This window comes from Camelina sativa, chromosome 5, assembly GCF_030686135.1.
Source record: "Camelina sativa cultivar CO46 ecotype springtype chromosome 5, ASM3068613v1".
Lineage (NCBI taxonomy): Eukaryota > Viridiplantae > Streptophyta > Magnoliopsida > Brassicales > Brassicaceae > Camelina > Camelina sativa.
This window is the reverse complement of record NC_141884.1, coordinates 33,268,894-33,388,214: the sequence shown is the minus strand read 5'-3', so window position 1 is coordinate 33,388,214 and position 119,321 is coordinate 33,268,894. Positions and strand designations below refer to the sequence as shown.

The window sequence follows — 119,321 nt, the reverse complement described above, 5'->3', positions numbered from 1 at the left end:
TACTTCTTTTTTTTCTTTTGACTAAACGCAAAAATTAAAAATACATCACGGATCAAACTTATGGACACTGTAAACACAGAAGAGAAAACTATAGTAACAAAAAATACTTTGTTTTTCTATTGCACAAAAAAAATGGAACTAAGCTTTCAACTAATATATTTTAAATTTCTAAATTTAAAAAATATAATTAACTAACGTATTTTTAAGGGAGATTTGCATTGAGACACACTTTCTATGAAAGTATGTTCATTTGACACACTTTTTGTCCATGGGACACTTTTTGCCAATTTCACATAATTTTTAGACTATTTTAACCTTCAATCATATAAGTTGAGTTATAAACTTCATCACATTTTTTTTTTTCTATTCTTCACTTTTTTTCTCATATTCTTTTTGTAATCACTTTATTTAATTATTATGACATATTTTTTTGATTTTGTTTTTATCATTCATTATAATTTTATTTTTTCGACATTTTGAGATCCATTTTACTATATTTAAAATGAATAATTATAATACATATTATCCAATTATAGTTGAATATTTGTTGATTGTTATGTGGATGCTAAAAATTTCTTATTATGTGGATACTATACTTATTCTAAACTCAAGTCCACATGGACGATGAGTTATACACGTCCACTAAAAACTATTTTATGTTTTGGTGAAGTAGTCATTGTTAACTATCATAATATGTTAACCTCATCATATCCCCAAAAAACCTAAGCATGAAACCGTTCATCATATCATATCCTAAACTCTAAACCAAAAACTTCTATCTCTAATGGTATCCATTATGTATTGTATATGTGGACAACATTTTTTACAAAATTGGTGTCCATTAATTTGTATGGAGCAGATTGTATTTGTATCTTAAAAACTATGTTTATATAATGAAAATTTGATGTCATCATGTGGATGAGGTGCTATGGATACTGATTAGTTATACATTATCTATTTATATTTGAATAATTGCTCGCTATTATGTGGATGGTTAACATATGTAGACGAATACTTACTTTTGGATGATTAGAGAAAATATATGATTACCTAATTATCCAATTATAGTTGAATATTATTTGTTAATTGTTATGTGGATGCTAAAAATGTCTTATTATGTGGATACATATTTGTGGATACTAATGTCTTATTTGGGGATACTTATGTGGATACTTATTCTAAAATCAAATCCACATGGATGATGAGTTATACACGTCCACTAAAAACTACGTACTTGTGTTTTGGTGAAACAATCATTGTTAACTATCAAACAATTTTGACCTCATCATATCTCCTAAAAAACTAAGCATGAGACCGTTCATTATATCCTATCCTAAACCCTAAATCCTAAACCTCTAAACCCTAAACCCTAAACCCTAAACCCTAAACTCTAAACCCTAAACCCTAAACCCTAAACCCTAAACCCTAAATCCTAAACTCTAACACCTAAATCCTAAACTTTAGACCTTAACCTTAGATCATAAACCATAATCATAACTTTAATTTCATAGAAACTTTAACAAATGTAGTCAAATATGAAGATCTTTTACTATAAAACATGAAATTGACCTACCCCAACCTGTAAACCCTAAACCTTAAATTAGGGCAAATTTTTTACTTCTTGCATTACATTCTTTATAAATTTCCAAATTCATTGATGTTGTTCGCCATAGAAAAAAAAACATATGAATACCTAATTAGTTAAACAACTTGTGGCTTAGTAAAGTAGTCATGGTAAACTATCAAACGATTTTAATCTTTCATGTCCATAAAATCAAGTCCACGTGGACGCTAAATTATACACGTCCACTAAAAACTACATGTCCATAAAATCAAGCCCACGTGGACGCTAAATTATACACGTCCACTAAAAACTACTTGTGTTTTGGTGAATTAGTCATTGTTAATTACTAAACAATTTTAACCTCATCATATACCCTAAAAACCTAAGCATGAAATCGTTCATTATATCCTATACTAAACTCTAAACCCTAAATCTCTAAGCCCTAAACCCTAAACCCTAAATCTTAAATTTTAGATCATAAATTTAATCTCATAGTAATTGTAACAAATGTAGCCAAATCTGAAGATTTTTTACTAGAAAATATAAAACTGATGATCAATAACATATGAAAAAGATTTGATGGATGATATTATATATATTGAACATGAAACTAAATAGTCATAAACATATAAGCATCTAAATTTGATTTTGTAGATGATAAATATATCAAAATGCAAAATTTTAAAAAGATATAAATGTGGCTAAGGAATATATATATTGTTATCCACTACTCAAGATTATTCAAACATTCTTAGTAATTCAAAAAAAAAAAAAAGATTATTCAAACACATATATCAAAGAAAGGGAGTAAAATAAACAACTAACATAAAAGTTATTTGGAAATAGAGAGAAAGTTAGAGAAGGTGAGAAAGAAAGATAAAGGAAAGAAAATAGAGTAAAAATAAAAAATAAAAGAAAGATGTGTGTTAAGAAGTAATGTGTTTGGAAAAAGAAAGTTAGAGGGTAAGAAAGTAAAATACTATAAGAAAAGTGTGTAGTGGTCTAAAAGTGTGTTAGAATGCAATTTTTTTATAGAAAAATGTGTTAGAATGCAAATATTCATATTTTTAATAGGTTGTTACTCCTTCAATTTTTATCAATCACATCATTTAAAAACAAAAAAAAAACTCTTTTATGTTAATTAAAAAAATGAAAAGAAAATGTTTTAAAAAATCTTATAATTATATAATTTAATTCATTCCATTGTTTAACAATCAATTTATTAATTTGTTTCAATTAAAATCCAAAATTATTTTTTTCCTTTAAAAAAAAACAACCTCGATATGAGTAAACGGTACATGATAAAAGAGTAAAAAAAAAAACAAAATATCCTCCACCACAGATTCTGATCCAAAACTCTGAAAAAAACGTTTCGGCGGGAAGATAGAAAGGCGAACTAGGGTTTACATAGAGTAGCGAAGCATAGAGTTAATTCCAATAGCTATGGCCGGAGAAGCATCGAGCAGCCGCCAAAAGAGGCAACGACTTGTAGAAGAAGAAGGCGAGAATGGTGGAGGTGATGCGGCGGTGGCAAGATCTGGGACATTGGTGGACCTAGATCTTTTCTATTGTCCCGTTTGCTCTGACTCACTCACGATTCCTATCTTTCGGGTATTTTTTTTCTTACTTCTACCTTCTCCTTTTTCAACCATTTTAAACCCTAGCTCCTGCTATAGTGCTCTGTTAGGATAAATCTAATTTAGTTAGAAATTTATTCCTTAAATGTTAATTTGTTTTTCCCATTAGATTGAAATAGCAAACTTAGATGATGATAGTGAAATTATCTGTTTAGATTTGTATAACCTTACTATATATATATCTGTTTAGATTTTTATAAGCTTACTATATATATCTGTCAAGATTTGTATAAGCTTACTGTATATATTTAACCAACTGTCTGGTTTTGAAACTCAGTGTGACAATGGCCACATAGCATGTTCTTCGTGTTGTACTAAAATGAAAAACGTATGCCCTGATTGTGGGGATTCCATTGGTGACTTCCGATGCCTGATAATGGAAAAAATCTTGGAAGCCTTCGATGTTGGTAGAGGGTTCCTGTTCGACCTACATCTTCTCGATTGTCCTGTTTGCTCTAACGCACTCACTGCTCCTATCTTTGAGGTATTGTCTTCCTATTTCCACGACTGTTCTCCTTATATTCGCATGTTGATTGAAAAGTGATTATGGTTTATGTTTATGGATGATTTTGAGTTATTATGTTTAATAATAACTAACTGTGTGGTTTTTAATCTCAGTGTGACAGCGGACATATTGCATGTTCGTCGTGCTGTAAGAAACAGAGGTATAAATGCACTGCTTGTAGTTTACCGATCGGTAACTACCGATGCCGAATAATGGAGAGGCTTGTCGAGGCAATCTTTATCCCATGCCCGAACGCCAAACATGGTTGTCGTGAGATGTTCTATTACGGAAAAAAATTAGTCCATCAGAAAGAATGCATTTTCGCTCCGTGCTATTGTCCTGCATTAGGCTGCAACTACAGCGGCTTGTACAAGGATCTGTATAGCCACTACGAAACTAACCACAAGTGTGGCAAAAAACATTTCAGAAGTCGCCATGACGCTGACGCATGGGTACACGTCGATGATAAGATTCTTGTCCTTCAGGAATATCGAGATGGTCCATTGGTTGTGATTCAGTGTTTCCAGAAGCCAGAAGGAGTGTCTGTGACTGTGAACTGTATAGCACCTTCTGCTCCAGGAGTTGGGGAGTTCTCTTTTCTACTCTCCTACTCGCGTGAAGGTGAATATTGGGCACTTGGATCAGATAAGATGAATAGGATTCATAAAGTGAGCTTCCAAGCTCCTGAGAAGTACTTCATAACAGTTCCCATGTCTGATTTTAAGATGAAGATTCGTATCAACCGGATAACCGAAGAGATAGAAAATGAAGTCTAAGAGTAATTATCATATCAGATCCTTTGTAGGTCGTTTTGTTCATATGTCACTTGCCTGCTAATGAGAATGCATTTCTCATGTTTTTGTTTTGTAGCTACAATAATCTATGTACTCTAAACCGAATATTCGTATGGTTTATCGTGTTACTAAATGACGTTTGTTTCTCCATCCATCGATTATAATTTTGATATGTGTGTTCTTTGAACCTTGTCTATATATAGTTTGATATGTGGTTACTTCATATACTGTATGTCTATTTTTGTTAGTGTTTATTACTACTCCGTCTCCTAGACTCCTCTCTTCTGCAATTTCCAACTAGATTGAGTTCAGACGGCTTTAGCTTCACGCACACGTGTGATTGCTAATCCAGGCTATTGTTCATGTCCACCATGTACCCTGTTGCATTGAAGTTAGCTCATATGGTTCATTGATGTCCGAAAAGGATTCTAGATGATACATGTGTTGGTATTTGTTTTGTTCAATTCGATTTGGTCTACTTTATCAACATTTTCTCAGCTGTGTTGTTGTCTTTTCAATCTCTAGAAATTTCAGTTAGCTCTGATGTCAAGGCAAAGCCAAGTAAGAAGAAGCTCCCCAGGTCTTGGAGGACACTATAAATTCCAATCCGTGATGCATAATGTTTTTGTTAGATTTACGATACCGTAAGCTCCACGAACACACAATTACAACTAACTGATAAGAAGAGAGAGAGACTAGCACATCACTAGCTCAGCTCCTAACACACCATAAGAGAGAGACTAGCACATCACTAACTCACCTCTCCAAACACAAGCACATCGCTTGACCAACATTCACAATACTCGACATAATGAGGAAGAAGAGCTTCAAAGCTCTTTTAAGCTGATCCCGCCAAGCCTCCTCCACAATCAGAGTCTTTTCTCTCTTCTTTATCACTATCCACGTCATCCTCTTCTTCACTTACTTCCTTATGAAGAATCGTATCAGTTTTTGGCTTTTTGAAGAATAAATTTACTCATTGCTTATAAAGTCAGGGGCCAAACTATATGTACTCTGCTAGTGAGATTATTATTCCTGGTCTGAAATATCTTTTCAGTGTGGACTAGATTAAACTGGTAATATTGGCATAGCCAAAGTTGTTCCCAGCAATTGAAGTGATGGCAACGTTTGGTGATAGACGTAAGATGGCAATACAGTACTTCTAGTTCTAGTATATGAGTATGAATAGAAAACATCAACATGAAAAGAAGTAAGGGAAGCTTCAGACACAACTTTGTCCAGTCTTGTCATTTTGTATCATTAACCGCAAAAGCTGCAGATGCACATGACATAAGAGGTTTTGTCTTTGAACCTTTGATCTTATGCACCCGTTTTGTAGCGTTGCAGTTTTGGAATATTCAATATGTACACTGATTGTAACAACCTGAAAATATCGCACTACAAATAAATAAGTAAAAGACCTACACGACTTTCATAGAAGATAGAACAGAGAGGAGCATTCGCTGTGTGTTTGTAAAAACAGAGCACTGGCTCTGTATTTCTTGTCTACCTAATTAACTAAACTTTTAGTGCGGAGAGGTTGTGATTGTTTTTTGTGCATATTAGGAGGATCCACAAAAGATAGAGCAAGTAAGAACGAATCAAATCAACAATGGTGTTGATAAGTGACTTTGTTGAAAATAAGCTTACTTGCGGATTTCCAGGAGCGTCTCAAGGCTGTTAACGCATCCTTGGCCAGAGAGGAGGAGTGCTGCGACAGCCTTGTGTTAAATGTTGAAAACTTTTTTCTTTTCTTTTCTGTTTGAGGGATTTAGTCTGAGTTCTGTGCCATTTTTTATTTACACGTTCTCATGAAAAGGAATCTATTTTGTAAACAACATGGGATTAGTGATCATCATCATCATCCTAGAGTGCAACATCTTCTATAAAACCTTAAATAAAGACCAAAAATCTTCTAGACCCACGTGAAGAAGGTCCTCCACCCTCTTTTTTTTTAAGTTTGTGACCTCAATAGTTAAAAATTAAGAGATACTAATCAAATAGAAATATTAAATTAATTATCAACTGTATACCTTCTGGAAAAAAATATTATTTTTACTCTTGTTAAGTTTATCAATTATGGGAGAATATATCTGAAGTATTAATATTTGTAACTCTGTAATTTTTTTTACTACAGAAAATAATAATTTCTTGTCTATAATTCTCTTACAAACACTACAAGAAAAGTCCAAGAAAAGTCCACATTGATAGCAGTAGATTATAGCTCATTTTCTCCAACTGCTATGAAAAATATACTTTTTTTTTTAATTACCATATAATAGCACTAGAAAAACGCTAAGATAAAAATTCATTAAACGAGAACCTAAAATCGTTTATTCCGCCAATACTTAGCTGAAAATTTTCGTTTAAGCGCATTTCAGATCCAATTTTTGTTTTTGTGTCAAGAACCAAAACTTCTAGAAAATTTTTCTTGCCCCAAATTGAAATCTAGGTCTTTTTGAGTCCACCATAGACTCCACCGTGAAGCTCGTCGGTGGCCTCATTTCGCGTCCATTCCGATGTCATATCTCGGCGAAAAAGTGATTAACACGAAGAGATCGAGAGCTTTTGATTCTCGTTGCTGATACCGGCGACAAAGACGATGGTTCTTCTTTCGAAGCCTTCTTCTTCTTCCTCTGCTTCTTCTCTCTTCTGTCTCGCTGAAACTTGATTCGAAACCCGTTCCGAAACTCGATTCGAAACCCGATCTAAACTCGATCCCAATTTGTTTGTCACATCTTTCACTCTCGATCCCTCTCAGTTTACAATCTCTTCTGAACTCGTCAAGGTTTCCCTTCTTCTCAATCATATTTTGCAAAGTAGTAGCTCGATCTCTCTCCGTCGGGTCGTCGCACGGTTTCAGGTCCAATTTGCTTTTGATTTTCAGGCTCGATTATTTGCCTATCACTTATCAGTCTTGCTATTGTAAGAACTCTTGTTGATTAGAAGTGATGACATGCCTTTTAGATTTTGTATGGAGTTGTAAGATGATATATTTCATGAGTACAATATCTATTGAAAGTGACTTGTATCTTGTTGCTCATGTTTCTTCTTTGAATCTCTGATTTTGGTTTCTCACTGTGAAGCAGGGTGATACATTCAACAATTCTCATTTCACAGACTCAAGGAACAAATCTCGGTGATTCTTCTTCTTTTCCTGTTGAGAAAATTAATCGCCAAATTATGTGAAGCTTTGTTATATGTATTCTTGATGGTGAAAAACTGATAATGTAAGCCATGGCTTAAACCGTGAGTCTAGCTTTGCTGATTGAGAATTTTCTGGATTTTGTGGTTTCTCTATTCATTATTGTTTTTGATTTTAGTCAATGATTCCGAGTTACTATCCAAAATTTGGCAACATAAGTTTACTGAGCCAATGAGATGGCAATGGCTATGATATATGTTGTAGTTTCTAAAATTTGTGAAAGTTGCTGTCTGCTGACTCTTGGAATTGAGAGTTCCAGTTCTAGATTAGATTGAGGTCTTGTGATTGTTAACTGCAGGACAAGAAGTCGAGTATAGACTTGGGATCATTGCTACAGGTTATACGTTCTGATCTCTAGTTTTTCTAACAATTTATGTCTTTATTTATGCCTTGTTGATTTAAGCTCTTTGTATAATATTTTGACTGGATGCTTTTCTTATAATATTGTCATTGGCATTCACTAGCCCTGTTTTCATCCGATGGATCTGTGATAGCATGGATTGAAATCTTGAAGCTTTGTTATGGTCTAGGACTAGGTTTCGAAACAAGAAAAAGGCTTCGGCATGGTGATAGCTCTATGCAACATCATTTGCCAGCCTTCGTGAGTGTCTCTTAGAGTTTACGGAATTTCCAACTTAGCACATTTAGTTTTGGATTTTAACGGCTTTTATCTACTGATTTTGAAGCAGGAACACCAGAAAGAGAGTGAGTTCCTTTAGCAAAGAACAAGAAACATATAAATTAAGGAACTACACGAGAAGTAAGTGTCAAATTTCGCCTCATCTGCATAAACTCTTTATGTGCAACAATTTTAATGACTGTTGTTTTTCTACTGTGTCTATGTGCAGCTTTGCATACTTGATTCATATATTCAAAGTGAACTAGTAGCTGTTCATTGGACTGTTTCAAGAAACGCTAAGTGAGCAGCTAAAAGAGACCCTTTGCTACAAGTAAGAAAAGCTTTGATGGGTTACATGTACATGTCAAGTAGTGTTTCTATTCTTTTTGATGTTAGTTTTATTTTGTTTAAGACTTGGTGACACTTTGTTATGTAAGACTTATTTTGGTTAATGTAATTTATGTTATGTATGTTGATTATTTTATGAAATGTAAAAATACAAATCTATTTAAATAAATTTTGAAAAAAAAAATGACAATAATAAATAAAATAGCATTAATTTTGTGATACAATAAAATATATTTATAGCATTCGATTAGTGCTATGATATAGCTACGGTAGAAGCTCCTAGCATAGCGTGTAAAATGACTTATAACATTATCTTTAAAAATTTGAAAAGTGGAATAACATAGCATTTATGTACTGCTATAGTATAATACTATACCATAGCATACGAATTCGCTATCATATGTGAGGTACCTACAATAACAGTGGCCTAACATAGCGTTTGTAAAAGAGCTATGAATTACATATTATAGCATTTCTCTCGTGCTAACAATGTACATATTTGTTGTAGTGAAACAAAGAAAGCTTTTATAAACTTTAGCAACATTTCTACCAGTTTTTCCACTTTTTCCAAATTATTTTCTAAAAGTCGAATTAGTAAAAAGTAAAAAACCTTTTCTGAAAAAATTTCAAAGTACCACTAGCATACAGTATTTGGTAATTCCCTAGGTGATAATAACACTCCTTCACCCAAGTATAGATTAGATTCCCAATATCACACAACTGTCATTTGTTGAGGCAGTCATTGTCCCATCTGTCATTTGTAATTGTGTTAATTGTGTCAATAGCATACAGTTTAAAAATCTATATATAATAGCAAACCCACTTTTTTGTGTTAATTTTTAATCCAACGGATGAGATTAGTTCCAGTTTTAATCCAACGGTTTAAAATTATTAATCGTGTCTTTTCGTCGCACCCCCATCTTTCAAAAGTCACACCTCTTAGTCTTTGCATCTCTTTGTTGTACCTCCTGGTTTCAAAAATCACATCCATTAATTTTTACACCTTTTAAATCACACCTCTTAGTCTTTGCATCTCTTTGTTGTACCTCCTGGTTTCAAAAATCACATCCATTAATTTTTACACCTTTTAAATCACACCTCTTAGTCTTTGCATCTCTTTGTTGTACCTTCTGGTTTCAAAATTCACATCCATTAATTTTTACACCTTTTAAATCACACCTCTTAGTCTTTGCATCTCTTTGTTGTACCTCCTGGTTTCAAAAATCACATCCATTAATTTTTACACCTTTTAAATCACACCTCCTTAGTCTTTGCATCTCTTTGTTGTACCTCATGGTTTCAAAAATCACATCCATTAATTTTTACACCTTTTAAATCACACCTCTTAGTCTTTGCATATCTTTGTTGTACCTCCTGGTTTCAAAAATCACATCCATTAATTTTTACACCTTTTAAATCACACCTCCTTAGTCTTTGCATCTCTTTGTTATACCTCCTGGTTTCAAAAATCACATCCATTAATTTTTACACCTTTTAAATCACACCTCTTAGTCTTTGCATATCTTTGTTGTACCTCCTGGTTTCAAAAATCACATCCATTAATTTTTACACCTTTTAAATCACACCTCTTAGTCTTTGCATCTCTTTGTTGTACCTCCTGGTTTCAAAAATCACATCCATTAATTTTTACACCTTTTAAATCACACCTCCTTAGTCTTTGCATCTCTTTGTTATACCTCTATATATAATAGCAAACCCACGTTTTTGTGTCAATTTTTAATCCAACGGATGAGATTAGTTCCAGTTTTAATCCAACGGTTTAAAATTATTAATCGTGTCTTTTCGTCGCACCCCCATCTTTCAAAAGTCACACCTCTTAGTCTTTGCATCTCTTTGTTGTACCTCCTGGTTTCAAAAATCACATCCATTAATTTTTACACCTTTTAAATCACACCTCTTAGTCTTTGCATCTCTTTGTTGTACCTCCTGATTTCAAAAATCACATCCATTAATTTTTACACCTTTTAAATCACACCTCTTAGTCTTTGCATCTCTTTGTTGTACCTTCTGGTTTCAAAAATCACATCCATTAATTTTTACACCTTTTAAATCACACCTCTTAGTCTTTGCATCTCTTTGTTGTACCTCCTGGTTTCAAAAATCACATCCATTAATTTTTACACCTTTTAAATCACACATCCATTAATTTTTACACCTTTTAAATCACACCTCTTAGTCTTTGCATCTCTTTGTTGTACCTTCTGGTTTCAAAAATCACATCCATTAATTTTTACACCTTTTAAATCACACCTCTTAGTCTTTGCATCTCTTTGTTGTACCTCCTGGTTTCAAAAATCACATCCATTAATTTTTACACCTTTTAAATCACACCTCCTTAGTCTTTGCATCTCTTTGTTGTACCTCCTGGTTCCAAAAATCACATCTATCAATTTTTACACCTTTTAATTTCACACCTCTTTGTTGTACCTCTTTGTTGTACCTCCATGTTTCACATCTATTAATTTTTACACTTTTACATTTCACACATCTATGTCTTACACCTCTTTGTTTATTATATATAAACTTTTCTTGACTACATAAACAAGTTTCGAAAAATTATTTTCTGAGTACTAAAGAATTGTATTATTGAAGTATTTTTTTAACTTTCAAGCATCAATCTCTACTTCAAGGTAATTTAATATTTTTGCTGCGAATGACCTGTAGTGTTTCTCGGTTAGATTATTATTACTGTTAGTCGACACTATTAAGTTCATACATTAATCTTAGTTTTGTTAACTTTTAGTCTCTTCAAAATTTTTAGCCTTTCCGGTTTTCATGTTTTTGAATGGCTAATGTTATTAAGTACGTGTGCCATATTTTTGCATGGCTAATATTTTTGATTCTCAATGTGCAGATTTCATTTTTTGACTTTCTGAAAAAAGCAAAACCAAGATACGAGAGGCATGATGATATGCACTGATGCTAGAGCTACGGATAAGCCAAATTTTTTTAACAAATATGGTATAATTATAATTTTATATATGTTCTTATTTTAACCTATTTATTTTTTCTAACAAACATGGTATAAATGTTATTATTATTATTTTTTTCCATTAGATGTTCATGATCCAGGTTAGTTTACATTTTTTGTAAATCAAGTTTTTAAAAATTTTAGTTGAATTATAATTTCTTATACTTTCTGGGTGTCAAACATTTTGATAATATATAGAAATATTACAAATGAGCATGGAAATAGAGAGTGCCGAAGAAAAAGTCAGACATACTTGTGACAACACAAAATCAAATTCTAGAAAGCGTAAGCACGACCAAATGACAAGTCAAGTTAGAAAGAAAAGATCTACTAAAGGTAACTTATTTAGTCTTTGATGACTTTCTAATCTGTATATACAACTTTTTAAAAACATAATGTATAAAAATCACTTTTAGAGTGATCTGGAATGCCAAAAAAAAAAAAAAATGCAAGAAATTTATAAAATTAGTGTTTAACCTAAAGAAGAGAACATCAAAAGGTGAGATATTATTATCACATGTTTCACCACATCGACTTCGTTTTCGCTGTCGTTTATTGAAGAACATGATGGTACCGATTCATAGACATAAGTGGGAAATCAAATAAAAGGGGAATGCAGCCTGGATGGAGCGCAGCCGACATGGTGGAATGGGATGGATTGGGAGAGACCAACATAAAATCCTCTGTTCTATATTTTATTAATTTTCTGAACTTTTGTAGTTTAATTGAATTGCTTTGATTGAATAGCTGATGAGTGTACAAGTTTTTGTCTATATGCATTCTTAGTCTGTTACGTCTTGATTTTTTTTCTTTTCCAAAGAGGAATATGTGATTTGAAGCAAATATTACAAATCCATGTATCAAATGTGTTAGTAGGAAATAAAGCAATCAAGATTAACCCATTAAAAGGGAGGAAAGAAGGAGTCTTTTGAGGGAAAACGTGAGACCAACATGCATGGAACTGTGGAAAGCATTACAGCCAAATATATATCTCTAAACGTTGTAGCTGAAGAATGTGAGTTACTCTATACTAACCAATTAGGTTTGATTGGTCGGTTATATAAAACTCGGTTTTGTACATATCTAAAAGTGAGAGAAAAAAACATCCACAAGCATAAGTGAAATTTCATATATGGTTAAAAGTAATGTTCATAGTAAATCATTTGTATACAAACTCCACTTGCTTATAGCATCGGAATATTGATTGTGATTTGTGAATCAGTAATCTATGGAAAGAGAAATCACGTATCAAAGTGAAGGGGAAACGAAACTCAATCCAGCCATCTACTCCGATCCCAATCTTCGACCTTCCTTCGACAAGTGGCATTTAGTACTTTCTCGATATAGTAAATAAACCAAGAGAGAAGCAGCCTCGTATGTATTTTGATTTATAATGATCAACAACAAAGACAATTTCTAATAGCGAATTAAGAAAGGATACCAATATATAGTACCATATGGTCAAAGACAAACATAAGTGAAATTTTATATATGGTTAAAAGTAATGTTCATAGTAAATCAAGCTCTAAAAAAGGCTAACTTTTGTGTGTGACAACATAAAATATAATAACATTGAAATGAATCTTTGGCTTTTTAATCAGCAGAAAGCAATAGCAAGAAGTGAAAACGATCAAATTGATTGAGAAAAGAAAGAATTTAGGATGAATTACAAATGTTAAATTTCAATTTAGGATTTCACCTCCCCGTGCGGCAACGCACGGGTCGCTTTCCTAGTGAAAGTAATAGCAAACGTCTCAGCGGGAAAAACAAAAAAGGGAAACACTAGGGTTTTACTCAATCTGTCTATATAATAGCAACAAAAGCGACCTATCCAGTTCCACACTTAACAACACCTTTCAAAGATTCCTACAGCCATGGTGAAAGGCACGAACTCTCAGCAAGCCCTCGCCCGAGAAGCATCGTGTAGCTGTCAAAAGAGGCAACCAGTTCCCTCCACTGTCCAAGATGAAGGCGATAATGGTGGAGGAGAAGTGGTAGCACGACGATCGGGGACGTTGTTCGAGCTTGATCTCCTCAATTGTCCTGTTTGTTGTCACGCGCTCACCGTTCCTATTTTTCAGGTTTTGTTTCTACTTGGCCGTTGCCTCCCTCTCAGGTTGATTCTGAGTTTTTTTGAAAAATGTTGTGAAAAACGTTGCATTAGGAAGATTTCATTTACTAGCACATCTGTGACACTAATATTAGCTTATATATATTTTTGTTCTAGCGTTAGTGACTTTAAAAACTGATTTCTCAAAATTAATAAATGACTATACCACATTGAGTTGATAAGTTTTACTTAAAAGAGTAGTTGCATTGCTTCGTTTTTATTACAGGTTGGGTATAATAATAATAATTATTATTTGTGTGGTTTTGAATCTCAGTGTGACAATGGACATATAGCTTGTTCTTCTTGCTGTAATAAACTGGGGAACAAATGCCCTAATTACAATTGTAAGTGGCTGTCTTTTCCAATTGGTAACTATCGATGCCGAATAATGGAGAGAGTTGTTGAGGCAGTCATTGTCCCATCTCCAAACGCTAAACATGGCTGCACCGATAAAGGAGAAGAAGAAGAAGAAGAAGGAGAGAATGGTGACGTAGACGGTGATGTGGTGATATGGGAGGCACAATCGGGAATGTTGTTCGATCTTCATCTTCTTGATTGTCCGGTTTGTTCTAACGCACTCACGAGTCCTATCTTTCAGGTCTTGTTTTTTTTTTTACTTCACCTCTCTTATGGCAAACAAAGAAACGTAATGAATAACTGTTCCTTCCCAGATAACATATGATAATTCTCGTTTCATTGACTTGTAATCCGAGTAACTAACTCTGTGTGCTTTGCTTCTCAGTGTGACAATGGACATATAGCTTGCTCTAGTTGCTGTACTGAACTGAGGTACAAATGCCATTCATGCATTTTTCCAATTGGTAACTACCCATGCAGAATAATGGAGAAAGTTGTCCAAGCAATCTTTGTCCCATGCCCAAACCTCAAACATGGCTGCACCGAGAGATTCTCTTATGGCAAAGATTTAATACATGAGAAGAAATGTGTTTTCGCTATGTGCTACTGTCCCCAGCCGAACTGCAATTACAGAGGCGTATGCAAGGATCTCTACATTCATTACAATGCTAACCACCTGAACAAGAAGATATCAAATCAATTCGTTTGTGACCGTTCCACCGTCACATGGATGAAGATAAGTGATAAGATTTTAGTATTTCAGGAATCTGCAGATGGTCATGGTCCGTTGGTTGCAGTTCAATGTTTCAAGGAGCCAGAAGGATTGTATGTGACTGTGAACTGTATAGCACCTTCTGCTCCAGGAGTTGGGGAATTTTCCTATGATCTCTCGTACAGCACGCCGATGTCAGGCGACCAACACACTATGACGTTTAAATCACCAGAGATGAAGAGAATTCAAAAAGTGAGCTTCCAAACTCCTGAGAAGGACTTCATGTTGGTCCCTTACTATTTCCAGGATAAGAGAGTTTCATTGAAGATGAATATTTGCATCCACCGTTTAAAAAAGGATGAAAGAGGAATCTCAATAAGATGAAGACTAAGAAGAGTGGCCAACTCTAATGTACTTCTCATGTTTTTGTTAGCTACTTTTATCCACTATGCACTCTAAGCGCTACTCTTATGGCTCATCGTTTTTAAGTTAATGCTGTTTTTTTTTTTTTCTTTTTTTTTGTCAATTTTTTTTTTTTAATCTCGAATTCAGATTCCTCTGCAGAAATTATGGACATTTCTTATAATTACTCGGTAGATTACGGGTTTGTCTTCTTTTGTTTCTAGTGATTGATTGGTAGAAATGTATTGCTTTTGCTCTTATATTAGGAACAGTTCTAATATTCCTCTTCTTTTGCAAAAGCAACTGTTCGTAATATTCCTCTGCAGGACGTATAGAAGCAAAATGTATTAGAACAGATAGTAAATCTTATATAATATGAGAAGGTTTTTCTCAACTTCTTCTAATAACATGACACCTGGCTTCTTATATATCTGACACATGTCCTCATTTTCAATTTAATTCAAAACTATGGGTTAAAGAAACTTAAATAGATCCATCTCAATTCCCTAGCCAACAAGATATAAATTCATTTCAATTTTAATTCAAAACTATGGAGCAAAGAAACCAAAGAAACAAAAAAAATAGGCCTGTTCCCTAGCCAACATGACTAATTAAAAAGTTAAATATATTTTCTATCTTTTCCATGCCTCTCTGCTTCTACGAATTTGGCATCATTTCGAAGCATCAACTACATAATCTGACAATGTATTAATGCTTTACTTATGGTTGGTTGTCCCTCATTTCTCACATCATCATCAATTCTATCACCTTCTTTATTCCTCTTTGATGACCTAATTGGTTAAAAATCACATTATTTATTATATATAAGTACTCAGATTTATCTTTCTCCACCAAATCTTTAATTAATTTTGGTTTTTTTAATTTAGTATTATTTCATAGCAAAAATCTCTATAGTTTACTTTTGTTAAAGAAAAATTAATCTATTAATCTATTTTGTTTTTACGATTCATAAAATTTTCACTTATTTTTTGATCGCAACTGGAACTTTATTACTTCACTATTTTTATCAGTTTCACATGTCAATATTTACTATATATTAAACTATAACAAAGTAGAGTTGTGAGAAATTGTCATTTGGCACTCCTGTATTTTTTTAACATGTGTCATTTTTTTCAATTTTAATGAAATAAAAAGACACATTATTGCTAATCTAAAACTAAATTGTCTACACACATTTTTTTAATTTGGGACATTTTATTTGTTCAGTTTCTTTAGACTTACATTTACTTCTCTCAATCAATTACCTTTATGACATTATGGGTGGACGTTTTCTTTTGTTCAAACTGTTCATGTTGAAATAATGCATATGACCAAATTAATTACAATTAATATGCTTTATAACTGTATTTATTGCCATGAATGTGATTACTCAGAATAATGTGTCAGTGAAATTCCTTTTTCCCATCATTTCCCATGGTATTTTTTAAAAATATTATTTCTTATGAAATTTTTTTAAAAAAACATGATGTCTTGCAGTATGATGATTAACAGATTAATTTCTCTAGGACTATTTGAAGAAATCGTTTATAAAGCCATGTCAATGTTTTTTTTTTGATATCATAGTCTTGTCAATATTTATTAGCCTCTTTCAAAGGATTATGTTTTATGATAGTCATGATTTAAAGTTTTTGCATTGTTTTGTAATGTGATTTTTAACTTTCTAACTATAGTTCGAAGTCTTAAGTGATGAAGATGAGCCTAATACTTGACTCCTAAAGCACAATCTCTTTGGCTTTGAACATTCAATCATAATATTATAGTTGTAAGTCCCTTAGATTTCTCCTCTTAAGTCCTCTGATATTCAACTACAATATATTTCTACGTTTATGTTTTGTAAATTTGCTTTGTTTTTCATTTTTAAAAGTTCTTTATCCCCATTACAAAAAAAAATATTTTACTTTGCATGTTGATAAAAAGATTGAGCCTAATTTTACCGTGTAATACATATAGAAATAGTCAAAAGATCACATATTTCTTTATGCCTCTTTGGAATCACTTCCCAAACTTTACAACATCCTTTCGCATTACACGGAAAAACATTACAGAGACCTATTGTAAAATATTTAATATATATACACATATTGTAACCTTAATACTTTCATCATAGACATATGTCAATCATTAGAAGTGGTATAAATTATAGTAGATTAACCTGTACAAAAGCAAAACTACTTTTATATCGCATTGGTATTGTTTGAGTTGCCAATCATACCTCATGTCTATTTTCCTGTAACCCTTACTCCATCCGTCATTATGCCAAAAAAAACTTACACTATTTCCAATGGTTATCTATATTTTATATTTTACATTTAGGGTATAATTTTGAAGAGATATGGTTTAGTATTTAAATATATAAGATTAAAAGCATGATGCTATTTTAGTATTTTTAGAATTTAGAAATGATTTGCTAAATTTAAAACCAAAACTTATTTTTATGCAATATGTGAAAATTGTCCTTTTTTAACACACTTCATAACTATAAACTGATAAATGTATGTATTTAAATTCTTTTCAAGGCATATATAAATAATATCATAAACGATTCATATATAATTTAACAAAATTTTATTTTATATACAAAATATTTGATTTTATAATCCACCCATCGCGTGGGTAACTTTCTAGTATAAAATATGAAACAGATTCATAAAAGAAGTTGTCACTAACCCACATCTTTAAGAACAACCTGATGTGATTTGCCTCTTCTTCTTTACTCTCCGAATTCTTCTCTGTTGCAAAATTTTCCAATGCTTATCTAGGATCTCGTTGTCTGAAGATTCTTATTCGTCATCGCCACCTTTGACGCTCTCATAAAGTTCAATAAAATGACTACCACCCTTTTTCGCAATCACCAACCTAGCTCATATTCTCTTTTATCATCTAATAAGATGCAAGCCTAAATGTTATTGATGTAACAAAAGGCTTTTGAGTTTTGATTCAACTTCGCTGTTACGGCCGGACTTCCAGAACCTCGGTAAGTGAAGTATGCAGGTACTTCTCCATCGGGTATGACCGCGACACTCAGCTAAGTTGAGGTAAATCTCTGGATTGTGAAAGGAGGAATTTATTCTCTGAGACACACGAACTACTTCACTTAGAGAACTTGGAAGCTCCAATAGACTTGAATAACGACTGAGATACAATGTCTTGAGATAAATTACAACATTCTTAATAGAGGATGGTAAACTTGAGCAATAACTTAGATCCACTTTCTGAAGATTGATGTCATTCCCACTTTATGCATTTGTAAAATTGTTATGACCAGACCATTCATCATTTAGAGTTTTTCATAGAAAAAGTTATTATTATTTTGTCATTTGTTTGTTTCTATTAATTTTAAAAAGGTGAAATACAAAGTTCAAATAAATAATCTAGCAAGAACCCTTCACAAAGCCGGACGGTAATGGAAGCAAATACAAAACATGGAAATCTTTTTTTTACCTCAAGAAAACTCCATTATATATATTAAGAGATTATTTGATAGAAATGTCACCACTATTAACTTATTAAGTGGATAATTTATTTGAACTAAAATAGAATTAATGGAATCTAATACAATTTTTTTTTAAAAATCCAAAATATTATAAAATAATATCGATATGATTTTGTAAATAAAAAGCCCTTTTCTAAAAGAATAAAATAAACGGTAAATAAACGATGATAAGAGTTACTGAGTTGGCTAAACTGTACTGTGTGTACGCCATAAATTCTGAAAGACTCAAACCCTGAAAACGTTCCGGCGGGAAAATAGAAAATGGGATTTAGGGTTTACTCCTTCTGTTTAAGCGATTTCGATCGAAAATCAGAACTTCAATAGCTCCAGATTCCGATAACCATGGCCGGAGAAGCGTCGAGCAGCCGTCCAAAGAGGCAACGAGTACCTTCCATTGCCCAATCCGTAATCCCAGATGGTGGTGAAGAAGATGCGGTGGAAGTGGAACGATCTGGGACGTTGTTCGATTTAGATCTTCTCGACTGTCCCATTTGTTGCGTCACACTCACGAGCCGTATCTTTCAGGTATCTTTCTTCACCACTCTACCCAGGAAGATGTTGTCAGAGGGGACTTAATTAAATTTTGTTGATTACAGTGATTAGCTACAAAATTCTTGCCTTATAGTTGTTAATTGTGTTATATGAGTTTGTAATCGGAGTCTTGTGTGAGTTTTGTTGTCTCAGTGTGACAATGGACATGTAGCGTGCCCTTCTTGCTGTGAAAAAATGAAGAAAAAATGCTCTGCTTGCACTTTGCCCATTGGTAAGTATCGATGTAGAAGAATGATGAGAGAGTTGTTGAAGCAGTCATTGTCTCAAACGTCAAACATGGTTACACCGCGGTGGTTAAGAAGAAGATCAAATCCCTCGCTGGAGAAGCGTCGAGCAGCGGCCCAAACTGGCAACGAGTTCCCTTAATTTTTGAAGAAGAATGTGAGACTGGTGGTGCAGGAGATTTGGTGGTACGGCCTGGGAAGTTATTCGAGCTCGATCTTCTCGATTGTCCTGTTTGCTGTGATGCACTAACTGATCATATCTTTCAGGTGTTTGTTACTACTTCTTCCTGGTTGGTTTATAGTTTAGGATGACAGTGATTAGGTTGAAATCTATGCCTTACAAATGTTGATATCATTAGAGTAATTCCAGTAATTGGATGATTTCAGAATTCTCAAAAACTGTGTGGTTCAATGATTTTGGGGTAAAACGTTGGATTAGGAAGATGATAATTAAAGGAAATGAAGTCTGTAGTAGTGGTCATGTATGTATGAGAGTAACCCCAGTTTTTGTTGATGAAAGAAACATATGAGAATCGTTTAGGATAACTGTGATTTGCTAGATGTTAATTTCCCTTACTGGTTGTTACTGAAACAATGATTTATTTCATAACAATGGTTCAATGTTGATTTCTTAACAATGATTCGTAAAGAAGATTATTTCAAAGCAAACGAGTCTTGTGAATATTTTTGCTTGACGAAACTTAATGGATGATTGTCCTTCCCAGATAACATTTGTATGAGTTACTAGTTTTACATTTGTATTTAGTTCTAGTTTCATTGACTTGTAAATTATAATCCTAGTAACTAACTCTGTGTGGTTATTATTTTCAGTGTGACAATGGACACATAGCTTGTTCTTCTTGCTGCACAAAACTGAGGCACATATGCCCTTCATGCACTTTGCCCATTGGTATCAATCGATGCAGAATAATGGAGAAAGTTGTTAAAGCAATCATTTTCCCTTGCCCAAACGCCAAACATGGTTGTACCGAGACGATCTCTTATGGCAAAGAATTAGCCCACAAGAAGAAATGCAGCTTCGTTCTGTGCTACTGTCCTGCACTGAACTGCAACTACTCCGGCGTGTACAAGAATCTCTACAGTCATTACGCTGCTAACCACAAGGACACTGACAAACGTGTCAGGTATGGCTATTCCCATCATGTATACCTGGACATTGAGACGAAGATTTCGGTCCTTCAGGAATATGCGGATGGTCCATTAGTTGTGGTTCAGTGTTTCAAGGAACCACAGGGAATGTATTTTACTGTGAACTGTATAGCACCTCCTTCTCCAAGAGTTGGAAAGTTTTCCTATGATATATCCTACTCGACGGCAGGTAACACTGAAATTTACATCTTCGAAGATGAATAAATTACAGGAAGTGAGCTTCCAAACTCCGAAGAAGGACTTTATGTTAGTTCCTGACTATCTCTTCGATCCGAGGTTTTTGGTGAAGCATATGCGTATTTGCATCCGCAGCCTAGAAGAAGAAGAAGATGAAGAAGATGAAGAAGATGAAGAAGAAGATGATGATGATGATGAAGGTGCAGAAGAAGAAGAAGATTATGATGATGAAGATGAGGACTAAGAGGAGGGGTATCTGTCTTTGGTCGTTTTGTGCATATAACCTTTTAATGCATTGCTGTTTTTGTTTTTTTTTTTGTTGTTGATTTCTACGCACTCTAAAAGGATAGTCTTATGGTCCATCATCTTACTTAATGCTTATTTCCCTCTATCCATCATTATACTCATGTAGTCATGTGTCTGTTTGTTCTTTGACTCGTGACTATAATTTTCCCCTTCCAGCTCGCCACCTGCAATTTCAAAGCTGGTGTCAAGTTGCTTAAACCCTTAGAAACTCTTATAGGCTTATTTGCCTCAGTTATCTTATGTTCGATGCAGTGAGGCTGGTTGTTCCGGAATTAAGGTTATAGTGCTTCAGAAGGACTAGGTTTGATTCTTCTAACTTTCTCTGATGAAATTTATGTTTGGTGAGATTGTTTCTGCTAAGTCTAAGAACTCGTTGATGTCAGAAATCCAAGAAGATGTTGGTATTTGTTCTGTTCAATTTGAGTTTGCCTAAGTTTATAGCCATTTTGCCTTGAGAATTCTCTAGTACATTCCTCTAGCATATTCAAGATCGAGTTATTCGCAAAAAAAAAAAAAAATAATAATTACTGAAAGCTTGTTCATATTGGAGGGAGGAATAAATGAAATGATCATATTGGCATAGATGACCAGTTCACACAATAAAAAAGACATAATGATTAAATGGTATACATATGACAACCTCTAATAAGTAGATTGAACAAAGTCCTTTGTTATCTCTATACCTCTCACATCGTCTTATTTCTTTGGATAAACGTAAAAAATACATCACTGGCAAAATTGGTCATTAGTATATCAATTGGCAAAATTGCGTTTATTTGTTTGGATAAACGCACACTACAAGAGATATGTACATTGTTAGCGCAGAAAAACTGCTATGGTAGGTATTTCACAGCGAAATCGCAAATGCTGTGACATCGGCAGCCATGGTAGGTGTCACCCATACAATAGCATTGTTTGCGTATGCTATGATTGGCAAAGATACTATAGCAATATTTTGATGCTATTATTTGTTATTATATAACACGTAGATTTTTGTTATCGTAGGTCCTTATACAATAGCAATTATCTTTTGCTTTGAAATATATTGATGCAGCATGACTTCAATGCTATAATATATTCTTATACAATAGCTTTTGAGAATTGTTATATATAATATACTTATAGCATTTTTATTAGTTGTAGTATAATGTTTGATAACAAATTATGAGAGCTATGATATATGAATTGAATTGTTTTTTTTGTCCAATTATATTTTTTTCCAGAAAGCTCTAAACCTGTTTAAATCTATAAACCAATTAAAAGAACAAGTAGAAATTTAAATCATTAAACATAAACCTGTCTCCAATTCAACATTCAGAACAGAAGTCAACAAAGTCATTCAACATAGGTTGTAAAGTCTGAATCCAAAATACATAACATTAGGCATATATATAAGTTGATTAATTAGCTTAGTCTTAACTAATTAAAACTAGCTAACTTGGACCAAAGTTTCTTCATTCCCTGCAACAAGCAACAATGTATTATATCAGTTATTTATATCACTAGCAGTCTGTCATATGTTAAACGAAAACACAAACATAACACATATTACTTACCCCGGTTTATAAACTCAAAAGATGACCAACTTATCCATCGGCCAAGCAATAGATGAACCGAGTGTATCTCTCATGTACTCGATTTCATCTGATGTCCTCCAGACTGCTGCATCATCTATATTTACTATATCAACCCATACTCTAGCTGCATTGTCCCCCAATCGAACAAAGTGGACTTTAAGATCTGGGTCGATTGAATGCGCTCGTCCTTCAGCAACAACCTGCTTCTTTCCACTAATATCCAGTAACTTGCACTTCTGATTTTCCTTGACAGCTCCATTTTTACGCTGCCATGTTAACAATATTAACCAGTTTACAACAGATAGAATAATAACTAGAATGCTTTCTAAAATGATGTATCAAGAATATTTACCGGAGATCTTCGAAGAGGGGCTTGTGTAGCAAGTTGCGTTTTTCTTATAGGAGATTTTGGATCTGTTGGTGAAGACTTATCAGTAGTATGTTTTGAACCTGTTCCTGAAGTTTTCTCACTACTTTCAGACATTTGGAGAGAAGATTTGTGACTTGATGCATCTGGTGAAGATTGAATGACAACTTTGCTGGCAGGCCATGCTACAAAAGATTTGACACAGTCCTCAAGGTATGCCACATCCACCGTAGGCCTCCATATAAATGTTTCAGGCTGAAGCACCTTATCAACAAATACTTTGACTGCAATTGGTCCGATAGGAATGCCGTTAACTAATGCTGTTGGTTCTTCCGTCTGCCATCGTCCTTCTGCAACAACTACATCATCTGCAGACAAATCCAATAGTATGCATTTATTCGGCGAATTTGTGCTTGGTCCCTGTCAAAGTCATTAACACAACAATCTGATTATGTTAACTAATCATTCTTCCAAATAATCATACAGCCATGATACTATAGAAATATTTAATTTTACCAGCGGCGTAATATCTTCAATTTCGATCTCCTTTTCTAAGTTAACACACTTAGAGGCAGGCCATGCAATCATCTGTCCAACAGCTTTATCGACTGTCAACATGTTCAGCGCAGGTCTCCAAAGGAACATTTTTGGTAAAATAGCAGTTTCAACCAAAACTTTAACATCTGATGGGCCTAAGCGACAACCATTCACTAACTCCTCCGGGTCAGAAGAAATAATGCGTCCCTCAGCAACATTTGCATCACCACCAGTCCAATCAATCAAAACACACTTAGGTTGTGTTTTTTTGTTCACACTCTATACAATTACCAATACAGTACATATCAGACAGTATATAGTAACAAATAAATAATCACGCATCTTATAAAAATTACTCACTTTAGCAGCTGAGTTTTCACCAACTTCAGTGTCTTGTCCTTGCTACAAATAAAAAAGCATAGTTAAATCTTGGATGCTAATTCATCATGTTAATTAATGCATAAATAGTTAAGTGTCTAACCTTGTTCTTGAGCAAGTCAATTATATTTTCTAACTCATTGACCTTTTGCTGGAGATTAACATGCTTATCTTGCAATTCAGCCATAGACCTATGATTCACTTGGAGACAAGCTAATTTGGTCTTAGACATGTTTCTTCCCATTGCCCTCATTCGACCAGGATTATCAGGTCCTAACAGTTGGACAAGTGCATCGTCTGTTTCATTGGTTGTAGTTGGTGTAGTACCACTAATAATCTCAGCTGTCTTTTTCTGCAAATTACAATTTGAAATGATCACACAACGCACAAATATATAACTCACAATCTTTTCAGCCGCATTTGTATTCACTGGGGTACCATCTTTCTTGGTACGAGACTTGACCCAGACCTTTAGCCTCGTCACCTCTGATGGGTTTGCAGATTCCTTTTTCTAAACAATAAAAAAGAATTATTAGAAAGAACAAGTATTTAAAAGTAGAATAACCATAATAAAAAGGGATATATTTTAAAGGATACTGACCATATCTTCTGTTAGCCTAACCATCCCTCTGCGACTACATGTGTGAGGAATCTGTTTGCGCCTTCTTTCCTTATAACTATCGCTTATAACCAAATAGATGAATAATTATTATGTAATCTATGATATAACAAAGAAACTCATTTATTTGTAGATGCATACCTTGAATTCTTTGCTAGTTTTATATTTGACAAATTTACGCCACTCGAAAGGAGATATATTCTTAGGTCGCAGATTCATCCTCTCTTGGTTAGTATTAGCTTCTCTTATCTTATTGACAATGCCTGATTTATATGCCCTCCATAAACATCCCATCTGCTTAAGCACTGCAACCTTTTGATACTCTTCATCTACTGCAAACCTTGCCTGCATTCATTATAGTGAAAAAAAAAGCAATTTAACCATAACAAACTCTATAATTTTGTATATTTTAAACAAAGCAATCTGAAAACACACCAAAAAAAAGACAACAAACTCGATTTGTTTACAGAATCAAAGAGAAGATGGTACTAACCTGTTGTGTGATAAGAGAAAGATAAGCTTCAAACTCCCATTGTTTTACTCGATAACACTTGCAAAACAATATAATATTACAGAATCAGTAAAGTTATAACAGATCTGCAGATTCTTCGAACATATGAAGGTAAAACAGATTCGATAACATATCCAACAAACTCGATTTTAAGAAAACTTTGCAAGAACAGACATGCAATAAGAGGAGATTCTCGACCAAATCATATAATAGCTTATACGCATGTGGCAAACCAAATCGGATTTTCAGAACAGATCCAACAAAGACACAAAAAATCTGTTCTTTGTGAAAAAACAATTTTCAGACGCAACAAGAATATATTCGGTGATAAAATCAGATTAAAGGAAGAAATTAACAGAGTAAGATAGAATTTTACCTTTGATTGGAGCTCAACGCTGACAGATTTTGGTGGATTTAGGGCGGCCGATAGTTCCGGTGATGTCGCGGCTGATTAGCTTCTAGGACGGAGGCGACGAAGGTGACAGAGGTGACGGCGGAACAAATTTTAGGGTTTGAAATTAACAATAACTTTTGAAATCGAGGAAATGAGAGTGAAGGCAAAAAGTTTATGTCATAGGGTTTATCGAGGAAGAGAGAAATGAGAGAGAGTCTTATTTTTGCCTAAGTATTTGGCGGAATTAGAGATTTTAGTTTCCCGCTTATTGAAATCCTATTATAGCGTTACTGAATAGCTATTATATGATAACATAAATTGTAAATTACCTTCAATAGCAGTTGAGCAAACCTTGCTATAACAATGTGCTATCAATGTTGAGTTTTTTTGTAGTGGCAAAAAGTACATCAATTAGTATATATTTTAAATTAATAATTTCGGAAATTTATGATATTAGAATTTTTGAGATACTGATGAATCTAAATATTATTAGCAAGCTGTCACGATTAGGCATGTCAATTAGGGCCAAAGTCCGCGGGCTGGCTTGGCCTGACCCTGAAAAACACCGGACTCGGACTTAAATATATATGTCCAGAAAAAATCAGGTCTTTTGGGCTCAGTCCGTTTGGGCTCAGTCCTCTTCATTCACCCCCTTATAAAATAAGAAAATAAAATTTATATATATTATTATAAAATTAAAAATTAAAAATTAAACCGCTCTTTAATAAACTCAAACCAACATATAATTTCGTTCTACTTGTAAAATCTAAACCCTAACCATCTTATTTGTTAACCCAAACCGACATATAATTTTGTTCTACTTGTAAAATCTAAACCCTAACTATCTCATTTGTGAATCCAATCCGACATATAATTTCGTTATAATTGTAAAATCTAAACTCTAACATCTCATTTGTGAACCCAAACCGACATATAATTTCGTTCTACTTGTAAAATCTAAACCCTAACAGTCTCATTTGTGAACCCAAACCGACATATAATTTCGTTCTAATTGTAAAATCTAAACCCTAACCACCTCATTTGTAAACCCAAACCGACATATAATTTCATTTTAATTATAAAATCTAAACCCTAACCACTTCATTTGTAAACCCAAACCGACATATAATTTTGTTCTAATTTTAAAAATCTAAACCAAGCCAATATTTAGCTTTCCTTAATTGAAAGTATACAGAATTTGTTTCCTTAATTTATTTTGCTTTTTAATTTAATTTTGATTTATTTTTTAAAATAAAATATTAGATGAAAGATTCTGATTGGCTGAGAGAAGAGGTGGTGAACAAAAAGCAAAACAAATATATTTGTACCTTTTTGTTAACATTTTTGTTTGATTGCAATATTTGATTAATAATTTATTGTAAATAAAGTTTTAAACTCTAATTCTAGTTTTCATATTTACTCAATAAACATATTTTATACTTAAAATTTTTTATTAATGATATTTTATATGAATTATATATTGGTTTATTTGGTTAAAGTATCAAAATTTTATTTAGTTTGAAACCTTTTCTATTAAATTAAGTTGGTTTTAGTGAATATAAATGAATTATTAAATTTTTGATTAATGTGTTTTATACTGCACCTTCAAACACTTCTTTTTAAGGCTTATAAGTTTGAATTTTTGATCGGTAAGATAAGCCCGAAAAAATCCGAAAAGCCCTAGCCTTGTTAGGGCTGGTCTCAGGCTTTGAAATATAGACTCGGAAATATTTCGGGCTGGACTGGGCCGAGCTCAAACATATGCGGGCTTTACGGGTTTCGGGCCGGGCCACGCCGAGCCAGCTCGATTGACACCCCTAATCACGATTTAGGTTTATAGAAAAATCTTTCATTATTTAAAATATATTTTTCTTAATAGTTATAGTTCCTAAAATTACTCCCAAAAATTTTGTTAATAGTTTAGGTAAATAAGATAACAATTCCTAATTTTTTGAAATACATTTAGAGCTATGATCAATGCAATTCGATAAAGGGAAAATGTTTGTTATACTTGGTAGATATTTTAAGAAACAATTTATTTGTTGTTATAAATAACATATTGTTGACTGTTTTTGATTTTGTACTGATGTGTAGTTGCTTAATATACGTGATCTGAATTTGAAATTCATTTTAGTTATTTATAATATTTTTACTTACAGTATAAAACCAAATCAAATAAGGTGACATATATATAATTTTGGTTTTCCCAACTCTTCTTCTTCTTACATAAGGAAGCGCATCACATCGGAATCAAAGGTCAAACATGGTGAACGATACAAACGCCGAGAAACACCTCGCCGTAGAAGCGTCGACCAGCCACCAAAAGAGACAACCAGTTCCCTCCAAAGTTCATGATGAAGGCGAGAATGGTGGAGGAGGAGATGTGGCAGCACGACGATCGGGGGCGTTGTTGGAGCTCAATCTCCTCGATTGTCCCGTTTGCAGTCATGCACTCACCGTTCCTATCTTTCAGGTCTTTTATTCTTTCTTTCACCACTTCTCCTCCTTGAACCCTAACTTTAGTTTGTGAATATATGCGACTTTTAGGATAACTCTGATATGTTTTAGTTTTAAGTTTTACTTAAAGAGTTTGCTAATAGTCATTAACTCATTGTTACGTTTCTTTTAATATCAGTGTGAAAATGGACATATAGCTTGTTCTTCTTGTTGTATGATTCTGAGGAATAAATGCCCTGATTGTAATTTGCACATTGGTAACTACCGATGCCGAATACTGGAGAGGATTATTAAAGCAATGATTGTTCCATGCCCAAACGCCATACACGGTTGCACCGAGAAGGTCTCTCATGGCCAGGAGTTAGCCCATGAGAAGGAATGCGTTTTCGCTCCGTGCTACTGTCCTGAACCAGACTGCAACTACACCGGGATGTACAAGGATCTCTACAGTCACTACTACGCTAACTACAAGAATGTATCAAAACGTTTTGTGTCTGGTTGTTCCCGTCATGCAGACCTGGACCTTGGGAAGAAGATTTTGGTCCTTCAGGAAAATAATGATGGTCCATTGGTTGTGATTCAGTGTCTCAATGGGCCACAAGGATTGTGTCTGACTGTGAACTGTATAGCACCTCCAACTCCAGGAGTTGGAGAGTTCTCCTTTCGTCTCTCCTACACGTTTGGAGATGTGACTATGTCCTTTGAAAAGGATAAGATGAATAAGATTCAAAAAGTGAGCTTCCAACCTCCTGAGAAGTGCTTTACAGTAGTTCCTTCTGATTTCATGAGTCATTTTGAGGTTTTTATTTGGATCGTTCGGCTACAAGAAGAATCAGAAGAAGAAGAAGAGGATCAAGACTAAAGAGAAGGAACTATAATATTATGTCCGCTGTAGGTCCTTTTGTTTTTCATCAGTGGCCAACTTTGATGATTTTATCTATTAACTCTAAATGCATGTTTTCATGACTTATTGTTTTATTAATGTTTGTTTTTTTCTCTAACCATCGATTATACTTATATTTCTTTTGTTCTTTATGCAGAGTAAATTGACAAAATATACTCTGTATAATGTGTTTGGCTGATGGTTCACTGGTTTATGTTGTTTTACGTAATCTTCCTTTGATGATCTCCACATTAGCATAGCTTAAGTTCTTCGTTACATTTCGCCGAATTAGATTGCATTAAAAAACGCATGATAGGAGTATTATCGCGTTCACTTTGCTAGTTTGAATATATTAAATAGATCATTTGTTATCTATCCCACTTTCACATATTTGTTGCTTCTGAGCCTTGCTCGTTTTGTGAATCTTTTACAATCAAGGGCAGTCACATTTGTATAGATATAATATAAAATCTTCTTTTAATTTCTTTTTGAATAACTTCCTCTTTTACACCACAAAAAGACACTGTAAAATAAAAGCAAAAAAAAGTATGAATCTGGATTACAAAACATGAACATGAAAATAAGTGAAGAAACAATAAGTCTCCACCATGATAACATAAAAAGCTTTATAGCTTTATTGTTTAATCCTGAAAGGGCTCTAATGAAAAGCAGCAATGTTGTCAAAAAAACACCGAGTCTTCATATGAAAATGAGGGAAACTCATTCGGTTCATAATCCACCAAAAAATCGTTAATATCACATTCTTGATTCATGGTATGGTCTGTGGCTTCGTCCTTAATGTTGAATGCTTCGTTATCAGTTGATGTGAATCGAGGCATAACCGATTCAGACACAACTTGGTCAAACTGAATCATTTCTGAACCGTACGTATCATCATAAACCGGGATAGCTTTACATGTATGTTGACCCATATATGTGGTTCTGTACACTGGAGGACAGTCTTGGATCATCTGCACCCGCTTTGTAGCATTGCAGTTATGCTCTTTTGCATAGCCACACCGATAGTAAGACCTGCAAATATCAGATCACACTTTAATTTGTCGCTACGTAGAAGAAAAACACATTTACTTGTATTTACATATCTTTAATAGAACAGTGAATTTTTTGTGTTTTTTTTTGGGTATGCCATTTGCTCTGTTTTCTAACAAACTTAAATTAACAAACCTTTGGTGCACCGATGTTTTGATGGTTTTTTGTCCATATTTCCTCCAGGTGAAACCGTCATCAGGGCGCGGAGTCGGGGACTCGTCTCTGTAATTCTTTATCACATGTATTCCGCAAATCCTTCTGCAATTTTTGTAACAGAAACTCATGAACTTTTCTTTTTTTGAACAAGGTTTTAGAGACTCATGAAATTTGTATATAACATATGCGAGGAGAGTTTAGGCTTTTATTTGAAACTTACTTCTTTGATGATCTTTGAAGGACAAGACCTGCCATGTTTTGAGAAGAAGACTCATGGTGTGGTGGAGGACTAGGAGAATCCACAAAAGATAGAGCAAGTGAGAAGGAATCAAGAATGGTGTTAATGAGTGGCTCTATCAAAACCGAAGTTATTTCGTGGTTGTCGAGAAGCGTCTTGAGGCTGTTAGCGCATCCTTGGCCATGAAGGAGTGCTGCCAAAGCCTTGTGATCGACGTTGGAAAACATTTTTGGTTTAAGGTTGAGAAATCTTGTTTGATTCTCATTATATATAGGAAAAAAAAAAGTTATTTTCGCCGACCTCTATTTTTTAATGTTTATAATGCGGAAAACTTTCAATCTTTGAAATGTCATTTTATAAACATTTATAAGGTTTTGAAAATCACCAAATAATGTCTTAAACTCACTCCCACATTTCTCCATTTTTTCCCTACATCCTTTCCCACTTAGGTCTCACAAGCCCGTCAACACACTTTCGGTATTGATAGTTTCTTTCGTTGAAAGGTAGTACTCATTCTAATAAAAATCCATTTTATTTTTCTTAAATTCCATAAGTGTTGTCTTATGTTCATTACTAGATTCTAACCCGCGGTACACCGCGAGACAATATTTTTACAACAAAAAAAATTTAAATTTTAAAAAATTGTATTTGTATGTTAATTTTATTTATTTGTTTAGTTTTTAAGATTGTATAATTGTATTTTAATTGTTAACTATAAAATTTGATAAGTTGTATACCGTAGACACGCGACAATAATTTAGTTTTATTTACACTAATGTTACATTTGTACCGTATTGAATTTCTTATGATTATAAAAATAGAAATTTTTACTGCTTTTAGATTAACCCGTGAAAATTTTTTTCTTACATTATTATATTTTTAATTTTTTAGTGTTTTTAAATTTAATCCGTAAGTTTAAATTTATTTAGATTTAACCCGTGAAATAATTATACCATATTATGCAGTATACTGCATATTAATTTATATTATAAATATTCTAATTTATTAGATTTAACCCGTAAATTAATTATTTTTGCATTTTTTATCAGCATATTAATAACCATTGAAGTTTTAGTTGTTCATATGAAGCAATATAATGTGAAAAATCTGAGAAATCAACCCCTAAGTACCTAAATTCAAGTAATGTAGATGACTAAATCTACATTTTACGATCAAAATATGTAAAACAAAAATTTCTATAGAAAGTCTATACAAACAAAATCTCTAAAGATAGTTTTGGTGATTTTATAGGATTAATACTTTAATGGGTAGAGCTGTTTTTGGAAAAATCGGAATGTATAGATATTGTTAAGATTTTATGGCAATAAATATAACAAATGTTGGTCGATTTAAGAAAGTTTAGTATTTGAGTATCTCTTCAATGTTATTTATGAAATTTTTTTAGGGGTTAATGTTGTAAATAAAAATTTAAATAAGCAAAATTTAAAGGGCATAACACAAAATGTACTTCAAAAATGAAAATATGGATTGCAGTTTTAATTGTTCATATGAAACAATATAATGTGAGAAATCTGAGGAATCAACCCCTAAGTACATCAAATCAAGTAATGTAGATGACTAAATCTACATTTTACAATCAAAATATGTAAAACAAAAATTTCTATAGAAAGTCTGTACAAACAAAATCTCGAAAGATAGTTTTGGTAATTTTATGGGATTAAAACTTTAATGGATAGAGTTGTTTTTGGAAAAATCGGAATGTATAGATATTGTTAAGATTTTATGGTAATAAATGTAAAAAATGTTGGTCGATTTAAGAAAGTTTAGTATTTGAGTTTCTCTGCAATATTATTTATGGAATTTTTTAGGGCTTAATGTTGTAAATAAAAATTTAAATAAGTAAAATTTAAAGGGCATAACACAAAATGTACTTCAAAAATGTTAATATAGATAATCACATTGTGGCAGACACGTTTCTTAATGTCCTGCGTCACGAAAAGATAAGAGAAAGAAAAAGACAGAGAGGACTCATTGTCCAATAAATAAGTTTACACTATACAAAATTAGAAACACCTACCTAGCTATTTTTTTTGTTATCTTTAATTATTTTCATCAGTTTATTTAACTAATATTATTGACATTTTATAATTTATTTATTAATATTTGTAAAATTTTATTATTGTTTAGTTATCTTATAGAAAATTAATTAGATTCAGTTGTTATTATTTGGATTATATGTTACAGAGTTTTTTTTTTGAAAAAGATGTATTCTTGTTTTCATTATATGTTACAGATATCTAGAAACAATATTTAAATTACGTCAAACTTAATAGTTCATGTAAATAGATTCATTGGTTACCATTTAAACTATTCTTAGTTAAAAATGTTATAATATCACAACAATGTTATTATTTTCATGATATGTTTCTAATAGAGCCATCATTTTTCATAGTTAAACTAATCATACATACACTCATTAAGATGAGCCAGCGCAACCTATTATTGACTTGTTGTCAACTTGCCATATCCAATTAAAAGTGGATAAGAGGGTAAATTTGTCATTTTATATGCAAACTACTTCAACCAAATCAACAATGAGACAATGACTAATGTTTTCGTAACCAACAAAGCATAATTAGATCAGTCATTGGTTTTCTTACTTTCTTTTCGTAAGGCCAATGAAAAGTGTCACATCCCATTTCAAACTTGAAGTAATTAGATCTTGATAAAATGTCAAATTACGTGCATGATGCAACTATCTGCAAATGGTAAAATTCTTTTAATTTATAAATTTATAGAAAAAGGTTATAATATATTCCTCCTATCATTTAGGGAGTTTCTCTCCGTCATTTCACGTATCATTTATAGAAAAAGGTTTTATGTAAACTTTTTTCCTAAGTCGCTAATTTTAAAAAATTTAAAACAATTCGTTTTCAAGAATTGTAAATCAAGTCAAAAAATGATATATATATATATATATATATATATATATATAATTTGTTACAGTCACATACATTAAAATTTTAAAATGTTAAAAGGTATAGAAAAAAATTCATTCGCTTTTTTCTGTATCATTTAGGTGTCGAAATATTTTTTAAAGAAATTGTCAAAAAATTGTTGGAAACATCCAATACAATTATTTTTTTTTGAAAAAACTTCACTTGGAATATGAATGGGTGATAATGTTAAAATAGTTACTTTAGTGCAAATTTTCTCTGTCTGAATTTATAATGGAAAATTCCCTCTCTTTTCCGTATCATTCCCATGCATTTTAATAAAAGTGCATATTCAAGTAAATCCATGTTTTGTTCCTTCCACTCACCTAATACAACGTCGTACGTTTTTTTTTTTGTCCTAACGAAAGACATTACGCAACTTTATCTATTCCTCATGTGTTGACAAAAGGACAGAGGGAAAAGAAAAAAACAAAAGAGATGAGAGTAATGTTGTCATTTTAGTATCCAAACAATCGACCTCTTATATAAATTATGAGATGAAATAATACGAACGAGCCATTGCGTTTTGCGTAGCTTCATGAAAGCTGTGTAACAATACTTCATCTAATTATGTTATCAAATGTCATTACCTTATTTGATATTTTTTTCTTTCGTGCTGACGTAAAAGAGAGAAGAAGACGTGACGATGATTTTACTTTCGTGGATGCTTCTAAAGAGATTTAATCTTTTCAGTTTTCATAATTAGCTAATCATAAATTGATAAATTACGATTAGGTACCTTTGTTTAGGAGGCCCCATGAAAAGATACGCAACCCTTTTTTGACTAATTAGAACTTAGAAAGTGGATCATTAAAGGAGGTAATAGTTTGATAAAAGAAAAAAATATATAAGAGGTCGTTATCAATATATTGATTATTAGGGTTTTTTAAGGAAGCGCGTGCAGTAAGCAACTCGTATGTTTCATGTGACTTGTGCACTATGCTACAAGAAACAATTATACAAGTCCTGCAATCAAATTATAGAAAATTCTACAAAAGAGTTTTTTTTTTTATGCGTAGGGTTGATAACATACACATGAAGATTACAACAGAACATGCTTCACTCACTCACTCATGACCTTAAGCAGTTGCTTCGTCTGTACAAACATGGTCCTAGGCTTATTCAGATTGAATGCAGAGGTGAAAGAAGTTTATATATTGACATATTTTTTCTACGAAACCTCAAAGATAAAGTTATCACAATTCACAAGCCATACTTTTTCTAGCTAAAGTAGTTAGAAAGCCATAATTTTTAGAAGCACAAACTAAAATTGATTTGAAGCTAAATAAAATATTTTGTATATAATATTTTGAATGACCTAAGAACTTTGCGGTTTGGCTCCAGTGCTACTCAATAGATTTTTGAGTTGCCTGCCTTCACGTAGTCTGCAGAAACAATTCAAATATTCTTTCTTAAAAATAGTTCAAGTTTGATCTTGAATGAGTTATGAGATGTCTAAAGTTTACCTACAATTGCTTACTTCTTCACTTTATCTCCACATCGTTATCTTCAGATTCTTCACTGTGATGAGTATCATTACCAAGATCACTATCATTACAGTCTTCATACTTTTCACTGCTATCAGTCTCATTTCCTAAATCATTATCAACGCTGTCTTCACACTCTTCACTATAATCAGTCTCATTGTAAAGATAGACATCGTAGTTGTATAGACATTCTTCATTAAAATCAGTCTCAATGCCTAGATCACTATCATCCTCAGAGATTAGTATACCACATCCTTTGAGTATGAACTGCTAGCAGGTAGGGGTAAGTTGAAACTGTATATCAACATAATTATAATAGTAAAATCCATTCTCTTCGTTAAGAGGGATATACCAGTAGAATATAACCATATGACTATACTCTGAATGGTCCAGGTACTGTTGATAAGATGAATGAAAGTCTTTCCCAATAGTGCGCTTGAACCGACATGATACCTGTATTTCAAATGCACACCTAGATTTTGGATATTTTAGAAGAGATCCAAAATCAACCACGATGCATGCCCTAAATCTGAAGAACGGTTGGGAGAGAAAGGTATAAGGTAGAGGGATTTTGGTCAGGGAGGTTCCAAAACTACGATGAGTGAAATATGAAGGCACTTCTTTACATGACAACTTTATCGATCTCAGGATATTTGATTTTTGTTGAAGGAGAGCTTCTTGATCCAAGTTGAAGCAGTTTATACAGTTGAGTTTGACCATTTGAAAGTTATCAACAAGCCAAGGATACTGCTCTTCAAAGACTTGACTGAAATCAGTTTCACTACCAGAATTAGTATAGTCGGAGTCTCCTTTGAAATCAATTTTACCGCCAAGATCCCTATCATCGCATTCTTGATCACTATCGTCGCACTCTTCAGGGGGGATGTTGTTTGTCATTGCCACCACATATGGATTATTAGTCCACCTAACTTGATTCAGTGCTCTACAGTTTGAAAAGTTGATATCTCCAAGACATTTCAATTTAGAAAATGTTTAGTGATACATACTCTAAATTGTTGCATCCATTCATCTCAAGGCTCTCAAGGCGAGACAATTTCTCGATCCACCAAGGAACCTCTCCAATCCCTGTTTCGGCTAGATATAGCGATGATATATATGTGGGTTGACATGTCAGGAAAATTCTTCAAACGTGAGCATCCAGTGAGATAAAGCTCTCTAAGATATTCAGGGTTGATATCAGTGGGAAGAGTCTCAAAATTTACGCATTTTGTAATCCACAAATGCTCAAGTTTACTGAAATTTTGGATAGAGGAGGAAGCTCCACCAAACTTGGGATATCCAAGATAAATAGTCATGTCAAAGAGTGAGACAACATGGTCATGACAGATGTAAGCGGCTGAAAAAAATGTAAAATTATTAAATCAAATTAACTAAAATGACTTCTTTTCTTAATTATTTAAATTTTTAAAACGTCTATAAATTAATTTTCGGAAAAAACTATTTATCATCAGATTATTAAATGGATGTATATCTTTTGTATAAGAAACTTTTTTTTTTCTTTTCAAAAAGGTACTTTCTGAATTTTAAATGTTTAAGATCAAAATAATAAATTCGCATCCAAAAGATTTTTATTAAAATCAAATAGTCTACGCTCATATATTGTTTTTAGAATTTAATGTAAAATCTTAAAAAAAAAAATTTGAAACACATCTCTTTACAAAAGATCATATTCCTAAGATTTTTCTTTTGGTTTAAACATAATCCTAACATTATTAGTTTATAGAGGTTTTATTATAATTTTTTTTTTTTTTGGGTTGCCAGTCTACTGATAAATATTAAGGGGGTGTTATTGGATTGAGGATTTTAATAGATTTTAATTAACCCAGGACATTAGTGGATTTAAAAGTCTAATGCATTTGTGTGGACTTTATAATGCATATAAGTTGGATTTGAAAGTCATTGATAATGTATTTTTGGTGATTGTTATGGATTTTTTAAAAAGTTATTGTTAGAAAAAAATATATATATATCCATAAACTGTGTTATACACCAAAGTTATATTAAATTAATAACACCCAGACTTTTATACATGTCATAGAAAACTTGAATTAAACTGTATTTGTTTTCAATCCAGATTTTTGGTGTAATTAAAGAACCCAGATGTCATGAACCCAGAAAAAAAAAATTAAAGAATACAAAAAAAACACAGATCTGATGAATAAGTGTGATTATATACAAAGGGTTTGAGGAGAAGGAAACAGAGATTGAACCCAGAAAAACAAAAGTGTGATTATATCATAAACCAAAAAAAAAAGTTATAGATCATGAACCCAGAAAAAAAAGTTAAAGAACACAAAAAAAAAATTCTCAAAAATAATACATATCTGATGAATAAGTGTGATTATATAAAAGGATTGAGAAAAAAAATCAAACAATAATATGTCAAAGGCTAGAGATCCATCTAAAGAGAGGAGAAGAAAATGAAATGATTGAGAAAAGTGTGGTATTGTGTTTGTTCATATTTTAGAAGCAAAGTACGTTGAAATCCAAAATCATACAAAATCCAGTAGATATTGAATAACACTAGATTTTAATGGATTTTTAAAAATACCCAATTGAATAACACCTGATTCTTAAATACATCAAACTCCTTTAAAAACCACAATCCAATAACACCCCCTAAGTGTATTATAAAAAACAATAAAATATTTACAAAATAGATTATAAGAAACTAAATTACATTATCAATTATCACAATTTGATTGTTGCTTGATACTCAAAAAAAATATAGGTTCTTGACTAATGATCTATAGTTTTATGATATTTATATATATATATATATATATATATATATATATATATCATAATCTCAAAAATATTTATGTGAGTATATATAGATGTAGTAAAGAACTTATATCTTGAAGTATCAAACAACAACCAAAAGATGCTAACTGAAAATACTCAAGAGTCACATCCTCCTAAAGGCTCTCGATCGGATTACCTTTTCACATTGTTAGACCATCTCCATTGCTCATAATAGAGGTGTTTTTATCAAATTTTTTAATATACAGTTAAAAATCTTTTGAAGAGAGAGAAGAGAAAAATGTCACCCTAAAAATATTAAAGACATGTCTTAAGACATTTTCTATCTACATCTCAATTGGTTACTGGTTTTAGTTCTAATACAATTTATCATTTAATTTTAATGTAATTAAAAACACTCTCCTTCTATTACCAATGGAGATGGTCTTAAAATTCTTTCAATAATAATAAAAATGTTTATAAGACATTTAACCTAAGGTAAATAATTGTATATAAAAATGTTAGTTAAAAAAAAGGTGAACTAAAGAGGAAAGGTTAAGTACGCACCTGCACTGTGTCCCACGTTATCACACTCTTTATATTACATATGCTAAAAAGCAGTGAGTTTCTCAAGAGGCACATTGAATGGGAATTCTTCAATCCCTGTTTCGTCTAGATCGAGGTCTAAGATGTTGGTTGAGATATCAGGAAACATATGCAACTTTGAGCATCCATGGAGATCAAGTCTTTTAAGAGAGAGAAGGTTGTTTCCACTGGGATGAGTTTCTAGATCTTTGCATCCTCTCATAAGCAAGACCTCAGTTTATTGAGATATTGAATAGAGGAAGGAAGCTCCACCTATTAGTATAGATATGATAAGCTTCAATACGTGAAGTCCTTATCTTATAAAAAATCTTACCTTATCATTTAGTATGTTTGTGATAACAACAAACTTTTGTATAAAAATGTTGGTCATGTGAATAATACAAATCATCTTCTCCCATTATTCTACATGGTATCAGAGCTCTGATCCAAAGAAAAAAAAAACGATCGCATCGATCTTTTTCTTCTATTTTTCTCTTGTTTTTCCTGCAATCTCTCTTCTTTTCATCATGACATCTGAAGTCTCTTCTACCTCTGCTGAATCCTCCCCTGTTTTCAACATCTCCGAACCTCACAAAACTCTGATCTCCCTCAACATGGCCAACATCACCAAGCTCACGCCAAACAACTTCATCACTTGGCGTCTGCAAATCCGATCCCTCCTTGAGGCTCATGATCTTCATGTCTTCATCACTGACGAAGACAACACGCCTGCTGAAACAACCACCACTGATGCTGCTGCTAACCAACCTAATCCAAACTTTGCCGCTTGGAAACGCCAGGACAAGCTTCTCTTTAGTGCTATCCTTGGCTCTCTCTCTCTCTCTCTGTTCAACCGATTGTTGTTCGTACTACGTCAACACAGGATCTTTGGAAAACTCTCTCTCGCACCTATGGAAACTCATCTCGCGCCCACATCCGTCAGATTCGGGACCAGCTCAAAGACATCTCCAAAGGGAACAAATCCATCCATGACAAGTCTGACAAACTTGCCCTGCTTGATGCTCCTCTTCCTCATGAAGATCTTCTAGACTACATCACTTCTGGTCTTGGAGAAGACTACAGAGCTGTTATCGAGATGGTTCAAGGTCGTGACACGCCAATCTCGATCCCAGAACTCCATGAGAAACTCATCAACCGTGAGAATGCACTCAAGGCTTCTGGCAAATCCGACCTGTCTGTTCCGGTCACTGCGAATGCCACTCAATTTACCCCTCGCCCGTCTCATTCATATTCCCGTGGTGGCTACAATCCTTTGTGTGGAGGTTTTCGTCCACCAAGACCATATCTCAGGAAGTGTCAAATATGTGGTGTTCAAGGACATGGTGCTCGCCGCTGTCCCCAATATAGAGCACCTTCTCCGACTCCTTCTTACTCACCGCACTACTCTGCTCATTATCGTGGTCCTGCTCCCTGGTCCGCACCTCACTTGTCTCTTCCAACTCCCCAATGGCAACACCAACAACCACAGGCTCATCACACGACAAGCTCGCCACATCCTGATCTTTCTACTTGGCTTCTTGACAGCGCTGCCTCACACCATATTGCAAGTGATCTCTCCAACCTATCTCTCCATGCTCCATACACCGGTGGGGAAAATGTTATGGTTGGCAATGGCACCAATCTTCCCATAACTCACTCTGGTTTCATCTCTCTTCCCTCTCAACACCACAATCTTAAACTTACTAATGTTCTATGTGTTCCTGCGATGAAAAAAAACTTGATCTCTGCCAACAAACTTTTTCAAACTAATAATGTGATGATTCAATTGTGTCCCTTTACCTTCCAGGTGAAGGATCTACGCACGGGGACAACGCTTCTCAGTGGCAAGCCAATGAGGGCATGTATGAGTGGCCGATCACCGTTCCAAACACTGTTCCATCCTCTGTTTTGGCTTTTAGTTGTTCTAAGGTGTCTCCTTCTTCATGGCACTCTAGATTAGGACATCCAATCTTCAGACTTTACATCATATGGTTTCTAAGTTTTCTTTACCCATTTCTTACATCTTTGTCATCTCATTTATTCTGCAACTCTTGTTCTAGCAATAAAAGTCATAAATTACCTTTCTCCATCTCCTCTTTACAATCAAAAGCTCCTCTTGACATATTTTTCTGATGTTTGGACATCTCCTGTTGTTTCTATTGATGGGTACAAGTACTATGTCATCTTTGTGGATCATTACACAAGATACACTTGGTTGTACCCTCTTAAACAAAATTCACAAGTTTCTCAAATTTTTCCAATCTTCAAAGCTCTTGTTGAGAACCGTTTCAATACAAAAATAAAAATGTTTTTTTCGGATAATGGGGGGGAGTTTCTTGCCCTTAAGCAGTTTCTAGTAACAAATGGAATCTCCCATTTCACTTCTCCTCCCCACACTCCTGATCATAATGGCATTGCTGAAAGAAAGCATCATCATATTGTTGAAACGGGCCTCTCTCTTCTCACTCATGCCTCCATCCTAAACACATATTGGACCTACTCCTTTGCCATTGCTGTTTATCTTATCAACCGCCAAACAACCCCAAACCTGGCTCAATACTCTCCTTATCATTTACTTTTTCAGACTGAACCAAACTACACCAAGCTTAGAACCTTTGGCTGTTTGTGTTACCCATGGATCCGCCTTTATGGTCACAACAAGTTCAAAATCCACACCTTGTGTCTTTCTAGGATATTCTCTAACTCAAAGTGCCTATCTTTGTTTAGATGTCTCTACTTCTCGTATTTATGTCTCTCGCCATGTTCAGTTTGTTGAGTCAGTTTTTCCATATCCTCTGCAAACAGTTTCTCCTTCCTCTCCCACTCATGAACCATTGACCTCCGATTCCTTCTCAGGCTCTGTCGTTCATCCGTTCGATTGGTCACTCACTCACTCTGCAGCCCCGTCGTCGGACTCTTCACTTGTCGGTACTCTCATGCTTGAGTTGTCCCCTGCTCCCTCCTCTGCTTCTTCATAGGCTGATCACTCGGTTTCGACTTCTCCAAGCTCTTCATCGGCCCAATGCCTCCTCAGAACACACATCACATGCAGACTAGAGACAAGGACAACATTCGGAAGCCAAATCCTCGTTATGGTCTGACTGCTGTTCTTAAGGAGACTGAACCAGTGAGTCATGTCCAAGCTCTTAAGGATGAGAAGTGGACAAAAGCAATCCATGCTGAGGCTGATGCTTTTAAGAGGAATGATACATTTAACTTGGTTGATCACTCACAAGCTAAAAACATTGTTGGTTCTAAGTGGGTTTTCTGTATCAAGCGCAAAACAGATGGCTCCTGATACTAGGATTTTTGTGTGTCTTATCCTAGCAGGTCTCAATTAACCTTATGCGTTGTAATACTTAAGGTGTCAATCCAGTTGGGAAAGTTTACTATCACTCAAGATGCAATCAAGAAGTCACAAGTTAAGCCAATTCAAAGAGTGTTTTTATCTAACAGTCCTAGAATGATCAAAATGCGAAACGGAAATGAGTCACAGAACTAGAAACAAGAATGCATGACAAGAAGCGAAAGTGAATAAAAACGCAAACGATTCTAAGCATGAACAAACAAAACAGTTCCAGGAATGTAATAAAAATCAGAAAGAAAGAAGTCCTAAGGATGGGGTAATTGATGTCGGTGGAGTATCCTAGTCTAAGGAGTGTTTAACATACCACAAGCAAAGTATCCCTAAACAATGAACATCACAACTTAGCTAATCCAATCTCTTGGCAAAAGCTACTCAGACTCAACCACTTCCATACCTAGCTCTCGCTAGAGAAACGTGGTCGAGCAGGCATGACAAACAAGTTCATTCACGTCAACAAACATCCTAGACAACTAATCTCTTAGGCTAGGAACGTAAGTCTCTGGCACTAGTTGGTCAGACATTTCATCAAACACCTTTTGGGTGCGGAAATGTCTCGAGCCTAGTTCCAATTGATCAGAGAGAAACTAGTAATTCTAACTCTAGTCCAGAAGGGAATCATACAATCAAATCTTAAACACTCTACATCCTAAGATCCTCCACCTAATCTATCCCATCCTCAAAAATTAACACACTACTCAGATCCGAAAATCATAGTCAAGGATGCAAAAACAGAAATCATTGAAACAAAAATTATTAGGTAGATAAAAATAAGATGAACAACTTTGTAGAAAGAATCAAATGCAAAATCTCAATAATCTCAAAGATATCGGAATAAAAGTCTGAGAACGTTTTTTGGAGGCTAGGTTCATAAACCTTCTGGGAACAAAAACGAGATAAAAGATAAGATGTCTCTGCAAAGACTTAACAAAATGTATATATAGTAGTCCAACATGGAAAGCCCTAAAACTTAAAACGACAAGGTAAAGCGTCGGTTCGATAATCTCCTGAAGCGTGTGAAACCAAACGTCCTTCTTCCCGACATGTGCGATCGAGTCCGTGTGCGTCGAATGGAATGCAATGTCATCATGGCTCGGACGGAAGGCTGAGGAGCATGGCTCGGACGGAAGGCTGAGGAGCATGGCTCGATCAAACAAGCTGGAGTGTGTGGCGGGGAAGCATAGCTCGAGCGTGGTGTATACGCATCCACTAAAACGATGATAACTCTTGAACCACACCTCCGATTGACTTGAAATAAACGGCGTTGGAAAGGTAACTCAATTCCCTACAACTTTGATGAAGACGTCGAAAGCTAAATCCTACTCGAGTGCGATGGCTCGAACGGATGGCTCGGACGGAACGGAGATGGTGACAATGGCTCGGACGAAACGGAGATGGTGACAATGGCTCGGACGAGACGGAGATGGTGAGAATGGCTCGGACGAAACGGAGATGGTGACAATGGCTCGGACGAGAATGGCTTCCAACGTCTCCTAAATACCTGAAATACTCCAAAATGCACAATATATGCAAGGATGATGCAAGAACTACTTAGACGTGCAAAGTGTATAGAAAAACTAGAAAACGATGCAAACCAATGAGTTATCCTAGCTAAATGCATGATAAAAATAGGCTAAGGAGAGACAAAATATAGACATATCAACTCCCCCAAACTTACTCTTTGCTTGCCCTCAAGCAAGCAATCAAGAATAGAGTATGGAGAAGAGGTGTGAAGATGGGGTCTCAGAACATAAAACATGCTAAATAAAATAGTTAGAATCAAGGTCCTTGTTTTTAGTTCTATGATGCATGGTGAAGGAACTCTATATTTTTTTCTACACAGGCAATCCTATCAATCATTCCCTTTAACATTCATTAACAGAGAACCGTGAATCAAGCTAAACAATGTCGTTGAACTCATTTGGCTAGGGTGAAAGGTTAGAGACTTAGATGGTCTCCTTCTCGAGTGGTTTCATCAATACAGGACAAGGTTCTCTCACGAAAATGAGTTGAGCTTAAGAGAAGGCTAAAGGTTGAAACCAACTGATACATACAAGAGCAGCGCCCTGTCTACCCAAAGAACGTTCCAAACCGATGTTGGTTCTACCCTTCATCACAAACATTGTCTCAAACCCAATCTTTCATTCTTTACACTTGGTCTTAAGAGGAGTTCACTTCTTATCATTCTAGCGGATTGGGAAATCTTTATTATCAGTAAAGTTCTTTTTCTTTTCTTCTAAGGAATCTAGACATCTTAAACATTTTACTTTCTTTTCTTTGTCTAATCTTTTCGTTTTATGCCCAGAACCAATAACTCATTATTTTGCTCAACCCAAATCCTTTACTAGACTTGTAAACCTTGAAAACACATCCCCCTCCTAAAGATTTTCTACCCTTTACTTTCTTTTTACACTCACTCTTCTGCACAAATCCATACCCAATACCCAAAATTCGAGTTCTCACCTAGTCCTACTAGTCCGGATAACGCGAACTAGAACTACACAGGATCCTACTCTTGTCGGTTAGAACCTAACACTTTCTAACAAGCTCAACTCGGAAAAAGGCCTAACACTCAAGAATACAATTGGCTTGAAAGAACGGTTGGTTAAGGGTGCGGAGAACTGTTCCAAAGATGGGAATCAGCTACTTGGATTGACAAGGGTGGTAAAAATGTGAAAGACAATCCAAGTATGTATATGGTATCCATGAGTTCAACTTCAATGCATAACAGGATAATTGCAAGTCAGGAATAGGTTCAAGTAGATAGGGAATGATATCAATCCAAAACATGCTTCAATCTTAAATTTTCAAGTTCAATCAACAAGCATCAAAGAACTAAGAACAAGGGCCTTGATCCTATCCTATTGAATCCAACATGCTAACAAGGTTACAATCATCATCAACCCCTATGCTAAATGCAACAACCCTATATGAATAAACCTAGACTCAATCCTAATATGTAATTGCAAACTACATGAACACTCTGTTTTGTGGAAATTTTCGAAATTTTTTCAAATTTTTATGGTTTTTCTATGCAAATAGATGGATGCAGACTCAAACATGATATGATGCAAAAATTTGAAATAAGAATCACAAAACACGACATTAGATACATCATCTCAAATCCTCTCCCAAACTTAAATTACACAGTCTCCTGTGTAAGAAAAATTTGCAGGAGGATGTAAGAATCACAACAGAAACAATGCATGAATGAAATGGTATTTACAAAGGAAAGGTCAGAGTACCTCAGTAGTAGAAAAAGGAGTCCATGCTCTCCCAAGGAGGAGCGTGAAACTGACTCTGTCCTTCGCCTTGTTCAGGATCCACAGGTGTGACATCAGCTGGGTTGTCGACTTGCTGCTCAACCGCTTGCGTGCCCTGATGATCACCTTGAGCTTCAACTCGCCGCTCAACCTCATGCTCATCTCGAGCTGCAGAACAACGCGCTGATCGGTGACTAGAAGAGGCTCTGGAACCTCGCGAACCACGTCTCCTTCTCTCCCTAGACTCGTGTGATGAGTGGCTCGAAGGAGCGGGTGAAGATGGTCGCTCCCGTGACACATATGAAGATTGACGTGCTGGGAAAGGAACCGGAGAGAGTGTTCTCTGACGAATTGGCTCGATGGAGACTTCGTGTGTGGCTCGAGAGAGGGGCTCTATCGGGTGTTGGCTTGAGTGGCTCGAGCGTGGTAATTGGAGCATGTGCGGAGTGAGATTGGCTCGAGCGTGACAGCAGAGGCGTGGCTCGAACGAGTGCAGAGTGATGAACCTCTCAGTATGGGTTGAGTCTGATTCCACGCCGTCGGTTGAACCTTGCTCGAGTCGACGATGGTTGAGAATGCACGGTGGTGGTTGAACTCTGCAACACCTCTTCTTCATTATCCCAAACTTCTTCCTTAATTTCCTTGGAGGAGAACTTCTCATTGTACCTTGGAGCTTCTTGATCGCCCACTCATCTCCTTCACCATAGCTGTTAACTCTTTCACTGAATCCCTTAGAATCTGAGTATTTTGGAGTTCATACAAACTGTCAAGCGCATGAGGACTTAACTCTTGCGGTTGGTGAGGTTTAGGAAGCAGGGCTTGACGCTTAGGGAGGGTAACGACTGCACTTGAGTTGGAGAATGGTCGAATGACACTTTGAGTTTTCTCTTTGGTTACCAAAACCTCAGTTTCTGCCTCATTCACACTCTCAAAGATGTCAAACCCAGCTTTATGATCTTTCTCTTCAATCACGAAGGTCTTCCCATCAATAGTTGGTTTCTTCTTAGAATCCTTGATGTCAAACTTCATCTTGAAGTTTTTACCCAGATTGAGATCAATCATCCCTTTCTTGACATCAATGACTGCTCCAGCTGTAGCTAAGAAAGGTCTTCCCAGGATTAGTGGATCTTTAGGCTCTTCATCCATTCCCAGCACCACAAAATCAATAGGAATCTCAGCTTGTCCAATTTTGATGGGCAAGTTCTCTAGTAGACCATGAGGCAATCTAGTAGTCCTATCAGCCAATATTAAGTGGAGGTTGCATGACTTGTATTCGTTGAATCCTAGCCTCTGAGCTACAGAGAGGGGCATGAGGCTTACGGAAGCACCAAGGTCACATAGGCACTTTTTGAAGGTCAATGGATCTAGAGAACAAGGCAGGGTGATAGAAATAGGGTCCTCTAGCTTCTTTGGGATAATCATCTTCTGAATAACAGCTTTGCATTCATGAATAACCCCACCTATGTCATGCACTACCCTCTCATCTTCCAAAACCTTAGCTTGAACTCCTTTAGCTATCTCCTCCTCCTCTTTGGTCCTTTCTGTTACCAAATCAGTTAAAAACTTTTGATATTGAGGCACAAGTGCAAATGCATCAAGCAAAGGCATCCTAAGTTCAATCTCCTTGACTTAGTTTTCGAACAGAGCTTTATAATTCTCAGTAAGCTGCTTCTTAAACCTCACTGGAAATGGTAGAGGTGGCTTGTATGGTGGAGGAATGAATCTCACAGGTTTATCCTTGGGAGCAGTGGGTTCTGTAGTAGCTTCAGGATCAGATTGCTTGGCTGACTTAATTGGATCCTTGAGCACCTCGTCAGGATCCTTTATCTGAACTTCATATTGAAGAAATTCCTCCCCATCTAAACTCTAAGTGTCCTCAATGAGCCGTACATCTACAACTTGGGTGGTGATGGCATGCTTAGTAGCATAGTCCTTGGGATTTTGAACTGCTTTTCCAGGTAGTTGGCCAGTTGTTGGGGTAGAAGTAGAAACAGTCTTGCCTTCCATATACTTCATCTTGGAGTTAAGAGCTTCAAACTTGACATTCAGATCATTGTAAGAACATTCCATCCGCTGACTGAGTTCAGCAAACTTCTTAGCAGTATCCAGAGAACCACTAGCTTGACCTTGAAGAAGTTGTTGTAGCATGTGCTTCATTTCTTGATCTGGAGCTTGAGTAGGTTGAACTTGTTGAGGTGAAAATCCAGGTGGTGGTCCGGAAGGAGCGTGAGAACTTTGCTGGAACTGTTGCTTAGGCATGAATCCTTGATTGTAAGGAACAAAAGGCTTTTGCGTACCTTGTTGTTGCTGCTGAGGAGGGTACACCTGATCTTGTGGATTTGCAACATTGGTGCTCCGGTAAGACAAATTGGGGTTCGTCTTGTAAGGGTTATAACCCTTGTTGTATCCACCTTGATTCTGGACGTAGTTGATTGCTTCAGACTGCTCACCCTTCCCATCCTGAACTTGAAAAGGGTCATCCTCAGATACGAAATGGACAGTCTGCTGCTGACTTAGCAAGAGGCGGTCAAGCTTGTCATTGACATTCTTAAGGTCCCTCTTGTACCTCTCCTCAGACCCAGCGTCGCCGCGAACTGTGCGGTCATAATCCTCATTGTAGTTGCCGTCGGACTGAGCAAGATTCTCCACCAGTTGCCAACCTTCATCGACGTCCTTGTTCAGGATGTTACCGTTAGAAGCAGTGTCAAGCAGCATGCGTATTTTGGGAAGGACACCACGGTAGAGAGTACTCAGTAATGACTCGTTGCTGAAACCATGGTGTGGGCACTGGCTGTGGTAACCCTTGAAACGCTCCCAGGCTTCACAGAATGATTCTGAGCTCTTCTGAGTAAAGCTGGAAATCTCATTCCTGAGGCGTGCTGTTTTGGAGTTGGAGAAAAACTTGGCCAAGAATGCTTTCTTGCAACCATCCCAGGTCGTGATTGATCCCCTGGGAAGGTTTTTCTCCCATTGATGAGCCTTGTCTCCTAGGGAGAAAGGGAAGAGGCGCAACTTGTAACCATCCTCACTGATGCCGTTGATCTTGGTGAGACCACAAAGACGGTCGAACTCGTCCAAGTGGTCGAGTGGATCCTCCATAGGCAACTCGTGAAACTTGTTTCCTTGGATCATGGTGATCAGACCACTTTTGATCTCAAAGTTATTGTTCAGCACGGCGGGAGGGACGATTCCAGCACGTTGAGTATGAGTGTTCGGTGCATCCCCAGCACCAATGTTTTGCGGTCCCTGATGTGGTTCATGCTATTGTTCCATAGTGACGTGTGCGGGATGCTCAATGGGTTGACGAGCTTGTCGTGGGCGTTGCAACCAGTTGATTTCGTCGATCACAGGAAGGAGATTCTGAGGCCCTCTTGATCTGGTGTGCATGCAAGGTTACAATCAACAGGAACCTGAGATGCAAAACAAACAAGCAGAAAACCAAAACAAGTCAGTACTCGGAATGATAAGTGTAACGGAACTTAATCTTGCAAAACTTGAAATCTTAAATGTAGCAAAAAGAATCCCAAATGGCAACGGCGCCAAATTGATACTAGGATTTTTGTGTGTCTTATCCTAGCAGGTCTCAATTAACCTTATGCGTTGTAATACTTAAGGTGTCAATCCAGTTGGGAAAGTTTACTATCACTCAAGATGCAATCAAAAAGTCACAAGTTAAGCCAATTCAAAGAGTGTTTTTATCTAACAGTCCTAGAATGATCAAAATGCGAAACGGAAATGAGTCACAGAACTAGAAACAAGAATGCATGACAAGAAGCGAAAGTGAATAAAAACGCAAACAATTCTAAGCATGAGCAAACAAAACAGTTTCAGGAATGTAATAAAAATCAGAAAGAAAGAAGTCCTAAGGATGGGGTAATTGATGTCGGTGGAGTATCCTAGTCTAAGGAGTGTTTAACATACCACAAGCAAAGTATCCCTAAACAATGAACATCACAACTTAGCTAATCCAATCTCTTGGCAAAAGCTACTCAGACTCAACCACTTCCATACCTAGCTCTCGCTAGAGAAACGTGGTCGAGCAGGCATGACAAACAAGTTCATTCACGTCAACAAACATCCTAGACAACTAATCTCTTAGGCTAGGAACGTAAGTCTCTGGCACTAGTTGGTCAGACATTTCATCAAACACCTTTTGGGTGCGGAAATGTCTCGAGCCTAGTTCCAATTGATCAGAGAGAAACTAGTAATTCTAACTCTAGTCCAGAAGGGAATCATACAATCAAATCTTAAACACTCTACATCCTAAGATCCTCCACCTAATCTATCCCATCCTCAAGAACTAACACACTACTCAGATCCGAAAATCATAGTCAAGGATGCAAAAACAGAAATCATTGAAACAAACATTATTAGGTAGATAAAAATAAGATGAACAACTTTGTAGAAAGAATCAAATGCAAAATCTCAATAATCTCAAAGATATCGGAATATAAGTCTGAGAACGTTTTTTGGAGGCTAGGTTCAGAAACCTTCTGGGAACAAAAACGAGATAAAAGATAAGATGTCTCTGCAAAGAGTTAACAAAATGTATATATAGTAGTCTAACATGGAAAGCCCTAAAATTTAAAACGACAAGGTAAAGCGTCGGTTCGGTAATCTCCTGAAGCGTGTGAAACCAAACGTCCTTTTTCCCGACATGTGCGATCGAGTCCGTGTTCATCGAATGGAATGCAATGTCATCATGGCTCAGACGGAAGGCTGAAGAGCATGGCTCGGACGGAAGGCTGAGGAGCATGGCTCGATCAAACAAGCTGGAGTGTGTGGTGGGGAAGCATGGCTCGAGCGTGGTGTATACGCATCCACTAAAACAATGATAACTCTTGAACCACACCTCCGATTGACTTGAAATAAACGGCGTTGGAAAGGTAACTCAATTCCCTACAACTTTGATGAAGACGTCGAAAGCTAAATCCCACTCGAGTGCGATGGCTCGAACGGATGGCTCGGACGGAACAGAGATGGTGACAATGGCTCGGACGAAACGGAGATGGTGATAATGGCTCGGACGAGACGGAGATGGTGAGAATGGCTCGGACGAAACGGAGATGGTGACAATGTCTCGGACGAGAATGGCTTCCAACGTCTCCTAAATACCTGAAATACTCCAAAATGCACAATATATGCAAGGATGATGCAAGAACTACGTAGACGTGCAAAGTGTATAAAAAAACTAGAAAACGATGCAAACCAATGAGTTATCCTAGCTAAATGCATGATAAAAATAGGCTAAGGAGAGACAAAATATAGACATATCAGCTCCGTTGACAAATATAAAGCTCGCCTCGTCGCAAAGGGGCTTTCACCAGCGTCCTAGACTTGACTATCATGACACCTTCATTCCGGTCGTTAAACATGCCACCATTCGTGCAGTTCTTGGTACTGCGGTCAATCACAATTGGCCTCTCTTTCAGCTAGACGTCAACAATGCCTTCCTCCTGGTCTTGTTGATAAAGACAAACCTCATCATGTTTGTCGCGTCAAAAAGGCGGTGTATGGCTTGAAGCAAGCGCCGCGTGCCTGGTATAATGCTCTCAAGGATTTCCTTGTCAGTCTCGGTTTCAAGAACTCTCACGCTGATGCTTCTCTCTTTGTTCTTCGCATCGGCTCCTCGTATATCTACATCCTTGTCTATGTGGATGACATCATCATCACTGGTTCCTCCTTGACTGAGTTACGGCGGGTTACTGATTTTCTTGGTGTCAAACTCTCTCTCAAGGACCTTGGAGAGCTCTCTTACTTCCTTGGTATGGAAGCTTATCGCACTGCTTTAGGTCTTCATCTCACCCAAACAAAATACATCACTGATTTGCTCCGCAAGACTCTCATGGCGGAAGCTAAACCTGTTCCTACACCGATGGTGTCCTCGCAGGTTCTCACTCTCTCGTCTGGTGTTCTGTTGTTTGATGGTACTCAATATCGTGCAACGGTTGGAAGTCTGCAATATCTCCTGTTGACTCGGCCCGACATTGCGTTTGCCATCAATCGTTTGTCTCAGTTTATGCACAAGCCAACCACGGTGCATTGGGAGGCTGTAAAACGGGTTTTGCGTTACCTGGTTGGGACTGCGGATAAGGGTATCTTCTTCTCTGCTTCCACTCCTACTCATCTTCATGCGTATTCAGATGCTGACTAGGCTGGCGATCATGATGATTACCTGTCCATCGGTGGTTATATTGTGTACATTGGTCGTCAGCCTGTGTCTTGGTCGTCGAAGAAACATAGTGGTGTGGCTCGGTCTACTACTGAAGCGGAGTATCGGGCTCTCACTACTGCTGATTCTAAGGTTAAGTGGGTTGCTTCACTTATGTCTGAACTGAGCATTCGGTCTACTGACACACCGGTTCTATATTGTGACAATCTTGGTGCTACGTATCTCTCTGCAAATCCGGTGTTCCACTCTCGAATGAAGCACTTGGCTCTTGATTATCATTTTGTTCGAGAGCAAGTACAAGCCAAGCAACTGCGGGTTGCTCACATTTGTTCTGAAGATCAACTGGCGGATGCGCTGACTAAGCCACTCCCTCGTCTGCGGTTTGACACTCTCTGTAACAAGATTGGCCTCTGTCACCGACGTCCATCTTGCGGAGGCATATTAGTATAGATATGATAAGATTCAATATGTGATGTCCTTATCTTATAAAAGATCTTACCTTATCATTTAGCATGTTTGTGATAACAACAAACTCTTGTATAAAGTTGGTCATGTGAATAATACAAATCATCTTCTCCCATTATTCTACACCACCAAACTCGAACAATTATAGAGATTAAGTTTCTTGAGATTGGTGGCCATAGAGAGATCTGAAATTTTTTACAAATTCCGAGATCCTTGCAAATCTATGTCCTTGAGCCCTTTAAGTGCCTGAAGTATAAGTTAGATATCATAAGTAAAATAACGAATTTAAATTACAATATTAATTAAAAAAACTTACATGAGTTCCATCCCATAATTTTTCGAGTTTGCTTTCTGGCATTTGGAGCTTAACGAGGTATACAAGACAAAAGTTATAAGGCATAAATCTCATTGGGTATCCATCCAACCTTAATAATCTAAGTTGAGGAAGCAAATAGTTGAAACTATTGTGTAAATACCATTTAAGTTCTTTCTTTTGGTACCTATCTTTACTATAAATTTCTAGCTAACGGAGATTACGCATTTCGTTGAAGGAGTTATATATATGAAACTTGTCAATCTCATCTGTATTGAGTGATATACCTAGAACGTTTTTAGTACCCTGAAATGATAATAATATCAATAGTCAAGATATAATATTAATAATTTTTAAAAAAGCTATATGACAAGACCACTAAAATACTTACTGTTTTATTTTCAAGTACATCGCAAATATCCTTCGAATCCACAAGAAATTCTCGTTCTCCTGGCTCCTTGGATTGCATCCGGACGATCTCCTTACCCATTTCTTGTATGAAACAGTGCATGTACACACTATTGTTTCTTACATGGATAAGAGACTTATCAACAAGGTTTTTAAGACCAATATTAACATCTGAATCACCGTATGATATCAACTGTTTGATATAAGTGATTTTCGCACCATTGAAAAGACACTGCTATGTGATGATATCGCTTCATCTTTTTCGTTTTTTAGTCCATCGTAGCAAATTTTTAGCGTAATCTCAATTGTTCCATTCAGCCTGTTACAAAGGCTAGGAAGCATATCTATCCAGTCCTCTTGGTCCCTGCCCCGTAAATATGAACCCAAAACAGTAAGACCCAAAGGAAGATTTCCAGCATGCAAGGAAACCTTAGAAGCAAGCTCCATAAAACCATCAGCTGGGGAATATCTCCTGAAAGCTGATCGACAAAACATCTCAAGAGCAAGCTTTCTAGATGGGAGACCAACCTTGTATATATGTTTAATCCCATGAGCCTTAAATGATGCTTATCTTTGGTTATCACAATGATTCTACTCCCATTTCCAAACCAATGTGTTTGACCCACCCAGAGCCGTCGCTAACTTTTTGGAGGCCACAGTCAAAGGAAAAAAATGGGCTGAAAATAAAAGAAAATAAGCTTGTACGGGGTTCGAACTCATGATGGGTGAGACACATTAATACTCCTAACGCCACTAGACCAACAAAGCTTTTAAAAAAATGAGGCCGAATTTGCTATATAATATATAAGGCCGCAAGCTCATGCTTTATTGGCTTGGCCTTTGGGCCGGCTCTGGACCCACCAAGGCATCTAACAACACTTGATCCTTCAAGTCATCAATAAAGATTAAAACTTTGTGGTGCTTTAGCCTCTCTTCCACTGCACTTAAACGATCTATCTTTATGTCTATTTTATCTAAAATTTCAGCCAAAAAAGCTTTCTGCAAATGTAGTTTCATATTATAGTCGCCTGGATTGGCACCTTTGTAAAACTCCATACTCTTAGATATGAAAGCCATGTCTATGAAGATACTACTTTGGAACCGATGAGAGAGTCGACAATATAAAGCACTTGCAATAGTAGTCTTTCCAATTCCTGAGGAGCCCCATATGCCAACCATCCTGACTTCCTCATATTCCAATTGCAACAATACACTCATATTTCCAATATGATTTTTTATGCCGACAAAATCCTCATATATAATTCTTCAATGTAGTTAAGAGTAGTTTCTCCAAAACATCATTACTAATATCTTTTTTTTTTTTTACAAGAAAGAACAAGATCAGCTCAAAACGAGCTAATTGGTAGGAAAAACATTCACATAGGTAATTTGGTGCGACTCCACTCTAGCGCGCTGCGCCAGTTTGTCCACTCTACCATTCTGTGATCGAGTAACCAAGACTATAGAAAATGATAGGAACTCCTCCTTGTCTTCTTCAATAACGTCCAAATAAGTCTTGAATGCAGGCCACTCAGAAGGCGAAGACACCATCTTCACCAAATCAGAACAATCCGTGAAAAAAAACTACATTTTCATGATCCGCTCCAATCATACATCGCATTGCCCAAATGAAAGCTTCCACTTCAGCATGGAGGGGAGATAAGCTCCGGCGAGAATTTGATGCACCCATAGTGGGAGGTTCCCCCTCAGGAGAAATGCAAAACCATCCTCGACCAATAAACTGATCTGTCCCTTTCCAAGATCCATCCACAAAACAACGGTAACTGGTTCCATGTGCACTGCTCACAGTGCTAGGAATGCCCGGAATACCCGTGATCGGCCGAGAGCTAGCTTGAGAAGAGGGTCCTAGAGGGTCCTCCTGTGCCGAAAACCAAAGTTTGGCTTCCTCCTCCACAATTTGTAAAATTGCTAAGGGGTTTGAATCCAAATTACTAAAAAATTTATCATTTCTAGCCTTCCAGATATACCAATGAATCCACAGGAAAGAATCCACTGAAGGATTCTATTTTAATCTCCAGTATAAATGATCCATATTTGCATAGATTGAATCTGAGGGGAAACAGCCTGAGGATGTCGGGAATGTGGATAAGGCCCACACCTGCCAAGCCGGGGGGCATAAGAAAAGGGCATGATTTATTGTTTCCTCCGTCACCCCACAACGAGCACACTCCAAATCGCAACTCATACCACGACGTCGTAAATTTGCTGTAGTAGCCACACAACCCGAAATAGCTTGCCACAAGAAGTGCCGAATTTTTGGTGGACACCGAAGTTGCCAAACGAATGCCTGTAAAGGAATAATATTGGGACCAGACACATACGAAACAGCCTCCGGTCTTTGACGCAGGACCTTATACGCAGATTTAACGGTGTACAAGCCAGATTGTGTCAAATGCCAACCCAGTCTATCCGGTGAGTTGGGTTTACCCAGAGGTAAAGCAGAAATAAGGCTAACATCCTCCGGCTCAAATGAGGCCGAAAGCAACGCCAGGTTTCAGGAGTGCAAACCCCTGTCAATGAAGGTTTCAACTCTGAGCGTAGGATCAACTAACGATCCCGAACGCAATGCTGGTCTCGAGGATTGGGCAGGAATCCAGGGATCAGACCATACTAAAATGGAATCGCCAGATCCTACCCGTTTAATGAGTCCTTTGTTTACCAGAGAGCGAGCAGACACCATACTCCGCCATCCATAAGACGGTGAGTAGGATTTGATTGGATCCAAAGGATCGGAGTGCCTGTAATATCGACCTTTAAAAACCTTTGCAAATAAAGAATCTGGAACTGTGATCAGTCTCCAGAGTTGCTTAGCCAGCAATGCGGTGTTGAAATCATCTGGACAACGAAAACCTAAGCCCCCCTCCATTTTATCAACGCATAACTTGTCCCAAGCTATCCAGTGTAGACCTCTTGTGTCCCCGGAAGAACTCCACCAGAAATTTGAGGTTGCACTGGTAAGTTTCCATGTAACCGTTTTCGGAAGTCGAAAACAAGACATGACGAAGGTGGGAACGGCGGTGGCGACCAATTTATTCATGACCTCCTTTCCCCCCTTAGATAGCAATCTAGCGGGCCAGCCACCCACCCTTAATTGCAGTCGGTCTTGAACATAGGAGACAATTTTTGTTTTTGCCCCACCAAGACTTTCCGGAATGCCCAAATAGGAACTCATACCACCAAAAGTAGTTATACCGAGAACACCTTTTAGTTCCTCACGCAGTCCTGCATCCATTGTATGCCCAAATTGAACCGATGACTTCTGGAAGTTAATCCGTTGACCAGATACCCGTTCATACTGCTTTAAAATCCCTAAAACAACCTCACAATGCTCCTTTGTGGCCCGGCAAAAAAAAAACTATCATCGGCAAACAATAGATGTGAGATCGCGGGGCAAGCAGTCGACACCTTAATACCTGTAATGAGCTTCGACCATTCCGCCTTGCGGAGATTTGCAATGAGAACCTTGGTGCAAAGGATAAAAAGATAAGGCGACAAGGGATCCCCCTGTCGAAGCCCTCTGGAAGGGAGAATGGAGCCATGTGGTTGCCCATTTATTAGTACTCGGTACTGAACAGATGTCACACACCACATGATCCAAGATATCCATTTTTCACTGAAACCAAATTTCCACAACAAATGTTCAACAAAAGACATTTCTACCCGATCATACGCCTTTCTCATGTCCGTTTTAATGGCCATGAACTTGCCTTTGCATGAGGGATTGGTGCAGAGTCCATGCAACATCTCCTGAGCAATCAAAATGTTATCCGTAATCAAGTGATTCAAAGATCAAAGCTGGCAAAAAGGTGCGCAGCCGCTGACATAAATTTTTTGAAATAATCTTGTATCCAACATTACATAAACTAATGGGCCTCCATTCGGACATCCGGGTCGGTTTATCCACTTTAGGAATAAGACAAATATTTGTCATGTTTAGCCGTTTATCAAAAGAACCATCCTGAAAAAAGGAATCTACCATCAGCCTCAAATCTGCCTTAACCGTATCGCATGCGCGCTGATAAAACAGAGCCGTCATACCATCCGGTCCAGGAGCTTTCTCTGGATGCATCAAAAACAAGGCCTCTTTTATTTCCTGTTCAGTGACTGGGCGCGTCAATGCCTCATTAATTTCACCCGTGATAGATGTACTAACCTCATCCAGAGTTTCCTCAAAATCTGTAGGATCTGTGGATGTGAATAAGTCCTGAAAATAGGAGGCAGCAATGCCCTGAACCCGAGTCTCTTCCGTAACCCAGTGCCCCGCTTCGTCATGAAGACCAACAATGCGGTTCTTGGCTCTTCTTTGTTTCGTCTGGGCATGAAAATAACTAGTATTTTGATCCTCGAGACGCATCCACCTACTCCTACTTTCTGATACCAGTAAATCTCTTCATCCCGGTAAGCCTCTCGCAGTTTCCAAGACAGTTCCGAGATAACCTCAACCGATACAGAATCATCTGCCTGAGCATTTGCCAGACTTACCTTCAAATCCTCAATTGTTTCCCGCCCATATGGAACCAATGCTTTCCGCCATTGAGAAATTGCCTGACGACACTTAATGATCTTGTCCATTAAGTTCCCAGATGTCCCCACTGCCCCGGACTCCCAGCCTTCTGCGATAGCACCAGGTAGACCCTCTTTATCAAGCCATCGACGATCAAAGCGAAAGCTGCTCCTCCCTCGACGAACTTTGTCCTCAAGGGATGCCAGAACCGGTTTGTGATCCGAAGCTATCATAGGTAAATATTCCGTGAAGGAGTCACTGAATAGATCATGTAACTTATCATTTGCTAGAGCCCGATCCAGACGGCACCGAATGGGCTTCTTGTCCCGCCAACCGCGCCAAGACAAGCTATCCCCGACCGCAGGAAATTCTAGTAACCCGCAATGTCGAATCATTGTATTAATATTTGGATGGACTTCATAACCAAGCCCATACACGGTCCATACACTGTCCAAGACTTGAAGCCCATTGGTCAAGACAAGAAGGCCCATCGGCCATTAGGACTTAGTCTATGTCGGTTTAAGATATTGTGTTTCCTATTGTGACAAGTCCTAGACTTTACTATATATATGTAACCTCTATCAACTCTAAGGAATAAGAATAAGAGTTTCTAGACTTTGAATCCTCTTGTTTTACAACAATACTATATTAAATGTATTTATTGATGCTTAAGTTAAATATACCCGATTATTGAGTTTCTAAAGTTGGGTTCTCGTTTTTATGAACTTTATTAAAGTTATAATGATTATTGCGATTGTAATCATTTGTTACTCAAATTCGGCTGTGTCATTTAATCTAAGAGACCATACAGTCTCTAAAGATCTATTAAAATAAGTTTGGAGATTTTTATGGGATTAAAAAATTAATGCATAGAGTTGTTTTTGAAAAAATCGAAATGTATAGATGTTGTCAACCTATTTATGGCAATAAACGTATCAAATTAGATCGATTTAAATAGTTCCATTAATTGAGTTTCTACGAAATGTTATTTTAGGAAAATTGTTCGGAGATTAATGTTGTAAATAAAACAAATTAAATAAGAAAAACTTAAAGGGCATAAACCAAAATGTACTTCAAAAATATTAAGAGTTTATTATCAAAATAGGCACTCCAAGAAATCAATCTTCGGATTTAGGCATTGCACATCGGAAGGCATTAAAAAAGCCAATTGTATACTGTTCATGACCATATTAACCCTCTTCAGTTAGGCGGGAGTTTTAGATGACATCACCTGTATTAATCGTGGGTACTGTTCAGTTTTTGTTGTATATACAGAAGATGTTTGTAACAATTTTTTTGTCCATACGAAACTACATGTTTGTTTTATTCACAGTTATGTATTTAATTAGTAATATAGTGTGATGTTAAAAAAAAATTAGTAAAAGTATTACTTGTTCAGAGAATTTTACCAAATAATATTATTAGAACCTTAAAGTGTATTTTCTTCTTGTTAACATGAATTTTTGATCCACTATAAGTCAATTACAAATCAATAACTCAATATATACACTGATTTTATGAAACTTTCAAGATGTCGATTTTATCAGAACAACTACTCATTTTTGAATTAGAGTCCAGATCCAGATGATTGGTCATAGTTAACGTAGAAGCTCTCCATTCTTCTTGATCTGTCCACGTACACCTTCTCATGTATGTTTTTTTAATGTATCTTCAGAAACTAGTGGAAACAAATGATAAGAGAACAAAACAGAGGAAAGAAGTAAACTTCCCCCCTAATGGTCGTACCTTTAGAGGATGATGAAGAGAGTTCAACATTTGTTTCACCTACATAGATTCAGATCAACGATATAGTAGGAGTAAAGAACTTTGGAAACTAGAACATCTTTATAATTCTTGTTATAACTAAGTTGACAACTATTACATGCAGCAGATGTTGGAGATATCTCAGTTCTTCTTGTTCAAACTATAACCTAAAGGCAAGAGGGATCAACGAACCCAAGGGAAACGAATTGGATACCGCGGTGGTGTTAAAACTATACCCTAAAGCCAAGATAGATTACTAAACCCAAGGGAACCAACTTTAAACTTCGGTGGTGTTCAAAACTATACCCTAAAACCAAGATAGATGACTAAACCCAAAGGAAACCAGTTTCATCTTGCAGTGGTAGTCAAAACTATACCCTAAATACAAGACCGATGAATGAGAACCCAAAGGAAAACCAATTAAACTCGCACTGATATACTTACCTTGAGATAAAGAGTCCAATTCCTCAAATGGTTATGGATCGAGCTTGGCACAGTCGCATAATTCTTCATCGACAAAACAAAAGGATATGTTAGCTTAGTACTCTACTCGAGATTCTTATAATGAAACAAGGAAGTACAATGTTCAAGCCAAATTAAATATAATAGCTCTAAGATTGCTACATAAAAACTAACACTAGCTAGAGCCTAGAGTCCGAAGGAACAAACATTATCTCTCCGAATTTTGATATGTACCAAAACTTTCGTGGGCTATGTATCAGACTCATCATCCTCATCTTCTACAACCTCAATCTTCAAAACCGAACCATATATTGAAAAGAAAACAAACGAATTTTATTAGAAAACACAAAGCATAAAGAAGATTTTAAGCAAACATCTCAAATCCAAGCAAAACGTGGTAAGGCTAAGAACAAATCACAAATCAATAAGAACAACATAATTACCCATTTAGCTAGCAATTCTAGCAAAACCCAGAAAATTTCAAGTTTCTTGAGAATATAAAAAAGGAGGTGAGAACGCAATATCAATAAGAAATCAACGGCAAAAAAACTTTTGGAAAAGACGAACCTTGCTAATAGTGGGGAAGTGGAAAGGATCTGAATCATCTAGAGCTTGCATCGATTTAGTACGATCAAAACATGCATTGGAAGTGGAAAGAATCTGAACCAATGTAGGGAAAATCAAAACATGCAAGTCTCTAAGACGAGATCTCCTTCGACATCACCGGACATCCCCTAGAGTTTTGATATCAGATCCTCCGCGCCTTCACCACCGGAGAACCATCATAAATTCCGTCCGATGATCGAGACAAAAAGGTTTAGAGAGGTTCACTCGGATTTCAAAGGGTGACAGAGGATTATGTTCTCTGGAATTTATCTTCCTAAACAGTAAATCCTTCGCAATGGCGATCTAAATTGATAGGAGCTAAAGCATGACGTCATTAACTAAAGGACAAAAATGTCTTTTAACGTGTGAGGAGTTCCTAAATCTGAACATCAGTGCCTATAGTGCCTAATTCCGAAGTTTAGTTTGTTGTCGGTGCTCTTTTCTTAAATAACTCAAATATTAATATAGATTTAATTTTTTCATTCCACTAGGTCTAGGTATACTGATTAATATAGCCCTTGATTTATTCGGCTATTTCATAATTTAACTACATTGATGTGCTATTCAACTGCGTATCTAACATACCAGTCGAACACATAATCTTTACCATTAACATATGAAAACACATGATTACAATTTTGGGAGAAAAGAAAAACTTGTAGATTATATATAAACCAATATGCTTAATAGTATCCCACTTCGAACTAATAATATAAAACAAATTAAAATAATATCCAACAAGATTCGTAAATAGAAATCATAGATTCAAGATCACAAGAATTAAGCTAGAGTTTTATGGTATACATAGTCACACCGTCTCTTATTTCCAAGCAACGATTCCATGACATACCCCTCCCGATCCGTCGTGAATTTCACCGGAATAGTTGGACAAGCCGCAAACAAATAACCGTTTAAATACGTAGCATCTGTATTCATACCAAGTATAACCTCAACCTGAGAATCCCAAATCACGTCGCCACTAGCTCCCAGCATAACCACCTCCTCGAAAACAACTTCTGTTTTGTCTCCGGTGACGAAATAACCGGACAAGGGAGATGATGATTTGGAGATAACTTGGCCGTGTCGGAGTAAACGCAAATTGAGTGTATGTATAGAGACTTTACAGCCGGTGACTGGACTCTTAGCAACGAAACCGATCCTCCAATCAGCGGCTGAAACGTTCGCGTTTGCGTTTGCGCTTGAGACGGAAACTGAATTGGCAAAAATTTCTACGTAACAACTGTGTCTGCCAATTTTATTCAACCCTAGAATCACGAGATAAGAAACAAATTTCAGTAACAATCTCTTTGAAGATTTCGATCAAAGTAAGCAAGAAAGGAAGAAATGAAATCTCTTGAGCAACAAGCTAGGTTTTGCTCAAGAACAAAGAAGAATTTAGGGTTTTGTATTAATGATTCGATGATCTTACAATGAGAGGATTGCCCTCTATTTATAGGTATTCCAAGATCTACTCAATATACTCAAATATATCGAATATATCGAATATATTGACTTTCCTAACTACAGGCGAATTAATAAGGAAAGTCTTTCCTTTCTTGCTAGGTCTGCCGCAGGGCGAGCTGAAGTGCCAATTCGCCATCTCGTCCATGGGCTTCTTAACGTTGTTGGGCTTTCAGGGATGAAGTCCATTCCTAGGTCGAATTCCTGGTTTAGATAGCCGGTTCTTTAATGGGTCGTGATCGATATGTCGGGGATGCCAATTCTCGCACCAACAATTAGTCCCCCCGCAGTTCGGTACATTCAGAAATTAATTCGAATGACCGGACTTTAAAAGAGAATATTCGATTTGATCCGTAAAGAGATCCGAATCTAAACGCTCCGGAATCGTCGCGCCGCTTCGCCCTCCTCTAATCGGGTGACACGTGTCCGATACGTCGCATCTGTCAATTCGGAAGCTGAAGCGTCACGTAAGTTACGGTAGGCAATTATGACCCCTCGTAGGGTTGCCACCCACTCCCGTCTATAAATACTTAGTATCCGCCGAGTGTTTTTACTTTTCGCCGCTTCGTCAAAAAAGGTAATCACTTCGTTCTCTCTCTCTTTGCCTTTAATTACTTTGTTATTCGCCAACTTTCCTACACTCTTCGGCGATCTGCGTTGTTATTCACCTCGGCCATGGTGTCCTCATCGGCTACCACAAGTGAACCGTTGATCCGCAAGTGCTCCAGTAGGGAACCTCCGAACGTTGTCAGATCGGTCCGAGGCGATATGCCGAATAGACCAGAAGAAGCCGAATGCTCCTCAAGGCGCAGATCAAACGAGATCCCAATCCCTTCTCTGATTGACGAAGATGATCGCGAAGATCACGGAAACGCTATGCCAATTTCCGATCTCCCACCTGACAACCTGGGCGGTGAAATGGTCCGACTTGCGCCTGATAACGTCATGATCAATGACCTCTCACCTCTTCGAGACCACCGAGGTGACATCGGAGGCGAGGAGACGACCAGTACTACTAAATCGGTTGGCGACCTGTTGAATTCTTGTGGCCTGTCCAATTCCGGTGTTCACATTATTATTCCCGGAGAGCACCAACGTCTGTGGAGTCCGCCTCTCGGGTACATTTGCTTGTACGAGGGATTTTTTTCTCAATGCCGGTTATTCTTCCCTCTTCCTAATTTGCTCACCCAATACGCCCATCGCTGCAAGATTCCGATATGTCAACTCACCCCAGGAAGTATCTGCAACTACGTCGCCGCCCTCACACGCGCGGCCGAAGCTGAGGTGTTTCTCAAGGTCGAATGCTTCGAGCAGTTGACAAACTTCAAAAACAGCCAAGGTAGCAAATTATGGATGGTTAATGCTAAGCCAGCTCATAACTTCCTTCCGGGGGAAAAAGTCAGTAACTTCAAGAAGCTGAGAGCTTGCTACTTCTTTGTCCGAGTTGACGGCCGCTCTTTTGAAAACCCAAAATGCGGTCGCCGAAGAGTATGGAACGATTCGCCGGGTATCATCTCGTTCCTTATTCTGTTAAATCGGACAATATCGTGCTGACCTGATTTTGTATTTTCATATGTTTTGCAGATCGCCCCTATTCAACTCGGAGGTTATCTTCCAGCTTCGAACGCATCAAGAACGCTCTCCTCGGTGTAGCAGATCGCAGCTGGACTCAAATCTCACGACGCCGCGTGGAAGCAGCTATGGGTAAAGCAAGAACACAGTTCGCCAGTTTTGCAAGCTCACTGGGTCAAACTTCCGAGGTCCCGCCAACCACAATTGTCGCTGCCGAGATGCTTCAATCCATGGATCGCAACGAAGAACCGACTGTCAACCCCGAGCCAGAGCAGACGGAGGATGAATTCATCGACATTGATGACGAGGGCGAGCTCCCGGCTGCCGACGAAGAAGATGAAAACGTGGCTCCCAACGACTCATCTCTTCCTCCGCCGACTGAGCAAGTCGTCTCAGTGCAGGATGCCTCTGAACCAGATAACGGTTCAAAGAAGAAGAAGTCCAAGAAGGACAAAACAAAGAGAAGGGCAAAGGAAAAGCCTCTGCCCAAGGAACAGGTCGGAAACGCTCTGCGGAAGAAGCCGGCTTTGAATCCTACGACCGCTTCCGAGTTCATCGCACTGCTGGTCGAACTGACCAATTTTGCTACGACTATTTTGGCGAAACACCTCTTGTGTGCAACAAAGAAGCCGCTGCGGAGTTGTGCAGGCAACTTACGGTATCATCGGTCATGCTACCGCCGGTCGATAAGCTCGAATTCAGGGATCAGTACGTTCTGGCCGCCCAATCTGCCCTTCAGGTTCGAATCTCATCGCCTCCCTTATTATTATTTTTTGAACTGCAAAACTTGATTCTCATTCTATCTTGTCTTGGAGTGCAGACCGCTGCCTATATGTCATCGCTTACTCTTATGTACGATAGGCGTGTCAAATCGATGGCCTCGGCAGAGGCCGAATTTGAGAAGATAAAGGAGTGTTTGGAGAACCTCCGAGAAGCAGATAGGACGAAGAACGAGAGGATCAAGGAATTGAAAGGTCTTCTTGCGAGCAAAGAACAGGATTGCAAGAACCTGGAAAACAGGGTCGCCGAGCTGGAATCACAGGAACAAATTCTGGGGGAAGAGAAAACCGAGCTAAAAAGGCAGTTCGACGATCTTGGGGCGAAATTCGAGTCAGAGATGAGACGACTTCGCTTAGATCGCCAAGCCAAGGTCGAGGGTACCACGAAGAAAGCGCAGCGCCGTCTTGACAAGGTAAAGGTCTATCTGCGTGACCAGGAGATGGCCCGTCCGAAAGAAGATGTTCTCAACCAAGCGAACGGATTCGGGCAGGTCATGGACTACCTTCTGAAGAATGGTGCATCCATCCCGGACAATCTTGTTGCCGAAATCAAGGAAAAGCGGGAGGTCGCCCAGACTGAAGTGGAAGCGCTAGATCTAGTAGAGTTCGAGGAAGGCGATCTCGACATGTCTCCAAACCAGCTCGGCTTCGGACTACTTCAATCCGGGGATGCGGCTCCAGACTCCGTTCCCCATCCGCACGACTCTAATGTCGGACTCTTCCAGGCCGGTCTGCCCGAAAACGTCGCCTAGGAGCATTTCCTGTTTTCCCCTTTTTTTTATATTGTCTTGTTTAAGACCTTGTGACATTTTTGCCCACTCTGCGGCCGACTTCTACTTTTTGGAAATTTCCCTTTGGTGCTCTGCATGGAATATTGCCGTTTTTTAAAAAAAAAAAAAAAAAAAAAATCCTCCAGTGAAAAATGGTAATTTGCCAATATCGAAATTAGAAATGTTTCGTCCAGAATTAGTATAAATATGATCGCTTCATGTTTGATTTTACCGTAATTCCGACGAGACAAACCAAAGATGCTGAGCTCTGTTGGCAGTACTGCGTCCTTGGTCGATGTTAAGAGCGACGTCCCGACGCTCTCAAACTCGGAAGCCATTGAGCGAGGGATGCCGTTTTATCCGCATATCCGAGCTCCCTGGATGTTAATGTTTCGTGTTAGTCCGGAGAAGAGGCTGGAACTAGAGACCTTTTTCTCCCGTATCGAAGAACGCCATTCCGAGTACCGCGAGCGATTAGCTGCAACAGAGCAATCGCGAGACGAACTGCTTTTCAAACTTAAGCGCCTTGAATCTCACCCAAGGTTCTGGATCGAGAATGGTCTGGACAGGGTGGCGGACATGCCGCAGTGCTTGATCGATTACTGCAATGAGTGCTACCGGTCAGAGAACTCGACTCCCGACGAACCAAGTTTTTCTTTGAGTGGTGAATTCATGCCTTCCAAGGTGAGGACGTTTTACGTGAGTAATCGCGCCAACAATATTGAGGCTGCCGCTGCTCATGCCTTCGTTCACCAGGTAATAAACCCTAGCTTTGTCCGTGCGATGTTATTATAGCAACTATTTATTGACCGATGACCTTGTGCGTAGATCGAATCCGTGCATCGCGAACAATGCCACAAGCTGTATTACCAACGCATGAAGAAGAACGAAATCGATGATCGTCTGGCGGCACTAGATGCCGAGATCAGCTCCTTAAGGGCGAAAAGAGGAAAAGCCGTTGCTCGTATGGACGAGGCCGAGCAGAAGATCAGGGCATTGGAGTCGCATCCTGCTTATTGGGAGAAAACGGGACTTCAACTCCTATGGCCCATGCAAAAGCGTCTTAAAGCTGATACTAGGAAGATCGCCGCCGGACTCGACCTTGACGGATGACATACTTTGGCGATCTGAGCCTTTATACGTAGTTTCTTAATTTCTTGTCGAATTTATCCTGTTCAGATAATTCAGCCTTGCAATAAAGCTTTTTTTTTTTTTTTTTTTAATTGGAAATTCGAACGAGGCGAGACGTCTCTCGGCCTACACTGAATAACCCTTTGTGGGGGTAGTTTACCCCAAACGTAAATGTATTTTGTGAACGAGGGGCGAGGTATGATGCCTCGGCTTACTCTCTGTGCCCCATTTCGGAAAACGGAAAAGCGAAATTTATAACTCTGGGTTCAGCTTACATTCGTCCGATCTGGGACTTACGAAACAATTCAAAAGAATTCTCTGAGTTCGGTTTTATCTCTCGTCAAGGAGTTTATCGAGACAATTCTGAAAGAATTCTCTGGGCCCAATGTATCTCGCATTGGAGACTTAGAATCGAAACAATTCCAACGGAATTCTCTGGGTCCAATTTATCTCCCGCTGGAGAGTAGGTCGAGCACCTGGCCGAGGTGTCGAGTAGTTCGGTTCCGAACTGGGTAGACGTAGTAGTCTTTTTTTTTTTTTTTTTTTTTTTTTTTGCTCATTCCCGAGGCGTAACCGCTGCATTAAATACAGACGCGGTTTCACAATGTAAATTAATTGGTGGAAGAGTCTCGGGACGCAGCGCGCATCTTCCCACGATCTGATTGGTGCAAGATTTTCGGGACGCAGCATTTATCTCCCCCTTTCCCCCCTATAAATAGGGGAAGAGAAGGCTTGCTGAGCATCTCTCATCCAAACTTCAGAAAGATCAGCTGCAAAGTATGCCTACCACGACACGATCTGCATGGTTAAGGCGAGCTCGGGAGCTGACTGCTGCCGAGGTCAGCGGATTCGACCCGGAAGCTTCGAATATCGCCCTTACCATAGAAGAGGCTATTTCGCCTCCATCCCACGAACTCGCCGTGGATAATGAGGAGGATCCTTCGCAAAGAGAGATTCGCATCTACCGAGCTCGTTGTCAGCGGATGAGTTCGTATATCAAAGCGTTTCGTCTGAAACGCGATCTCGTCTGCCAGCTCTGCCGTTTGGAAGGAACCATCGTGGTTCTCGACGAGCTCATTGCCGGAGGCTTCTACCTGGCGAGCTGGCGCATGACCCGGCTACTCACCGATCGTGATCGATGTGAGGGGGAGGTCGTCCGGACCTTGTTGCCCGACCTGCCTGGGAGCGATTACGAGCCGCTGGGCGAATCGGAGAATCTGGATGTTGCGGAAATTCTGATCTACAGGGGCCGAATAGAGAGGTTACGCCAGTACATCCTCCACTTGGAGGCCACGGATCGTTATTTTCGGGAGAGTCACACCGTGGAGGGTCCATGCGCGTTCCTGGAGGAAATGGCGGACAGGGGGGTGGAAATGCCAGCAGGTCGGCTAGAAGGGCTGAGGCGGGAATGTCAACACTGGCGAGCATATCTGGAAGGTGTAGCTGTCGAGGAGCCGTTGGAGTCTGACCTTTCGAGCTCTGCGCCTGTGAATCGCCGAGGAGGTTGAGATCACAGGAGGGAGGTCATACTTCGCATCTGCTTCCCGAGGCTGGAGACCTACCGCAGCATTAGATCGTCACCTTGTTATCGCTTGTAGTTCCCCTTTTTTTTTGTTTTTGTTTTTATGCTTCATCTTTCTTAGGCGATATGCCGATGTCGAACACTCTTTGTATGTGGCGAGATGGCAGAAATGAAATGAAATAACAAGTTCTTTTAGGAAAAAAAAAAAAAGGAATCTTATTATTTTTTCTAGCTGTGCCCTCAAAATCTCGTGAAAGAAACCGAGGGCTGCCTACGTACCCGAGATCCGGGATCAAGCCAGTCGTAGTTCGTAGTGTGCATACTCTCACAACCGAATTTTTAAGAAAATGGTCTAGTAATAGTAACGTTTGAGGTGAGCCGCATTCCAAGAATTTTTGATTTGCTTGCCTTCCATGGTCAGGAGCTCGTACACTCCTGGGCGAATTACTTTGGAGATGAGATACGGCCCTTCCCAGCGAGCGCCGAGCTTGCCAGCGTTGACCTCCTTTGTATTCTCGTACACCTCACGTAATACCAGGTCGCCCTCGTTAAACCTGCGCTGGCGAACGACTTTGTTATAGTATTTGGATGCGGCATTTTGGTAATTCTGGATACGGATGAGAGCTTGATCGCGCAGCTCTTCGGCGAAGTCAATGTTATCTAGCATCATGTTGTCGTTGAGCTCGGAATCGTTGACTAGCATGGCGCGGCGCAATGTAGGCACTCCAGCCTCGGCTGGAGCCAGAGCTTCGATGCTGTATGCTAACGCAAATGGGGATAGCCCCATGGCTCTGCGAGGGGTAGTCCGGTAGGACCAAAGCACGCCGTCGAGTTGATCTGCCCACGCCCCTTTCTTGAGTCCGAGACGCTTTTGCAGCCCGTCTATGATGGTTTTGTTGGTCGCCTCGGCTTGGCCGTTTCCCTGAGGATATCGAGGGGTCGAAGTGCTCAAGCATATTCCCCATTTACCTAAGAAGCGTCTGGTGATCATTGAGGTGAACTGTGTCCCGTTGTCGGTGACGATTTCGTAAGGGAGCCCATGGCGACAGATAATGTTTTTCCAGATGAAGTTGGTGACGTCCAGCGATTGTATCTTGTTGAATGATTCTGCTTCCACCCACTTGGTGAAATAATCGGTCAGGACCAAGAGGAACTTCTTTGACCTCGATGGAGGTAATGGGCCGACGAGATCCATCGCCCAACGCATAAAGGGGTACGGTGCAGTAACGGTGTTTAGCAGCTTGGGGGGTACATGTTTCATCTGTCCGTGGCGTTGGCAAGGCTCGCATTTCGCCGAAAATGCCTCGCAATCGGCGACCATGGTTGGCCAGTAGTGACCATCCTTGCAAGTGCACGCCCCCGGAGTGGTTTCCGCCATCGCCTTTGTGGACCTCCATCATTATTCGTTCTGCTTCCTCCCGATCGACGCAAGTGAGAAGGACTCCGGACGAACTGCATCGGAATAGGATGTCCCCCATCATGGCGTAGTGTGCGCATCGAGCCTTCAGACGGCGAGCTTGCCAGCAATCCTCTGGGACCTTGCCATCCTCGATGTATTTCTTTATTTCGAGCTGCCAATCGTCTGGTGGTGGTATCATTTCCACGGGCTCCTGGATGGGTGGATCAACTTCCATTGGGTCCGCGGTGTTACTGATGGCGTATGCCATTTCGGAGTGGTCGATGCTGGGAGCCTCGATACATTCGATCGGGATCGTCCGACGTAGACTTGGGTCGGAACAATTTGCCAGGGTGGCGAGAGCGTCTGCTGAAGCGTTTTCGCTCCTCGGGACTTTGATTAACTCGAACGAGGCGAACTGTGTGGAGAGGGTCCGGAGTAACTGGCGATATGCCTCCATGCGCCCGTTTTTAGCACCGTACTCCCCACTAAACTGGCTAACCACTAGCTGGGAGTCGGAGAACACTCGGATGCTAGTTACTCCCAGACCTTGAGCTAGTCGCAGTCCAGCGAGGGCGGCTTCGTATTCAGACTCGTTGTTCGATGCCTTGAAGCCGAGTTTTATAGCTTGCTCGAGGACTTCGCCCGTTGGAGATCGGAGTATAATCCCGATGCTAGATCCTTTGTTGGAAGAGGAGCCGTCGGTAAACAAAGTCCAGTGTTCTTCCTTTGGTATGATCTCTTCGAGGTCCGGGGATAGCTCGGTGATAAAGTCTGCTAGGACTTGTGACTTTAAGCTCAGGCGAGAACGATATTCGATTATCGTACTCGCTTAGCTCGATTGCCCACTTCACAATTCGCCCGGACTAAAGGGGGCTGTGAAGGATCGTTCGGAGCGGCTAGTCGGTTAACACGACAATGGAGTGCGACTGGAAGTAAGGTCGTAGCTTCCGAGCGGCGACGATCAAGGCGAGAGCGAGTTTTTCCAAGGTTGGGTAGCGTGTCTCCGCGTCGTTGAGAGCCTTGCTTGTGTAAAATATTGGTCGCTGATCACCGCGGTCGTCTCGGACTAGCACTCCGCTTACCGCCGAGCTGGAGACGGAGACGTAGAGGTATAGTGTTTCTCCCTCCTCAGGCTTTACGAGCACCGGCTGATTGGTCAGGTACTGCTTTAGCTGTCCGAAGGCAGCTTCGCAGGCGTCGTCCCAGTGAAAGTCTTTGTTGCCCCGAAGGAGTTGATAAAATGGGAGACATTTGTCTGTCGATCGGGCGATGAAACGGTTCAGCGCGGCAACTCGGCCCGTTAAGCGTTGTACCTCTCGTTTGTTGGTTGGTGATGGGAGTCCCAGGACCGCTTCGATCTGTTTCGGGTTCGCCTCGATTCCGCGTTCTGTGACGATATATCCCAAGAATTCCCCCGAGGTAACCCCGAAAGTGCACTTGGTGGGATTTAGCTTCATCTGGAATCGGTCTAGGATGTCGAAGCATTCGGCGAGGTGCTGAACGTGTTGGTCTGCTATAAGGGATTTGACCAGCAGGTCGTCAATGTAGAATTCCATCGTTTTCCCTAACAGGTCGGCGAACATCGTGTTGACCAGGCGTTAGTAGGTCGCCCCTGCGTTTTTCAGACCGAATGGCATCACCTTGTAGCAGTAGGTTCCTCTATCCGTGATGAACGCGGTTTTCTCGCGATCGGCTGGGTTCATTGCGATCTGGTTATAACTGGAGAACGCGTCCATGAACGAGAGGAGTTGGTTGCCTGCCGTGGCCTCCACGAGTCGGTCGATATGAGGTAACGGGAAGCAGTCCTTGGGACATGCCTTATTGAGGTCGGTGAAGTCAACGCATACTCGCCATTTGCCGTTCTTTTTCTTGACCACCACCGGATTGGCCAGCCAGTCGGGGTATTGTACTTCCATTATCTGATCGGCCTTCAAAAGTCGCTCGACTTCGTCCTGCACTACTTTTGCTCGATCGGCACCGAGACGTCGTCGTTTCTGCCGAACTGGTTTGAAGGTGGGATCGATATTCAGTTTATGGCATGTGACCGACGGATCGATGCCTACCATATCTTTAGTGGACCAGGCGAACGTTGAGGATCGCGATTTCAGAAATGCCACCAGCTCGGTCTCGAATTTTTTGTCGAGCTCAGCCCTGATTCCGACAGTCCGGGAGGGGTCTACTTCGTCGATGTTGACTTGTACGATCCGGCATCCTGTGGCCTTCAGCCGATCTCGCTCTGGTTTGTGAGGATCCACTGTGTGATCCTCGCCCTGTAATTGCTATGCGTCGTCCTTCCGTCTTTGCTTTTCCTCGAGGACGGAGCAGTTCCTAGCCATCTTCTGATCGCCATACAATGTATAAATTCCCGCAGCCGTTGGGAATTTCAGGCAAAGATGGTAGGTGGAAGGAACTGCCTGCATAGAGTAGATCCAAGGTGGCGTTGTAGATTGGTGGGGCGTTGTAGATTGGTGGGGCGTCTATGACCACGAACTTGGTTTTACGCGCTACGCCACCGGCTTGGACTTGTAGTTTCATGTCGCCCATTGATGTTTTGGCGACGCCGTCGTACCCGGTCAGCGTTCTCCCCCCTGGTTTGATTTGTTCTGGCGTGACGCCCATTTTTTCCAGTGTTTGCGAGAACAGGACGTTAACCGTGCTACCGGTATCCACTAAGACGCGTTCTACGTCAAATTCGCCCATTCTGACTTCCACCACTAGGGGGTCGTTATGAGGATGGTGGATCCCCTTGGCGTCCTCTGCGGTGAACGCGATGGGGTCTGAGCTTAGCGCTTCATCTTCGGAAATCGCCTGGACGTTAAAGACCTGACGTGCTCACTTTTTCAGGGCTCGTACAGAGTCCGGGCATTCGTCGGTCTGGCCGATGATCATAGATATACGACCCCGAGGTGCTGTTTGATCGCTCTGCTGTCCTTTTTGACGCTTGGCCGGTGTTTGGGGAACTTCCACTGTCCCTGGCAACGGCGCCTGCTGCTCGGTGGGGGGTGGCTGTTGCGGAGTATCTGGCGCGTTATTGGATTGATTGGCGCCCTTCTGGCCTCGGCCCGGGTTAGATCACCCGAACCTTCCTCCTCGACCTCTGCCACCGCGGCCGCCGCGAGAAGCTTTTGGCTGATAGACAGCTTTGATTTCACCGGACAGGTACTTCTCGTATAAATAATTGGACAGGTGCTTACACTCGGCTGTTGAATGGCCGCCGAACATATGAAAATCGCAGTACAGCTCCTCTTGTGCATCGGGAGAAGTGGTGTTATGTCCTTCGTCCTCGGATATCGCGTTGACTACTCCGCGCTTGGGATCCCTCTGGTCGTGATGCTTCCGAGGTTCCTGATAGGTTTCCCGATTTTTTTCTTTGGCCACGGCCGGGCGAGGAGGAGGGAGCTTGTTAGCTCGCTTCTCTTCGTCTTCCTTCACATAAGCGACGCGAGATCCTCGGTGAAGGGCTTCGTCCAGGTCAGTGGCTTCCCTGATATTGAGATCTACGTGCAGTCGGGATCCGGGAATGAGTCCTTTCCTGAAAGCAGCGATTGCGACGTCCTCAGCGACCGTTATGGTGGCGTATTTTTCCTTGAATCGGGTGAGGTACCTTCGCAGGGGTTCGTCAGGCTCTTGGACTATTTCCCATAGTTCGGCGCTGGAAGCGTTGCATTCTATGAACACCCGATAATTTCGCAGGAAGGCTGTCGACAGTTGTTCGAAACAGTCGATAGTGCCCGGAGGGATATGGGAAAACCATATTAGAGCGTTCCCGATCAAACTGTCGACGAACAGTTGGCATTGGCCGGCGTCCTTCTGCTCCTCGGTGAACCTAGCTTTTGCGATGGTAGCCATGAACGAGGTCAAGTGCTGCATTGGATCCTTCGTTCCATCGTAAGTTGGAACCCTTATCTTTACGTTTGGGACGTATGTTCCCAAGATGCGCTGAGTGAATGGAGATCGCTGCGTTGCCTCGAACATTCTGTCGATCTCAGGTGCTGAGCTCACAGCTCGGTGGAGGAGGGACCCCATAGCTTTGATCCTGAGGTCCATTTCCTCCAGCTCGGGGCAGGAGGGTGTGGCCGGATTTCTCTGAGAGGATTGCCCCAGCTGAGGCTGCGTCCCTGATGCCAGTACGGATGGTACGTGCTGGTTTGGGAATCGGAAAGTCGAAGACGGCGGGTCGCTGAACAGGCGGCGGTTTAGAGGATCGTTCCTCCGAACCTCATGTGGTGGTGCCTCGTTCTGTTGACGTGGCGGGGGTGCGCTGTGTCCCATCGCGTCCAGCCGTTGATTTGTTGCGGAGATAGCCTGGAAGAGGTCCCTGGATACCGTCCCGAACACGTGACGGAGGTCGTCCATTGTGAAGAACTGGGATGGTTGGGCGACTCGCGCAGGCGATCTCTGTCCATCGACAGTTCCATTGACTGGTGGCGCCTCGTCGGCCTCTTGATCCCCCTGGCGGGGTATCTCAACTTCCTCCACCCCGTCGGCAAGTGTTGCGGACTCATCTGCTAGGTTGGCCGAAGTTCGGCGGATACCCGTCTGCACGTAGACGCGCGTGGTGGGTGCGGCGACAGGTGGATCCGCGGCGACGTCCTGAGAGTTGATCTCTCGGTTGGTTGGGTCGTCTTGTCGTGGGGCAGTTGCGTTGGCACCGTTGTTGAGGATTGAAGACATGGTGTTGGCTCTTGCTTTTGATGAGATCTAGAAGAGAAGTGTTTTGTAGAACTTAGGTCCCCTCCTTCTAGCGCCAATTGTAGAAACTGAGGTTTCTCACAATGAATTTGTTTAGAAGGGAAACAAATTCAGTAACAATCTCTTTGAAGATTTCGATCAAAGTAAGCAAGAAAGGAAGAAATGAAATCTCTTGAGGAACAAGCTAGGTTTTGCTCAAGAACAAAGAAGAATTTAGGGTTTTGTATTAATGATTCGATGATCTTACAATGAGAGGATTGCCCTCTATTTATAGGTATTCAAAGATCTACTCAATATACTCAAATATATCGAATATATCGAATATATTGACTTTCCTAACTACAGGCGAATTAATAAGGAAAGTCTTTCCTTTCTCGCTAGGTCTGCCGCAGGGCGAGCTGAAGTGCCAATTCGCCACCTCATCCATGGGCTTCTTAACGTTGTTGGGCTTTCAGGGATGAAGTCCATTCCTAGGTCGAATTCCTGGTTTAGATAGCCGGTTCTTTAACGGGTCGTGATCCATATGTCGGGGGTGCCAATTCCCGCACCAACAGAAAGGATCAAGGAAACAATTATAAAAAAATAACAAGTGCAGCAACAAAGTGGAGTAATATCCATGGGCGCGTCGACTGGTGTGGCTGCAATTTGCTGGTTACATTGGCCGGCTTCGTGGATGAGGCCACAAGAGGTACAATGAGATCTTGTCATTATGGAGGTTCTAACACGTTCTAACGAAAAAAATAACAGGTTATTTATATTTATATATATAGTAGGATAATATTCTAATCCCTTTTCTTTTATATTTAGCCTTCAATTTTTCCTAAAATATATATATGTTACTTAAGATACTTTATTTATATACTGTATTTTGATTCAAAAGCAAATCTACAGAATATAATTTTTTTTTTTTTTTTTTGGCTCAATCTAAGGGATTTCTATGAGAAGCCTTGTTTATCTACATTACTCGAAACAAACCCACAGAAATCAGTATACATTGGTGACAAAGTCATCGCGGAGATTAGGAACTCTCTATTAGTATCCGGACTCCGGAGACATACTATATTGTGAAGTGTGAACCGACGACACAAAGACTAACGAAAGAAAAAATAATTCCGTTGAATCATCATACAAATCATCCATGATCATGGCAATAACCGTATATCGCAATATAATTATAAATCATCTTAAATTCGATGATTAAATTCTCAAAATAATTAATTATAAATCCACTATCCTTTTTTAATACACTTCTCTTTGATAAATATGTAAACATTAATGAAATCAAATGTTATATAGAAAAAAAAAAGATCTTGAGCAAATAACACAGAAAACAAAAACAAGAATACTGTATGATGAAAAGGCCTAATTGTTATAAGGACTTCCTTGCAAAATCTTCAATTTCATGAAAGAAGAGTGACAATGAATCTTCTCCACTTTCTCATGGCTTCGGGTTAGATTATCACACCTTATCTCAACATGTCCAGGGTTATCAAAGTCGTCTCGGAAACTCTTATGCTTAGCCCTTAATTTGATATCTAATTGTTCGGAAACGACATCGTTTGGGCTACCCTCCGCAACAAAATCCACTGAGAAAGCCGTGTGACTTGGGGACTTACGTTCGTGAGAAGTATTTAAAACGGCAGCGGTTAAGGGGCCGAGACTCACGGCAGTTTCATCGCCTTCGTAGTAGATAGAAAACCTGATAGACCATGAACAGAAGAAGCCATGGCTTCGAGCATTAGATTCATATGTATGAAAAAAAATGAAACTATGGGAACAAATTAAATAGATATATAATATTCGTTTAGACTACTAGCTACTCAATATACCTAGAGCTAGGGTTTTTGACGAGAAAATCAATATGCCACGTAGAGGAGGAGGGAGAGACGGAGATTGATTGGATTGAGAATTTGGCGTCGCAGAGAGCATTGTCGACGAAGTATAACATATATACCATTACAGCGAGGATGGTGAATATTGCGCCGCAACATGGTGAAAGGCAAACTGTAGTTTCCGTGCAAGTGGGTTTACGATCATTACTTGCCGGCATAGTCACTATTGGTCGTGACAACCAACTAAGACGAGTAGGAGGAGGAGCGTCAGAGGACGGTGGAATTGGGTACTCGTTGTAAGAATTGGTTTGGAAAGCCATTCCTATATTCGTTCTCTCTCTTTTTTGTTTTGGCTGGTTTGGAGAGGAAAAAATGATTTTGATATTAACCTAATCGTTATTTTATAGAGACGCGTGGGATATCATCATGGTTATAATTCTGTTATTTCCGTGATACATCATCGTACTATATTAATCAGGAAGTACAAATATAAAACTAACCAAAAAAATTACATTTACTTGCCATTAGAAAAACTTAATTAATTAATTAACTTTTATTAATTATTAATAATAAGAAAAAATAGTTGACATATCAAATTAAATTAAATCTACAAAAGTAAATTAAATAAATCTACAAAAGTAAATAAAATCTTTCGAATCTAAACTAATTTATATTTGAAAAGAAAAAATATTATTAAAAAATTAACAGTTAAGATTTTAAAAATCTAATCGAATAAAATCTACAGCTACAAATTCTATCAACATTTTTTAACCGGGTTAAAAGTTTTATTAAAAATCTAATCGAATAAATCTATATCAGTTCCTTTTACCAGCTTAGATTTTAAAAATTAATGGGTTTGATTGGTAACAGCTTTAAAAAGCTATACAAATATACAGTTTTAATATTTACAAATCACAAAAGCTTTACCAAAAACTTTACACTCAACTTTTTTGTACAGTTTTTATTTACAGCTTATTCTTACAGCTTTGCACTATTCCGTAAAAGCTTACAGCTCCAGCTTACAACTTTTTTGTACACCTTTCTATACGTTACCAATCAGACCCAATAAATAATATAATAACAAAATCTATATTAACATTTTTGAAGTACATTTGGTATTCTACCCTTTAAATTATACTTATTTACAAAATTGTAGATTCCTAAAATGTCTATACAACTTGGTTTATAATTTCCTAAAACAATTTATATATTTAAAAATTGATTACACTTAATAACATATGCCAAAAATATCTATATAATATTTTGTTTCCTTTAAAAACTCTAATATTCAATAATAACTATATTGTTTGATATGAACATTAAAATCTTTAATGGTTATTAATATGCAGATAAAAATGTAAAAATAATTATTTCAGGGGTGAAATCTAATAATTTGGAGTATTTATAATATAATTTAATATGCGGTATACTGCATAATAACTTTTACAGATATAATTCTTTCACGAGTTAAATCTAAAAACTACTAAAAATTTAAAAATTTATGACCATAAAAAAATCGATACGGCAAAAATATAACATTATTATAAATAAAACTAAATAATTGTCCCGTCATGTCTGCTGTATACATATGGTCGAATTTTAGAATTAACAATCAAAATACAATTATACAATCTTAAAAACTAAACAAAATAAATAAAATTAACAAACAAATACAACTTTTTAAAATTTATAAATTTATTTTTTATTATAAAAATATTATGCAGCGGTGTGTCGCGGTGTACCGCGGGTTAAAATCTAGTAAATTATTGCAAATTTTCATTTAAAAAAAAGTTCAGCCCGCGGTTTTCCGTGGATTAGTACCTAGTATATTATGATTTAGCAACACAAAACAAAACAGAAAAAGAATCACCGAATTTTATAAAATTAAAAATCCTATATTTCTCTAGTTTTATAAATTTATAATGACTAGATTAGGACCCGCACATCCTGGATTTTCGAATTGAGAGAAATCATGCGGGTTTTAAATTGTCAAATAAAAATAAATAAAATAATATATTAATATTTCTCTATAAATAAAAACTATTTTTCGGAAGTAAAGATATATAAATATTTGTAGTTAGGGAAAAAATCATATTCCCGTAGATGAAATTTGTTTTTTCTTCATTTTTACATTAATACACTAATTTATACTTTTATGTTTTCAATTTATTATATAAATTATTAAAATAATCTAAAATTAAATTATCAGCAACCAAAGTTTTGTCAAACATTCATCATTTTTTAAAATTTAATGTTAAATTATATTCAAAAGAAAAAATATGATGGTACAACTAGTGCAATGTTTGCAGAGTAATTAGGACTGAATTTAAACAGTTGAAATAGACCTTAGAATGAAACAAAAGACGAGATTGTAGCCACACTTGGAAAGCCTCGTCATGATGACAATCTTCCAAACGACCAATAGCTACGAGCTGATGCCGAACTTATCTATTAAACCATCCAACCAAGTTTGCACCAGAATAAGGTGAATCGCCATGTCTTCTTCCATTACGTTCTCGCCAAACGGTATACACCACCACTTGAAAGACAAACCTGAGAAGAAAACCCTCTACACGGGGAAGTTGAGGATGAGAGATATGAACAATTAAGGTAGACCAATCAGTGGTATAGCTAGCCTTAAACAAAGCCTTAGCAAGAGCTGACCACACGCCATATACAAAAGAGCAGGAGAAGAAAAGATGATTGCGTGTTTCTAAAGTAGAGTTACAAAAACCACATGTCCCTGAAGCCCCACCATTCCACACAACCATTCGAGCCCCAGTGGAAAGTCGATCCTGAACAGCCAGCCACACACAAAAGGAGAATTTGGGTGTACCACACATAAACATTCATCATTATGAATATCATTATTGCCAAATTTCAAAAACACTGCACAATTTATTCATAGAATATTTTACATGCAAACAACTCGTCAAAGCGTCATCTTATTAACATCCAGATACAATTTAACTCTAAGTTTTACCACAAAGAATGTATTCATACACCAAAAAAAAAAAATTTACTGTTCAAGTATACTCTTTATCACCACCTATAAAATGCATTTATGAACAAACTGAACCAATTTTATGTCCCTTTGCTTTCACTTTGACATAGTTCCTTTAACCACTAAAATTGTTTCATAGTTTCTTCAACCATTAAAATTGTTTACTAAAAAAAAACTTAGAAAAAATATATCCACCATTGCAATGAGTTTATAACCAACCCAATAAAAATAGAGAAACTGAAGAAAAAAAGAGGTTTATTTGACATAATAGAAATAAAAATTTGAAAATGATAAGCACAATGACATATGAGACTTACATAATTCATACATATAAATAGAAACTAAAAATACTACAACATAAGAATTTTTTTCCAAAAATAGTTTCGTTTCCTTAACTTCAAAAATATTACAAAACTTTATTTTAAATCATCACAGATTTCTTATTTGAAAATCAAATTGAAGTAAATAATGTAAAATCTAAAAAGACTACATTAAAATATATATATATATATATATATATATATATATATTAAGAAGAAGGAATATTTAACGAAGAAAGTCGAATAAGCATTCACCTTTTACACCGGGCGAGATATACAAGAGGCCACCAACTTTGTTGAATTTGGGAATACATACATAGATTGTTTTTTATTATTATGTTTTTGACCCGTATTAGATTTTTACATCTCTATATATATAAAAGAGAAGTACAAATTAGAAAATTGCTCAAAATTTCCGAGAATACCCTTCAATTAAGCATAAAGGAGAGTCTTAATTGAAATTGAAAGGGTAATTTTGTCAAAAATTAACCGACCCGTTTATAAACAGGATCCGCGTCCTTTCTATTTTAACCCGGTATGTATGTAATTGATGGGCTTCGAATCCAATATCTGTACGAAATATTAAAAAAGCCTTTCCTATTATTTGCTGAACACATATTCGAAATCATCGCTCAATCAATCAGAAATTAATCTACACATATCCGAAATCAATCAGAAAATCTTCAGAACTTAATCACGAGAAACAATTACCTGAATCATCGCTCAATCAAAATCTCAAAATTTATACAGAAAATCTTCACAGCTTAATCACCACAACCATTACCTCAATCACTCAATCCATAATATTCGATTAAAGTGTTTCTGGAAAAAGAATCAAAGATTTTATGCTTGCATTATGCTCAAATATACACGACTCACCTATAAATAGCTCATCACCACATAGGGTTAAATCATCACCATTTCAGCAATTGTCGAGTCAAAACTAAGAAACTTACCTTGCAATGGCTGCTTCTTACGCTTTTCTCCGAGATGTCAAGCCTTTCAAAACTACTTGGAAAGTGCAAGTCCGTGTCCTTCATACATGGAGAACAGATCCAACACAATTTGGTAAATCATTTGACATGGTACTCGCTGATACTCAGGTATGTACACATAACTACTATTATTATATACAAAATCATATTAATATTCAAGTTAATAGTAGTAGTTTAACAGCAATGTCATTTTCAGGGTACAAAGATTCATGCTACCGTGAAAAAGAATCTGATCAATCAGTTCGAGAGCAAGATCACTCAAGGAGAATGGAGAACAGTTGAAAATTTCGCGTTGAATTTTGCCGAAAGTCAATTCAAACCAACTGCTCATCGATACAAGATGAGTTTCATGACTCAAACCGTTGTGGCGAGGATAGATCCTCAGTCTGATGAGCCATACCTATCTCTTTCCCGATTTGATTTTGTACTATCCGGGAACCTCAACCCAAACTTCCTAATAGGTAATCGTATGAATAACTTATGTATTTTAAATATCTCTACAGACGTTGATGTGTCTTCTTACAAATCCGTTTATGTGTTTACACAGACATTGTTGGTAAAGTGGTTAATGTTGGTGCGCTGGAGACAATAGATGTTAACAACAAGCCAACAAACAAGATTGATGTTGAACTCAAGGATGAGAGGTATAAAGTATTTTTAAAAATATTGTAATTATATGTATTCTTTAATTGAAATTTTTTAACAAGATAAAACTTTTGTTATGCTTTCAACACAGTGATGTAAGGTTAACATGTACTTTGTGGGGATCATATGCTGATCAAATCTTCGCTGCATGTCAAGACGGCGATGTTGAAATGGTGATTTGTCTTCTGAGATTTGCTAAAATCAAAATCTACAATGGTACGAAACTATGCATAAATGAAACTATACTAATTGTGGGGATCATTTCCTTTATCAAGTTTTGACTAAATATGCTTGAACTACTATCGTAGATGTAAGGACGATAGCAAATGCTTTTAACGCATCACAGCTCACCATTAATCCACAGTATGGTCAGATTGTCGAGTTCAAGAATAAGTAAGTACAAGTTATTATTTTGAATTTATTTAGTACTTATACAGTTTTGATAAATTAATAACTTAACCCAATTGTCAATCTAGGTTGCCAAATGATGGTCTTGCTCTCACTTTACTTGAGAGCAAACCAAAACGTGAGCTGCAGTTAGCAAATACTGGAGAATTCTACCATCAATATGCGAATGGGACCATCCAAGATATCTTGGAAGCAATTGAGGTATTACTATGTTCATTGTGTACTAAATTAATCTACGCTTTTAAATGTCATGTGTGTAGTATATAAGTAAAGTTATTTGATTGATGGTAGGTTGGTAAGGTTAGGCTGGTATGTACTATTTACACCATAGACTGTGACTGGGCGTGGTACTACATTGCATGTAAAAAGTGTAATAAGAAGGTTTCCAAGGTGAATTCTACTACTAATGGAAATGCATCTGTTACAAAGAAACAAAAGTGGCAGTGTGATACTTGCCACGCCCAAGTGACTAATGTGTTATCAAGGTAATAAACCAAACTCCTCATATCCCTAATATTTATACGATTATCACTCTAATACATCAATCTATTAGGTTCAAAACACATGTCAATGTGATGGATCAAACATGACAGATGAAACTAATGCTTTTCGATAGCCCAGCTGCTGAAATTGTTGGTTGTACCGCTTATAGTCTAATTGAAGGACCCTTTGATGAGGTAATATGTCTTTACTTAAACAATTGACTCTTTAGCTGTGTAAAATGTGATAAATATTTTTAGTATTAAATCGAAAACTTTCTTCTATATAGATTGAAGATCCAGAAAATTTGCCACCAGCTATCAAGAGTTTGGTTGGAAAAACTTACCAGTTTCTGGTAAGCATTGAATATGACAACTTATGGAATGAGAAGGATACCTACAAGGTTTCAAAAGTACTTTGCAAGGATGGTACTATTGTTGATGATGTGACAGACCTGTCTCATAGTGGAAATAATCAAACTGATGAGAGCACTGATGACCAGGTATGATAATTTAACATTATCTTATAATATAGATTTGTAAAATTCATATTATTGAATCTCGACTGTGTTTTTAGATAACCCTACTACTTACAAGTAGTGAAGACGCCTCTGACTCTACTACTCCGTCTTCTAAGCGGTCAACCGGTGATTCAGAGGTTTCTCTAGATTATGCTTCTGCCACAAAGAAACTTTGTTTGGATCACATCAAGGTTGTCAACATAAAACAGGAGAAGCTCACAAAGGCAGAGATTATGGCACAAGCAAAGACGACTACTGCAGGGAGGGTAGATGGAGGCAATGGGGATACTACCAAGAAGAAGTGAGAGAATGAACTGGAATTTGGTCGTTGTTATTCAAAGTTTTTATTTGAGTTTAAGCACTAAATAAAGGATCCTATTGTTTGGAATCCATCAAGAATAATAATTGCAGTTGGTTTTTCTTTGTTGTTGTTGGTCTTACAACTTAATAAAATTCCAGTTTGATTAAAAATTTGGTTTATTTAATTTAGGTAACCTATTATTTTCAACTTTTCTAATTGGACTCGACAAAAAAAACCAATATAAGGTGAATAATATTCACTGATGGATAATTGTTATATCTCAATGTATAACATAAATTAAAAAAGTTCAAACTTATATATTCAAAGAAGTCCAAAAATTTTAAAAGACCTTTCAACTTAATAAATTATTTCATAGAGATTACTTTCTTATTAAAATTAGTTTGTTGACTCACTATCTAAGTAAAATTCTTATTAGAATTTATTTTAAAAATCAAATTAATAGAGATTGGGTTGAGGTAGTTATTGTATACATATAAGCACAAATAGATTTGTTTATAATACTAAAAATATTGAATTGCAAGGCAAACATTAATTCGTTTTAAAAATTAACAACCTCTGAGTTGTTTTTGGTTTAAAAGTTATCTTCAAAAAATCTAAAATAGGTTTATATTATTAAGTGAGAACATACCTTGCAAAGTATTAAAGAATGCCAGGTCAATTTAAATTAAAAATATTATCTCAAAAACAAATTTCCCATATGCCTATCAATTATCTCTATTTATAATTCCATAGATTTTGGAATTTGTGCATACTAGATTAACCTATTCGAATGAAAAACTAGAATCAAAAAAGTATAATCTTTGAAACAATGGATTAAAGATCTAAATGGACACATTTAATTTTTATAGTAGGAAATTAATCCTTCAATTACGGTCATGCTATATTAGTATTGCTAACTAGCGTTTATAATGGAAATAATATCTCATTCACCTAGAGATTTCTTATAACTATTTTTAAAAGCACCAATTTCACGAAAACTAAACAAGTGAAGCATGAGTAACAAGAGAGATAAGTCAGGACATGGATTTGATCATGGAAATCGACAAATTAGAAGGAAGTATTCTACTACTCAAGCAAAAGCTAATTGTGTTAATGTGAAAGGGATTTTTGGGAGGCTGTTTACAGACTTAACTAAATTAACTCATGTTATGCTAGAAGAATCAATCTGTCCAACAGGAAACAGTTTTAATGCAAAAAATATAGGTAAGAATTCTTTGCTGTTTACCTGATATATTTTAGTCTGTATCGTGTGTGAATTCATTATCACCAATGTTCTTACTCATCTGGTAGTACAATTGTGTATCCTGCAGTATGCGAGAATCATCTAGATCAAAGCATCAGACACTAAGTTGGTTTATGCAATGGTACTAGATTGGAGATTACTCAAATGGGGAATAATGTTTTAGAAGCTTGCGTAATTACTAGGGATAGAGTTGGAGACAAATTTTTGATTCCAAAGGTCTTAATAAAACCATCAGACACTAAGTTGCCTTTTAGGATGAGGAGAAGACAATTTCCATTAGCGGTGGCTTTTGCAATGACTATAAACAAGAGTCAAGGACAATCACTAGAAGAAGTTGGATTGTTTCTTCCTCGACCTGTGTTTTCTCATGGAAAGCTATATGTGGCGTTGTCAAGGGTCACGTCAAAGAAGGGCTTGAAAGTGCTTATCGTAGATAAAGAAGGGGAGCCCAAATCGCAAACAATGAATGTTGTGTTCAAGGAAATTTTTCAGAATCTTTAGATTTAAGGATTGCTTGTGAGAATATTTCTGAATCTTAGAAAATATTTACCTACTTTAAATGGTTTTCAATTACGTGTTTAGAAAATCTCTAAAAAAGAATTTGTAGGTAAGTGTTAATATTTGATTTATGTTTCAATCTCTATATATCCGCAAACAGTTTTAAAGAGATTTCTACATCTTGATACTGGAACCGTAATAACTATAATAGTATAAATAGATATATAGACCCGCCGTTGATTCATAAAAAACACTATGGAAAAAAACAATTTAAACTTTTTTACTTCTTTATTTATTAGTGATCTCTGCTAAATTCGAAGAGGAAAAAATGAAAATCAATCAAGATACAGTTTTTAGGGCTTGGTTTGATTTGAATGTTAATTGTTTAGAGGTTAGCAGAGCCGGCCCAAAGGCCAAGCCCATGAAGCATGAGCTTGTGGCCTTATTTTCTGCTGTGTATTTTATATATAACTTTCGGCCTTATTTTCCAAAAAATGTGTTTAGTCTAGTGGCATTTGTTTTTGTTAGTGGGAATGAGTTCATGAGTTCGATTCTGACTAATAGCAAAACAGCCCTTTTATTTTAATTTGATTGTGGCCTTTATTAACTTAGGGACGGCTCTGGAGGCTAGACATCTTACTTTCAAGGAAATTTCTCAATATTTTTCATGGAACGAGGAATTAATCAAGTTTGAAAGGAAGAAGGTATGCTGCTTCTAAATGTTTTACGATGTCAATGTTTTTGTTTTTACTTATTCAAAGTTCTCTATCATTATAAACACACATCATAGATAGTAGTTACACATTAGATGGACAACCAAACCACATTAGATTGAATAAGTTGGGGTTCCAGAAAACATACCTTTTATATATGAGTTCTATCAATCATTATGAATCTTCTCACCCTTTTGTAAATTGTAATTACTTGATATTTAGCAGCTAACCTACTAGAATACAACAACTGTAGTCAGCATTTCAATTCACATAAGCAATAACTTATAGCTATTGTAAATTAACCAATTTCCAAAGTACTTATCTGATTGTTATTTATCTCTTTTGCAATCAGTAACCCCCTGGATTCGAAACAAAGATACCTTTGTTAGTATGCTGCTTCTAATTGTTTCAGGATGTCAATGTTTTTGTTTTTACTTATCCATCTTGAATAAAATTTTAATATAATTAACTTATTCATAGTTATCTATCATTATAAACACACACAATAAATAGTAATTACATATTACATAGACAACCAGACGACATTAGATTGAATCAGTTGGGGTTCCAGAAAACATACCTTTTAAAACTAACTTTAGATATGAGTTCTGTCATTCATGATGAATCTTCTCATCCTTTTGTAAAGTGTAATTACTTGATGTTTAGCAGCTAACCTACAAACATACAACAACCGTAGTCAGCATTTCAATTCACATAAGTAATAACTTATAGCTATTATAAATTAACCAATGTCCAATGTACTTATCTTTTTGTTATTAATCTATGTTACAGTCAATAACCTCCCTGGATTCGAAACAAAGATATTAAGTCCTTGCAATTAACTTTGTATATTGCTACAGATTATCTTGAATACGAGAAAAGGTACCGTTCGTATGATTGTGATATCACAAAGCGGTTTTCTCTAAATCCATGAAATAAACAACAAAATATCAGCAATTTGTTAATAACAGTGGAAATTAGAATCAAATTTATCATCTATAATATAACAAAGCCTCTAAATTAACCAACTAGAATTGGAGAGTATGAACAAAAATAGATTGGGGTCGAATTGTACAGCTGTTAGATGCTGCACATCGTGTAATTAAACATAATTAAGAAAGATTTTAAAATCAGCTTACCCACATGATCGATTTGTAGAAGGAATTAACAAAATCAAAAATTCTCCGGCTGAACCCAATCTTTGCATGTGCATCTCCATCATAAGTATCCCGAAAGCATCTTTTCTTTTTCGTTTTTTCGCTTTTTCATCAGGTTGCTATAACAGATCCATGGAGAGTTACATGACGGAAATTGAGATTAAGAGAAATTTTAGTATCAACTGAAGATGAATCGACAGAGGAAGAAGATAGAGAGAGATGAGTTAAGACAATCGAAAAAAAGAGGATGTTGTTGTTTGTTCTTTCTATTTTTACATTTCCGAAATAAAACAAATTTTATTCTTTCACTGTTTTAGTAAACAGAAAAATAAAAAATAAACAGAAGGCCTTATCGGGCCCAAACCCAATATTTTTTGGAATCAAAATATAGCCCATTATAAATGAAATATTTTGTCTCAAACTTAATCTTATACATAAATTTATGAAAAATACTAAATAGTAATTATATAAATACATACACTTAGAAACTAAAATATCATTTACATAAATTTTTTTTTTTGTCAACAAAAGATTAGCTCAAACGAGCCAATTTGGTGGAAAATTGTTTACATACAAAACATGATGCGGAGAGGTACGCGCTTGGCGTGCCAGAGAGTCCGCACTTACATTTGCGTTTCTAGAAATAAAAGATACGGAGAAAGTCAAGAATTCTGTCCTGTCTACCTTGATGTCGTCTAGGTACGCCGAGAAAGCTGGCCAGTCCGAAGGAGAAGACACCATCTTCACCAAGTCTGAACAGTCTGTGTAGAACGCCACATCTCTGAAGTCATGTCCGATCATACACCGCATTGCCCAAATGAAAGCTTCTACTTCAGCATGCAAGGGAGAGAAACTTCGTCGAAAATTAGTAGCTCCTTTTATCAGCGTTGGGTCCTGGACCGATGAACAAACCCATCCTGCACCAGCAAGCGGGTCACTCGGTTTCCAAGATCCATCTACTAAACAGCGATACCCTGTAAAAGATGTTGGAAGATTTACGGCGGGCCTCCTCTGACCGGGCTCTGGTGCGTTTACGGCTGAGGTCAAATCCATAATATCACCCTCCACCTGCGCATGTTGCCATGTCATAGCCTCACCTTCCGCGACCAAAACAATTTCCTCGGGCCGCTCGTCAATATTTTCATAGACCCGTGCATTCCGAGCTTTCCAAATATACCACATAAGCCAGGGAAACGTTGAAACCTGAGATGTTGGATTATTTTGACCCAAAAAATGATCAACATTTGCAAACACGGACTCTGTGGGGAAAGAGTTCGGCCCCACCGGTACATGTGCTAGAGCCCAAACCTGGCGAGCTGGAGGACAAACAAAAATGGCATGATTTATTGTTTCCTCCTCAGCACCACACCGAACACATCCCGGATCGCACGCAATGCCCCGCCGTGCCAAATTCGCCGCAACCGGGATACACCCTGATAAGACCTGCCACATAAAATGTTGAATTTTTGGTGAACATGGAACCCTCCAAACACTAGCCAGTAGGGAAGTAATCTCTGGACCACATCCAGAAGCCTGAAAAGTCCGAGGAACTTCCTGACGGGCCAAGTGATAACCAGACTTCACCGTATACTTTCCCGTTTTTGTAAAATGCCAACCGAACTGGTCAGCATTTTGATTGCTACGTAAAGGTATCGCCCTTATCAATTCAACATCCGTCAGATCGAAAAGCTCATTGAGCAAGTCCAAACGCCAAGTATTTGTTCGATGATCAATTAATTGAGTCACGGTTAGATTGGGGTCCATATGCGGGCCCGTGCGTAAAGCTGGTCTCGGGCATTGAGCTGGTATCCAGGGATCATTCCATACTGAGATGGATTCCCCGGTGCCAACCCTTTTAATAAGTCCTTTGTATACTAGAGAGCGAGCGGAACAAATACTCCTCCACCCATACGATGGAGAATAGGACCGAATTGGATCCAGGGGGTGAGTATTCCTATAGTACCTACTTTTAAAAACCCTAGCAAAGAGTGAGTCCGGAACCTCAATCAGTCGCCATAATTGTTTTGCCAACAGAGCCGAGTTAAAATCGTCTATGTTTCTCAATCCTAGCCCTCCCAACTGCTTACTAACACATAATTTGTCCCAAGCAAGCCAATGCATGCCTCCCGTCTGACCATTAGAACTCCACCAAAAGTTAGCCACTGCACTCGTGAGTTTGGATGTAATTGTCTTCGGTAATCGAAAACAAGACATCACAAACGTTGGAACAGCAGTCGCCACCGATTTTATCATCACCTCCCTTCCCCCTTTTGAAAGCAGTTTTGCTGTCCAACCATTCGTCCTACTCTGCATCCTATCCTGGACAAAGGCGAAAACTTTCGTTTTAGCCCCACCCAAACTCTCCGGTAAACCGAGATATGAGCCCATGCCACCCAAATTTGTAATCCCAAGGACCCCCTGCATCTCTGCTTTTGTAACCTCATCAACCTTGTGACCAAACTGTAATGAAGATTTTGCAAAATTTATTTGCTGTCCCGAAACCGACTCCTACTGTTTTAAGATATCCAAAATAACCTTACATTGATCCTTATCAACCTTGCAGAAAAATAGACTATCATCTGCGAACAACAAGTGCGTTATCGGCGGGCATTTATTCGTCACTTTTATCCCTTTAATAAGTTTATCCATCTCTGCTTTCCGGATATTAGCTACTAAAACTTCCGTGCATAAAATAAATAAATAAGGAGATAAAGGATCTCCCTGGCGTAAACCCCTCTCCGGGACTATCAATCCATTTGGTTGGCCATTCAAAAGAACTCTATACTCAACCGAAGTGACACAGAACATAATCCAAGAAATTCATGTTTCCGCAAACCCCATTTTCCAAAGGATCTCCTCAACAAAAGCCCACTCAACCCTATCATATGCCTTACTCATATCGGTTTTAATCGCCATAAATTTCCCTTTACAAGACGGGTTTGTACGTAGCCCGTGAAACATCTCCTGAGCAATCAGTATATTATCTGAAATCAGCCATCCGGGAACAAAGGCTGATTGAGTCTCAGAGATAAGACCCGGTAAAACCCTCTTCAAACGCTGGCACAATATTTTTGAAATAATCTTATATCCCACATTACATAAACTAATAGGACGTAAATCTGCCATCCGGGTTGGCTTTGCGACCTTAGGAATTAGGCAAATATGTGTTCTGTTTAAACTCTTATCAAAAGTACCCTCCTCAAAAAACCTAGTTACCAAAGACACAAGATCCGTTTTGACGACCCTCCATGCTTTTTGGAAGAACAGAGCTGTCATCCCGTCAGGGCCAGGGGCTTTATCCGGATACATCATAAATAAAGCTGCCTTAACCTCAGCCTCTGTGACCGGGCCCGTTAACATCCCATTATCATCATCCGTAATAACCGTTTTTACCTCCTGTAATGCTTCCTCAAAGTTTACCGGGTTGATGGATGTAAACAAATCCTCAAAGTATGAAACCGCAGTGTTGCAAATATCCGCATCTTCCGTAGACCAAACATTATTTTTGTCAAAAAGACCTGGGATCCGGTTACAGGCCCGCCTCTGCTTCGTTTGGGCGTGAAAATACTTTGAATTTTTATCTCCCACCCGCATCCACTTACTCCGGCTCTTTTGATACCAGTAAACCTCTTCATCTCTATAAGCCTCGCGTAAGCGACTATGTAAATCCGTGATGACAGACGGAGGAGTGGAATCATCCGCCTGAGCCATATCCAACTGCCGTTTAAAATCCTCAATTGTATCCCTACCAAAAGGGACTTGTGTCTTGCGCCATCGAAAAATCGCCTTTCGACAATTCACAATTTTTCCCACAAAGTTAAAAGAACCCTCTGCTCGGTCCCCGTCCCAACCCGAAGAAATCGCCTCCATCAAACCCTCCTTACCAACCCAGCGACGGTCAAACATGAAATTCCTTCGCCCCCGCGGCCTTTTCGCTCCAATGTTAACCACAAGGGGCTTGTGATCAGATGCGATCATAGGCAAATATTCTGTAACCGTGTCAGGAAAAAGTTCATGCCAATCTTCATTCCCTAAAGCCCTATCCAACCGACATCGTATTGGTTTTTTATCGCGCCAACCCCTCCAGGACAACGAATCCCCTAGATAGGGAAACTCCAAAAAACCACAATCTCGTATCATTCCATTGAAAGAAAGGAACGTAGCTGAATGGCGAAGCTTTCCTCCTCGTTTTTCATGGTTCCCCGTCAATTCATTGAAATCACCAACAATAAACCAGGGAGATGACCGAGTGGAACCAATCCTTACTAAACGTTCCCAAACCAAATCGCGGTTTTTAGGGACAGGGTCCCCATAAACAAATGTTAAGTGGATTATGCGTCCTTTAAAAACCGCTTCAACGTCAATTAATCTATTAGACTCAAATAACACTGTGACCTGGAAATCATCTTTGTTATAAAAAAGAGCCAACCCACCACTACAACTAATCGGGTCAATAGTTTTTAAATTCTTATAGCCAAAGTGACCAATAAATTTTTCCAAATGAACTGAAGACTGTTTTGTTTCCATGAGAAATAAAAAATCTGGCCGGTGCTTTGTCTACAAATCTCTGAGATTTCCAATTGTAGCCTTGTTGCCCAAACCTTGGCAATTCCAACTAACAATATTCATTTAAAAAATATATATGATTATCCGGTGATGAGTAACCACCTACGCCAACCTCCTCGAACCCTTGAGAAGATAAACGGAAAATTATCCCAAAAACAAATCCAATACACAACATAAAATATGAGAGACCCAAACTCAAAGAGCTGATAATTGACCCAAACACAGCATAAGTGAAGAATCGAATATGAGAGACCACCGCAAAGCCAAGACCAGAAAGAAGGCCCATAAAATCTCCTAGCCCAAAAGAAGGGAACAACCATAGTCCCACACCAACGAAAAACCAAACAATAAAAAAGGACAATAAACCGTGAAATAGCAAGCATAAATTTGCAAGCAGCATCATGGAGAGGGAAGAATAAATTTGCAACCTGCGTACAAATGGCCAGTACTGATTCAAATCCGAGAGACCAAACAAGAGCCAACACCGTACAGTGAAAAGGAAGGGTGACAAAGTTTTATTAATTCTGATACAAAGAGGATCCATTGAGCAAAAACAAAACAGGGACATTCTAACCCCAAACACGGGAAGGAAATCGAAAAAACAACATCGATCATACGGATCAACTGTTGACAACTTATTCCATACCAAAAACTTGAAAAAAGCAGGAAAAACAAAGAAGACCAAACCGAAGCCTGATCCCAAAAGAAAAACCAGGACCGAGTCAGGAAGATAGCAACCTCACCCCCTTGCCAACCCTTACGCACTACACCCATCAATTAGCTGAAGAGCCTGGAGGCTTTCCTCCCTGGTGAGAACCGGCTCGCCCCTGCAGTCCAACACCCTTGGTGGCCACCTTCTTACGTGGTGAAGTTAAGGAATGCATATTCCTCTTCTTAAGGCTAACCCCCGGTAGAACACCCTTACCCTTAGCCAGCTTGGGCCGAGGAGGTTGAACCATGTCCCCAACTTCCTCACCGTGTGACTTATCCTCAGAGGAGCCCTCTGCAGCCTCGCTAAGCATCCCAGCTGAATCTTGATCAGAGCCAGCCACCACAATGTTTCCCTCCTCTGCAGAATGCACCACTTCATTCGATAATAGTGCATCCACTTCATTCGATAATAGTGCATCATTTATTATCATGTGCAGATTTAAATTTAACAGATGATGAGAAGAAGAATTATACTCTCCACGAGATTGAAGAAGTGATGTTAAGCAATGGTGGAACTCAAAAAGCATTCGACGAGATGCTTAAGCCAACTAACAACAATGTTGATCATTCCAACCGTCTCATTACAGAAGAGAAGAACTACAATCGGGATTATTTGAAAGAAAAACATGATGAGTGGATAAATAAGATGACTTCAGAACAACGAGCAATATATGATGAGATAATGGGGGCTGTTTTGAAAGATGATGGAGGAGTGTTTTTTGTATATGGCTTTGGAGGAACTGGAAAGACTTTTATGTGGAAAACTCTGTCTGCTGCTATTAGATATAGGGGATTGATAGCAATTAATGTTGCATCAAGTGGTATTGCGTCTTTGTTGTTGGAAGGTGGGAGGACTGCACATTCAAGGTTATGTATCCCTATTAACCCTGATGATTTTTCAATGTGTAATATCAATCCTAATTCAGATCTTGCCAATATGTTGAAAGAAACATCTCTTATTATATGGGATGAAGCACCAATGATGAGCATATATTGTTTTGAGAATTTGGATAGAAGTTTGTCAGATATTATGAGAAACAGTGATAATAAGCCGTTTGGTGGAAAAGTTGTTGTCTTTGGAGGTGATTTCAGACAAGTTCTTCCTGTTATCAACGGTGCTGGTAGGGCTCAAATTGTTCTAGCATCTCTAAATTCATCATATCTTTGGGAACATTGTAAAGTTCTAACCTTGACAAAGAACATGCGTCTTATGTCTAATGGAGTGTTGGAGAGTGAAGCAGAAAGTATAAAGGAGTTTTCAGAATGGATATTATCTGTTGGTGATGGGAAAATTGCAGAGCCAAATGATGGGGATGCTCTAATTGATATTCTAGATGAATTTCTAATAAAAAATGTTGATGATCCTATCGACGCTATAAGCAGAGCCGTTTATGGAGATTTGTCCAAGTTACATGAGCAAAAAGATGCAAAGTTTTTTTCAAACAAAAGCAATCTTATGTCCAACAAACAGCGATGTTCATACTATTAATGAACGATTGCTTGAAAAGCTCGAAGGTTAGTAAATATTTAACAGTTTTGAATTTCACTTTGTTTGACATACTTATATATGTTTAATATGTATTATATGTCTGTCAATACAGGAGACGAAATGGTGTACTTAAGTGCTGATAGTATTGACCCTCAGGATAGCGAATCTTTAAACAACCCTTTTTCAGTTCTGATTTTTTGAATAGTATCAGATTATCAGGATTGCCAAACCATAGTCTACGTCTTAAAATAGGTGCTCCTGTTATATTGTTGAGGAATATAGATCCTAAAGGTGGTTTATGCAATGGTACTAGATTGGAGATTACTCAAATGGGGAATAATGTTTTAGAAGCTTGCGTAATTACTAGGGATAGAGTTGGAGACAAATTTTTGATTCCAAAGGTCTTAATAAAACCATCAGACACTAAGTTGCCTTTTAGGATGAGGAGAAGACAATTTCCATTAGCGGTGGCTTTTGCAATGACTATAAACAAGAGTCAAGGACAATCACTAGAAGAAGTTGGATTGTTTCTTCCTCGACCTGTGTTTTCTCATGGACAGCTATATGTGGCGTTGTCAAGGGTCACGTCAAAGAAGGGCTTGAAGTGCTTATCGTAGATAAAGAAGGGGAGCCCAAATCGCAAACAATGAATGTTGTGTTCAAGGAAATTTTTCAGAATCTTTAGATTTAAGGATTGCTTGTGAGAATATTTCTGAATCTTAGAAAATATTTACCTACTTTAAATGGTTTTCAATTACGTGTTTAGAAAATCTCTAAAAAAGAATTTGTAGGTAAGTGTTAATATTTGATTTATGTTTCAATCTCTATATATCCGCAAACAGTTTTAAAGAGATTTCTACATCTTGATACTAGAACCGTAATAACTATAATAGTATAAATAGATATATAGACCCGCCGTTGATTCATAAAAAACACTATGGAAAAAAACAATTTAAACTTTTTTACTTCTTTATTTATTAGTGATCTCTGCTAAATTCGAAGAGGAAAAAATGAAAATCAATCAAGATACAGTTTTTAGGGCTTGGTTTGATTTGAATGTTAATTGTTTAGAGGCTAGCAGAGCCGGCCCAAAGGCCAAGCCCATGAAGCATGAGCTTGTGGCCTTATTTTCTGCTGTGTATTTTATATATAACTTTCGGCCTTATTTTCCAAAAAATGTGTTTAGTCTAGTGGCATTTGTTTTTGTTAGTGGGAATGAGTTCATGAGTTCGATTCTGACTAATAGCAAAACAGCCCTTTTATTTTAATTTGATTGTGGCCTTTATTAACTTAGGGACGGCTCTGGAGGCTAGACATCTTACTTTCAAGGAAATTTCTCAATATTTTTCATGGAACGAGGAATTAATCAAGTTTGAAAGGAAGAAGGTATGCTGCTTCTAAATGTTTTACGATGTCAATGTTTTTGTTTTTACTTATTCAAAGTTCTCTATCATTATAAACACACATCATAGATAGTAGTTACACATTAGATGGACAACCAAACCACATTAGATTGAATAAGTTGGGGTTCCAGAAAACATACCTTTTATATATGAGTTCTATCAATCATTATGAATCTTCTCACCCTTTTGTAAATTGTAATTACTTGATATTTAGCAGCTAACCTACTAGAATACAACAACTGTAGTCAGCATTTCAATTCACATAAGCAATAACTTATAGCTATTGTAAATTAACCAATTTCCAAAGTACTTATCTGATTGTTATTTATCTCTTTTGCAATCAGTAACCCCCTGGATTCGAAACAAAGATACCTTTGTTAGTATGCTGCTTCTAATTGTTTCAGGATGTCAATGTTTTTGTTTTTACTTATCCATCTTGAATAAAATTTTAATATAATTAACTTATTCATAGTTATCTATCATTATAAACACACACAATAAATAGTAATTACATATTACATAGACAACCAGACGACATTAGATTGAATCAGTTGGGGTTCCAGAAAACATACCTTTTAAAACTAACTTTAGATATGAGTTCTGTCATTCATGATGAATCTTCTCATCCTTTTGTAAAGTGTAATTACTTGATGTTTAGCAGCTAACCTACAAACATACAACAACCGTAGTCAGCATTTCAATTCACATAAGTAATAACTTATAGCTATTATAAATTAACCAATGTCCAATGTACTTATCTTTTTGTTATTAATCTATGTTACAGTCAATAACCTCCCTGGATTCGAAACAAAGATATTAAGTCCTTGCAATTAACTTTGTATATTGCTACAGATTATCTTGAATACGAGAAAAGGTACCGTTCGTATGATTGTGATATCACAAAGCGGTTTTCTCTAAATCCATGAAATAAACAACAAAATATCAGCAATTTGTTAATAACAGTGGAAATTAGAATCAAATTTATCATCTATAATATAACAAAGCCTCTAAATTAACCAACTAGAATTGGAGAGTATGAACAAAAATAGATTGGGGTCGAATTGTACAGCTGTTAGATGCTGCACATCGTGTAATTAAACATAATTAAGAAAGATTTTAAAATCAGCTTACCCACATGATCGATTTGTAGAAGGAATTAACAAAATCAAAAATTCTCCGGCTGAACCCAATCTTTGCATGTGCATCTCCATCATAAGTATCCCGAAAGCATCTTTTCTTTTTCGTTTTTTCGCTTTTTCATCAGGTTGCTATAACAGATCCATGGAGAGTTACATGACGGAAATTGAGATTAAGAGAAATTTTAGTATCAACTGAAGATGAATCGACAGAGGAAGAAGATAGAGAGAGATGAGTTAAGACAATCGAAAAAAAGAGGATGTTGTTGTTTGTTCTTTCTATTTTTACATTTCCGAAATAAAACAAATTTTATTCTTTCACTGTTTTAGTAAACAGAAAAATAAAAAATAAACAGAAGGCCTTATCGGGCCCAAACCCAATATTTTTTGGAATCAAAATATAGCCCATTATAAATGAAATATTTTGTCTCAAACTTAATCTTATACATAAATTTATGAAAAATACTAAATAGTAATTATATAAATACATACACTTAGAAACTAAAATATCATTTACATAAATTTTTTTTTTTGTCAACAAAAGATTAGCTCAAACGAGCCAATTTGGTGGAAAATTGTTTACATACAAAACATGATGCGGAGAGGTACGCGCTTGGCGTGCCAGAGAGTCCGCACTTACATTTGCGTTTCTAGAAATAAAAGATACGGAGAAAGTCAAGAATTCTGTCCTGTCTACCTTGATGTCGTCTAGGTACGCCGAGAAAGCTGGCCAGTCCGAAGGAGAAGACACCATCTTCACCAAGTCTGAACAGTCTGTGTAGAACGCCACATCTCTGAAGTCATGTCCGATCATACACCGCATTGCCCAAATGAAAGCTTCTACTTCAGCATGCAAGGGAGAGAAACTTCGTCGAAAATTAGTAGCTCCTTTTATCAGCGTTGGGTCCTGGACCGATGAACAAACCCATCCTGCACCAGCAAGCGGGTCACTCGGTTTCCAAGATCCATCTACTAAACAGCGATACCCTGTAAAAGATGTTGGAAGATTTACGGCGGGCCTCCTCTGACCGGGCTCTGGTGCGTTTACGGCTGAGGTCAAATCCATAATATCACCCTCCAACTGCGCATGTTGCCATGTCATAGCCTCACCTTCCGCGACCAAAACAATTTCCTCGGGCCGCTCGTCAATATTTTCATAGACCCGTGCATTCCGAGCTTTCCAAATATACCACATAAGCCAGGGAAACGTTGAAACCTGAGATGTTGGATTATTTTGACCCAAAAAATGATCAACATTTGCAAACACGGACTCTGTGGGGAAAGAGTTCGGCCCCACCGGTACATGTGCTAGAGCCCAAACCTGGCGAGCTGGAGGACAAACAAAAATGGCATGATTTATTGTTTCCTCCTCAGCACCACACCGAACACATCCCGGATCGCACGCAATGCCCCGCCGTGCCAAATTCGCCGCAACCGGGATACACCCTGATAAGACCTGCCACATAAAATGTTGAATTTTTGGTGAACATGGAACCCTCCAAACACTAGCCAGTAGGGAAGTAATCTCTGGACCACATCCAGAAGCCTGAAAAGTCCGAGGAACTTCCTGACGGGCCAAGTGATAACCAGACTTCACCGTATACTTTCCCGTTTTTGTAAAATGCCAACCGAACTGGTCAGCATTTTGATTGCTACGTAAAGGTATCGCCCTTATCAATTCAACATCCGTCAGATCGAAAAGCTCATTGAGCAAGTCCAAACGCCAAGTATTTGTTCGATGATCAATTAATTGAGTCACGGTTAGATTGGGGTCCATATGCGGGCCCGTGCGTAAAGCTGGTCTCGGGCATTGAGCTGGTATCCAGGGATCATTCCATACTGAGATGGATTCCCCGGTGCCAACCCTTTTAATAAGTCCTTTGTATACTAGAGAGCGAGCGGAACAAATACTCCTCCACCCATACGATGGAGAATAGGACCGAATTGGATCCAGGGGGTGAGTATTCCTATAGTACCTACTTTTAAAAACCCTAGCAAAGAGTGAGTCCGGAACCATAATTGTTTTGCCAACAGAGCCGAGTTAAAATCGTCTATGTTTCTCAATCCTAGCCCTCCCAACTGCTTACTAACACATAATTTGTCCCAAGCAAGCCAATGCATGCCTCCCGTCTGACCATTAGAACTCCACCAAAAGTTAGCCACTGCACTCGTGAGTTTGGATGTAATTGTCTTCGGTAATCGAAAACAAGACATCACAAACGTTGGAACAGCAGTCGCCACCGATTTTATCATCACCTCCCTTCCCCCTTTTGAAAGCAGTTTTGCTGTCCAACCATTCGTCCTACTCTGCATCCTATCCTGGACAAAGGCGAAAACTTTCGTTTTAGCCCCACCCAAACTCTCCGGTAAACCGAGATATGAGCCCATGCCACCCAAATTTGTAATCCCAAGGACCCCCTGCATCTCTGCTTTTGTAACCTCATCAACCTTGTGACCAAACTGTAATGAAGATTTTGCAAAATTTATTTGCTGTCCCGAAACCGACTCCTACTGTTTTAAGATATCCAAAATAACCTTACATTGATCCTTATCAACCTTGCAGAAAAATAGACTATCATCTGCGAACAACAAGTGCGTTATCGGCGGGCATTTATTCGTCACTTTTATCCCTTTAATAAGTTTATCCATCTCTGCTTTCCGGATATTAGCTACTAAAACTTCCGTGCATAAAATAAATAATAAGGAGATAAAGGATCTCCCTGGCGTAAACCCCTCTCCGGGACTATCAATCCATTTGGTTGGCCATTCAAAAGAACTCTGTACTCAACCGAAGTGACACAGAACATAATCCAAGAAATTCATGTTTCCGCAAACCCCATTTTCCGAAGGATCTCCTCAACAAAAGCCCACTCAACCCTATCATATGCCTTACTCATATCGGTTTTAATCGCCATAAATTTCCCTTTACAAGACGGGTTTGTACGTAGCCCGTGAAACATCTCCTGAGCAATCAGTATATTATCTGAAATCAGCCGTCCGGGGACAAAGGCCGATTGAGTCTCAGAGATAAGACCCGGTAAAACCCTCTTCAAACGCTGGCACAATATTTTTGAAATAATCTTATATCCCACATTACATAAACTAATAGGACGTAAATCTGCCATCCGGGTTGGCTTTGCGACCTTAGGAATTAGGCAAATATGTGTTCTGTTTAAACTCTTATCAAAAGTACCCTCCTCAAAAAACCTAGTTACCAAAGACACAAGATCCGTTTTGACGACCCTCCATGCTTTTTGGAAGAACAGAGCTGTCATCCCGTCAGGGCCAGGGGCTTTATCCGGATACATCATAAATAAAGCTGCCTTAACCTCAGCCTCTGTGACCGGGCCCGTTAACATCCCATTATCATCATCCGTAATAACCGTTTTTACCTCCTGTAATGCTTCCTCAAAGTTTACCGGGTTGATGGATGTAAACAAATCCTCAAAGTATGAAACCGCAGTGTTGCAAATATCTGCATCTTCCGTAGACCAAACATTATTTTTGTCAAAAAGACCTGGGATCCGGTTACAGGCCCGCCTCTGCTTCGTTTGGGCGTGAAAATACTTTGAATTTTTATCTCCCACCCGCATCCACTTACTCCGGCTCTTTTGATACCAGTAAACCTCTTCATCTCTATAAGCCTCGCGTAAGCTTCTATGTAAATCCGTGATGACAGACGGAGGAGTGGAATCATCCGCCTGAGCCATATCCAACTGCCGTTTAAGATCCTCAATTGTATCCCTACCAAAAGGGACTTGTGTCTTGCGCCATCGAGAAATCGCCTTTCGACAATTCACAATTTTTCCCACAAAGTTAAAAGAACCCTCTGCTCGGTCCCCGTCCCAACCCGAAGAAATCGCCTCCATCAAACCCTCCTTACCAACCCAGCGACGGTCAAACATGAAATTCCTTCGCCCCCGCGGCCTTTTCGCTCCAATGTTAACCACAAGAGGCTTGTGATCAGATGCGATCATAGGCAAATATTCTGTAACCGTGTCAGGAAAAAGTTCATGCCAATCTTCATTCCCTAAAGCCCTATCCAACCGACATCGTATTGGTTTTTTATCGCGCCAACCCCTCCAGGACAACGAATCCCCTAGATAGGGAAACTCCAAAAAACCACAATCTCGTATCATTCCATTGAAAGAAAGGAACGTAGCTGAATGGCGAAGCTTTCCTCCTCGTTTTTCATGGTTCCCCGTCAATTCATTGAAATCACCAACAATAAACCAGGGAGATGACCGAGTGGAACCAATCCTTACTAAACGTTCCCAAACCAAATCGCGGTTTTTAGGGACAGGGTCCCCATAAACAAATGTTAAGTGGATTATGCGTCCTTTAAAAACCGCTTCAACGTCAATTAATCTATTAGACTCAAATAACACTGTGACCTGGAAATCATCTTTGTTATAAAAAAGAGCCAACCCACCACTACAACTAATCGGGTCAATAGTTTTTAAATTCTTATAGCCAAAGTGACCAATAAATTTTTCCAAATGAACTGAAGACTGTTTTGTTTCCATGAGAAATAAAAAATCTGGCCGGTGCTTTGTCCACAAATCTCTGAGATTTCCAATTGTAGCCTTGTTGCCCAAACCTTGGCAATTCCAACTAACAATATTCATTTAAAAAATATATATGATTATCCGGTGATGAGTAACCACCTACGCCAACCTCCTCGAACCCTTGAGAAGATAAACGGAAAATTATCCCAAAAACAAATCCAATACACAACATAAAATATGAGAGACCCAAACTCAAAGAGCTGATAATTGACCCAAACACAGCATAAGTGAAGAATCGAATATGAGAGACCACCGCAAAGCCAAGACCAGAAAGAAGGCCCATAAAATCTCCTAGCCCAAAAGAAGGGAACAACCATAGTCCCACACCAACGAAAAACCAAACAATAAAAAAGGACAATAAACCGTGAAATAGCAAGCATAAATTTGCAAGCAGCATCATGGAGAGGGAAGAATAAATTTGCAACCTGCGTACAAATGGCCAGTACTGATTCAAATCCGAGAGACCAAACAAGAGCCAACACCGTACAGTGAAAAGGAAGGGTGACAAAGTTTTATTAATTCTGATACAAAGAGGATCCATTGAGCAAAAACAAAACAGGGACATTCTAACCCCAAACACGGGAAGGAAATCGAAAAAACAACATCGATCATACGGATCAACTGTTGACAACTTATTCCATACCAAAAACTTGAAAAAAGCAGGAAAAACAAAGAAGACCAAACCGAAGCCTGATCCCAAAAGAAAAACCAGGACCGAGTCAGGAAGATAGCAACCTCACCCCTTTGCCAACCCTTACGCACTACACCCATCAATTAGCTGAAGAGCCTGGAGGCTTTCCTCCCTGGTGAGAACCGGCTCGCCCCTGCAGTCCAACACCCTTGGTGGCCACCTTCTTACGTGGTGAAGTTAAGGAATGCATATTCCTCTTCTTAAGGCTAACCCCCGGTAGAACACCCTTACCCTTAGCCAGCTTGGGCCGAGGAGGTTGAACCATGTCCCCAACTTCCTCACCGTGTGACTTATCCTCAGAGGAGCCCTCTGCAGCCTCGCTAAGCATCCCAGCTGAATCTTGATCAGAGCCAGCCACCACAATGTTTCCCTCCTCTGCAGAATGCACCACTTCATTCGATAATAGTGCATCCACTTCATTCGATAATAGTGCATCATTTACATAAACTTCTTAATTAAATTGTGCAAAAAAAATTAAGAGCAAATTTATAATATAAAATAAAGATTAGGTACCTAGGTTTTATATTTAACAAACAACCAATTACACTGTTCAACTAAAATAATACAAAACACACTCAAACAAAGATTTAAACCCGCAGTACAGCAAAACAACAATACTATTTAGCATAAGAAAAAAATTAAAACAATATATATTAATACATTTACATACATTTTACTAATATATACATAGAGATTTAAACTTAATTAATATATTGTTGATAAAATATAAATATGATTCGACCCGCGGTGTACCGCAGGTTCAGACCTAGTACATACATATATTTGGCTGTATTTTAAATTTATAGACTTTGATCTAAATCTTTGATCTAAAGATTTTTTAAAATTAGTTAATTTTTTTTTGGTGGAATTTTAAAATTAATTTATTGTAATGAAATGATATGTAGTAATCAAGGTTTAAATATAAAGAAATGAATAGGATTTTCTGCAACAATTCAACCCACTCCAACACATACACACATGACTGCTGCCTACATAAAGTACATGTATAAGCTTAGCATTTACAAAAGTCTCTACAATCAAGGAGACTCATGAAGACTCATGAAAGATTTTACCAACTAAGGCACGTGCTCTGCACATGGCGACCAAGGGCCTAGCTTTAGGCATTGTGAGTCCTCCACCTTCAGTCATATCCACCTTTTCTTTTCCAATCTTCTCCCATTCAAAACATTGAATCAGACACCCAAGAGTTAAACTTACTAGCCGTTGAGCTAATACATACCCCGGACACGCCCTCCTTCCTAACCCGAATGCCATTAGTTTATGACTCTCTCCTTCTTTCTCGAACCTCTCTGGCTTGAAACTCGTGGGATCATTCCACAGCTTAGGATCTCTGTGTATAGCCCACACGTTCACCAATAACATCGTACCACTCGGCATGTCGTATTCCCCTACTTTACAGTTTACTGATGCGACATGAGGGATCAACAATGGCGCCGCGGGGTACATACGTAACGTTTCAGAGACAATCATCTGAAGATAAGGAAGATTTGAGATGTCTGATTCTTCCACAAGCCTGTCAAAACCAACTTTACTGTCGATTTCATCTCTCGCCTTGTTTAGTACATCCGGATGGTTCAGTAGGCTTGACAATGCCCATTCCAATGTTACCGCTGATGTATCCGTCCCCGCCACTATAAGAGACTGCACCTTGCACGTATACACAAGAAACTTAAATATTGACTAAACGACTAATGAATTAAAAAAAAAAATGCCCTTATTTGTTTACGTACGATTATAGTTCCTTTAATGTTGCGGTCCGTGTAGTACTCAGGTTGAGTTTCTTGCAGCGAAAGCAAGTGATTGATCATTGTGTTCTCCTTCTTCTCCTTTTCCACTCGTTTCTCATCGACCCATCCTTGGAAGAACTCATCAAGCCTGCTAGCAATCTTCTTGATCCGTGTCTCAAAATTTGTGATATATCTCAAGACCGGTAAATAATCAGCAACGTTTCCAGCACCAAAAGAACTCACAGCCTCTGAGATAAGCTGCCGCACGCGTTTAGCCTCTGGATCATCCTCTAAACCGTCTCCGTAGTAACATTTTCCAGCCACCATTCTAGTAATGTTGTTGAATGTTAAGTCAGATAACATTGATATCATCTCAACCTTTGCAAATTCCTGCAAAATTTATTACAATATAATACCTTATGTTCAATCGATAACAAAAATCATAAAAGTCAACCTTTAAACAAAGACGTAACCAGAGATTACTATTATTATAGAAAATTAATGCATGTTATGATGTTAAAATAATTTTTGGCATTATTATAGGTAAAATTTCTGAATTTTGTCATTGATTCATTTAAGTTAACTATCAGTTCCCTTGGGAGAGGTGATTCTCGCCTCAAACGTGAGAGATATATGAAGCAAAGGCCCCAAACAAATTAGAATAAATATATTGTTACTAAAAGTAGATTTTGCAATAACATATATACTAAATTAGTAATAAAGGTCTCAATTAATTTCAAAAAGACTGTTAGTAATTTTTTACCGGGAATAGACTGTTACTACAAGTAAACTTTGCCAGTAGCATAAAATAATCCTAACGTAGCAATCCGAGTATGAAGTCACAGTCACTTACGAGATTAGAGTTTCGTGACATACGAACTATAAGTCGCCGGATCTCCTCACGGCGGATAGAGGAAAAGCTGTTAAGCCTGTGATTCGAAAAAATCTCGACGGCACCAATACGGCGGAGATTTCTCCAATGCTCACTATACGGAGCTGAGACCATGGTTGAGCTGCCGTACGAGATGTGTTTCGAAGCAATCGAGTTCGGGCGGTTCGCGAGAACGATGTCGTTTTTCGTAAAGCATTCTTCGGCGATCGAGTGTGAAGAGACGACGAAAACGAGTTTGTTTCCAAGACGGAGGGAGAAGATCGGAGAATCGTTTAGTGATTGAGATACGGAGAGGAAAACACGGTGGAGTGGTGGTTTGAGGAGGCGGAGGTGACCGATGATTGGAAGTGAGAACGGTGGAGATGGAGGAAGGTTTTGTTTTGGTTTGAGTTTCTTGATGAGGAATGTGAGAGTGAGGATTAGGATCAGTACTGTGAAAACTAGGGTTTGAGCTTCTTCTTCCACCATTGTTGATTAGAGAGTCTTGCTTTGATTATGAATTGAACATACATCAGAATTTAAAGACTCAGCTCATAACATTATTATTTTAAACGAAAATAACACTACTTACGTATAATATTTTATATTGAAAGACTAAACTCATACGTTATCTTTTTTGGTTAAATTATCAAATTATTGTTATTAGTCGTCTATGAAAAAAATATTTATTTTTATTAACAGATGACCCAACTTACAACTATTTATTGACTTATTTTCATTTATTAATTGGGTTACAATATCAATCACATGCATGCCCATCTACATCACATTAACTTATTTGAGTTACATTTAAGATATCTTCTTTAACGTTTCCTTAATGACATTAGCGAATAATCTCAGTATTCCAACTATTAATTATAAAGTGTGAAATAACGTAGAAACTATATATCTTAAATGGAGCAACGAACATATAGATGGCACACAGTATATAGAATTGATGTTGTAACTCGAATGAAGTGTCAAGTAAACTCTTTTTTTTTGTTTGTATATGAATTTAGTCTAACATAGATGGCATATATACATGGAATTGATGATGTAAGTCGAATAAGTTGATGTCAAAAAAAAAAGTCGATAAAGGATTTTAAACTCTTTCTTTATTAAAAAAAAAAATTTAAAGCTTTTTTTAAAAAAAGTCACTAAATATTTTAATATGTTCTTATATTATAAATTTTTAAAATAAATTTTTAAAAATATTTGGCATTTTCTCTTGGTGATGACACATATCTTCATTTAGTTCCACTTAGTTTTTTTTTAAAAACCATAAGTTTTAAATAATTATGTTTATCTTAATTCCAAAAAAATCGAGATTGACATAGTTTTTAATTAAGGTATTTTTTCAAAACTTACAGTTTAAAGATCATGCTATCTTAATTCTAAATAAATCAATTTTTAGTTCACTTGACACTTTATTTTTAAATCTAATTTTCTATTAAAAAAAATTCCAAAAATATTAGCACATAATTGATTAAATTTCAACTCGTTCTTTTTATCTCTAATTAATCTCTCGACAAGCTAATGTAAAAGCATGTAAAAAATGACCAAATAACTAGCTCTTTTGAGTTTTTAATAAAATTATTCACAAAAAAAAAAAAAAAAAAAATTGATTAAATCTCATCAAAATATTTGGGGAGGGAGGAGGAAGATAAATTCTACAACTTCCTCATTTTAGTATGCGCAAATTTACTATTATTCTTCTTTTTTCCTCACTTCATCTTAGTTAGTATAGCTCTTTCATAAATAACATTCTAAACCCATGGCCATAAGTTCTATATAATTTGTTGTTTCTTTAAACACAACTACCTCTCATTACTACGAGATATAAACAAATTATTCGTCTTAAATTAAACAAAAGAAATTTGTCATGATTAGTAAGAGCTAAAGGATTATATATGGCGAAACTTAGAAGGTGTTTTTCATTGGTAAATTTTCACAGAATTAGAGTCTAATCGCAATCCACTCCAACACATACAGACATCACTATCGCCTAAATACATGTATTTTAATTTACTAAATTCTACAATTAAGCAGACTCATGTATGATTTCACCAACAAAGGCACGTGCTCTGCACATGGCTGCCAACGGCCTAGCTCTAGGCATTGTGAGTCCTCCACCTTCAGTCATATCCACCTTTTCTTCTCCAATCCTCTCCCATTCAAAACATTGAATCAGACACCCAAGCGTTAAACTTACTAGCCGTTCAGCTAATACGTACCCGGGGCACGCCCTTCTTCCTAACCCGAACGCCATTAGTTTACGACTCTCTCCTTCTTTCTCGAACCTCTCGGGCTTGAAACTCGTGGGATCATCCCATAGCTGATGATCTCTTTGTATGGCCCACACATTCACCAATAACCTTGTGCCACTCGGCATATCATAACCTGCCACTTTACAGTCTTCTGATGCGACATGAGGAACCAACAATGGCGCCGCGGGGTACATCCGCAACGTCTCAGAGACAATATTTTGAAGATAAGAAAGATTGGCGACGTCTGATTCTTCCATAAGCTTGTCGAAACCAACTTTATTGTCGATTTCATCTCTGGCCTTTTTTAGTACATCCGGATGGTTCAACAGGCTTGACAATGCCCATTCCAATGTTACCGCTGAAGTATCAGTCCCCGCCAGTATAAGAGACTGCACATTGCACGCATACACGAAAAAATTGAACAATGACTAAATAAATCGACTAATGAACTAAAAATGGTTACTTACGATTATAGTTCCTTTAATGGTGCGGTCCGTGTAGTACTCAGGTTGAGTTTCTTGCAGAGAAAGCAAGTGATCGATCATAGTGTTCTCCTTCTCCTTTGCTGCTCGTTTCTCATCGACCAGTCCTTGAAAGAACTCATCAAGCCTACCACCAGTTTTCTTTATCCGTGTCTCGAAATTTGTGATATATCTCAAGACCGGTAAATAGTCAGCAACGTTTCCAGCACCAGAAAAACTTACAGCCTCTGCGATAAGCTGGCGGACGTGTTTAGCCTCTGGATCATCCTCTAAACCGTCTCCGTAGTAACATTTTCCAGCCACCATTCTAGTGATGTTGTTAAATGTTAAGTCTGATAATATTGAAGTCATCTCAACCTTTGCAAAATCCTGCAAAATTCATTACAATATACACCTTAATTATGTTAAATTAATAACGCAAATCATAAAACACAACTTATAAATACTAGACTGAACCAATTATTATTATTATTATTATTATTATTATTATTATTATTATTATTATTATTATTATTATTATTATTATTATTATTATTATTATTATTATTATTATTTAAAATTTTCGAAATGGTAATAACGTACGTAATCCCAGTAATATATAATATTAATTGGTAGGAAAATTGTCAAAAACTTTTTTCAATTTTCCTACCATTTCGAAATTACCTAAGAATTTTCCTACAATTTGAGATTTTCTACTAAACATTTACTACGACTTACGACTTGCTTAAGTAGGAAAACGGTAAAAAAAAAAAAAAAACAGACTTTGAGAAAACTTTCAGAAAAACTTACCGGACACAAATAGTCAAAACAATGCCAAAATTCAGAAACCTTAAAAATAATTGAGTTTATGTGTTAAGCCCCAAATGGGAATGATTCCGACTATTCTGGTAGATTTATGAGCTGAAAGACGTGAACTCTCACATGTTTTTTTTTTTTGGTAACTAAAAGTTGATAACATATCTCCTAAATTAGTATTAAAGGTCTCAATTACTTTCATAAAAACTCTATGAGTAAGAGCTCACTTACAAGTGAAGAGTTACGTGAGAGACAAACTATAAGACGTCGGATCTCGTCACGGCGGACAGAGGTAAAGCTATTAAGACGGTGATTCGAAAAAATCTCCACGGCGCCGATACGCCGGAGGTTTCTCTAATGTTCACTATACGGAGCTGTGACAATGGTTGAGCTGGCGTACGATAAGTGTTTCGAAGCAATCGAGCTCGGGCGGTTCGCGAGGATGATGTCGTTCTTGGTAAAGCATTCTTCGGCGATCGTGTTCGAAGAGACGACGAAAACTAGTTTGTTTCCAAGGCTGAGGGAGAAGATCGGAGAATCGTTTAGTGATTGAGAGACGGAGAGGAAAACGCGGTGGAGCGGCGGTTTGAGGAGGCGGAGGTGGCCGATGAATGGAAGTGAGAACGGTGGAGACGGTGGAAGGTTTTGTCTTGGTTTGAGTTTCTTGATAAGGAATGTGAGAGTGAGGATTAGGATCAAGACTGTGAAAACTAGGGTTTGAGCTTCTTCTTCCACCATTGTTGATTTGGGTTTTAGAGTCTCTCCTTAGAGCATTCCCATCGGTATAACTGATGGGATCTCTTTTATCTTGTTAATAATAAAATTAAATAAAAATAAAGTTTTTATCTACATTCAAGTAACGCTTCTCTGTTGCTCAAGATAATTATTTCTTTTTAATATTATTATATATTTAAATAATAAAATTGGAAAAATAAAGTTACACATCATGTCTGATAATCGATGCTATCCTTGCTGAGAGAAAGACGGTTTCTCAGTTTTTCTGTTTCTTTATTATTATTTTTAATTAATTTTTAATTGAAGGTATTATTTTTAATTTTTATTATTATTTTTAATTGAAGGTATTATTTTTAATTGAAGGTATTATTTTTAATTAATTTTTAATTGAACTGTCACTGGAAATGCACTTCTTTCTCACTCAGAGACACCCACGTGTCAATAATGCATTGTCTTTGTTCTGTTGTTTTTTTTCTTTCTCTTTTCTTCATTTGTTTCTCTCTCTCTCACGAATGAACGATGAAAAAAAACCTCTTCACATGAATCGATTTATCAAAAGGGAATCAAAATCAAGGAGAAGAAACCAAATCGGAAATAGCAGCAGAAGACACTATAGGTAAGCAAAGAAAACAACTTCTTTTCCTCATATTCATTTGATGTCGAAATCTATTATAGAAAAGCCCTTTGTTAATTGGATCGAGTGTTCCAATTTGATGTCGAATTTGATTATGTGAACAAAATCTAGGAATCGATTTTGAGTTTTTTTTCGAGTTTGAAGTCAGAGGAGAAACATTCTCATGGGTATCTTAGTGGAAGGTTTGTGATTCTGAGACTTGTATTTGCTTCAGCTTTGTGTTTACTGCGTCGTCTAGTTTAGATTGTGGTTTATGGGTTTTCATTTCATTAGGTTGCCTTAGATAATTTATGCTTTGTCAGTGTTCAAAAGTTTGCGACTCTCAGTTTGGTCTGACTCAAAATAAAAGAAGTGTGACAAGTTAGAATGATCAAGTTATTAGTTTGTTACATGACATTGTGCTAGCCTTGAGTTTCTGAATTAGTTTTGTGATCATCGTAGCTGCTTTCCATTCGAGATGAGCTTTTCATCGCAGCTGCATGGTATTGATCATGCTTGTGTTCATGATTTATGGCCTATTTTGGGTTATAATATAATAATTCTAATTGCACAACTGTAGAAGGGTTTTGATGGCTGATGCTATGATTTTGCCTTGCGGACACACTTTTGGAGCTGGAGGAATAGAATAAGTTAAACAGATGGTACAGAGTTTCCTTTCTTCCTATCACAATCTCTTCTTTTGCTCTCTGCTTTACTTTTTGCTTTTATCTCTTTCCCTTTGCTTATTTGAAATCTGTTTTTCGTTTTGTGCTCTTAGAAAGCTTGATGTACATGTTCACAGCCCGTCTCTGAAGACTCGATAACTCCAAATCTCTGTGAGTAAAATCACTTGTGTTCATGATTTGGTATTTGGTTGTCTCAGCGGATGTCTTGTAATCATTCCTCATTTGCTGTGGCAGATCGAGTTATAATAAAGGTCAGTCCTTTCTTTTAATTCCCTGCATTTTTTTCTTATAATGGAAGAGTGCGCGAGTTGTTAACCGTTGGAGTAAAACATGAATCAGGGAAATAAGAGGACACCACCTCGTTTCGTTGGCCGTGAAGCTGTTGTTAGACCTCAAGCTGCAGGTATTTCAGAATTTTACATTTTTTTGTGGCTAGGAGTTTTGTCATAAGGGATGAAAGCTCCATGAGTGTTGGGTTCTGATAGACTTGATTTGGACGTATCATATGGTGAAGAAGGACGAAAACATAAACCGGCTTGAAAACAATCTCGAAGAAGCTGCTAAAGACTTGGCTACATTACCAAAAGTGTTGGAGGAAAGAGAAGAGATGTGGAAGGAAGTGAAGGAACGCAGAAAGCAAAACATGGATTTGGAGTCAGAGAAGGACATGTTGAAGAGCAAGGTAGAGAAACTGGAAGAGGACACACTCTTTAAGAAAGGTCAGATCACGATACTAAAAGACACGCTTGGAAGCAGGCATTTTGATCTTCTTCTCTCCAGTCCTGAGTTCTCATATAATGATTTCTTAGTCTCATAAGACAACACAATAAATAAAATGTATATATAGTTGTCTGTTTCTCGTATTCTTGTTTCTATCTTTGTTACAAAATACATGCATAAGCAGTGGGATTGACTCTATTAGAGTATGACCGGTTATGAGCTTTGGTTTAATAGGGTTAACTTCGGTTATTAAGATTAGCTGATTAGTCTAACTATAAAGACTGATTTAGTTAGTTAATTGTGGTTAAGCTTTTGTAACAAACTTTTATCGTTTGATTAATAAGAAGAATCACGTTTCTCTCTTCTTCTTCGATCTTCGTCTCTCCTCCGTCGTGTCTCGAGTTTCTCCAATTAACCGGAGTTTATTATGGTATAAGAGCTACTCAATTGAGTCTCGATTGCTTCTGCATCTTACGCGACGGAGATGAGCTTCCCAGTTAATTCTTGTTTTCGATTTGTTCAGCAATTTTTCGCCGTTGTGTGCGATTTTCTCATAGGAGTTTTCTCAATTTTCTGATTCTTTTGATTCTCTTTTGATTGACCTCAGTGAGTACGAATCTTGTTTTTGATTTTCTCTTTTTGTCTCATTTTCTTTGGATTTCTCGTTCTTGTTTTGAGGATGAGTACTTATGGCAATACGAATGCTCCGATGAATGTTCAACCGCAGTATCAGACTGATCAATATGAGCATCCCTATCATCTCCATAGTGCGGATCACGCAGGACTCGTTCTTGTTTCTGATCGTCTTGTTACTGCTTCGGATTTTCCCTCTTGGCGTCGCTCGATGTGGATGGCTCTTAATGTCCGCAATAAGCTTGGATTCATCAATGGTACGATCTCGAAACCTCAGGAAGATCATAGAGATTTTGGTGTATGGTCTAGGTGCAATGATATTGTATCCACTTGGTTGATGAATTCTGTTGATAAGAAGATAGGTGCGAGTTTGCTTTTCATTCCTACTGTAGAAGGGATTTGGAAGAATATACTGTCTAGGTTTAAGCAAGATGATGCACCTAGGATTTTCTCTATAGAACAGAAACTTAGTCAGATCGTTCAAGGATCAATGGATGTCTCTACATATTATACGGCTTTACTTACTTTGTGGGAAGAACATAAGAACTATGTAGAGCTTCCTGTTTGCACATGTGGTCGTTGTGAGTGTGATGCAGCTGTAAAATGGGAAAGGTTGCAACAACGAAGTCGTGTGACCAAGTTCTTGATGGGCTTGAATGAAGGTTATGATCAAGCTAGATGCCATTTACTAATGCTCAAGCCGATACTTACTATTGAAGAGGCTTTTAACATGATCACACAGGATGAACGACAGGTTGTAGTTAAACCGACGACTGGTATTGAAAGTGTTGCTTTTCAGAGTGTTGCTTCTATGAATGAGGCTGAGAGTGCCTATGTTGCTGCCTACAATACAGGGAGGACTATACAGAAACCTATTTGTTCTCATTGTGGTAAAGTTGGACACACTATTCAAAAGTGTTACAAACTCCATGGATTTCCACCAGGATATAAGACTAATGCTGCAGGATACAATTACAGACCTCCAACGATGCCAAATCAGTTTCAGCCTAGGATGCCAACGATGCAGTCTCAACCACAGATGTCTCAAAATCCTAATCAAATGGTGCCATATGCGAATTCTATGCAAAAGGCAAATGCAGTGGCTCAGGTTTATTCTGAGACTGGAACGTTTCCAACTGAAGATGTGTCGTATGGTTATGTTTCTAACCAATATCCGCAGTTCATGGTTCCTAATGGTGTTCCTTCAAGTTTACAAGGTTTTACCCCACAGCAAATTGATCAGATGGTTTCTCAATACAAGGGTCAAGTTCATGTTCAAGAGCCTATAGCTTCGTCTTCTGGTTCTAGTATCCCTAGTGCTATGGCTACAATCTCTGAACATGGTTTGATGGCAGCAACTTCTACCTCTGGTATCACTTTCCCTTTTCCTTCGACTTCTCTTAAATATCAAAACCATATTTTAACTTTTCAAAATCATATTCTTTCTTCTTTACAACAACTTATACCGCATGATGCTTGGATTATAGATAGTGGCGCTTCTAATCATGTTTGCTCTAATCTAGCTTTGTTTACAGACTTACGACCTGTTACAGATATTACTGTGACATTGCCAAATGGTACTAGGGTCTCTATCACTCATATAGGGACAATTCATATTTCTCCAAAGTTGATTTTATACAATGTTTTGCATGTTCCTGATTTCAAATTTAATTTGATTAGTGTAAGTAGGTTGGTTAAAACATTGTCTTGTTCAACACATTTCTTTGATAATTGTTGCTTGATTCAGGAACTTTCTCAGGGCTTGATGATTGGGAGGGGTAGAGTCTTTCAAGACCTTTACATTCTAGCTACTAAGAATACTTCCCTCTCGCCATCTTTTCCTGCAGCATGTTCTTTCTCTGCTTCTGTGGTCACTGATGATTCTCTCTGGCATCAACGTCTCGGACATCCGTCGCATCTAGTTCTTCAGAAACTTGTTAGTTTGATTCCTTCATTGAAGAATTCTTCTTTGTCTTCGCATTGTAGTATTTGCCCTTTAGCTAAACAGAAAAGACTGGCGTATGTTTCGCATGGTAATATAGCTGATAAACCTTTCGATTTAGTCCATCTTGATATATGGGGTCCTTTTAGTATTGAGTCTGTAGAAGGTTTTCGTTATTTTCTTACTTTGGTCGATGATTGTACTCGTACTACATGGGTTTATCTCTTAAGGAATAAAAAGGAAGTTAATACAGTTTTCCCAGTTTTTCTTAAACATGTTAAGACACAATATGATAGCATTGTTAAGGCCATACGATCTGATAATGCACCAGAATTAGCATTCACTGACATTATTAAAGAACATGGTATGATTCATTATTTTTCATGTGCTTACACACCACAACAAAATTCTGTTGTTGAACGCAAGCATCAACATCTCTTGAATGTGGCAAGATCTTTACTTTTTCAATCAAATATCCCCCTGCAATATTGGACTGATTGTGTGTTGACTGCAGCATTTCTCATAAATCGTATGCCTTCTCCTGTCTTAGCTAACAAATCACCTTATGAACTATTGCTTACGAAATTACCCGATTATAGTTTACTAAAAAGTTTTGGTTCCTTGTGTTATGTTTCGACTAATCCTCATGAACGTAATAAGTTTTCTCCTCGAGCTAGACCATGTGTTTTTCTAGGGTATCCAGTAGGTTATAAGGGATATAAAGTCATGGATTTAGAGTCAAATGCTATTTCTATCTCTAGGAATGTGGTATTTCAAGAAGATGTTTTCCCTTTTAACACTAGTTCTTTATTGTCATCTGCCATAGATATGTTTCCTAATTCCATTTTACCTCTTCCTGTTCCATTGCATTTTGTTGAAAGCATGCCTCTTATTGATGAAGATTCATTAGTTCCTACTCTACCATCTGCACCATCATTAGAGCATGATCATGGTACCATTCCGGCTGGCACTACATCTACGTCTGTTACAGATCCTACTTCTGTATCTAACGTTAGGCCAAAGAGACAATCTAGAGCTCCTGGTTATCTGGCCGAGTATCATTGCTCTCTTGTTCCTTCCATTTCCTCTTTACCACCAACAGATATCCATCTTTCTTCTCCTTCACCACCTTCCCAACCTTCCCCCACCCCACCCCTACCACCTCCTCTTCCCATAACATCTCTCCCTCCATCACTTAAAAAGACTACACCTTATCCCCTTTCCTCTGTCTGTACTCTTGACCGCTATACACCTCTGTTCCAATCCTATATCTTTTCTTATTGTGCTGAAACAGAACCGAAAACATTCCATCAGGCCATGAAATCAGAGAAGTGGACTAATGCAGCAAATGATGAGCTCTCTGCTCTTGAACTTAATAAGACCTTTGTTGTTGAGTCTCTACCTGCAGGGAAACATGCGATTGGATGCAAATGGGTTTTTACTATTAAGTATAACTCCGACGGTTTTGTTGAACGGTACAAGGCACGCCTGGTTGCGCAAGGCTTCACACAGCAAGAAGGGATCGACTATCTTGAGACGTTTTCCCCTGTTGCGAAACTCACCAGTGTAAAGTTGCTTCTTGGCTTAGCTTCTGCGAAGGGTTGGAGCCTGACTCAAATGGACGTCTCCAATGCTTTTCTCCATGGTGATTTGGAAGAGGAAATTTACCTCCACCAGGTGTAGTTTTACCTCCTAATCCAGTATGTCGTTTACTCAAGTCCCTATATGGTTTGAAACAAGCCTCGAGACAGTGGTATAAACGTCTATCTACGGTTTTCCTTGGGAGCAAACTACGTTCAATCACCTGCTGATAATACTCTTTTCGTTAAAGTCTTCATGCGTCCATCAGGAATTTGTTCCATTGTTGCTGTGCTAGTATATGTCGATGACATAATGATAGCAAGTAATGATGATGCTGCTGTCCATGATCTGAAGACACTTTTGCACTCTGAATTTAAAATCAAGGATCTTGGACCAGCTCGCTTTTTCCTTGGATTGGAGATTCCGCGTTCATCAGCGGGTATATCAATCTGCCAACGCAAATATGCTCAGAATCTGCTTGAAGATGCAGGTTTAATAGGCTGTAGCCGAGTTCTATACCGATGGATCCGAACCTGCGACTTACCAAGGATATGGGTACGTTGTTATCTTCTCCTACCTCTTACAGAGAACTTATTGGTCGCCTTCTATATCTCACCATCACAAGGCCCGGTATCACCTTTGCTGTTCACCAACTGAGCCAGTTCATATCTGCTCCTACTGATATACATCTACAAGCTGCACACAAGGTTCTACGTTATCTTAAGCAGAATCCAGGACAAGGTTTGATGTATCCTGCCACTTCGGATCTTTGCTTGAATGGATTTTGTTATGCAGATTGGGCTAATTGTAAGGAGACAAGGCGTTCTGTTACGGGTTATTGTGTTTATCTAGGCTCTTCACTCATTTGCTGGAAATCCAAGAAACAGGGCGTGGCAAGTAGAAGTATCACTGAATCAGAGTATCGTAGTATGGCACAAGCGACCTGTGAGATCATCTGGTTACAACAACTACTCAAGGACTTTCACATTACAGAGTCTGCTCCGGCCAAGCTGTTCTGTGACAATAAATCCGCCTTACATATCGCCATGAATCCAGTCTTCCATGAAAGGACAAAACATATAGAGATAGACTGTCACACAGTACGTGACCAGCTTAAGAAGGGTACGCTTAAAGCTCTCCATGTACCGACTGAAGAACAGCATGCCGACATCTTGACTAAACCTCTTCATCCGGGATCGTTTCATCATCTGCTACAAAAGATGTCCTTGTCAAATCTTTACCTCCCGAAACCAGACACTTCGGAGCTAAAGATTTGAGGGGGCGTATTAGAGTATGACCGGTTATGAGCTTTGGTTTAATAGGGTTAACTTCGGTTATTAAGATTAGCTGATTAGTCTAACTGTAAAGACTGATTTAGTTAGTTAATTGTGGTTAAGCTTTTGTAACAAACTTTTATCGTTTGATTATTAAGAAGAATCACGTTTCTCTCTTCTTTTTCGATCTTCGTCTCTCCTCCGTCGTGTCTCGAGTTTCTCTGATTAACTGGAGTTTATTAGACTCAGCTCTGTTTGCAAGAAATTAGACACCCAAAAATGACTAATAGAAGAATAACAAAAAAAACAAGGGTGTGAAGAAATTAGTATTGTTTTTAATATTTTTAAAAGATAGAGTCTCTCATTTAAGGATGTGCAATGGCCATGCTCTTAGAATTTGAATTGAACCATACATCACAATTTAAGGACTCAGCTCACATATTATTTTTTCATAAAAATGATACAACTTACGTATAGAAAGACTCAATTCACAAACTAGTTAAAAAATGACCAAACTTACATAATATCAAATTATTTGTTATTAGTCGTCTAAAGAAAGACTAATCCTTTAAAAGTCTATTCACGACGAGCATGGTTATAATATATATATACTAGATAAGAGTCCGCACGATGTATGGCTATTAAGATAGTTGAAGAAAATAAATCCTAAATCCTAAACAATTTTTAAAAAATATTAAAAAAAAAAATATTTCTTGAAGTAAATAGATAAATAATTTTAGTTATAGAAAAAATCATATTTGTATTTACCTTCATACATTTATTTATATTTTTTATATATTATAACAATTATTACAATAATATAAAGCTAAAGTATATCCCACCAAAATCATATTTGTATTTACCTTCATACACTTATTTATATTTTTATATTTTTAATATATTATTACAATTATTACAATAATCTAAAGCTAAATTATACCCCTACCAAAATTTTTGCCAAATACTCATCATTAAAAATATTATTACTGTCAAATTTCAAAAACGTTTCACAACTTATTACAAAAAAATTTACATGCAAAGAATTCATCAAAGCAACATATAATTTAGTAATCACATACAATTTTACTGTATGTTTCACTATTAAAAATATGCTCTTAAACCCTAAATTATTTTATTGTTAAAGTATGCTCTTTATCACTACCTATAAAATATATTTTAAACAAATTAAACAAATTTTATGTTGCTTGGTATAAATATAGTTCTTATAATTACTAAAATTGTATTGTGACATAATTTATTTAACCATTAACTTTTTTTACTCCAAAGATATTTTAGATGAACAACTGGTGAAAATTATTTACTCTATTACAATGATTTTATGACCAACCCAATTAAAGTTGAGAAATTAAAAGAAAGTTAATATCACATAATAAAAATAAAATTTGAATATTATAATCATGATGGTATATATAAAGCCTTAGATAATTCAAATATACAAAATAATTTTTTTATAAACAATCCAAAACATGATATATGTCATAATCACGTTAAGGATCGATGCCTTATTTACTCCCCGAAGTATCACATTGTACCAAAACTACTTAGAACTATGACCTCATCTCAAATATTCTCGAATCATAAGTTCTCAACTTATTTCTAACTGACTAATCTTTGAAACTTATAACGCTACTAACCGTAGAATTACTTTTGGAACCTCCATCAGTGTCTCCATCCTCGACTAATTTAGCGGGCTTTATATACTTTGATTCTATTTCATTGCATCTGATAGCTTCCATTGAAGAACCCGCACGAATAAAAGACCCAAAATATATCGGCAAAATTATATCAGACAAAAAAATCAAAGATTAAAGCTTTTGATATAAACATGTAAATTTTATGTAGATATAATGTTGTTTTCTTAATTAGTTGTTTGTTCCTATTATGTTTCAAAAATTATGATTCTTTTGACATAACTTATGTTATTTTTTAAGATTTGTTATTCACTATTTATTGATTAATAATAATATACATGCTTAATAAATTGTTTTTTTTTTGTTTATACATGTCAAAATCTAATTGAAAAACACATATAATATAAGAAGCGTAAGATATATGTTAGATTCGCTTGCAAGATATATTAAAAGTTAAAAATTAAAAGTTGTTACCATTTTCTTAGCTGCATAGTTGTAAGCTGGAGTCTCTATATTTTGTTAAATATTATTAGTCAATTATGAAAAAATATGTATGTGAAGCTGAATATGAGTTTATACTTACGCATTGATTTAGTTTGTCGACCCATGCTTGAAGTGTAGCTAATTTCAGTCGCATATGAGGTTCATCGGTAAGTGCCTTCTCCATCATAACAATCTGATCATTTTTTATAATGGTTTCTTTTTCTTGGCTAACTTTTCGTTATTTTCACAGTTTTGGTTTCCTGCTGTAGTGCTCATGTTAGAAAATTCTAATTGAGTTTGATACATCGGAATGATGTATTCCTCTCTATATATATAACAAAGATCTGAGAGAATACATATCTTTGTATTTAAATTATTTTTCTTTTAAGCTTAGACTAAGGAATTCAATATAAGGCAGGATTGTTTTGTATAAGTTTAATTATTGTAAATTTTTTAGGATTATTTTTTTTTTAAGATTAGGCCAAGGAATTCAGTATAAGGTAGACAATTCCTTTTTCTTTAAAATTACAAAATTGTATAATTTAATATAATTTTTAATTATTATTTTAATAATCTACAACATAATAAGATTTTGACACATGTCACGATCTTATAAATTAGTAATTTTTGAAATCATACTTTATATAATAAGATATAGAGGGGTATATTTACAATTATTTTATTTTTAGGATTAACAAAATTTTTTTTTAATATAATAAGATTACAATTATCTTATTATTCGTTTTACGAAGCTTGAAAACTGTGATTTCTGATCGTTAAAATTGACACATGTCACAATCTAATGAGTTACTAACATTGATCGTTAAAATTGATACATATCACGATCTAATGAGTTATTAACTTTGATATTTAATCGTTAAAATTGATATGTGTCACGATCCGGTGAGTTTTTAACTTTGATCTCTGATCGTTAAAACTAACACGTGTCACGATTTGGTTTGATATTTAATTGTTAAAATTGACACGTATCATGATATGATGAATTTTTAACTTTGATATCTGATCGTTAAAACTGACACGTGTCACGATCTGGTGAGTTACTAACTTTGAGAACTAAGATTTATATAATAAGATATACTTAACAAAAAAATTAATAATCAAATGGCAAGGAGATAACAAAATATATTATAAATTAAAATCCTGTTTAGCTTATTTGGTTTACACTATCCATCACGTGGCCATCTATATATCGCATTAACTTATTTTGGTTACATTTATTTTGGCCATATAATCGTTTAAGATATCTTCAACGTAACCATAACATTTGGTTATCGATATTTCAACCTTCTGACCATAATAAACTGTGGAAACCTGGAAACTGTAATATCTTAATGGAAAAATGAATAATATATAGATGGCGTATGATTGATTCTGATGATGTATAACTCGAATAAGTCGATAAAGATTTTTTAACTCTATTAAAAAATATAGAGTTTAAAATTTCTATGTTTGGGTGGAATTAAAAAAAACCTTTTACAATACTCTCTCAGTTTTATAAAGAGTGTCATTCTGGAGAAAATTTTTTTGTTTCACAAAAAATGTCATTTTACATTTCTAATGAGTGTTTTAATGCTAAATTTTTTTTTACCCCTAAACTCAAAGCTATTTTCATTGAATTTTAATCATTAATCACTTATTAAATAGGGACAAATATGTATAATTCAAAATTTTCACTTAATAAATAGGGGCAAATATGTATAATTCAAATTTTTCTTAATTTGGGTGAAATGTGTCAAAATGACACTCTTTGTAAAACAGAATGAGTAAAAATCAATAAATATTTTAATAATTTTGTCTCCCTACTAGGAGTATTAAATACTCCCTCCGTTTTAATTTAATTGTCGTTTTGGAACTTAATTGTTGTTTCATAATAATTGTCGTTTTAGATTTTCAATGCAGATGTTTGGTGAATATTCCTGCTGTTTTAAAGTTTTAACGAATCAAAAAATTAGGAAATATATTAATAAAAGGCAAAACAGAAAGTTTAATAGTTTTCTTAATTTGTGTGCAAAAACCTTAAACGACAATTAAAAAGAATCAGAGGGAGTATTAATCAATATTTCGGTTGTTTCATGTTACTTATCGTCCTAATTTATTTCACACAAAAAAACGAGAGAAAAAAAGCAATTAAATTTATGTTTCATCTTTAATTATTACACTAGATAATAACCCGCGCTAGTAGCACGGAGAATTTTCTTTTATTTTGTTATTTGTTAATATTATGTTTATGTTGTATCATTCATTTACATGTTATATAATATAGTACTATATGGTGAATTTTGATTTATATTAAACTACTAATAGGTAGGCCTGAAAACTACTACCGATACCCGTATTGGACCCGTTTTTCGGTTTGTATCCGTCCCGAAAAAAGGTACCCGCAATTTTAGGGTCGAGTGAAGGGTATAATAATTATACTATCCATGAATAATGATCGAGTATCGGATATTAATTTAATTTTTGAGCGTCTCGTTACCCGTCTCATTACCCGTTTTATTACCGACTAATAAATACACGTTAATATTTTGTAGAATAATGTTACCAGCGTGAGGAAATATTTATGTAAATTTGGATTTGTTTGTTACAAAATAAGTAGAAAATTTATTAGTTCTATACATTTTAAAATCATATATTTAATTTACTTAAGGTCCATACTCTGATTTCGACACGTAGTTGGTACTACTATTTTGGTTTGGTGCAATATCAAATTCGTTAATTATACATTCGGTAAAGCCAAAAAAATCCAACAAAACATGTATTGACCCGTGATTTGGTATTACAAATTGATGTGATCGTGTTTAGAAATCTTAATATACCAAATTTACAAATTGAAGTTATTGGTATAACATGCTGTATATTAATTTTATAGGTGAAACTTACAATTAGGTTATGTATATTATCGATATTATACACTTAGTATTGTTTATATAGTGAACTAGATGAGGACCCGCCGATGTGCGGGTTTAAAGTTTTATAAATTAAATTAAATTTAATACAAATATATTAAAATTTGTTGTATGTTATTTATAAATTGTATTTTTGTTATAATACACTGATTTATATCCATTTACAAATATTTGATGTGTGTTACTATTAAAAGTGTATTTTTTATACCTAAATATACTTTACGTTACAAATATATTTTTTATCATCACCTAGAAAATGTCTATATGAACACATTAAGCCAACTATTTTCACTTCTGCATAGTTTTTTAATTACTAAAATTGTCGGCTCAGAAAATATTTTGAATACAAAATATATTACATAATATACTAATCAATGATGTATCATCACAATAATG

General features: G+C 37.3%; 13 protein-coding genes, 1 long non-coding RNA gene, 1 other non-coding gene and 3 pseudogenes across 27 annotated transcripts; 8 read left to right on the top strand and 10 right to left on the bottom strand.

Annotated features, from left to right (window-relative positions):
* Positions 1–2,894: 2,894 nt before the first annotated feature.
* On the top strand, positions 2,895–4,687 carry LOC104787581 (E3 ubiquitin-protein ligase SINA-like 2). The gene is made up of 3 exons (XM_010513189.3): positions 2,895–3,175; positions 3,479–3,685; positions 3,820–4,687. Exons 1-3 carry the CDS (start codon positions 3,008–3,010, stop codon positions 4,480–4,482), a joined length of 1,038 nt encoding a protein of 345 aa, XP_010511491.1. The 5' UTR covers positions 2,895–3,007; the 3' UTR covers positions 4,483–4,687.
* Positions 4,688–13,538: 8,851 nt separating this feature from the next.
* LOC104789583 (E3 ubiquitin-protein ligase SINA-like 2 pseudogene) lies at positions 13,539–15,227 on the top strand (annotated as a pseudogene).
* A 3,874-nt stretch (positions 15,228–19,101) lies between these two features.
* Positions 19,102–21,396, top strand: LOC104789582 (E3 ubiquitin-protein ligase SINA-like 2 pseudogene; annotated as a pseudogene). Its single transcript, XR_015598095.1, has 3 exons — positions 19,102–19,284; positions 19,539–19,802; positions 20,367–21,396. The product of XR_015598095.1 is annotated as an E3 ubiquitin-protein ligase SINA-like 2 pseudogene (transcript).
* A 1,362-nt stretch (positions 21,397–22,758) lies between these two features.
* On the bottom strand, positions 22,759–24,960 carry LOC147944677 (uncharacterized). The gene is made up of 7 exons (XM_087451017.1): positions 24,649–24,960; positions 24,451–24,558; positions 24,151–24,399; positions 24,030–24,071; positions 23,649–23,948; positions 23,118–23,552; positions 22,759–23,031 (listed from the first exon to the last, which is right to left on the bottom strand). Exons 1-7 carry the CDS (start codon positions 24,670–24,672, stop codon positions 22,759–22,761), a joined length of 1,431 nt encoding a protein of 476 aa, XP_087307143.1. The 5' UTR covers positions 24,673–24,960.
* A 2,874-nt stretch (positions 24,961–27,834) lies between these two features.
* LOC109133042 (E3 ubiquitin-protein ligase SINA-like 2) lies at positions 27,835–28,890 on the top strand. Its single transcript, XM_019245573.1, has 2 exons — positions 27,835–28,044; positions 28,207–28,890. Exons 1-2 carry the CDS (start codon positions 27,835–27,837, stop codon positions 28,888–28,890), a joined length of 894 nt encoding a protein of 297 aa, XP_019101118.1.
* Positions 28,891–29,371: 481 nt separating this feature from the next.
* Positions 29,372–30,630, bottom strand: LOC104787580 (putative WRKY transcription factor 64). The gene is made up of 3 exons (XM_010513188.2): positions 30,338–30,630; positions 30,097–30,219; positions 29,372–29,943 (listed from the first exon to the last, which is right to left on the bottom strand). The coding sequence occupies exons 1-3, from the start codon at positions 30,580–30,582 to the stop codon at positions 29,592–29,594; spliced, it is 720 nt and encodes a 239-aa protein (XP_010511490.1). The 5' UTR covers positions 30,583–30,630; the 3' UTR covers positions 29,372–29,591.
* A 4,000-nt stretch (positions 30,631–34,630) lies between these two features.
* LOC109132912 (disease resistance protein RPS6-like) lies at positions 34,631–53,350 on the bottom strand (annotated as a pseudogene).
* Positions 47,545–47,651, top strand: LOC147944676 (small nucleolar RNA R71). The gene has a single exon (XR_015558646.1). It is a non-coding gene; the product is annotated as a small nucleolar RNA R71 (small nucleolar RNA).
* Positions 53,351–53,488: 138 nt separating the features above from the next.
* On the bottom strand, positions 53,489–57,148 carry LOC147944675 (uncharacterized). The gene is made up of 7 exons (XM_087512683.1): positions 56,516–57,148; positions 56,130–56,465; positions 55,567–55,900; positions 54,662–55,375; positions 54,252–54,440; positions 53,757–54,061; positions 53,489–53,683 (listed from the first exon to the last, which is right to left on the bottom strand). The coding sequence occupies exons 1-7, from the start codon at positions 57,146–57,148 to the stop codon at positions 53,489–53,491; spliced, it is 2,706 nt and encodes a 901-aa protein (XP_087368809.1).
* Positions 57,149–58,060: 912 nt separating this feature from the next.
* Positions 58,061–59,781, bottom strand: LOC147944674 (uncharacterized). 6 transcript variants are annotated; one of them, XR_015557654.1, is made up of 5 exons: positions 59,451–59,772; positions 59,091–59,174; positions 58,866–58,928; positions 58,404–58,442; positions 58,061–58,299 (listed from the first exon to the last, which is right to left on the bottom strand). It is a non-coding gene; the product is annotated as an uncharacterized LOC147944674 (long non-coding RNA). The 6 variants fall into 6 exon arrangements; XR_015557650.1 differs by having other exon boundaries at positions 59,118–59,174; positions 59,451–59,769; XR_015557653.1 differs by having other exon boundaries at positions 58,061–58,285; positions 59,118–59,174; positions 59,451–59,769.
* A 450-nt stretch (positions 59,782–60,231) lies between these two features.
* On the bottom strand, positions 60,232–73,523 carry LOC147944673 (uncharacterized). Its single transcript, XM_087512682.1, has 2 exons — positions 73,386–73,523; positions 60,232–60,794 (listed from the first exon to the last, which is right to left on the bottom strand). Exons 1-2 carry the CDS (start codon positions 73,521–73,523, stop codon positions 60,270–60,272), a joined length of 663 nt encoding a protein of 220 aa, XP_087368808.1. The 3' UTR covers positions 60,232–60,269.
* A 461-nt stretch (positions 73,524–73,984) lies between these two features.
* LOC104789581 (uncharacterized) lies at positions 73,985–75,101 on the bottom strand. 2 transcript variants are annotated; one of them, XM_087452807.1, is made up of 2 exons: positions 74,645–75,101; positions 73,985–74,514 (listed from the first exon to the last, which is right to left on the bottom strand). In XM_087452807.1, the coding sequence occupies exons 1-2, from the start codon at positions 74,965–74,967 to the stop codon at positions 74,178–74,180; spliced, it is 660 nt and encodes a 219-aa protein (XP_087308933.1). In that variant the 5' UTR covers positions 74,968–75,101; the 3' UTR covers positions 73,985–74,177. The 2 variants fall into 2 exon arrangements, 1 of the variants encoding a protein (XP_087308933.1); XR_015558539.1 differs by having other exon boundaries at positions 74,377–74,514; positions 74,770–74,891.
* Positions 75,102–78,933: 3,832 nt separating this feature from the next.
* On the top strand, positions 78,934–80,508 carry LOC147944672 (replication protein A 70 kDa DNA-binding subunit B-like). The gene is made up of 7 exons (XM_087512681.1): positions 78,934–79,074; positions 79,163–79,427; positions 79,514–79,610; positions 79,703–79,827; positions 79,920–80,004; positions 80,088–80,220; positions 80,311–80,508. Exons 1-7 carry the CDS (start codon positions 78,934–78,936, stop codon positions 80,506–80,508), a joined length of 1,044 nt encoding a protein of 347 aa, XP_087368807.1.
* A 10,217-nt stretch (positions 80,509–90,725) lies between these two features.
* On the top strand, positions 90,726–92,986 carry LOC147944671 (uncharacterized). Its single transcript, XM_087451015.1, has one exon. The coding sequence runs from the start codon at positions 90,726–90,728 to the stop codon at positions 91,716–91,718; it is 993 nt and encodes a 330-aa protein (XP_087307141.1). The 3' UTR covers positions 91,719–92,986.
* Positions 92,987–94,709: 1,723 nt separating this feature from the next.
* Positions 94,710–96,185, bottom strand: LOC104789580 (uncharacterized). The gene is made up of 2 exons (XM_019246026.2): positions 95,579–96,185; positions 94,710–95,473 (listed from the first exon to the last, which is right to left on the bottom strand). Exons 1-2 carry the CDS (start codon positions 96,032–96,034, stop codon positions 94,808–94,810), a joined length of 1,122 nt encoding a protein of 373 aa, XP_019101571.2. The 5' UTR covers positions 96,035–96,185; the 3' UTR covers positions 94,710–94,807.
* A 4,231-nt stretch (positions 96,186–100,416) lies between these two features.
* On the bottom strand, positions 100,417–102,664 carry LOC104789579 (cytochrome P450 81D11-like). The gene is made up of 3 exons (XM_010515252.3): positions 102,118–102,664; positions 101,268–101,654; positions 100,417–101,178 (listed from the first exon to the last, which is right to left on the bottom strand). The coding sequence occupies exons 1-3, from the start codon at positions 102,622–102,624 to the stop codon at positions 100,564–100,566; spliced, it is 1,509 nt and encodes a 502-aa protein (XP_010513554.1). The 5' UTR covers positions 102,625–102,664; the 3' UTR covers positions 100,417–100,563.
* A 1,375-nt stretch (positions 102,665–104,039) lies between these two features.
* On the bottom strand, positions 104,040–106,446 carry LOC104789578 (cytochrome P450 81D11-like). The gene is made up of 3 exons (XM_087451016.1): positions 105,911–106,446; positions 104,870–105,253; positions 104,040–104,791 (listed from the first exon to the last, which is right to left on the bottom strand). The coding sequence occupies exons 2-3, from the start codon at positions 105,233–105,235 to the stop codon at positions 104,177–104,179; spliced, it is 981 nt and encodes a 326-aa protein (XP_087307142.1). The 5' UTR covers positions 105,236–105,253; positions 105,911–106,446; the 3' UTR covers positions 104,040–104,176.
* Positions 106,447–106,837: 391 nt separating this feature from the next.
* On the top strand, positions 106,838–108,797 carry LOC104787576 (uncharacterized). 6 transcript variants are annotated; one of them, XM_010513185.2, is made up of 6 exons: positions 106,859–107,030; positions 107,160–107,230; positions 107,608–107,689; positions 107,806–107,964; positions 108,053–108,116; positions 108,199–108,797. In XM_010513185.2, the coding sequence occupies exons 4-6, from the start codon at positions 107,914–107,916 to the stop codon at positions 108,528–108,530; spliced, it is 447 nt and encodes a 148-aa protein (XP_010511487.1). In that variant the 5' UTR covers positions 106,859–107,030; positions 107,160–107,230; positions 107,608–107,689; positions 107,806–107,913; the 3' UTR covers positions 108,531–108,797. The 6 variants fall into 6 exon arrangements, 3 of the variants coding, with proteins under 3 accessions (XP_010511488.1, XP_010511486.1, XP_010511487.1); XR_015557648.1 differs by lacking the exon at positions 107,160–107,230 and having other exon boundaries at positions 106,893–107,030; positions 107,806–107,863; positions 107,948–107,964; positions 108,231–108,797; XR_015557646.1 differs by lacking the exon at positions 107,160–107,230 and having other exon boundaries at positions 106,893–107,030; positions 107,806–107,863; positions 107,948–107,964; positions 108,228–108,797.
* Positions 108,798–119,321: the final 10,524 nt, after the last annotated feature.

Bases quoted from the DNA above. Each gene is read 5' to 3' on its own strand.
- LOC147944672 (XM_087512681.1), top strand. From the start codon at position 78,934: ATGGCTGCTTCTTACGCTTTTCTCCGAGATGTCAAGCCTTTCAAAACT. The intron at 79,428-79,513 runs GTAATCGTATGA...GTGTTTACACAG, and splicing joins CAACCCAAACTTCCTAATAG to ACATTGTTGGTAAAGTGGTT. The intron at 79,828-79,919 runs GTACGAAACTAT...CTACTATCGTAG, and splicing joins TAAAATCAAAATCTACAATG to ATGTAAGGACGATAGCAAAT.
- LOC104787580 (XM_010513188.2), bottom strand. From the start codon at position 30,582: ATGTTTTCCAACGTCGATCACAAGGCTTTGGCAGCACTCCTTCATGGC. The intron at 30,220-30,337 runs GTAAGTTTCAAA...CAAAAATTGCAG, and splicing joins CTTCAAAGATCATCAAAGAA to AAGGATTTGCGGAATACATG. The intron at 29,944-30,096 runs GTTTGTTAATTT...TGATATTTGCAG, and splicing joins AAAACATCGGTGCACCAAAG to GTCTTACTATCGGTGTGGCT.
- LOC104787576 (XM_010513186.2), top strand. From the start codon at position 107,914: ATGTCTTGTAATCATTCCTCATTTGCTGTGGCAGATCGAGTTATAATA. The intron at 107,965-108,052 runs GTCAGTCCTTTC...AACATGAATCAG, and splicing joins CAGATCGAGTTATAATAAAG to GGAAATAAGAGGACACCACC. The intron at 108,117-108,198 runs GTATTTCAGAAT...GGGTTCTGATAG, and splicing joins TGTTAGACCTCAAGCTGCAG to ACTTGATTTGGACGTATCAT.
- LOC104789580 (XM_019246026.2), bottom strand. From the start codon at position 96,034: ATGGACCCCAATCTAACCGTGACTCAATTAATTGATCATCGAACAAAT. The intron at 95,474-95,578 runs GTTTGGGCTCTA...CCAACATCTCAG, and splicing joins TTTGTCCTCCAGCTCGCCAG to GTTTCAACGTTTCCCTGGCT.
- LOC104789581 (XM_087452807.1), bottom strand. From the start codon at position 74,967: ATGGCTTTCCAAACCAATTCTTACAACGAGTACCCAATTCCACCGTCC. The intron at 74,515-74,644 runs GTATATTGAGTA...ATGGTCTATCAG, and splicing joins GTCAAAAACCCTAGCTCTAG to GTTTTCTATCTACTACGAAG.
- LOC147944671 (XM_087451015.1), top strand. From the start codon at position 90,726: ATGTTAAGCAATGGTGGAACTCAAAAAGCATTCGACGAGATGCTTAAG.
- LOC104789578 (XM_087451016.1), bottom strand. From the start codon at position 105,235: ATGACTTCAATATTATCAGACTTAACATTTAACAACATCACTAGAATG. The intron at 104,792-104,869 runs GTAAGTAACCAT...TGCAATGTGCAG, and splicing joins CCATTAAAGGAACTATAATC to TCTCTTATACTGGCGGGGAC.
- LOC147944675 (XM_087512683.1), bottom strand. From the start codon at position 57,148: ATGGGCCTTCTTGTCTTGACCAATGGGCTTCAAGTCTTGGACAGTGTA. The intron at 54,441-54,661 runs GTTTGCACTCCT...ATTCCTTTACAG, and splicing joins TGAAACCTTCATTGACAGGG to GCATTCGTTTGGCAACTTCG. The intron at 54,062-54,251 runs GTGTGGGCCTTA...CAAACCCCTTAG, and splicing joins TATGCCCCCCGGCTTGGCAG to CAATTTTACAAATTGTGGAG.
- LOC109133042 (XM_019245573.1), top strand. From the start codon at position 27,835: ATGGTGAACGATACAAACGCCGAGAAACACCTCGCCGTAGAAGCGTCG. The intron at 28,045-28,206 runs GTCTTTTATTCT...TTTTAATATCAG, and splicing joins TCACCGTTCCTATCTTTCAG to TGTGAAAATGGACATATAGC.
- LOC147944677 (XM_087451017.1), bottom strand. From the start codon at position 24,672: ATGGTTAGGCTAACAGAAGATATG. The intron at 23,553-23,648 runs GTAAAATTAAAT...TGACTTTGACAG, and splicing joins TTGAAGATATTACGCCGCTG to GGACCAAGCACAAATTCGCC. The intron at 23,032-23,117 runs GTAAATATTCTT...TTAACATGGCAG, and splicing joins CCCCTCTTCGAAGATCTCCG to CGTAAAAATGGAGCTGTCAA.
- LOC147944673 (XM_087512682.1), bottom strand. From the start codon at position 73,523: ATGACAAGATCTCATTGTACCTCTTGTGGCCTCATCCACGAAGCCGGC. The intron at 60,795-73,385 runs GTTTCCTTGATC...AAATCTTCAAAG, and splicing joins CTTGTTATTTTTTTATAATT to AGATTGTTACTGAAATTTGT.
- LOC104787581 (XM_010513189.3), top strand. From the start codon at position 3,008: ATGGCCGGAGAAGCATCGAGCAGCCGCCAAAAGAGGCAACGACTTGTA. The intron at 3,176-3,478 runs GTATTTTTTTTC...TTTGAAACTCAG, and splicing joins TCACGATTCCTATCTTTCGG to TGTGACAATGGCCACATAGC. The intron at 3,686-3,819 runs GTATTGTCTTCC...TTTTAATCTCAG, and splicing joins TCACTGCTCCTATCTTTGAG to TGTGACAGCGGACATATTGC.
- LOC104789579 (XM_010515252.3), bottom strand. From the start codon at position 102,624: ATGGTGGAAGAAGAAGCTCAAACCCTAGTTTTCACAGTACTGATCCTA. The intron at 101,655-102,117 runs GTAAGTGACTGT...TAAATTTTGCAG, and splicing joins TGTCACGAAACTCTAATCTC to GAATTTGCAAAGGTTGAGAT. The intron at 101,179-101,267 runs GTACGTAAACAA...TGCAAGGTGCAG, and splicing joins ACATTAAAGGAACTATAATC to TCTCTTATAGTGGCGGGGAC.